Source organism: Erpetoichthys calabaricus, chromosome 3 (assembly GCF_900747795.2).
Source record: "Erpetoichthys calabaricus chromosome 3, fErpCal1.3, whole genome shotgun sequence".
Classification (NCBI taxonomy): domain Eukaryota; kingdom Metazoa; phylum Chordata; class Cladistia; order Polypteriformes; family Polypteridae; genus Erpetoichthys; species Erpetoichthys calabaricus.
Window position 1 is genome coordinate 313,948,536 of NC_041396.2, and position 144,179 is coordinate 314,092,714.

General features: G+C 41.4%; 1 protein-coding gene across 1 annotated transcript; it reads right to left on the minus strand.

The window, feature by feature from the left end:
• Positions 1-43,849: 43,849 nt before the first annotated feature.
• On the minus strand, positions 43,850-100,959 carry LOC127527136 (E3 ubiquitin/ISG15 ligase TRIM25-like). Its single transcript, XM_051924798.1, has 8 exons — positions 100,381-100,959; positions 97,329-97,424; positions 93,383-93,616; positions 79,692-79,860; positions 79,214-79,279; positions 70,133-70,203; positions 55,051-55,113; positions 43,850-43,855 (listed from the first exon to the last, which is right to left on the minus strand). Exons 1-8 carry the CDS (start codon positions 100,957-100,959, stop codon positions 43,850-43,852), a joined length of 1,284 nt encoding a protein of 427 aa, XP_051780758.1.
• Between the last annotated feature and the right edge of the window lie 43,220 nt (positions 100,960-144,179).

Here is a 144,179-nt window from a genome sequence, read left to right on the forward strand (position 1 = left end):
ATGTATAATAAGAGACGAGGGGATAAAAACGGCAGCTAATTTAATTTGATGAGCGTTACCAGTTATTGTCACTGATTACAAAGCTGGTTGGAACAAAAACCTGCAGCCACAGGGGGTCCCCAGGACCGAGTTTGGGAATCCCTGTGTTAGACTGTTGCTAAATAAGATTTCTCTTGGCTCTTCTAAACAATTGTCACGTTTGAGTTTCTCCTAGTTATGCTACTTCAGTAGTTCCCATACTCTGTGGCTGCAGGTTTTTATTCTAGACAAATTCACAATTAGTGATAATTGTTGATCTCTTTTATTTAGAGGTTTTTTCCCCTTCTCTTATTCTGCCTTTAGAAAAGCACAGCAGTAGGATTTTAACATTTATAAGACATTTAGAAATATTTCTACTTTTGCTTATATGCTTATCTCTCTTTTGTTATTGTCCCATTGTTTTATTTTTTTGTGCAGTTTGTGCCCTTCACTGTATCCTAATAATGATAATTAAAAGAAACAGAACTGACAGGTGAACAACACTGAATGATGAAAGGCTGCAATAACTTTAGTATCAAACCCACTAATTAGTAGGTAATAAATTAAACAATTATGACACCTGGAAGAGCAGAATGGAAATCAGGATGAAATTGTTAAAAGTTAAAAAAAATAAAATAAAAAAAACTATCCCCTTATAATATGTTATATACAATATTTTAATAAAAAATTTCCAAACTTAGTTGTATTTCTCCATTGACTCCAAAGCATAGAAACTGGGAAATGACACCTCACTTAATTGTGCTAGGAGTCCAATTAAAAATAGAAATTGGTTGAAACAAAAACCTGCAGCCGCAGTGGGTCCTCTGGACTGAGTTTGGGAAGCAGCGCTCCAGGGGCCTCATGGATAACGCCGTGTGTAGAATTCACACCAAAACATGGCGTATGGACAAAAGCATAAATGTATGTACGCACTAAAAAATCCAGATACGTAAACCTCTGTGTTCGCCAACTTCCACGTTCTTCCGCTCCATAAATCCCACTCATTGTGAAAAGTAACGCATGTGCATGCACCTGCTGCCACTCACTAACTCCTCCCAGAATTACGCCTCTTTGAATATGCAAATCAATATAAATAGCCCTTAAGCTCAGTGTTCTGTGAAAAGGCAATGGCAAAAGCACAGGGGAAATAGAAGAATTTCAGAGAATACCAAGTGGAGGCAAAGAAAAATGGACTATTTGTTAGTTTAAACAGTGATATAAACAATAAAAGGATGCTGATCAAGTGACATAGAGTGTCGGAGAAGCTTGAAAGCTCAAGTTCAGAAAGTCACACAGTGCCTGAAATAAAAAAGAAATTGTCAGATATCAAAGTCACTGTGAAAAGGCGAGTCATAGCCCACCATCTGAGTGTCATATGAAAGTTTATTAGGGTACAGAGAAAAAAAAAATACGGACACAGTGAGAAAAAAGTTTGAAATGTCAACTTTAATCTTGAAATTTCCACTTTAATCACGTAGTTTATTTTGTCATTAAAGTAGAACATCATAAACTTCATCTAAAAATCGTTTAATTTACTACTTTCTCAAATCCCATTGTAACTAAAGTAGCACGTTAAATGCTTTGTTTTGTATTTGTTCTTCTATGTGCTCTTATGTGTGTGAATCACTACCTGCTTCTTAAACGGGCTTTCTCTTCCTCCAACAGGACACAGAATCCATTACATTTGTGATATTACAACTCTCTGAATAATTAAAACACTGAGATGTATACTTGATATCATTTTCATGATGACAGGAGTTATAGCATGTTATTAAACATGAGAACACAGTGGCGCAGTGATAGCGATGAGCTGGTGCCTCATCCACAGATTGTTCCTGCTTCACACAACATGCTTGCTGCGCGGCCTTCAATGAAATAATTTACTGCAGCAGTATTGTCTCTGTCAAATGTACTAATCTCCAATTCCTGTCCTTCCTTTTTTTTCTCCAAGTAACCAATCACCACACAATCAAAGGTTGAGCAGAACCTCCTTGGACTTGTACTCCACACATCAACCTGACATTCTGTTTGCCTTCTTAATGGCTTCTGAACACTGTCAGGAAGTCAATAGCTTAGAGTTCACTACGACTCCTAAATCCTTCTCATAAAGTGTACTCTCGATTTTCCGACCGCCCATTGTGTATTCAAACCTAACATTTTTACTTCCTATGTGTAATTCTATACATTTACTGACATTAAATTTCATCTGCCACAAATCTGCCCAAGCCTGTCTGCTATTCAAGTCCTTCTGTAATGAAATAATGGATTCCAAATTATCTGCTAATCCACCTATCTTGGTATCATCTGCAAACTTAACCAGCTTGTTACTTATATTTTTATCTAAATTATTTCTATATTTTAAAAATATCAGCGGCCCTAGCACTGCCCCCTGTTGGTCACCACTCTTAACATTGGCCAGTTCTGATGAGGTTCCTCGCACCATCGTCCTTTACTTCCTGTGTCTGAGCCAATTCTGCACCCATCTAAAAACACCCTGAACTTCCACTTCTTTTAATTTGATGCCCAACCTCTCATGTGGCACCTTATCAAATGCTTTCTAAAAGTCCCGATAAATCATATCATCTGCTCCACTCTGATCGTATCCTTTTGTTACCTCCTCATAGAATTCCAGCATGTTAGTAAAACACGACCTCCCTCATTCTGACTGTTCCTAATAACTCCTGTCCTTGCCAGGTGTTGCTCGATCTTATCCTTAATAATTCCTTCCATTAATTTTCCTGTGATTCATGTTAAGCTTACTGGCCTATAGTTGCTTGGATCTGCCCTGTCACCCCTTTTATATAATGGGATGATGTTTGTCATTTTCCAGTCCTTCAGAATCTCTCCAGTGTGCAGTGACTTCCTAAAAATATGTGTCAAGGGTTTATATCTGTACTCACTAGCCTCGTTAAGAACTCGAGAGTAAATATTATCTGGTCCTGGTCATTTGTTTAATTTCATTTTACTTAATCTGAGCAGTACTTCTCCCTCTACAATTTCCAAATCCCTCAGTACCTCCTTAGTAGTCCCTGTTACTGCTCTGAGGTTATCCACTTGCTCACTTGTGAACACCTCAGAAAAATGTAAGTTTAGGGCATCCGCTATTTCACTGTCTGTATCTTTTAATTCCCTTTTACTATTTCTGATGCAGTTGACCTCCTCCTTGACTGTTCTTTTACTACTAAAATACTGAAAGAATCTCTTAGGGTCGTCTCTCGCCTTATCTGTTATTTTCCTCTCCAACTGTCTTTTAGCCTTCCCGATATCCTTCTTAATGGTTGCCCTCATGTTCTCATACGCTCTACGATTCACTTTGCAGTCATTAGTCTTATATGTCTCATAAAGCAGTTTTTTCCTTTGCAACTTCTTTTTTAAATTATTAATCCACCGTGGAGTTTTTTTTTTAATTTCCTATTAATTCCAATTTTAGGTCTGTATCTGTCCTGAATTACATGTCAAATATTTTTAAACCTGTTCCACTGCTCCTCAATTGTCTCCACACTTAAAAGCTTATCCCAGTGTATCCTACTTGGACTTTGTCGCATCTGCTCAAAATTATCCTACCAAAGTTCAATTCAACAATTTTAATCTTTACAGCTGTACTCTTACAAAATACTGAGAATTGTATTACATTATGGTCATGTGACCCTGGTGGTCCAATCACCTCTAGACCCTCAATTCTATCCTGATTATTACAAAATACTAAATCCAGACAGGCTTCACCCCGTGTTGGTGCTTTAACATGCTGTGTTAACAAACAGTCATTGATTACTTCTAAAAACTCCTGCTGTTGTACTCTGCCATCTGTAAGGTTATCCCAGTTAATATTCAGATAATTAAAGTCCTCCATGACTATAATATCTCCCTGTAAACTTGCCTTTTTGATATTACTAAAAAGATGTGTGTTGAGGTTACTGTCTGAATTGGGTGGTTTTTAACACACTCCTAAAATAAGACCTCTTTCCCTAATATTTTCCAGGCGAAGCCACATGTCCTCACTAAGATGGGGCTCATCATCCAACTGAAGAGGACATTCATTTAAATCCTGTTTGGCATAAACAGCAAGCCCACCTCATTTTCTGTTCTGTCTTTCCTTCCTAATAAATGTGTATCCCTCTATGTTACCCTCATCCCCATCTTTGTTATTTAGCCAGGTTTCCATTATTGCTATAATATCATAAATATGCTCTGCTACATACAACTCCAACTCACTTCCCATTTTTTTGATACTTCTAGCATTAAGACAAACTATTTTTAATGTATTACTCCTTCTACATTTAAATGTTGGCTTAGAATTTACATTACTATGCATTTTTATTTCTACACCGTTGTTTGTTCCTCCATGTATAGATCTAAACCTGGCCTGTCCTAAACTCCCTGCCCCCCATTCCTTAGTTTAAACAATCCTCGACTAGCCTACACATACGCCTCCCCAATATATTGGTGCCCCTCAAGTTCCGATGTAACCCGTCATGGCAGAACAGGTCCCATCTGTTCCAAAAGGAGTCCCAATGCCCCCTAAACCTATACCCTTCTACCCTGCACCAAGATTTGAGCCACGCATTAAGCCTTCTAATCTCCTCAGTCTTACCTGGACTGGCGTGAGGCACAGGCTGAACTTTGGAGAAGACTACCTTGTCAGTTCTGCTCCTCAGCTTGGCACCTAACTCTTTGAATTTGGATCACAGAACTGACAGACTACCCTTATGTTATGTCATTTGTTCCAACATGGACAATGACAACTGGATCCACCCCCGCTCTGGCCAAGAACCTATCCACCCTACGAAGGAGGTCCCCCACCTGTGCACCCAGAAGGCAACACACCATGCAAGACTCTCTGTCTCTGGAGCACACCTGCGCTTCAATCTCCCTAATGATTGAGTCCTCAACTATTACTGCCTCTCTCTTTTTGGGAACTGGTTTTGAGGTGGCCTGTTGGGGCTCCTCATCCTTGCGTACCACCTCAGAATCATCAGAGACACCGTCCAGCTCCTCAAGGACATGATTACTGGGAGCAATGAGCCAAAACTACACAGCAATGGCTTCAGAACAGCAATGTTCATACCCAGGAGTGGCCACGTCAGAGTCCAGATCTCAAGTCTCTTGACTGTTCATTCACAATCTCCATGACACCTGATAAAGCCTGAGTAGCTTAGTGATAAAGAATGGAGGGGAAATGTGGAAAGTAATAGAGACAGAGAGACCTGTGCACACAGACTCAAGGGTGTCATGGTGGCCAAGGGGGCATCCATTAAATACTGACTTGAAGGGCATGAGAACAGACGTCACCACTGATTCTGTGTTTTATATTGGTCATGAATTTAGATGACCTTGCAGAGATCTGTTTTCACTTGGACATGAAAGAGTCTTTCTGTTCATCAGTGTCTATAAAGCCAAATATAATTGTATATTCTTTAAACCTGAAAAATTTCTAAGATATTGAAATCTCCGAACAAACACCTGAAACACCACATCCCTTCATCCAAGAGAGGGTGGACAGAATGGAACATTTGGCAGTGCAGGAGACAACGTGAAAGGAACAGGGAGGGTGGCTTGGATCATCAAACTAACTCAGAGTGGACAGAAAGATCACACATTTAAAAATGTCAGTGAGCAAAAGTTAATGCAGCAATTCAAATATGTAAAGTGTGACATTTCTCCGAGCACAGAGAAGTTCATTCTCTCAAAGTCAGATTAAAGATAAGGATTCTGGTAAAGAAAGACAAACATACTTTATTAAGCAATTCAAATTTATTCTGCACAAACATTCATATAGCACAGCATCACAAGTTAAGAATAAGGGAAATCAACCCAACAAAACACGGCAATGCAAGATCATTTGTGAGACGGACCCCTAGAACAACAAGGACAGTATTTATTTATATGGCACATTTTCATACAAGTGATGTAGCCTTACCGGATGAAAAAAGAGATAAAAATGCAAAATATAAGAATAAAATTAGGCAATACTAATTAACATAGAATAAAAGTAAGGTCTGATGGCCAAGGAGGACAGAAAAAATAAAACAAAAAAAAAACCTCCAGACAGTGGGAGAAAAAAAAAACAAAATCTGCAGGGGTTTCAGGCCACGAGACCACCCAGCACCCTCTAGGCATTCTACCTCACATAAATGACCTCATGGTTTTCAGGCTTCACGTGGAAGAACTTGATGACGATGGTCATGTGGACCTCTGGCCTTTGACCCATCAATGGAGGGACATCACGGTGCTTTGATCAGGTGGTTGGAGCAGGATGGAGCAGATTATTGAAGGCTTTGTAAACCATAAGCAGAATTTTAAAGTCAATTCTAAATGACATAGGTAACCAATGTAGTGACATTAGGACTGGGGTGATGTGCTCGGATTTTCTTTTCCTAGTTAAGATTCTAGCAGCTCCATTCTGCACTCGTTGTAATCAATTGATGTCTTTTTAGGTGGTCCTAAGAGGAGTGCGATACAGTAATCTAGCCAACTGAAAACTAATTTCTCAGTATCTTGCAATGTTATAAGAGGTCTTACTTTTACTATATTCCCTAAGTGAAAAAATTCTGTCCTAGTAATCTGATTAATATGTGATTTAAAACTTATTTTAAATGTATTTTTAATTAATTTTATTCTAGAAAACATCCTCAAAAAGAATATATATATACTGGATGATAAAATAAAAACTACTGAAGATCAAAGTATAACGAGTATAAAATTACAGAGCCAGATACAGAAGCAAAATAAAGAAAATCATCAATATGAATAGAATTTAAAAAATCAACTCAAGTGACCGAGTGGAAAGAAAAACATCACTCTTAAAAAGTCAAATTAAATGTAGCTGACCTAAGAGAGTCCAAAAGTGATCAAAGTTGTGTTAAGACTCGGACATTATTATTAATAATACAGAATAGACGTCATGTCATGTGGTAGTTGCTTTCTGTCCTCCCTGGCCATCGGACCTTACTCTTATTCTATGTTAATTAGTGTTGTCTTATTTACTTCTTACTTTGTCTTTTTTTCTCTTTTCTTTATCATGTAAAGCACTTTGAGCTACATTATGTGTATGAAAATGTGCTATATAAATAAATGTTGTTGTTGTAGTAAATGTTAAGACTCAGACATTAATAATTCAGAATAGACGTCATGTCATGTGGTAGTAAATGCTCATCACGATGGCAGCTCTGATTCAGATAAATGCTCAGTGATGTTCAGCTTTTGCTCCCTTCCAGATGTTCTCCATTTTTATATGTTTGTCATAATGAATGGCTTCAGATCTTTAGACCAAATGTAACATTAGATGACAGGGATCAGAGTAAACGTATCACACCATTTATAAGTTCCTGCCTGACTAAGATATTGAAGTAATAAAGTAAGCCCACAGCTGTATCTCCATGTGTAAGAGAATTGTCTCTTTAGTGAGTCACACAAACAGCTGAGCAAAGATAACTGATAACAAGACACAGCCAGCCTTACTGAATCTAAACCTCACCATATGTTGTCACTTACCACGATAGTGAAGTTGTCACCCTAAGGTTTCTAGAAGATCACTGAGTCCTGAGAACGAAGGAAATCTCAGAAGAGATGAAGAAAAACGCAAGTGAAATCAGGAAAGTGTTAGCCATAGCTAAGGCTCTGTGACTCCACTGTACCACAGTGACGGCCATCATCTCAAAAACATTAAGAAAAGATCAACATCTTCATAGGAAAAGCTGGCCGGCCAATAGGGTGCAGCAATGCCTGTGTCAAGAAGTCACAGAGGACTCCAGAAGAAACATCCAAAGACCCTCAGGCCTGTCTACACTCCTCTTAGGTCAGAGTTCATGACTCTGTGCTGTAAGAGATGAAGAGTAAAAGCAGGACTCATGGGAGAGCAGTAAGACAAACTCTGCTATCCAAAGACAGCTTTGGTGCTCGTCTCATAACTGCACACAGTCACCTCGATCATCTTCACGCCTCTTGTAATAAAGGCAGATGAGAACTTTGTGGATGGCGCAGGTCCACTAGGTCTGCAGTAAAGTAACAGCATTCAACAATAAGAACTTCATATCTACAATAAAACATGGGGGCAGCAGTGTGATGAAGAGGGGGCTTTGCTGTTGCCTCAGTGTGTGAAGACTTGCCATTTTGAAAGAACCAGAATATTCTGAAGGAGAACGGCCAGTCCTCTGTCCATGATCTGAAGCCAAGGTGTAGTTGGATGATGCAGCAGGTCAATGGTCCACCACAAAAAAGAAAACCTACAGCTGAATGGCTCAGAGGACACCGAGAGTTTCAGAGCCTCGTCAAACTGCTAACTTGTACTAACAGAAGTGTTGAAGTGAACAGTTTAGGTTCGTAAACTCTGAATGTATCTGAATGAAAGCAAAGACCAGTGGGCTATCACTCCTCAACAGTAACGTGAACGTCTGATCTCAAATTATAAATTACAGAGTGTTTAGTTCTTATTACTGCTGCTAAAGTTGTATCAACCAAGTACTGAAAATCTGGGGTCAATGACACCTTCACATCGGTCACTGAGGTGTTGGATAAGAACTTTGTTCACTGAATTAAGAAAGCAGAGATTTAAAAACTGTATTGTGTCTTTCCTCGGGTTTCCTTTCTGTAAGATTGCATTTTTATAAAGGTCAGAGGCCATGCATTGTGTAAAATGTACAAAAACAGAAAATACTAGGAAGAGAGTGTAATAATAATATAAGTTTAATATGTTACTATGCTCTGTACAAAAAATATTTTATAATTGCACTCCCATGTACAGCTAACACAAGGCCAGATTTAGCACACAGGGGCTCATCATTTAGAACTGCTAGGCAAGCATTAGAAGACAAGATAAGGACAACTGTGAAATTGGCATTGTACAATTTCTGTGTGTCAGAGTCGGCATGACATTGGATCTTCTTTTCCTTGTTCGGAGTGGCATGATTTACCTAAGTGGGGCCTGCACATGGACAAAGATTATAAAGCTTTGGAACATTGCCCGGCACACCTTTAATGCTGACAGACGGACAGGAGATACCGTCATCTGATCCGGAAAATCCTTCCAACGCAGTGACGAAAATGGCAGAGTCTACACAATGTCTTGTCATGGCTTCCTCATCTGTTATGCTGCATAAACCATCATTAAAGAAAGCCAAGTAATTTCTCCTATGTGATTTCTTACCGCCGTATCACTAAGGGAGGGGTATCAACTTTTAATATTATATCTATATAGTGTCGGGTTATGTAACATGCCGCAATTACAAAAATAACTTATTCCAACCAGGGAGCTAGCACCCCCTGCTGGATACATAGTGGCCACAAGGGTGGAATTGTGGCTAAATTAATAACTGTATCATATTTATAATGTATTTATAATGATAATGACGGAATGGAAGGTCTCGATCAAATACTGACCACAGTCATGGACTCCCATGGCCGAGTTATCCTGCTCCAAATGCCTGGCCCTAACTGGAAGGGGATATTAATTAATCCTGTGAAAGTGCAAGAGGTGGTCTTGGGCTACAGTGCAGGGGCAACAAAAGAAAAAAACAATAGCTGCTGGTAAATTGTGGTAGCTTCTACTAATCACATTAAGTGGGTCCAAAGTATGATTATAAAATGTGGGGAAAGAAAAAAGACAAAACTGAGCCGGACGCAATAAACTGTAAAAATAAAAGTTTTGAAATTATAGACGATACTGGTTGTCCGGAATAAAGTGAAACGGCACCCGGGTGGACTACACAGATTAATCAGCTGCCGTACAGATGTCCAAAGCCTGCCGGAGGAATAAGTGCCGTGTTGGGGAACACCGTTATTAAATAAGTTACATCGTTAGTCAAGACAGACGGAGGAGCAGCTTCAGCCACAGACTGCTGTCACCGTCCTGCTCCACTGACAGACTGAGGACATCGTTCCTCCCCCAAACTATGCGACTCTTCAACTCCACCCGGGGGGAGTACACGTTAACATTATTCAAAGTTATTGTCTGTTTTTACCGGCATATTTATTACTCTTTAATTTAATATTGTTTTTTTTGTATCAGTATGCTGCTGCTGGAGTATGTGAATTTCCCCTTAGATAGTATCTATCTATCTATCTATCTATCTATCTATCTATCTATCTATCTATCTATCTATCTATCTATCTATCTATCTATCTATCTATCTATCTATCTATCTATCTAGTCATTAGAAATAATATTTTTAAAGTTATGAAGAGTTGATGCAGGTAGGAATGCATTTACCTTGTCGTCAGACGTGTCACCCATGCAGCGGGGCTGGCAGTCAGTTACTTAAAGATGAACAATGTCAAGGCAGACAAAATCCATAAAGTCTCACAAAAATAATTGTACAAATCTTTAATGGCATAATAGCAGCCCGATATAATCCAAAATACACGATTCGTCCACCTATTAAAAACGCCGTCTATGAGCTGTGCAGCTGTTGTTGTGCCCAAAAGGTTAAAGTAGCAACCCCAAAAACTGATAATTGCAGGACATCGAAAAACACAGAAACTATGAAATTATTGAACTTATCTTATAAGTATTGCTTAAATTACAAACCTACACTATCAGCTAATGTTAAAAAGGGAATTACAGACTGTGTACACAAATAGCACTAAAATATAAAGAGCTCTAACAAATACATTTGGTTTTAACTTTGCAATGAGAAGCATGCCTCTGTTACCTTCTTGTGAGTACTGGCCGTACTTTAGGAAGATATTAATTGGATAAGTGTGGATTTAAAATGAGACAGCTTCTCACATGACAAAGAAATATGATTATATATATAATTGAGTTAAAGTAAATAAAATGTTTCCATTTTGTTTAAAACTAGTCATACACATGCAAAACATTTTTCCTTTCAAACCCTGATCAAGTTTAAAAGAAAAATGCTTTTTTATAATAATAAAAGAGAAGGGAGACAAGATCTTGCAAGAAGCAGAATGTGCCTGATGTGCGTGAATGGAGGTTGTGTATGGTAAAGTGTGTGGTGGCGCAGTGGTTAGCACACTTGCCTGGTAATAGAAAGTAAAGGTTCAAGCTTGTATGTTTTCTTTGTCGAGTCAGGATATGCTCTGTGACTGCGTAGCTTTTTCTGGGAATGCTTTCTTGTTGTGGAATTGTGCCGCGTGATTTCCCATTGGTTGGATTCACCTTGTTGTCGCTGAATCGGATCGTCACGGAGTTTCCATGATTTGGAGACCAGCGCTGTATGAAGCTGAGCTAGCTCCTAATTTGATAAAAGTAATACCAGCTTGCGTCCTGAGAAGTTGTTTGATTATCGTGATAAGTAAATAAGTAGGGAAAGACGCGTTTAAGTGTGTTGAATGGTGAAAACTTATATATACAGTATATATATATAAAAAAAGGCACAACAACAAGTGAGTTTATAGCACGTGTGATAGAGGTCTCTGTGAATGAAATACAATTGTAAAAGAGAATGTGAGTATGAGAATATGTGATGATATTTGAAAGAATGAAGCCGTTGCTAAGTGTGTTGAAATGACTGCAAAGAGTGCAGGCTGTTTGTTCGTGAACAGTTGCTTTCTCCGGTGTGCTGAATGTGTCTAAAGAACTTCTGCCTTAGCCAAGTAAACTACTTGGGCATGAAGTGGCATAAAATCTAGGAAAGAAGACTAATAAAAGAAGATGAAATACTCTTGTTCAGAGTCTGGGGTAGCAGAACCTCTCATATTATTCATTATTTGTAAGTCTGTGTCTGTTAACAGTCTGTGCTTCTGTGTCTGTCAGCTGACTAATCAATAATGTGAAGGAGATCCTGAAGATGGGGGACGCGCCACATAATAATAGGGGATCAAATCCAAATTAAATATACATAGTAATACGTGTAAATATCTCAAAAATGCTGTAGCAAGTAAATGAGATGTTCTTTTTCTGCAGATTCAGCCAACACCCTGTGGCCATTAGATGAAACACACCGCATATTCCTATACAAGCTGCAAGAAATAGTTTAACAGCAAGTCTGGGCAGAGGACTTGGATATAATCTGACCAAGGGGTGGTGAATGTTTGCTTATCAATCATAGATTAATGAACAGCAATTATTAGAATTATTTCCTTGCATGCTGATGAGTTGTGCAAGTGTAAGGGTATAACATCCTGTATAATAAAATGTTTAAATGATAAAAATAAAAAGTGTGAACAGGCTAAATATTGCCATATTAAACTAGACTCATTTCTTTCTGTAGTTTTCATATAAAATACAGTAAAGAGGGTTTACATATTTTGATATATGGCAAATGATTATTATCATTATCACTTCAGTAATAATGAAATGTATTAGAACTGAATACATGTATTCATTTGTATCAGTTAGTGATTAATTTTATGAAGATTTGTTGTTACATCAATGTATTAAGGTTAGTGCTCAGTGATAATGCACATAGCTGAATGGATTGTTAAGTCAGTTAGGGTTAGGGTTTAGTTAGGGTTTTGTGAATTTCCCCTTGGGATTAATAAAGTATCTATCTATCTATCTATCTATCTATCTATCTATCTATCTATCTATCTATCTATCTATCTATCTATCTATCTATCTATCTATCTATCTATCTATCTATCTATATACATCAGGAAATTTATATTATATGGGAATAATTCAAATGTTTACCATTAATCTATATAAACTGTGCCGTTGTAATATCTTAAAGACATTTAAGAGATTTGTCTCTTGATAAGATAAGCTACAGTTTGTTATAAGGTATAGATGTTATAAGATTTTATTTTAGACAAAAATGAAAACACTCATAAGTCATAATATGTAACATCTTGTTATAATTTAAGACACTTGTGATGGATAACTGATGCAATGTGTTTATTTTGTTTAGTGTATTATTCTACTGAAGAAACATTTTCACTAGCCTGGTTTAAATTTATCTGTTATTTATGATGTATGATATGAGACTGAGAACTGAGGGTCTAGGATTTCCATTAATAGTGCTCTGTATTGTATTATACATATATGTTTGATAAAGCATTGTTTTATGTGATGTATTTTTTCTACCCTTCACCCTTCTTTATTTAGCATAGTAAGTATTTTAGTTTGGCCCCTCAATTAGTGGTTGTTCAGACCTCTCCAACTCAGTGCTGGTGCTTTATCAATAAAGAAAAGGTGGTGTTCTACGAATGAAGATTTAAAGTGACTGCGCTAATGATTCTCGGTCTGCTGCACATATCTGATAACAGCTGCTGAATAAACGACTCACGTATCCAGAGTGGAAGGAGTGCAGAATCAAACAAAGATTGTAAGTCCAGCTAAGTAAATCTGATGCCATGATATGGTTGTACAGACATTTGTTGCAGAAACAAAGTTTTTTATGGACTTTAACACAAACAGACAGTGAAAATGCCACTGAAGTAAAGAGATGAGATGACAGCTGTTGAATACAAGGACTCTCTCACGATTGACTGCTTGTATTCAGTGCACAACGTAAAGTGAAGTGTTCCCCTGCTAAATGGAAAGTCACTATGTGTGCATCTCATAGCTCTGTAATGGCAATCAGACTGTTTAGTTTCTGTTCCAGTAATGGCGCAGACTATTTAGTTCCTGTACCAGCCACACATTTGTTCAGAGAGATCTATAAAGCCACCAAGCAAAAGACTTTATCTACAGACCACTGGGTTGGACAAGGCATGTACTGTATATAGTAAGTTTAGGAATATACTTGAAAGTGTTATAAGAGGGGCTCAAGGGTATGAGGATATGCAAAATTTTCCACCAATAATGTTAAAATTATAATCTGAAAGGGAATACAACATCCGATAGTGATGTTGGGGAGGGTAAAAGATAGTGTACAAATTGTACAATAATACTGGTAAAGAACAATTATTAATAATCATAGCAATAGATCTGGAATAGCATCTGATTTGTGTTACAACTATTGTAACTCATTTAAAGTGATCAGACACCGAAGGGTGGGCACATATATCAACATACTGTAGTTAGAAAAAGTTATACGTGCCAAAGGATATTAAAGTCCACCAAGGTGCTCTATAGATTCATAATGTAATCTGAGGCTATGGTGCCCACTGCACGGGCCCAGTGATATTCAGTTACAACACTGACTATGTAAGTAATGAAAGACATCACAGGGGATCTCCGCCTACACCACTAGTGGAATTTAGTGAGCACTACATAGTAACACCATTTTAAATGTTATTGTTCATCCAATTGTATTATGACTTATCATTGTTATCAATATTTATTTACGCTTGTATATTAGATGATTGAAACAGGAGCTATATTGGTACTAAACTCCACATTTCCACATTAGTTCTTAAGGAACTGTTTACACTGTTATGGGGGATCAAGTACGTTTTGGTTTGTGGACAAGACCTTCAGGGATTTTTTTGTCACAGACACAGTGATAAAGGGTGGCTTGTAATAAGTATATAAGTTTAATATGTCACTGTACTCTGTACAAAAAATATTTTTTAAATCCACTCCCATGTACAGCTAACACAAGGCCAGATTTAGCACACAGGGGCTCATCATTTAGAACTGCTAGGCAAGCATTAGAAGACAAGAAAGGGACAACTGTGAAATTGGCATTGTACAATTTCTGTGTGCCAGAGTCAGCATGACATTGGATCTTCTTTTCCTTGTTTGGAATGGCATGATTTACCTAATGGGGGCCTGCACATGGAGAAAGAGTATAAAGCCATGGAACATTGCCCGGCACACCTTTGAAGCAGACAGACGGATGGGAGATACCGTCATCCTATCTGGAAAATCCTTCCAGTGCAGTGATGAAAATAGCAAACTCTACAGGTTTTGTCATGGATTTCTCGTCTGTTATGCCGCGTAAACTGTCATTAAAGAAAGCTAAGATATTTCTTCTATGTGATTTCTTACCTCCGTATCACTAAGGGAGGGGTATCGCCCTTTTATATTATATCTATATAGTTTTGGGTTATGTAACATGCCGCAATTACAAAAAGAACTGATTCCAACCAGGGAGCCCCCTGCTGGATACAGGAGGTAAATACTTTATCACATCACTCGAGACAATTACAGGTTGGTGATGTATCTTCATTTCACTAAATACAGAAATGACTTGAATGTGTTGCTTGTTAAACAAATATAAAATTCTTCTATAAAAATCTGGAACTGTGCATTTTCATCTCATATTTAAATTAAGCTTTATCATTTCATCAGTTATCTATAACCAGCTGGTGCAGTTCAGTGTCCGGGGGTCTATTCAGTCAGACCAACACTGAGATTACAATAAGATGGCAGCTTTCATTTCCCCCAAGTCCTGTATGTAGAATATGTTGTCACTCACTACCTCTGTCACCTACATGACAAAGTGAGGTGACCGTCTGGACTCGGCTCAGACCAGCAGCTCTATGATTTTAAATTAGAACACTCTAGACGAGAAAAGGCCTTTCAGCCCAACAAAGCTCACCAGTTCTGTCCACTTATTTCTTCCAAAAAACATCAAGTCGAGTTTTGAAAGTCCCTAAAGTCTTACTGTCCACCACATTACTTGGTGTCTTATTCCAAGTGTCTACCATTCTTTGTGTAAAGAAAAACTTCCTACTGTTTGTGACAATTTTACCCTTAACAAGTTTCCCACTGTATCCCCGTAGATCAACTCATTTTAAAATAACAGTCTCGATTCACTGTACTAATTCCCTTCGTAATTTTAAACACTTCACTCAGGTCTCCTCTTAATCCCTATTTGCTTAAACTATAAAGGCTCAGCTCTTTTAATCTTTCCTCATAACTCTTCGCCTGTAGTCTCCCGTAATCACTCTAGTTGCTCTTCTCTGGACCTTTTCTAGTGCTGTTATGTCCTTTTTGTACTGATGAAGTGATCCTGAAGACAGCGGCTCTGGCAGGTCCTGGAACTCTTGATAGCAGTTTAAATAGGAACTAGAAATGGAGCGGACTCACAGATCCAGTGATAAGGAACTTCACAGTTGTTACTCAACACCTTGTTCAGCCCCAGCTGCATTCCGAAACACTCTTCTTTGTCGTCATCACTGGCTCTGAAACAGAAGAGGAGCTGTGAGAGTTTCTCCTGACTTGACTGACCTCATAGACTCACACACATCACCTGAGTTCAGACATTAAACAGATGAAAGGCCACCAGGCTGTGCAGCACAGAGGATTGTAAGTCAGCAGTGTGGCTAATAAACTGAAATTCAATCCTCACTGGACACGGGCAGGCTGGGCCTGACTTAGCCATGGTGGGTGAATTAAACTAAATTATAAAGGACACTCATAATAGAAACCATACTGGACGATGACCCCCACACCCACCCCACCCTGAGTCAGGGTTGTCATTGTTGAAGATTGTATCTCAGCTGACAATCTCTTCATTCGTGTATTCTGATGCAAATGAAACAACTGAACTTTTAAAAATAATTATAAGGTACTGTATATTAGCATAAGGTCTCTGAACATTAGCAGACACACTTTTGATGGTTTCTTAGATATTCAACTACATACAGTTAGTAATACTGAGTTCAAAAACCACTTAATCTTTGTAAAATGAATGAATACGTCAAAGCCTTCATTGTGATTTGTGTAACTTGACCGTTTTTTCCGTGTTGATTGACTTGACTTTGAGGCTGACGTCTAGAAATGCTGCCATTGCTTCCTGCTTTCTGCCTGAATACACTTCTGCTAATGGGATAGAGACACACTCCATGGCCAATTTAGCATTTCCAATCCACTGAATGTATGTGTTTGTGGAGCACCAGGAGGAAAGCCACGCAGACATGGAGAGAACATGTGAACTCAAACAGCAGGGAGGACCGGGGTACCCTTGTCATCTTACAGCAGTGTGGCAGTGCTACCATTGTGCCACCCAAAAAGAAGAACCAAACCTGCATAACTATATGAGGAAAATGAGGGTGAAGCCTTCCCTTAATAGCAGACGAAACACCATCACTACATGTGACAGACACATGCTGATGACAGCCCAAGGTTATTATAGTTAACAGAAACTAAAATCAAAACTGAAACTATTAAAAAAACATTTTCACAAAATGAAATAAAATAAATGGTGGCACAGTGGTAGTGCTGCTGCCTCACAGTAAGGAGACCTGGGTTCACTTCCCGGGTCCTCCCTTTGTGGAGTTTGCATGTTCTCCCCGTGTCTGCTTGGGTTTCCTCCCACAGTCCAAAGACATGCAGGTTGGGTGGATTGGTGATTCTAAATTGGCCCTAGTGTGAGCTTGGTGTGTGTGTGTGTCCTGCAGTGGGTTGAAGCCCTGCCTGGCATTGATTCCTGCCTGACGCACTGTGTTGGCTGGGATTGGCTCCAGCAGACCCCCGTGACCCTGTGTTCAGATTCAGCGAGTTGGAAAATAGATGGATGGATGGATAGAAATAAAATAATTAACAAAACCAAAATGAAAAACTAAAACTAAATGAAAATTATAAAGTAGCTGGAAAGAATAACTGAATTAAAATAATAATTTACTAAAATTATTTTTAGTTTTCATTTTGAATAAATATTCTTGCCGTTAGTCTTTAACCCTTGTAACGTTTAAATCTAAAACAGAAAGTCTTCCACCACAAGCCACCGCAGATATTCATCCAGTGCTCGATGGCTGGTGACGGAGGGCAGGTGTTCACACTGCATTTGCGGTGACAGAGCGAGCTGAACACGGGCGCATGAAGCTTATGAAATAGAAAGTGAGTTACTGTGCTGCCTTTCTTTTCACTTGTTGTATATTAAAAAGTAATTCAAACGCATGAAATAGGAATGTGCAGGTCAACAAAACCTTCACCGTATGGACAGAAAAATCACAAGTGAGTAACAATTCATTTTTTCTCAGGTGACTGCTGTTTGTTGATAGTAATTCACCTGCCACTTTGCACAAGGAGAAAACATTTTTACTTCTCGTATACGAAGTATAGAGAAAGTACAATAATCAAGAAAATATTCAACCGTGAGATTTTGATGCATCTTGACGTTTTAGACCTCCAATGACTCTGAAAATACCGTTGTTTGGAATTATCTGTGTGTGTGTAAACATAATAACTCAAAAACACAAGATAGATGGATGAAATTCAGCATGGGGTCGTTACATCAAAATTGTAGATCTGCATTAACTTTTGGGAAAAATCTATCAACCAGAAGTGGAACTTTACCTGAACACATACTCGATTTAGTTTTTTTTTTTAATTCATGCAGCTACAGAGTCCGATTTATTCAAGTTTACCTTTATAATAATTGTTCAATATATTATTAATTTAGATTTTATTTGTTGTTGTTCTTTAATGTACATAATATAAAAATATAATCCTTGTCTTACATTTTACTCTTCAGATATCCATCCCCATATCTGAGTATATGAGAAAGTCTAAGGGAGATCACTCCCGATTTTTCAAAATACAACGGCACTGATCGAGAGACGTTCATCATACAAGAGCAGCATATTGTTGCTGTCCAATCACTTTTGCTTTAAAAATGTCGTTTAATAACCAAGCGATGCAAACTTTTTAAAATTCCTGAGTTGGCAATGTCTCTACTGAACTACAGGTAGGAAACAAAGAGAGTCTGCCAAGTGATGAAAAGCTAAACATACTAATGTGTTTTTGTGTTCATTCTATATTTATTAATTTATCTTTTTAGTTCATATTTACAGCTCAAAATACCTGATATTGTGAAAATAATCCAATAGCAGAATTATATTTTTAAATATGTGTCCCCCTTTTTTCAATGTTTCCCTCTCTCTAAAAACAGATAGTTGAAATATCACATTCTTTTTGTTCTTAACATCAGCCATATCACACATATTGCATACCAGGGATTTTTATGTTTATATAATATATATATTGTTCCTAATCTCAGATGCTGTCTCTGTCATTTTGTGCCCATTCATGCACTTATTACCCACTCTTGCTCTGCTCATTATGGGTATTACTCTCCTTATGATGGGCTGTTCAAGTCTCACTGCCCCATACCTGCTCACTACATGCTTGTTTTTCTTTGTTTCCCTCAATATAGCTAGGTGGGGTCTGCACACTCATTCCAGTCTAAGACCCCTGTTCTTCCTAAGCCCCCATGATTTTCATGATCACACCTGTCAGCACACAGTAAATTCTGTTTTCTTATTTTTTGATCTTTTAAGGCCTGTAGGTGTCAAAATACTGTCTATAAATTGTATGTGCCAGAGACCAATATGGCTGGTAGAAAATAACAAAGCCAAGTATGGGAGACGTTTGAATGTAATACTGAAGGACTTCATTATAAGCACATTATCTTGGAGCAGGATATGTTGTGTGTTGTAGACATTTTGAGTAAAAAACCCTTAAACCTTAAAATTCACCTAAATTTCATTACAAATTAGCCCATTCTGGGTAATATAAGGAAAAGAAAAAAAAGTGCTAACAATCAGCACAGATTTGTTCAGCACAAATGACATAGAAAATATTTTAAAAATGATAAAATTTTGCAAAATTGTTCATATTCAGTTTTCTGGTTTTGATTATGCTTGTTTTTATCAGACAAAAACAAAACCAGATAGCAATTCATGTAGCATTGTAAGCTTCCACTAACATTAAATTTGTATCCAAACCTGTTACGTGCACAGTTGTTTGATTATGACACAAAACTAAAATCTGTAGGAGCTCCATGCCATAATTACTAAAACAAACTGAAACTAACAGATACAAAAATAAATTAGAAATTTCTTTGTGATATAAAAATTAAATTAAAACTTAAAATACACATTGAAGGAAAACTAAAACTAAACTGAATTTCCAAGTAAGGTCAGAAAAAATATAGAAATCTTAGAAATCTTACATTTAAGATTTCAATGCGTTTGCCTCCTATAATAACAGCAAAGTGTCATCTGTAGGTAACCCCCTTTCTGCTCCTGCCTAATACAGTTTTGGAGCTCATTCAATCAAAGTGAGACATCTTGACTGAAACGAGTCTTCTTACCTGTCGGATTTTACAGGTCCTGCGTCCATCATGGTAGTTGTGTTTTCTTTACTCACGTCATATCGCTCAGTCCAAAAAAATCTCTCTTTATTTCTGAAGATACCAGCTTTACTTTTTAAAAAGTCCTGATAAGAAAACATGAAATGAAGACGTTGATGTACAGTTGGACTTGCATGTGTCTGTATTGTATTGAATTGTCTTCTCTTAGTCACAATCAATAAAACACATTTTACCTCCTTTTTTTCTTTAATATATACTGGCCTGAGTCTCCCCTTATAAATGCTGCAAACAGACAAAACTCTCAGTGTGTCACCTGCTTTTATAATAAATAGTTCTATCATGTCACTTCTTGTTTCACTTGAGCAGATGGCAGTGATGTCCAACACTAATAATGTGTCAGTGTGCTAACAGAGATACTGGATACTAAATACGACATCCCTGGTGGAAATCTGACAAAAACCCCAGCAAAGGAAATCGACCAATGATAGAATTTGCAAACATTTCCACTTATTTGGGTCTTAACAGGGGCCTATCACCTCAGAAGGGCAGTTCAGTGGCATTCTGTTTTTAATTTGGAGCAATGCAATGGTCACCTGGGGCCTCATGCATAATGTCATGCATAGAATTCATACTAAAACATGGTGTACGGACAAAAGTGGAAATGTGTGTACACACAAAAAAATCCAGATGCATAAATCTGTGCGTTCGCCAACTTCCACATTCTTCCACACCATAAATCCCTGTCAGGGTGAAAAGTAATGCACGTGCACACACCTGATGCTACTGCCTAATTCCTTCCATAATTACGAATCTTTGAATATGCAAATAAATATACTGTAAATATCCCTTAAGCTCAGTTTTCTATGAAAAGGCAATGTCAAAAGCACAGGGGAAAATAAAAGAATTTCGGCGAATACAAAATGGAGGCAAAGAAAAACGTACTATTTGTTGGTTTAAATAGTGGAATAAACAACAAAAGGAAGTTGATCGAGTGACATAGAGTGTCAGAGAAACTCAAAAGCTCAAGTTCACAAATTCGCATAGTTCCTGAAATTATATTGAAGTTGTCAGATATCAAAGTCGCCGTGAAAATGTGAGTTGTAGCCCACCATAATTTCCACTTTAATCACGTAGTTTATTCTGTCATTAAAGTAGAACATCATAAACTTCATCTTAAAATCGTTTAATTTACTAATTTCTCAAATCTCATCGTAACTAAAGTAGCATGTTAAATGCTTTGTTTTGTTTGTGTTCTTCTATGTGCTCTAAGTGTGCTTCTTAAACGGGCTTTCTCTTCCTCCGACAGGACACAGAATCAATTACATCCGTGATATTACAGCTCTCTGAATAATTTAAATACTGAGATGTATACTTGATATAATTTTCATGATGATAGGAGTTAAAGCATTTTATTAATCATGGGAACACAGTGGCGCAATGATAGTGACGAGCTGGCGTCTCATCCAGAGATTGTTCCTGTCTCACGCAAGATGCTTGCTGTGCTGTGCGTGACCGTTGATGAAATAATTTATTGCAGCAGTACTGTCTCTCTCAAACGTACTAACCACCAATTCCTGTCCTTCCCGCCAATTCCTGTCCTTCCTTTTCTTTCTCCAAATACCCAATTGCCACAAAATCAGCTCTGTAGTAGACGTTAAGCCATCTGTAAGCTTAGAACGCCGATTCTTCCAAACTTTTAAGGAACATTGAAATATCTTTGTATTACATGTTTAATTATTCTATCCATCTATCCATCCAGTGTTGCGCCAGCCACAGCAAGAATACAGTGTGAGGCAGGAACAATCCCTGAACTAGCTAGCGCTGCAACACAGTGTCCTCACATGTTTAATTATTAACAGTATAGATTATTTAAATGAAGTTAAAGTTTTATCTGTATAATATCATAAACATATTTTGCTGCATTTCATCTTAAAAATGATATCGTCATCATGTGTAAATATGCACTTTATAAAGTGGCTCAGGTTGTGCAATATTATAATTTTATCGCAAGTTTACAGTGAGCTGATTGTACTTATAAGTCCAAACAGTTCTACAAGGAGCACTTGATGGACTGATTGAGTGCGTTTATAGTTCTTGGGATGAAACTGTTTCTGAACCACGAGGACTCTACAGGAAAGGCTCTGAAGCGTTTGCCGTATGAGAACAGTTCAATAGACAGCATGGCTGAGACATAGTGTGCTTGATGCTGTATACCGATAAATCTCTTTCCAATCAGCTGCTGTAGAGCTGTGATTCCACACTCAGATAGAGTGATATAAATACTCCGAGTGGTGCAGTGAAAGTAATACGGAAAAAGATGATCCGCTGTGGCAACCCCTAACGAGAGCAGCTGAAAGAAGAAGGTGCATTGAGAGGAACAACGCTAAAGCAGCTATGGTATTTGGAATAGTTTGGCCATTCCGTGGACCATTATATTGTTACAGGTTAAATACAATCAATAGCCTTAAAATAATAAACAATATGCGGTTTATTTCAGTGTATATGATAAAGCCGCCTCAGGGATGTGGATCTAAAAAAGAAACGGAAACCACACTGGAACAAAAGCACTGCTTTGACGCTGGGTGCCGCCAGTTTGCAAAACTGAGCGGAGAACTTGCATACGCCAAGGATTGAACTAGTGTGAAAATGTGCGTAGCTTTACACCAAGTTTAGGTTTCATACATCGTGATTTGAGCGTGGAAACGGGCATATGCAAAATTTTTGTGCATACACCATTATGCATGGTGATTTTCATGAAAAATTGATGAGCAAATCTTAAATTGCTTTATATACTAAATGACTAACTCATCACCAGTGACCCTTTTGTCCATTACGTATCTCACAGATATCCAACCAAAAACCAGAAATGCATGTAAACGTAATGTACAAATGGCAACTCTAAGAGCTGCTGCAGCCAAGAAAGAAGAAACAGGAATCTAGGATTCACAGCAAGTCTGATGATGTCAGTTATAGCGAATGAAGAAAGAGAACCGTCCCCTGACAGAGTCTTTACTTGCTCACACAGTCAGCACTAAACAAAGGGTCACTGAGACTTTGATTAAAATGGCAGTCGCCCTGAGCCTTTGAAATGTGTCGACAGACTCTCCAGATCCATTGGAGGAAACTGCTAAAGAAAGACATTCCTGCTTTAATAACATACTGAGCTGACTCAACTTCAGCTTAGGTCTTCTGGGATTGTTCTTGTGATGCACCTTCAAAGCTTTTTTTAAATGCTCTTGCCATGACAGTTTAACTTACAGTGTACAGTTTATCAAGACAGTCATCTTAAATCCACCGGCATAAATGACATACCCGTTCCTCTAAGCTTTCTATATTCACTAGTCGTCCATCCTTTGTCTTGCACCAATCCTGGCTCTCCTTCCAGCTCAGTTGATTACTTGAAATGAAGTAACACTTGGAATCGAAGAGGACCCAGTTCAGTTTACAGAAAGAGCAAATGTTTTCTGTGGAAAATGAAACAAAAGAGCAAATGTAAAATGAGGGATTAGATGAACAAGGAGCCCACAGTCTACTAGCCCTGCAGCAGAGCACTCACCGGGTGACGTGTTTGTAGCATCACAGTAGAATTCTATCAGATCATTGAACTCTTTGCTCAGTTTATCATATTCCTCCTTCAGAATTGTGTACTTAGACTGCAGGGTATCATAGCTTTTTTGAAGAGCAATGTAGTATTTTTTGCATTCAGACTTTACGTTATTGAGTTTTTCTTGCAGATCACTGACGTCTGTGCCACATCGAGACTTTAAGTTATCGATCATTTCTTGAAGATAACTGTGTTTTGCGTCACATTCAGAGTTTATGTCATCGAGTATTTCTTGTAGATCACTGTTATTTCTTTCACATTCGGACTGCTGGATAGCTTGAGTCTCCAAAAGATCTCTGTTATTGGTCAAGATGTAATATGTATTCTTTAAAACCTCCAACTCTTCCTCCTTGTGATTTAATTTTAAGGAATCTGAGAAAAACAAATCGTATCATAAAATCAGTAATACAAAATACAAAATGAGTTAAGAATGTTATTAGTTTTGAAGTGAAAAAGAATCACTTTCCGTGTTTTCTGCTCATTTGATTCCATCAGAGTTTGTATCAACAGATGAAGATTGTGCCTTACTAGTTTTTAGTGTGTAACAGCAGCTCTGTTTTTCAACTTTTTTTTTTTTAATTAACGTAAAAGCGGTATGAACAAGCCGAGATAGACATTGTTCTTTTTTTGTTACTTGTGTAAAGGTTCAACGTCCTTGGGGGTCCTTCCAGTAGGTAAGCCTGTCATTTTCATTTTTCTTTTATTTCAAGTAAACGGGCTGACCCAGTTGGCACACCAACATTTAGGTTGAGTCCTGTCCTTCCATAGTCCGATGACTAGTGGCGTAATCAGAAGGATTTTGTGCCTTATGATGACAGAAACCGGCCAACCTGGCAGACTCTGTCCAACAAATGGCAGACCAGTTAAACCAGTTACAACCTGGCAGAAGCTGAAGCACGACTTGAGGTGGCAGTAGCCCAACACCTTGGATAAGGACAATGTGTTCGCGGGGTGACGTTGAGTTGTACCTGATTTCTGAGTGCACTGCTGTCTAACACCGCTGGCCCCAACAGGAATGGGCACATCTACTCAATCCCTTCCTAACAGTGGAAGCACAACAGGCGTATAATGATTTGGAAGAAAATGATGGGTACGTGACAGCAAAAAGTTAACAAATGCCACATTTTTATCCATGGGCTTCACAGCAATAGGCTCTGGAGAGCGGTCTTCTCACAGGATCAGAGCTCTATAAGGCAGTGTACTTATCTCCTTTAAGGAGACACCACCTCTTGGGAGTGCCTCGCTTTTACAGTTCAATGACTCAAACAGGCATGGCCAGTTAACCTCAATGGGCATCCTTTCTGATCTCTGGGTGATAAGAGAGATACAAGTGTTAGCAATCGCACCCCCTGGTGTCCCAGAGTGGTAACGCTTACTTCAGATGAGTCCAGAGGTTGACGAGTGCAATGCAGTAAGAAATAAATATTCCATAAAAAGGCTGTGTCTTTGTGGATGTTAAAAACAGTCAATCAATATGTTAAAATCGCTTATTGAAAAGATTCAAGGCACCAGGTTAGTCTCCTCGACAAGATAAGCACACCTCTCTCAGCTGTCATCAACTGACTCTCGTCCCACCTGCCCTCTCCAGCTTCGGCTGAGACACATCTAGCCGGCCTCCTGTCATCACATATGCTGTATTGTGCTACCTGGACCACAGGAGGGACAATCCAAGTCCCCTCTCTTACACTAAAGTTCAGCTGGGAGACCCCACGAGCGTACATGGCTGGCAAGACGTGAGGCACATGGATGGCAACACCTTCCTCGAGGCAGGAAGAGACTGTTCCACCAGAGAGACACCAGTTGTGGGTCTAGCGAGAGACAGAAGACTCATGAAAGGACCGAGTGAAGCTGGAGGACGTGAAGTGATGTGTGCAGAGGTCAACACAGGGAGACCAGAGTGGAACAAAAGAGAACGTTCACTCCACGAGGAAGAGACGCTGACAGATATCTGACAATTTGGCAAAACTTCTGTTGGGAAACAAGCATGCGGTGAACAGAGTGCATCTGTGGACAGTTGGACAATTCACTGTTGTGGTAACGCAGCACGCAAACTGGACTCTGCACCACTAAAGGTTGTATCCTCCTCCACTTTTAGAGTGTGGACTGTGTGTTTTTCATTTAAAAAAGGGTTTTCATTTCTGATATTGTTAGATTCTTATGTTCTTGTATCGTTTTTGTGTAGTACAAGTTACTGTTGTTTTCCTGAAATTGCTGCCGTGTCTTTCATTGTGTGCTCACTCACCGCCCAACTTAAAGTAACCTGTGTGCTATTTTCTGTAAATCTCAAGAGTTCCAGTCTCTTAAAAAAAACTGAGTGGCGTAGTCGGATATTTTAACGGTGTCTAAGGTTAGATTACCTGTAAGTGCGACCAGACTCTTGTCACGGGAAGTACGATCAGCAATCCTAGCTGTGCTACCCGTTGTTGGGTTTAACTGCTATTTATTATGTGCGTTAGCCTCTCCATCTTAGTATTTATAACTCATTACTAGCAAATCGTGCTTGCGAAAATTTAGCAAGAATAAAAGCGTTAATGTCATGATGGTGAGGGAGAGAAGAACATTACATGTTACAGTAAGAAAGGAGGTTATTTTAATAAGTAGAGGACTCAATATTACAACAGTCACATGATTAGTATGGGATGTTATTATAGTTAGTTACAACAGCATGAAAATTTACAATACAAACCGTAACACGAACAGGTTAACAGAACATATTGGATAAGAAGGGAAACGCAGAGCACACGTAAATCAGTATGTGTAAAGTGTGGCCGTCAGGTAATGTTGTATACTGACATCTATAAACATTATTGTCAGCAAAAATATTCCCTGTGTGTAACCAGCAAGTACTTTTACATTTTTTGCTGGGTTTCGATGTGATTCTGGAAAATATGGCCATGGGAAAAAAACAGGGCCTGGTAAATAAACTCTGACGTTATTAAACATTTGTCGTTGGGTGATAGTCATAAAATATGCTAAACGAACAGGGAATTGCCTACGCCGTAATAGTAAGGGAATATCTTGTTTTGGGTTTTCAGTGTTATGGAATCCGTGTAGTTTTTCATTCGTAATGTTTCTTGTTGTCTGGCAGTTTGCCGCTGCTCTTCAGTAAGTTTGTGTGTGTAATTTGTTTTTTATTCACTGTCAAGGTGCAAGACTTGCCGCCGCTGCTCTACAGATAATGTCGCTCTGTGGTTTGTCAAGCGCTGTCTTTGTTGTTCCAAGATATCTTGCCTTTGCTGGTTGATCTGGCGTGATGTCGATGTTTCTGTTTTTGTGCGTTGGTGTGAGTATCAGAGGTGTGACCAGAACATTATGTGTGGGTGGGCATTTGGCTTGTCTGGGAGGGGGCAAAAAATATCCATCCATCCATCCCCATTTTTGTAGGGGGATCAAATAATAATAACCACAAACGCAATCCAAGTGTATGTGTGTACTGTATAATATTAACAAAAAGAGCAGCTTACTACTGAAAACGGCAAATATAGGAGTGAGTGGGGATCGAACCGGGACTCTTGATTACACTTGGTTTGCGTCTGTAATTGCGCTGTTACTTAGACTCAGATCATCATGGGTGATGTTAGAGAGCGTGAACTTATTCAGTGCAGCAGGATTAACGCACATGTTGATCTTTTTTTCTTTCAGTACTTGTGTCTTCCCTGTTTATTTATATATCTAGTGACTTCTCTGCCTGTCTGTCTCTCTATTACGCAGTGCTCTGTCTGTCTGTGTGTTATGGATCTTAAAAATAACAGTTAAAAGGACACTTGTTCATGTTAATTGCAGTCTCAATTTTTAAAAAAAATATTTTAAAAGGAGCATCCCACATGAAAATATAACGATCTCATTAACTGACAGTGCATACCAATTTATAAATTTTATGTCCGTTTGAGGTTAAAAAGAAAAAAAAAGTAACTTTATCCCCAGCGGGGAATCGAACTCAGGTCTGTGAGGCACAGCAAAGTTGCTGCAATCTGAAAAAGCAAACCTTAGCACGCTACGCCACAGAAACTGCTGTATCACAGTTGAACATTTTGTGAAAGTGTTTATTTGATCTTTGGACTTCAGGATTCACACATTCTATAGGTTATGCCTACATTTTGTAACATTACTAAAATATGAAAACGTTTCTGTTTTAACAATGTGTTTACACAGATTACTATAGAAACAGAACACACATGAAATGCGTGTGTGTTCCAAATAACGATCTATTATTTCCACTCTAAAACTCCACTTCACTCCCAGATAATCAATCAAGGCATGAGCTGGGAGAAGTTCGTCGGTGGGGGGATGGAATAGCCAGCTGCTGGCAGATTGTCTTTATTGGCACATTTAGAAGACAAAAGACTCTGGCGGAGAGGTTTTTTGGTTCGTTTTGGTTTTTTGGTTCTTTATTTCACCTTATACAATTTCTTGTATTAGGAATTTGGTAGTTTTCGCATACCCCTTGGGGTCAGAGCGCAGGGTCAGCCATTGTACAGCGCCACTGGAGCAATTACAGGTTAAGGTCCTTGCTCAAGGGCCCAGCAGAGCAGTGGCCTTTTTGGCAGTGACGGGGATTCAAACCGGCAACCTTCGGGATACCAGCGCAGCTCCTTAGCCTCAGAGCCACCACTCCGCCCAGAGGTGCAAACGGATTTAAGAAGCGATTTAAGGTGGGCTGGATCTATGAATTTTTTCGTAGACTGTGGTAATTCTAGTGTTAATTGGCAAGGAATGGGCTAGAAGACAACCCACCTACAGCCAGTCCCACCTTTTAGATGTCATTTATGTTCCCAATCAGGACGGCAAATCAGTAGGCCATAAAGGCAAAAGAAAACAAGATCAAGATATCAAATATTAAAAATAAAGCACTAAACCCCTGAGACTTCTGAGCTTCACTACTCTGAAATTAGTTTTTGGCTCTTTGCTGCTTTTTTTGGTTTTTCTTCTTTCATTAACCTGAGTTTTGTAGTTGGGTTTGGTTTGTCACTCATTTTAATTTGTTGCTGTTCTCTAAACTGCCTACATATGACCCTCTGCCAGCGTTTTTAAAAGACTTTTTGGTATTTTGGACTTGTAACAAAAAATGGCTTTAGCAAATCTCATTGCTGTGTTTAAGTAGCTCGTTCAGATTTCTATTCCTCTTGAGCTTTACATAAGGTCACAATTGCTATTGTCACACATGCTCGTCAGAGGCCCACCCTCCAAGTTCTTCCCAGGTATGTGATACCACCCCACGCCAGGAGGGGGCGCTGTGGTTAACTGTCTTGTCCTTTTCTTCCACCAAAGTACAGAGAAACACCCAGTGAGGGCAACTGACTCTGCCCTTTTGGTCCCTGACCTCTAAGAACTTGACATCCCAGAAGGAAGGAGCTCCATGACTTTCAGATGGCAGACAAGAATGCTGATTAACACTAGAATTACCAGAGCCTACGAAAAAACTTGTATATCCGGCCCACCTTAAATCGCTTCTTAAAACCTGTACACTGCAGAGCTTTAGCGCGTCTTTATGTGAAAACAGCAGTGTCAGATGGGGAGTGTCTGATGATTACATATAACGCTGAAGTTACTGCTCTTTACTATGCTTTCCTCTGCATGTCCCAGAGTACAAAAGAAACAGCATACAGCAACACGTGGGGACTGGCAATATTGGGGGAAAAAAACACGCGGTCGTATGTATCGTGATACACAGCAGAACTATAGCGCGTCTTTATGTAAAAACAGCAGTGTCAGGTGGGGGGCGGTAGGGATGGATCCTGAACACGACTGAGACAATGAAAAGTGAATTTTAAAAAAATAAACCTAACCTTTACAAATATCATAAATTACACCAGCTGTTACAGACTGAAATCAAATGTATCTTTTTATTCTAAAATAGTGAAAATAAGAGCACTTCTCAAATGGGAGTTGTGCAGGATTGAACTCATGATCTTGTGATTCCCAGTCAGTGACTGATACTGTTGCGCCACGGAAACAGTGATAGCTAATGAGTGTCAATATTACACACTAAGGCGGCTTTTTTTGGCGGTGGCTTTTTTTGTACCTTTTGTGAAAGTGTTTCTTTGATATTTGGACTTCAGGCTTCATACATTATATAGTTTATGCCTACATTTTGTCAATTGCTACTAGAATATATAACACGTTTCTGTTTTAACAATGTGTTTACACAGATTACTGTAGATATGCAACACATATGAAATGCGTGTGTTTCAAATAACAATCTTATTATTTCTACTCTAAAACTCCACTTCACTCCCAGGTAATCAATCAAGGCAAGAGCTGGGAAAAGCCTGTTTACGTTCTAAGTCGTTGGGGAGATGGAATAGCCGGCTGTTTGCAGCTTGTCTTTATCAGTACATTTAGATGACAAAAGACGCTGGCAGAGAGGTGAGAAAGGTTTTAAGAAGCGATTTAAGGTGGGCCGGATATACGAGTTTTTTCGTAGGCTCTGGTAATTCTAGTGTTAAACCAGTCACTTTATTACTGTGACAATAGTTTTGTTTCCTTTTATGCCATCAAGAGTTTGTTTCTGTTTGGACTTTGAAGTTAACAGGGATGGCCGGGTTGGCACCCCAGAAATTCATCTTCATTTGAGCCTGTTATTCCTTCAGATGACCCCACTATGTACACTGAATTACCACCGCATGATTAGCTGTTTTGAGGTAATGAGCAAGTCCTCCTAATAAAGGGGCCAATGACTGCGTATATAAGAAATACACAAAGCATTCACATTTCATATCAGTACAGAGGATACTTACGGTAAACAGAAAAGAATATGAGGCTGGACAGTAGGACAACACAGAAGATCAACAGACTCTTCACAAGGTTGTCTGTCCTTTCTGCCTTAACATGAGGCACTGGAACTGCAAGAAAAGCAAGGTGGAGTGAGATCAGAGACTGAACAGCACATGAACTACCTGATGAAGGACAAAATGGGCATTGGCCATTCTTCTAAGCTTTAGCGGCCCACCAGGCCTGTTTAGGTAGCAGATTTAGCAGACGTCCAACTGTGGCTTCTCGCACTTACAGTACAAACTAAGAGACTGAACTCTCACAGAATCTGCCTGTAGTTCATCTTTCCTGAGGCCGCTCTGCAAACGTCTTGAATCACAAGGCATGAAATGGACTGAAGGAAGAACAAAGAGCTATAATTGAAGGAATGAGCGCTGAGATAAACAGAATAACTTGACTGTGAGCAGGTCCTGATTTTGTGACAGGAAGTGACTTTAGACCAATCATGAGGTGTTAGAATTCCTTTTTAAAAATAAGCTGCACCCTCGTATTCTGTCAGAGAGAGGCGCACACACTCACTGATCTCTAAGGAGCGTTCTGAGGGGACCTGAGACCCCCACTTTCTAAAATGACTGAAAATCTCTACAATGGCTCTCTTAAAGTTAAAAGCTGGGAACTGACAGCCACTTTACTTTTTTTTTCTGGATCTGAAACCACAGCACCTGCCCTTCAGAAGAGGTCACCCACCTGAAACTAAGCATCTTCAGGCCTGGCCAGGACTTGGATGGGAGACCATCTGGGAAGAGCTTGGGTTACTGCTGATGGAAGAGGCATTGGTGAAGCCAGCAGGGGGTGCTTACCCTGTGGTCTGTGTGTGGAACTCAATGCCCCAGTGTAGTGACAGGGACACTGTGCAGTAAAAATGGTGCCACCTTTAGATGAGATGTAAAACTGAGGTCCTAACTCTCTGAGGTCATCAAAGACCCTGAGCATCCTTCATGAAGAGCGGGGTCTATCCCGATGTCCAGGTCAAACTGTGATCCATGGACTAGTCACTCTGACCCCCTAATCATCCCCTGTCTCTGATTGGCTCAATGTCTCTCACCCCTTCACCACCTAACAGCTAATGTGTGGTAAGCGTAGTGACACAATAATGGGGGCCATCGAATCAACCAGGTGCACATTAGTGGGGGTGTAAGTGGCTCTCCACTCACTATGTAAAGCGCTTTGAGTAGTGAGAAAAGCACAATATGAATGTAAAGGATTAATCATTATTATTATTATTAATGTCTCAGCTAAACCAAACTGTGGGCCAGTGGGCTAAAAAGGTTAAGAAGTAGCCATTACTTCAAGAAGGGAATTTCAGCAGCCAACCTCTTGTGCCACAGACAGTAACGCTCTTCTCCATGAAGCTGCACACGACACAACAAAGGGCCTAACAGCACAAAGGAAGATGAGAAAGCAGCACCACAGAACACCACAATGAAGGACCCTGCAGTAAAAAGGAAGAGTGGACGCCAACGCAAGGAGAATCCTCCACATGAACCCAGGACAACAACAAAGCAACAACTCCACACGACATCAGACATCATCCATAAAGACTTGGCATCATTAAACTAGTTCTGTATGCCAAGATAAATTAAAACTCTAAAGAGCAGTAAACAGCCAGCCTGTCTGTCTTATATGTCCGTCTGTCTAGTCTGGCAGGGTCCTGTCGTACAGATCACCATACTGTATGTATGCAGTTATCATATTTCTGTACTCCTGGTGTTTATCAATACTTTGTCTTATTCTGTTTCTTTAACGAGTGGCCTTCATTTAAACTGAAGTGACAGTCAGAGACCTACGACAGAGGAAGGTAAGGTAAATAAAGAAGGAGCCTTCACAAATGATTTGATCAATAGCCGAGTTAAATCTCTCCTCCTTCCCACACTATTCTGATTGTCCCTGGGTGGTCAGTTAAAGTTCATTTTCCTTTCCTGCACTGGTGCCCCACCATCAACGGGGCCATTAACTGGTCTCCCCTTCACTCCCACTTGCTGTTGTCACATCGACATTCCTGTTCTATGTCCTCATTACGTGTTTTCTTGTCCGTCACCACGTCCAGATCTCAGCACAGGCTCACCTGATTATTATTTTCACAACATCAGGTGTTGTCAGCTTACTTGTCTTGTGTTTGTATTTCGTTACGACTGACTTACCTGTCACTTGGCACAGTAAACGGAAAACTTGACAAAAGTGACAACAGTCTACAAACTGGTGAGAAACTAAATCCAATAATGTGTTTTTATTTTATTTAACTTTTACTTTTTTATTAAGATTTTCTTTTTCAGTTTTCCCTTAGCAGCTGAAGATGCCTGATAGTGTGAAGCTGGCAGAATAACATTTTGAATTATGTTTCCCTTCACGTCCCTTTCTCTCTCTCAGAACAGATAGCTGACAGATCAGAGTCTCTGTGTTTTACGATCAGACATGGCATACTGTGCTCTGATGGCTCTCACGTATAATTCTCAGCACTGACAATGCATACTCTGTCCCTCTTCTTGTGTCGCTCAGAGTCACAGATGACGTTTTTGTGCCTTTGCTGCTGTTTAAGCGCTCAGCTAAAGACAGGAATTCAATCTAAATGGAGTCCAAGTCAAGTGCATGGCGGTCTCCCAAGCCTGGCCTGCTCACTTTCTGTGTGAGGTCTCCACATTGTCACCGTCTCTTTGACGCCTCAGAGACACACAGGCCCTAAGATGTAAGAGCCACTGTGGCTGTGTGAGGGGAGGCTGTTTATGAGAAGGCTGGCAATGGCCTTTAGTGCTGTGCTTCTGAAGAACGGGCTTATCTCATACAGGAGTAGCTCATTCAGAAAATAAATGGATGAAGGGGACCACATCTGTCTAAAAGTAGGCACCTGGCACTGAACCTCACACACCCATGGAGCAGAAGAAGACAAACAATTCAAAAAGCACTCGGCTCTGCCTGGCCAGGAACTTCAGCACTGAGATGAAGCAGCAAAAGACTAAGTGTAATGGCCGCCATTGTTTGAATGATTGTAAGACTAACCAATGCATAACCTTACAGCTCACATGGCAAGCCAGTGACTGAGACAGAATGTTATTTTGAAAAGATTCAACTGCTCTGCACAGAAAGTGAGCTCGGTAAATTTTTCCAATATGGACGAGACATTTCACATTTTAACAGGTGAAGTTCAGAATTCTCCATCTGACAAAATACACCACAAGACTCAAACAGACTGCTGGAGTGAAGTCGAGAAAGCACTACTGAACGCACTAATCAAAGATAAGGGGTCTTCCATCTTACTGCTGACAGACCAGACCACTGCAGGACACCCTCAGCCATGTGGAGCCAATCTGGGGCCGCCAGTTAACCTCCACTCACACATTCAGAGGTAGGACGTGAACTTGGAGCAACTGCTCTTTCATTCCACCCTGCAAGCCCACATCTTCCTCCCTCAGAGTTTCATTTCAAAGGTGCCTATAAAGTTGGTCTACAGTGCCTACCTGTGTCGCCATCTGCCTTACTGGCATGTGATGATTCTTCTATGGTACAGTTGTCGTCAGCGAGTTTCCCCGATACTCCGGATTTGTCAGACATGTTTATGAATGCTGTAGAGGGAGTGAAAGAGAAAGAATTTCCAGTTATTTCTAATCCAGGATTCAGTTGTTTTTCTGATATCTTTCTTCCACTCTGCCCCCTGGTTCACCACAGAACTTCACCAACTTAAAGCTAAGGGCTGATGTTTGGAATGCCTTTATAAAAAGACAGACTTTGAAGTCCATAAGAGTATGTATGATGAACACATGCGTGTCTATAAGGATGCTTTATCTGCAGCAAACACTACATATTGTGCAACACTAAGTGGGTCAGCTGAAGGGAATACTCAGCTTTATTCTCAACTGGAAACAAAATCCTCCATCCACCTGACAGACTTCCACCTCAATTTTATTGCACTGATCAATGTAACTCTTTTATGACCTTTTTTAATAGGAAAATGGAAATATCCACCAGTAGTTGACTAGGTTTGGAAATTCCATAAAAACTAACAACATGAGATGCAGCACGCAGAACCAATCAGCGACTCTAGTCAGGGTGTGCTAAACTGAAGTTGTGAGTCTTCAGCCTGCATTAAAGGCCAAGACTGAAGGGGCACCTCTTATAGTAGCAGTTTCATTCTTATGGCCTTGATGGGAACTCCTCCTTCATTCTCTGAGCGTCTCATTATATAATCTCCCTAATTGGTTTCTGGTCATTTTTGAGGCATTGCAGAATGGACAGACAACTGGCTGACTAAGGTCTTTGCCGTGCTGTGATCAAAGCGGTGGTCTGGTCTGACATCCTTCCATCAGCACCTCATTTAATAAACCAAGCTGTCTAGTGTTTGCCATATTGCAATACCTCACTGCACATAAGGGCAGACTAATTTTCATGGGCACCATGTATACGCTATATGAAGACAACTAAGTGGACCCTCCTCCAAATGACTGAGTTCAGGTGTTTCATTGTTCACAGGAGCATCAAATCAAGAACATAGCCATTCAATCTCCATAGGCCCAGTGACTTTAAACATGGCACTATCATAGGATGCTACCTTTCCCACAAATCAGCACATGATTATTAGTGTTATTAGGGTGAGGTTGTAGAACTGAGGAGCAACAACAGCTCATCCACAAAGTGGTGGGCCACGTATACTTACAGAGAAGGGTTCACTGAGTGCTGAAGCACACAAAATGGCCAATCCTCTGTGCCATCACTCAGAACAGAGTTCCAAACTGCCTCTGAAAACAAAATCAGCACAAGGAATATTCATTGGGACCTTAAATAATGGATTTCCGTAGCTGACTCATTATGGACAATGCCAAGCGTTGGCTGTAGTGGTGCGAAGCACGCTGCCTGCCACTGGACTCTGGAGCAGTGGAGCTGTGGAGTCATGAATCACACTTCACTACCTGGCAATCTGATGGACATAGCGGGTTGGATAATGACTGACTGACTGTAAAAACTATTGAATTTACATACAGTGTCAATCAATGGATACATTTTTTACCGTTGTTGGTTCATTGGTTAACACCTTTTTATACCTACCGCCCACTTTTGTATCTCTGTTAGTAGTAAAATTTTCTAACCGCCCACCGGTTCCACAGTAATGTTGATTTATAAAGTAGGGAAGTAACTTTACTTTATAAAATTTATAAAACAGAGTTACAGCAAGTTAAAGCATATAATAATAATTACTTACCAAGTACTTTATGTCAGATTTTCGCTAAGTTTGGCAGAATAAATCTTTATAAAACAATTTACTATAGTTAAATTAGTTGATTAGAATGTAATCACAGCGCCGTTTGGTTGCTCCGCTACCGCCCACCATGAAAGCTGGAACACCCACTAGTGGGCGGTAGGGACCAGGTTGACTACCACTGGTCTAGATGGTAACGGCAGTTAACGCATTCCTTCTTCTCTCGAGTCCGTGGTTTATTTTTCCGTCTTAACGTGCAGCATTGGGTAGTGTTTGTATGTCCTCGAATAGTCACTTAAAATGCTAAGATACAAATGTGCAGCGGAGCTGAATGCGATATGAGTGTACAATGCAGCGAGTCAGAGAGATCAAGAGGACGTGTGGAAGGAATGAGAGGTGTGTTTAGAAATGCTCTTCTGTGACTGAGAAATGACGTGGCAACGGAACATCTTTGTCTGAAATGTACTTGTATTAAAATGAATGTTTAAAGTCGAATACAAAGGAGGGCTAACGTGGGTTTACAGTTATGAGTTAGCAAGATATATATATATATATATATATATATATATATATATATATATACTGTATATTGTGGTACCCGGATGGGGTTGGTACCCAGTTGGGACGCCCGAGAAGACCGGAGGAGGGCTTGTGCCTCCTCCAGACCTCGAGGGGGCGACCGCCCTGGGGGCCATGGGTACAGAGCTGTGAAGCTCGACCCTGTAGGGGCCCATGGTCACCGCCGGGGGACCCCAATACCTGGAGGACCCTGGACCACAGCACTTCTGCCACACCAGGAAGTGCTGGGGGGAAGAGGAACAGGGACACCCGGAGTGCTTCCGGGAGACAGCCAGCACTTCTGCCACACTGGGGCGTGTCGGTGGGAGATTGCCGGGAACACACCTGCAGCACATCCGGGTGCTTATTTAAAGGGGCCGCCTCCCTTCAGAGATGGATTTGAGTCGGGTGGAAGAGTGGACAAGGTTTCTGGAGGAGAGAGGAGGCAATCTGAAGAGACAGAGAGAGAGAAGGCGTTGTCTTGGCCTGGACTGGAATGAGGGGTATTGGGGCTTGTGTGAGTAACGTGTTGTAATGGAGACCCTAAATAAACGTGTGTGGGGTAATTTAAACGTGTCTGCCTGTCTGTGTCCGGGTCATATTCCACAATATATATATAAATATATCCTTTAGGTCATTTGAGCACTGATGAGATTGTACCTAAGTGCACTGTGCCGTTGTCACATTCATTTGAGTTAATAATTAAGTTAATAAAGCTATTGAGTTAATGAAGCTATTGTCATAATCATAACCTGCATCTCTTTGTCCACACAATCAACTGTAAACCTACTTTTGCCCACCCCTGTAAATTGTGCACACGAATTTAGAAATATCTGATAAAGTTCCAGAGCTCTGAGTTAATTTGAGTTAAAATGTGTAATATTGGATAAAATGAAAACGTCTCCACTTTGCTTATAGAAATGTTTATATGTATAAAACATCTTTACTTCAAACCCTGATTAAGTCTTAGGGAAAAATGTTCTTTGATAATTATAAAATATAAAGGAGACAATTTCTTTCAATGATAAAATGCTGCTGGTTATGTGTGTGTGTGCGTCAGCTGATTTATTAAATAGATTCTAAATGTGAAGGGGCCTATTTGTTACTGACGTTGTTTTAAATGCTTTCTATGAGCTGTTTGGTGATTGAAGCGGGGTGATACGGTGGCACAGTGGTTGGCACTGTTGCCTAGCAACAGGAAATGAAACTTGAAACTTGCATATTCTCTGTGTGGAGTAAAATAAATAAATGTAAGCAATGAGAGGAAAAGAAAATGTAAATGCTTTAAATAGTAGACGCTAAATAATGTGTCAAAGGCAGTTTAAGTCAGTTTGAGTATGTTGTGTAATGTGAAGGAGATCTCTGTGGCTGAAGTGCATTGGAAGGAATTTAAGTGAGTGTTTGGTTAAAGACACTGTGTGAGAATATTTGGTGATGTTTGAAATGATGAGGGAATCAATAAAGGTGTACATAAATCTATAAGTTTTGAATTTAAACTTAAAAGTGAATATGATTAGGTCCAATAAAACGTTTCCTGATTTCGTATAAATGTGTCTGCCTTCTTCCATTGAGTTCTGGCCTTAATTAAATGGAGGAAAGTTCTGTTAGTAATTTTTAAATCATAGAAAACCAAAAAGGAGAGACATTCTGTAGGACAGGAAGAAAGCTGGTGATGAGCACAGACTTCCAGTCCAGGTAGTGTTCTCTACTAAGATATACTGTAACTAACACAAAGGGTAGACTGTGCTTTATCTACAGATCAACACTCTGGAGAAGCTGCTAGAAGAAACTCGGGATGATATCAACGGAAAACACCTGCATGAACATCTGGCCTTAACAAGAAATGACGGGGAAAAAGAAATCAATATTATTAAGTAGAGCTAAGTTTGAGATATCAGGATATTGTCTTTAAAGCCCAGCATGCAGTGGTGCGATGGACTAACTATGATGAGAACATTCTTAATAAAAGCAAGATTTTAGATTATTGATTATAAGACATTGCATACAGAGTTAGAGGTTGATTTCTTTACCCATCACCCCTTGTTCACAAGTCATTTGCATATCTTAAGTGTGAAGTAGAATGTCGTTGTTTGAATGACTACATAGCTGATTATTGGGTTTAGTTTTATTTTCTATAATTTGAAGGTCTAATGAAACATTCTGGACACTTGTTAAATTCTAAAGGCAGAGGCAGAAATGTGTGTGTCAATTTAATTAGTAAAATATTAGGTTAAAGAAAAATAGCTGGGATATGAATATAGAAACTGTTTAGCTTAAGAATAAAACTGGAGAGGTAATAATAGATGTATTTTAAGATAACTTTAGAAAATAAGCTGTTAGCCTTAGATGGAGTGAAATACAAATTTCTTTTCTAAATAATTTAAATCCCAAGACTGCACATAATTGAACAATATTATGTAATTAGAGCAACTGGGAAAAGGGAATGTGGAGCTGAACTGTTTGAGTTTATTTTGTTCTTATTTCTAGAAATAATCAGGAATTCACCATTCACCAGAGAAAATAACAACAAGTGAGATGAATCAAAGTGGGCCAGCACTTGTGTGAGACAGTGACAGACACGGTCACACCAATGGAGGACATGAAGTGTCGGAGATACACATCAGGACCACCAAATCAATAAGAACACAAACTCAGCTGTAAAAACTGCTCACCACTCAGAGGTTCAGACAACTGCACATGAGAAGAGCAGAGTGAGGACTATAAAGAAGGAGTTTGGTGACATCAGGCCCATTCACTGTCAGTCATTACTATTCAAATGGAACACACTGGGCTCACTGGGGTTTAAAGACTTTTTGAAGACTTAGTAGCTCTCACTTTATGTCTTGGCTGTTCCTCTTCACCACAGATAGTCTTCAGGTCCTCTTACTGAGAGAAGTCAGGAGTGAGGTGTACATCTGGAGAGCTCAACAAGAATGGGCAGACCAGTATGTGCTGACTGATTTAAAAGCCTTTAGTTATCCCGTTTCTATGGTACCACATGTCATTATCTCTGTGACTTTGTGTCCAAGCACAACCTTTCACAGAGTTTGACACTCCAGATCTACATGGAAAGAGGAGCTGCAGGGTAATAGTGGTGAATATGGGGGTCTTTACATAGGGTATGCTTGTAAGAAGCCACAAGGTTTTGGTGAGTTGGCCTGTTGGTGTCTTTAAATGTGTGTACATCAGGGGTGTCCATCTCTGGTCCTGGTGGGCAACCCTGGCTGCAGGATTTCATTCTAATCATCGTCTTCATCAGTCACCAAAGCCTGCTGTTCTTTGGCTTCTTTTCACTTTATTTTAGTCAGTTTGTTTTTTAAGACTCAGTCCTCTGAATTGCTTATTTTTGCACAAACATCACCGAACAGAAATGAGATATGAAGTTAGTGAGCCAACAGATGACCAGCTAAGCGGGAGTCTCAAACTCCAACCAGTTTCTTATTTGGCAGTTGATTTTTATTGTTAACTAAATTATTTATTTAATTCCATGGCCTGTTGGTGGTCTCAGGCTGCCACAGAAGATGTTTTCTATGACCACCGTTAAAATGTTTTGTGGACCAGCTGCTTCATGGTGGGCACAGATTAGATGCCCGGGAAGCTCCACAACTGTGGTTCACAGCACTTCCACCACACCCAGAAGTGCTGCCAGAAGAGGAGCTGAACGACTTAACGAGCCTATCTGGGCTGTGATGCAGCCACACCCGGAAGAGCAGCCTTAGGCTAATTACCACGTGAAGCACTTCCGGGTGGGCTATAGGAGGAGCCTGCAGCCACCACTCAAGGAGTCGGAGTCGGGTGGAAGTGGACAGAGCTTGGAGAGAGGAGGACAGACAGACAGACAGACAGACAGACAGACAGTGATTGCTGCACTGTTTGGGGTGTTATTGTGTGTTAAGGACATTCTGTATTTGCCTGTTTGTGTCCGGGTCCAAATATTTCACACTCTTGATCTGATGATTTCAAGCAGGCTGTCCGTGCTCCGCAGCCATCAAATTGAACTGAACTGGAGAGATTTTGTATGAAGAATGGTCAACAATACCTCCCATCCAGAATCTAGACACTCATCAAAGGCTATAGGAGATCAGTGTCTAGAGGCTTTGAGATTTGCAAAAGGAGGCTCAACTAAGTATTGATGTCATATCTCTGTTGGGGTGCCCACATTTATGCACCTGTCTAATTTTGTTATGATGCATATTGCATATTTTCTGTTAATCCAATAAACTTAATGTCAGTGCTGAAATACGACTGTTTCCATTAGGCATGTCATAAATTAAAAGGAAGTTGCTACTTTGAAAGCTCATCCAATGAGAAACAAAAATCCAAAGAATTAAGAGGGGTTCCCAAACGTTTTCATATGATGGTGGTATACATCTATATATAATTGTTTTCGTCATCATTACATACATACATACATAAAAAACATACATTATATACATCCACTCTGCTAAAAACAGTAGTGGTGCAGCAGTAGCGTTGCCTCCCCATAATAAGGCATGCGTGGGTTCGGGTCCCACGTCCATCGAGTGTGAATTGTTACCCAAAATAGTCTGTTTTTCTTTTTTATTTCATTCAACAGCAAATTCCACCGTGGACCGATAGTGAGCAAGGCGAGCTATCGAAGTGGTGTTGGATTGCTACAGGCGGTTGCTCACACCCCTATTAAAGATATATCAATGTGCATCTTGTTTCATGTCTCTCTATTATAAAAAAAAAATCCTGGAGAGAAACACTAGGGCGTCGAGACGTGATCTTCACGTAAAGATCTCATCTCATGATCAATTTCAGTGACGTCTGTTAAAACTCTTATTGCTTTTACTTTTTCGCTGCTACAGACTGGCAACGAAGAGAAGGGTTTGTCAGTGGCTTCTAGTGTTTGATGTCTAAAATATATATAAACTGTATATATAAAACTAACGCCGACAGGCAGAATGTACTATACGATAGCAAGAGTTAAACAAAATAAGACGTCTCACTCTTGGATCCCCAGCTCTTTCAATGAGTATTCACTTTTACACTGTATCATTATTATTGCTCCTGTTAGTAGTATTATTATTATTAACCCTAATCTTTTCTTGAGATCACATTTAATAGCCTGACATTTGGGGTTCCACGGCCCTAATGCCCTAATGTTGTAGTTTAAAAAAAAAACAAAACATACATTGAAAACGAGCCTTGTTATTTATCCTTAAATGTTTTCTTTGTTCCGACTTAATTAAAACAGAATAGACGGAAAATAAAGGTTTATCCCTGTACTTTGCCAGGATATAAGTAAGCACATTTGAGAAAGAAAAGGTGAAATCCTTAAATCACAGATGTTATTATTCGATCAAGTATTGAGATATTTAATTTATTAATACTTTACAATAGCTTGTGGAGAAAAGATGCCACCACAGTTGATTGTGGCTCAACTGACTAAGGTGGTTGCTTCTCAAATTCTGAGCATAGTGCAAGCCCGAGTTCGATCAGAATTAAACATTCGTCAAAATGAATAACAAAAATGATCAGGAGTGAAATCTTTATAACCAATTTGAACTAAATAATTTTGAGAGATACTGTGGAAGGATCGCATAAGAGATCTGTTCGGGAATCATCCCCACTTAGAATCGCCATCGCGATGACTAATTGCGTAAGGCAGCTCACGTATTTACATTAATCCATCTTCTATTCAATGCCATTTCATGTCCATGAACCCCTCCATTGAATAAGGTGATCACAAACCCACTGTGACAGATCAGGTTGAATTCACTCTGCTGCACCAAACATTCAAAGGTGTTCGACATCAGAGTGGCTGAGAGACACGGCGCAGATCAGTCACCGGCACACCGACACACAGACACACACGGGACACTCCAAGGTGAGCATTGCATGTATCAAGGTCGGCATTAAAGATCTTCTTGAGTGCTGAAGCAACAAAAAGCAGCGGGATAAACACATCTGGGCCTGCTGTCAAAAGAGCCTCTGCCTTTACGAACAACATCCCTCCCTCGTGATCACATTGTTCAAGGTCTGGATAGGCGATCAGTAAAATGTTGTCTTAATCACAGCACAGTGCAATAATACAACATTTCCTTAACTCTTTTAGGGCGAATGTCGACTTTTGTTGACAGGAGGGGTTGAGGGCGAATGTCGACAAAAGTCGACATCCAGGGATAGAGGGCGACAATCAGCTGTTAATGGCGACAAAACTCACTGTCACGTCGCAGGCATTCCCTCTGTGCTTGGAGGAATGCTAGACTCGTTGACTCGGCAACTAATCCTTGCGTGTGTGTGAGTTGCGAAATGTAAACAATGGCAAGATGGCATCGACATGTCACAAGGGAGCGAAGCAAGTGCAGAAAAGAAAACACTCGGCAGACAATGTTTTGCGCATTATCGTGGAGTCGGACTCTTGATTTTTCAGAATCAGATTTTATTGACAGTGATCAGGAGATCGAGCAAGAGAGTGCGAAGCCGGCATCAGCTGATCGGACACCAGCCAATGCCGCGCCAGCTGATCCGCTGCCAGCTGAGCGCATTCGCGCAGCCGATGCATCTACGGCAAGGTTCACGTGGGAGGAATACCCAGACATCGATCCATGGGAGCCAAACTGGCTACTGGACTTCACAAGACGGCATGGCTTGCTGTTGGACACGACAGAACACCAGCTGCTGGACTACTTCAGGCTGCTCTCTCCTGATGCTGCTTTTCAGCTACTGTCAGACGAGACAAACAGGTAGGCAGAGAAATTTTTTGAATCGCGGGCTGCGCTTGCATCGCATTCTCGTTTTTCAAAGTGGAAACCCACAACGAAAGACGAGATGAAGCGCGCTGTGGCATTACAAATAGAGATGGGACAGAACTGGTGATATAACTTTCAGGGAGCATTGGTCCAAACGTGTTTTGTCCATTGGTGGCTTTGGACAGGTTATGCAGCGTGATGTTAGGTACGTGATGCTGCAAAGTTTTATTCACTTCTGTGATAACCAGAAGCAAACCCCATGGGGTGAGCCAGGCTATAACGTCATGTATAAAGTTCAGCCCCTGCTTGACATTGTGGAACCAACATAGAAACAATTTTATCAGCCTGGCTGTGATTTGTCTGTGGATGAATCTATGATAAAATACAAGGGACACCTTTTTTTTCTGCAAATATATGCCAGACAAGCCCACAAAGTATGGCATAAAGGATTTTGTACTGGCAGAAGCAAACACTGGTTTCTGTATGAAAGTAATCACATATACAGGAAAATATTCCTTTCAAAGAGAGAACTGTCCCTTGACAAGTCAGGTTGTGCTGGAGCTGCTTCAGGGCTATGAACATCTGGGTCATGTTGTGTACATTTGGACAATTTTTATACATCAGCAGAATTGTTCATGGAGCTACAGAGCAGGGGAATTGGAGTTTGTGGCACAGTGAGGGTGAGCAGGAGACACAGGCCTTCACAGTCTGAAGAGGAAAAGAGGTGACAATACGGTTTTCATGCGGGCAGAAAACTTGGTGGCAGTGGCATGGCACAATGTCAAACAGGTGACTTGTCTCTCTACAGTACACACTAACAATATATGTGAGAAAATGCAGCAACAGACAATTAAAAAGTAGGCACCAAAGCAACACATATTGTAAGCAATGCAATGTGGCAATGACTGAAATTGGCTGCTTTGAGCGAGATCAGACTTGGCAGGACTTTGCTGTGTAACCTGTTTGTGATATGTGTGTGAAATCATAGAGTATGCAGGCTCATACAACATGCAAGACAGTAACATTTGTCAAAAGGAAATATTTTTTGTTGATTTCAATTGCTTTGTGTTCTTTTTTTATAAAAAGTTAGTTTTCGGAAAAATATTCAGTCCTGGGAGAAAAGAAACAAAAAAAAAATTAGCCCTGAAAGAGTTAAACACATATGATAGTTCTCCAGTCTGTATCATTCCTAAGCAATCTTCCAGTTACAGAAGTGCAATCCCAGTCACTAACACATTTGCCATGTAGCCCCCCCAACACTCAAAGTAAGAACACATTCCACCTGACTAATATTTAAAAATTTAAACCGCTAAACCCACCATCAACAACCACAATAACAGCTGAAATCCTCACTGATATAATTTGTTTTGTTAAAAACTAGGGGGCTTAGCCCCCTGCTCGCTTCGCTCGCCAAACCCCTTTTTAGTTTTTCTGAATGCACTCTTTTAAGATTTCTTTTTCTTTGAATTGTTGCTATTTCATTAGTTTCACTTTTATTTCAGAACTTCTGTAAAAACAATATTTACAATCTTTCGAGTCCCAATATGCTGACTCTTTTTAATGAGGTCAGTGAGACGTGTGTTTAATGACTTTGTACCATAATTCAGGATAGATTTCTCTGTTTGGAATTTCAGCACCGACAAACCAATCTTCATCATCAGCAGTTAATCATTTTTTTTTGCAAAGTAACCAGTAAATGCATGTGAGGTAAACCCCGTTTTTGAAATTCTCTTGACTTAAACTGCAAAGCCTTACAATATTTACATACTTCTGACATATCACCTGTGTCCATATATTCGATCTCTATTCACCTTTTTGTTATTTCTCAGAGTAATAATTTCTCTTTCTTTGCGCTAACGTTAATGAAAATGGCCAGGAGGTGTCACTAGAGAGGTGAGTGTCAAATGCTTCGAAGCTTCATTACAATTTCCGGCACAATTCCTTCAAACGTTTTGATGCTTCGTGAGGTTTCACTCCGCCAATCACTATGTAATTGTTTACATTTACTGACATTAAATTTCATCTGCCACAAATCTGCCCAGGCCTGTATGCTGTTCAAGTCCTTCTGTAATGACATAACGCAGTGTTTCTCAAACTCAGTCCTAGGGACCCACTGTGGCTGCAGGTTTTCATTCCAACCAGATTCCTAATCAGTGATAACACTGAGCTCATTTAATTAGCTGGTATTTTTTTCTTTTATTCTACATTCAGAAAAGCACCGCAGTATGATTTCAACATTTATAAGACAATTAGAAATATTTCTGCTTTTGCTAGAAATTTAAATGCTTAACTCTCTTTTGTAGAGTTCATTCTATTTTGCGCTTTCTCTGTGCAGTTTTGCCCCTTTTTTATATTCTAATAATAAAAACGAGCAGAGCAGACATGCAGGCAAACACTGAATAATCAAAGACTGCAACGACTTCAACGTCGAACCCACTAATTAGTAAATAATGGATTCACTAAGCAATTACAACACCTGGAAAAGTAGAATGAAAATCAAGAACAAAAATATTGTTAAAAAGAAAAAAAATACATTGCTCCCATATAACTGCTGACTACATTTTAATAATAATACATTTTATTTATATAGCACCTTTTCCATGCTCAAGGCACTTACAGAATATAATAAAGAACGGCAGCGTAAACAGTATATAGCATTGTACAAACCAGATAAATAAATAAAGAAGATTAAGACAGTAAATTCTGAAAAGAAACAGACACCATAATTGATGGTCTCGCACACACACAGGTTACAGGAGCATCTTGACAGAGAAGTAAACTGAGAGAAGGGTAATAAAGTCAAGTAGAGCTAAAAGACAAACTGAACAGATGAGTTTTGAGTTGTTTTTTAAAAGAATTCATGGAGTCAGCTGACCTGATTAATTTCGGTAGGTCATTCCAGAGTCTGGGCGCTATACAGCTGAAGGCCCTGCTGTCACCCATGGAGTGTAGATTAGTGAGGGGCACAACAAGATTACCAGAATCAGAGGACCTTAGTGGGCGGACAGGCACATAGTGATGGAGAAGGTCACTGATGTAGTTTGGCGCGAGGTTATTTAAGACTTTGTAAGTTATTAGTAGGATTTTATATTCGATTCTGTAAGACACAGGGAGCCAGTGAAGACGGAGCAGGATGGTGTGATGTGCTCGCTGCTGCTGGTTCGAGTAAGGACTCTTACAGCTGAGTTTTGAATAAGCTGGAGCTGTGATATAAGATTAGAAGGGGAACCTGCCAGTAGGGAATTACAATAATCGATGTGGGATGTGATAAAAGCATGGGCGAGTTTCTCAGCATTAGAAAAGGAGAGGAAGGAGCGAACACGGGATATGTTACAGAGATGAAAGTAAGAAAGTTTCTTAATGTGATTTATGTGGGCGGAATAAGTGAGGGAGGAATCAAAAATGACACCAAGATTCTTTACAGAAGAGGCAGGTCTGATGAGATCACCGCCAAGATGGACTGGGAAGGAGCTCATTTTATTAAGTTGCATTTTAGTCCTAATTTGCAGGAGTTCAGTTTTATTGCAATTTAATTTTAAAGAGTTCTGCTCCATCCAAGTTTTAATTTCAATAAGGCGGGTTGTGAGCGGAGAAAGCTCTGATGAAGTTCCACTTTTAACATTGAAGTAGAGTTGAGTTTCGTTGGCATACAAATGATAACCCAGTCCATAGCTACGGATAATATGGCCAAGGGGAAGCATGTAGATACAGAAAAGCAGAGGACCGAGGACAGAGCCTTGAGGGACTCCTTGTGTGACTGGCGCTGAGCTGGAGCTGCTGTTGCCAAGACTAACAAACTCTCATCAGTCAGATAGGACTTGAACCACTGGAGGGCAGTGCCAGAGATACCCAGCATGTTCTCCATCATTCTGGACAGTAGAATGTCATGTCTGACCTGAGTGTCAAATGCTGCACTGAGGTCTAACAGAATTAATATGCTGGTTTGTTCAGAGTCTGCTGCCGTAAGCAAATCATTGGTTACCCGTAGCAGAGCAGTTTCACAGCTGTGCTGCGCCCTGAAACAGACTGAAAGGGTAACATCAAATTATTAGAGGTTAGGTAATTGGTGAGTTGGGAAGCTACAACACGCTCAAGAACTTTTGACAAGAAAGGTAAGTGGGAAATAGGCCGGAAATTGTTAAGATTGTCAGCATCAAGACCAGACTTTTTTAACATGGGGGTTACAGAAGCAATTTTAAAAGTGAGCGGCACAGAGCCAGTGTCAAGGGATGAGTTTGTTATTGTTGTAACAGTCGGGATTACGGCGTGAAGGCAGGATTTAAGTAGTGTGGTGGGGATGGGGTCCAGTACACAAGTAGTCGGCCTCATCTTACAAAGCAGGTTATTAACAAACGCAGATGTGACTGGTGAGAACTTAGAGAAGGAGCTGGATGGAGTGGGAAAACAGGGAGAGATATAAACAGATGATGTATTTATGTTAGTTGAATTATTTAGGGGTGGCACAGTGGTAGCGCTGCTGCCTCACAGTTAGGAGACCCGGGTTCGCTTCCCGGGTCCTCCGTGCGTGGAGTTAGCATGTTCTCCCCGTGTCTGCATGGGTTTCCTCCCACAGTCCAAAGACATACAGATTAGGTGGATTGGCGATTCTAAATTGTCCCTAGTGTGTGCTTGGTGTTTGTGTGTGTCCTGCGGTGGGTTGGCACCCTGCCCGGGATTGATTCCTGCCCTGTGTTGGCTGGGATTGGCTCCAGCAGACCCCCGTGACCCTGTGTTCGGATTCAGCAGGTTAGGAAAATGGATGGATGAATTATTTAGATCTTTAATTTTGTTACGGAAAAAGTGGAGGAATTCCTCACAGACTTCAGTAGAAGAGGTAGTTGGGCCAGATGCGGGTTTGAGTAGTTTATTAACTACAGAGAACAAAACCCTTGGGTTATCATGGCCACTTTCTATTATTCTGCCGTAATGGGTGTTCTTGGCAGAAGTTAGTGCTTCTCTGTAAGCTCTTTGGTGGTCAGAGAAAGCCTGGATGTGCACGGTGAGGCCAGTCTACGTGACATTCTCTCAAGGCGTCGGCTCAAGATTTGAGCAACGCATTAAGCCTTCTAATCTCCTCAGTCTTTCCTTGACTGGCGCGTGGCACAGGCAGAACTTCAGAGAAGACTACCTTGTCAGTTCTGTTCCTCAGCTTGGCACCTAACTGTTTGACTTTGGATCGCAAGAACTGACAGACTATCCTTATGTATGTCATTTGTTCCAACATTGACAATAACAACTAGATCTATCCCCCCGCTCTGCCCAAGAGCCTATCCACCCTTCCAGTGAGGTCCCCCACCTTTGCACCCAGAAGACAACACACCGTGCGAGACTCTCTGTCTCTGGAGCACACCTGCGCCTCAATCCCCCTAATGATTGAGTCCCCAACTATATTACTACCTCTCTCTGTCTGGGAACTCATTTTGAGGTAGACCCGTTGGGGCTCCTGATCCCTGCCTATCACCTCTGAAGGAATAGTATGTCAAGATTGTTTTGGAAGTGGAAAGAGTGTCAGACAGAGTAATGATTATGAAGCTGGAAATTGGAGGTGTGATGATGAATGTTGTTAGAACATATGCCCAAAAAGTGGGTGTGCGATGGATAAGAAAGAAGATTTTTGGAGAGAGTTGGATGAAGTGATGGACAGTGTACCCAAGGAACAGAAAGTGGTGATTGGAGCGGATTTCAATGGACATGTTGGTGAAGGGAACAGAGGAGACGAGGAGGTGATGGGTAGGTATGGTGTCAAGGAGAGGAATGAAGAAGGTCAGATGATGGTGGATTTTGCCAAAAGGATGGACATGGCTGTGGTGAATATGTATTTTAAGAAGAGGGAGGAACACAGGGTGACGTACAAAAGTGGAGGAAGATGAACACAGGTAGATTACATCCTAAGCAGAAGAGTTAATCTGAAGGAGATTAAAGGCTGCAGAGTGGTGGCAGGGGAAAGTGTAGTTAAGCAGCATAGGATGGTGGTCTGTAGGATGACATTTGAGGTCAAGAAGAGGAAGAGAGTGAGGGCAGAGCCAAGGATAAAATGGTGGAAGTTGAAAAAGGAAAACTGCAAGTTTAGGGAGGAGGCGAGACAGGCATTGGGTGGCAGTGAAGAGTTACCAGACAGATGGGCAACTGCAGCAGATGTAGGAAGGGTGACATCAAGAAGGGTGCTTGGTGGGACATCTGGAAAGAGGAATGAGGAAAAGGAGACCTGGTGGTGGAATGACGAAATACAGGACAGTATACAGAGGAAGAGGATGGCAAAGAAGAAGTGGGATAGTCAGAGAGATGTAGATAATAGACAAGAAAACAAGGAGATAAGGAGCAAGTTGAAGAGAGAGGTGGTGAAGGCTAAAGAAAAGGAGTATGATGAGTTCTATGAGAGGTTGGACACTAAGGAGGGAGAAAAGGACCTGTGGGCTATACAGAGGGACAGAGCTGGGAAAGATGTGCAGCAGGTTAGGGTGATAAAGGATAAAGATGGAAATGTACTCACAAGTGAGGTGAGTGTGTTGAGAAGATGGAAAGAGTACTTTGAGAGACTGATGAATGAAGAGAATGAGAGAGAGAAGAGGTTGGATGATGTGGAGATAGTGAATCAGGAAGTGCAACGGATTAGCAAGGAGGAAGTAAGGACAGCTATGAAGAGGATGAACAATGGAAAGGCAGTTGGTTCAGATGACATACCTATGGAAGCATGGAGGTGTTTAGGAGAGATGGCAGTGGAGTTCTTAACCAGATTGTTTAATGGAATCCTAGAAAGTGAGAGGATGCCTGAGGAGTGGAGAAGAAGTGTACTGGTACCAATATTTAAGAATAAGGGGGATGTGCAGGACTGTAATAACTGCAGGGGGATAAAATTGATGAGCCGCACCATGAAGTTATGGGAAAGAGTAGTGGAAGCTCAGTTAAGAAGGGAGGTGATTTGTGAGCAGCAGTGTGGTTTCATGCCAGGAAAGAGCATCACAGATGTGATGTTTGCTCTCAGAGCATTGACGGATGCATTCAATGTGGAACTGGGATTACATCAGGGATCGGCTCTGAGGCCTTTCTTATTTGCAATGGTGATGGACAGGTAGACAGACGAGATTAGACAGGAGTCCCTGTGGATTATGATGTTTGCTGATGACATTGTGATCTGTAGCGAGAGTAGGGAGCAGGTTGAGGAGTTCCTGGAGAGGTGGAGATATGCTCTAAAGAATAGAGGAATGAAGGTCAGTAGGAACAAGAGAGAATACATGTATGTAAATGAGAGGGAGGTCAGTGGAATGGCGAGGATGCAAAGAGTAGAGTTGGCGAAGGTGGATGAGTTTAAATACTTGGGATCAACAGTACAGAGTAATGGAGAGTGTGGAAGAGAAGTGAAGAAGAGAGTGCAGGCAGGGTGGAATGGGTGGAGAAGAGTGTCAGGAGTGATTTGTGACAGATGGGTATCAGCAAGCGTGAAAGGGAAGGTCTACAGGACGGTAGAGAGACCAGCTATGTTATATGGGTTGGAGACGGTGGCACTGACCAGAATGCAGGAGACAGAGGTGGCAGAGTTAAAGATTTTAAGATTTACATTGGGTGTGATGAGGATGGACAGGATTAGAAATGAGGACATTGGAGGGTAAGCTCAGGTTGGATGGTTGGGTGACAAAGTCAGAGAGGCGAGACTGTGTTGGTTTGGACATGTGCAGAGGAGAGAAGCTGGGTATATTGGGAGAAGAATGTTAAGTATAGAGCTGCCAGGCAAGAGGAAGAGGAAGGCCTAAGAGGAGGTTTATGGATGTGGTGAGAGAGGACATGCAGGTGATGGGTGTAACAGATGACAAGGACAGGAAGATATGGAAGATGATGATGATCTGCTGTGGCAACTCCAAACGGGAGCAGATGAAAGAAGAAGAAGAAGAGGAAGAAGACTGAGATGTAAAAATACAAGCTATAAGGATCTGGACATTGACACCAATTGATGAATATACACAAGCCTGGTCTGCAATAGAAATAAACTCTTGCTGTACTTCTTTATATGCCCTGCTCAGTGCCCAGTAAATACAAATTATCATCAATATACTAATAATACAATTGTCTATCCCCCTCTTCGAACCGCCACCTTATCGTGGTGGAGGGGTTTGCGTGTCCCAATGATCCTAGGAGCTCTGTTGTCCGGGGCTTTATGCCCCTGGTAGGGCCACCCAAGGCAAACTGGTCCTAGGTGAGGGATGAGACAAAGTGCGGTTCAACAGACCTCCTATGACGAATAAAAAATTTGGACGCAGTTTTCCCTCGCCCGGACGCGGGTCACCGGGGCCCCCCTCTGGAGCCAGGCCTGGAGGTGGGGCTCAATGGCGAGCGCCTGGTGGCCGGGCTTGTACCCATGGGGCTTGGCCGGGCAAACCCCTTAGAGGCAACGTGGGTCCCCCTTCCCATGGGCTCACCACCTATGGGAAGGGGCCAAGGAGGTCGGGTGCAGTGTGAATTGGGTGGTGGCTGAAGGCGGGGACCTTGGTGGTCCGATCCTCGGCTACAGAAGCTGGCTCTTGGGATGTGGAATGTCACCTCTCTGAAGGGGAAGGAGCCTGAGCTTGTGCGTGAGGTTGAGAGGTTCCGGCTAGATATAGTCGGGCTCACCTCAACACACAGCTTGGACTCTGGAACCAATCTCCTTGAGAGGGGCTGGACTCTCTACCACTCTGGAGTTGCCCCCGGTGAGAGGCGCTGAGCGGGTGTGGGTATACTTATTGTCCCCCGACTTGGAGCCTGTACATTGGGGTTTACCCCGGTGGACGAGAGGGTAGCCTCCCTTCGCCTTCGGGTGGGGGGACGGGTCCTAACTGTTGTTTGTGCGTATGCGCCGAACAGCAGTTCGGAGTACCCATCCTTATTGGAGTCCCTGGAGGGGGTGCTAGAGGGCATACCATCTGGGGACTCCCTCGTTCTGCTGGGAGACTTCAATGCTCACGTGGGCAATGACAGTGAGACCTGGAAGGGTGTGATTGGGAGGAATGGCCCCCCCCGATCTGAACCAGAGTGATGCTTTTATTGGACTTCTGTGCTCGTCACGGATTGTCCATAATGAACACCATGTTCAAGCATAGGGGTGTTCATATGTGCACTTGGCACCAGGACACCCTAGGCCTCAGTTCGATGATTGACTTTGCGGTCATGTCATCAGACTTGCGGCCACATGTCTTGGACACTCGGGTGAAGAGAGGGGCGGATCTATCAACTGATCACCACCTGGTGGTGAGTTGGCTTCGATGGTGGGGGAGGATGCCGGTCAGGCCTGGTAGGCCCAAACGTGTTGTGAGGGTCTGCCGGGAACGTCTGGCAGAGCCCCCTGTCAGAAGTAGCTTCAACTCCCACCTCCGGCAGAACTTCGACCATGTCCCGAGGGAGGTAGGGGACATCGAGTCCGAATGGGCCATGTTCCGTGCCTCTATTGTTGAGGCGGCTGACCGGAGCTGTGGCCGTAAGGTGGTCGGTGCCTGTCGTGCGGCAATCCCCGAACCCATTGGTGGACACCGGCGGTGAGGGATGCCGTCAAGCTGAAGAAGGAGTCCTACCGGTCCCTTTTGTCCTGTGGGACTCTAGAGGCAGCTGATAGGTACCGGGCAGGCCAAGCGGAATGCAGCTTCGGTGGTTGCTGAGGCAAAAACTCGGGCATGGGAGGAGTTTGGGGAGGCCATGGAGAACGACTTTCGGACGGCTTCGAGGAGATTCTGGTCCACCGTCCGGCGTCTCAGGAGGGGGAAGCAGTGCAGTGTCAACACTGTATATGGTAGGGATGGTGCGCTGCTGACCTCGACTCGGGACGTTGTGGGTCAGTGGGGGGAGTACTTCGAAGACCTCCTCAATCCCAATAACATGCCTCCCAATGAGGAAGCAGAGCCTGGGGACTCGGAAGTGGGCTCCCCCATCTCTGGGACTGAGGTCACCGAGGTGGTCAAAAAACTCCTTGGTGGCAGGGCCCCGGGGGTGGATGAGATACGCCCGGAGTTCCTCAAGGCTCTGGATGTTGTAGGGTTGTCTTGGTTGACACGTCTCTACAACATCGCCTGGACATCACGGACAGTGCCTCTGGATTGGTAGATCGGGGTGGTGGTCCCCCTCTTTAAGAAGGGGGACCGGAGGGTGTGTTCCAACTACAGAGGGATCACACTCCTCAGCCTCCCTGGAAAAGTCTATTCGGGGGTTCTGGAGAGGAGGCTCTGTCGGATAGTCGAACCTCGGATTCAGGAGGAACAGTGTGGTTTTCGTCCTGGTCGTGGAACAGTGGACCAGCTCTACACCCTTAGCAGGGTCCTGGAGGGTGCATGGGACTTCACCCAACCAGTCTACATGTGTTTTGTAGGGGGGTACCGGACCCCCTGATAAGGGCTGTTTGGTCCCTGTACGATCGGTGCCAGAGCTTGGTCCGCATTGCCGGCAGTAAGTCGAACCCGTTTCCAGTGAGAGTTGGACTCCGCCAGGGCTGCCCTTTGTCACCGATTCTGTTCATAACTTTTATGGACAGAATTTCTAGCCGCAGTCAGGGTGTTGAGGGGGTCCGGTTTGGTGGACTCAGGATTGGGTCACTGCTTTTTGCAGATGATGTTGTCCTGTTTGCTTCATCAGGCCATGATCTTCAGCTCTCTCTGGATCGGTTCGCAGCTGAGTGTGAAGCGGCTGGGAATCAGCACCTCCAAATCCGAGACCATGGTCCTCATGGTTGTGGTGAAAAAGGAGCTGAGCCATAAGGCAAAGCTCTCAATTTACCAGTCGATCTATGTTCCTACCCTCACCTATAGTCATGAGCTATGGATAGAGACCGAAAGAACGAGATCGCAAATACAAGCGGCTGAAATGAGTTTCCTCCGCAAGGTGTCTGGGCTTTCCCTTAAAGATAGGGTGAGAAGCTTAGTCATCCGGGAGGGGCTCAGAGTAGAGCCGCTGCTCCTCCGCATCGAGAGGAGTCAGATGAGGTGGCTCGGGCATCTGATCAGGATGCCCCCTGTACGCCTCCCTGGTGAGATGTTCCGGGCACGTCCAACTGGGAGGAGGCCCCGGGGAAGACCCAGGACACGCTGGAGGGACTATGTCTCCCGGCTGGCCTGGGAACGCCTCGGGATTCTCCCGGAAGAGCTAGAAGAAGTGGCCGGGGAGAGGGAAGTCTGGGCATCTCTGCTCAAGCTGCTGCCCCCGCGACCCGATCTCGGATAAGCGGAAGACAATGGATAGATGGATGGATGACAATTGTCTATCAATCACTTAGAATATGGAGCCAATGTAGAAAGCACTCTAAGAGAGAGAAGCTCTAATCTGTTGCACTTTTACATGATAGTCCTCTTTTTCTACCCTCTGAAACCTACACAGTACTTGATGTTTGGAATTTAAACATTTGCAGGACTGAATATAGATAATATCTTTGCATCTTCAGATTTAACTTCCCAGCAACACACTACTTTCTTATCAAAAACTTTGCTTAAATGAACGGATCATTCACTTACCATCTCTGAAATCAGAATCCACTCCAACTCCAAATGCACAAAGCACTCAATCATTCAACTTCAAATCTTTTATTGAGCTCATTTATCTCCTTTAAGATTGTCCAAAATGTATCCAGGCCAAGACTCAACCTGTGAACATTACAATTGAGCTCCAGTGTCACTGGGCCACATGATCCATCATTCTGGACCAAAACCTCTGACTGCCTCTCAGACATCCTCGGTGTCACAGTCGCTCGTAACCCATTAACAGCTGTGTGTGGTGGGCTCACAGAGGGGCTTCAAGTGGAGAAGGACAAACCAATGGTAATTGCCTTTTCTTCACTACTAGCCGGTGTGTAGACTTATCTTACTCAATTGAAAGAATCCCAGCCCACCTCTGTTAAGTAACTGTAACTGATGTTCTGCAGTATTTGAAATTGGAAAAAATCAAATTCTCACTGATCCATTCATATCTTTTAAAAATATGGCAGGATCTAATTAATTAATCAAATCTTAGAATAACCATTTATATTAGGAATAGGACATTCTCCTTTCTTTCTTTTTTTTTTAAAGATTTGCTCATGTTGTATTCTCTCCTCTATTTCTCTCGGTGAGGGTTGAATTTTGATTTGTTAACTTTGAGATGATTGTATGGAATGGTGTTTTCTTCAAATAATGTCAAAATTAAATAAAAAAAGAAAACAACAAGAGCACAGAGAAAGGAGAAAATAACAAGAAGTGAGATGAATGAAAGTGGGCCAGCACTTGTGAGAGACAGTGTGACACACACGGTGACACCAGAGGAGGACATGAAGTGTCAGAGATACTCGTCAGGACCACCAAATCAATCAGAACACAAACTCACCTGTAAAAACTGCTCACCACTCAGACGTTCAGACGACTGCAGGAGGAGATGAAGCTTCAGTACCTGCACATGAAAAGAGCAGAATGGGGACTATAAAGAAGGAGTTTGGTGACATCGGTTCCAATCACTGTCAGTCATTATTATTCAAATGTAACACACTGGGCTCACTGGGGTTTAAAGACTTTTTGAAGACTTAGCAGCTCTCACTTTAAGTCTTGGCTGTTCCTTTTCACCACAGATGGTCTTCAGGTCCTATTACTGAGAGAAGTCAGGAGTGAGGTGTTCATCTGGAGAGCTCAACAAGAATAGGCAGACCAGTATGTGCTGACTGATTTAAAAGGCTTTCGTTATCCCGTTGCTATGGTTCTACATGTCTTTTTGTCTGTGACTTTGTGTCCAAGCACAACCTTTCACAGAGTTTGTCACTCCAGATGTACATGGAGAGAGGAGCTGCAGGGTTAAAGAGGTCAATGTGGGGATGACTTATAAGATGCCATCAGCTGTTTGCTGAGGTGAAATGTTGGTGTCTTTACATGTGTGTACATCAGCGGTGTCCATCTCTGGTCCTGGTGGGCTACCGTGGCTGCAGGATTTAATTCTAATCATTGTCTTCATCAGTCACCAAAGTCTGTTGTTCATTGGCTTCTCTTCAATTAATTTTAGTCACCTTGTTTTAAAGACTCATTTTTGCACAAACATCACCCAAACAGAAATGAGATGTGAAGTTAGTGAGCCAACAAATGACCAGCTAAGTGGGGGCCTCAAACTCCAACCAGTTTCTTATTTAAATTCTTTAATTCCATGGCTTGTTGGTGGTGTCAGGCTGCCACAGAAGATGTTTTCCAAAGTGGTGATTTTCATTTTTCTATGACCACCATCAAAATGTTTTGTGGACCTGAGCAGATCAACATTACTGAGCCTTTTAACTTTCCTTTTGTTCAGCTACTTTATGGTGGGCACAGCTTGACACGCCTGACAATGTGAGCGATAAGAAGATTTCAGCTTTGCTACAGATTTGTAGTGTGATGTGACAGTCATCTCACTGTCACTTGAATGACAGCCCGTCTCCTGATTAGTAATAGCGAGAAGGTCACATGACACTGTTAGTCATGAGCTTGTCACTCAGTGACAGTTCAACATGACAAAGCAGGTCTGACTGTCTCAGCTCAGTTCTTGTCAGTGTTCATGATTCCACCATTAGAAGGACGCTGCACTAAAATGGTATTTGGGGAGAGTTATAAGACAAACACTACTGCTGAACAAGAGAAACACAAAGGCTCATCTAACGTTTGGCAAAAGACACTTAGATTACCCCCAAAATATGTGGGATAATGTTCTGTGGGCTTATGGGTCCAAAGTGGGACTTTATGGAAGACACGAGTCCTGTTCCATCTGGAGTAAAGCTGTCACAGCTTCCCACAATAAGAACATCACACCCACAGTCAATCATGGTGCTGGTAGTGTGATGGTGTGGGGCTGCTTTGCTTTTTCAAGGCTTGTGTGATGTGAGGGAACCTTGAAACCAGCTCTCTGCTGGAAGTGAAATGTCTGGTCATGAGTCTGTGATCTTAAACTGAGTCGTGCAGTAGAACAACAATGTGAATAACAAGACCAAGTCCCCCTCTGAATAGCTGACAGAAAAAACACAAAATGAAGATTGTGACCCCATTGAGATGTTGTGGTGGGACCTTGAATGGGCATTTCATAGTCAAAAACCCTTGAGATTGGCGGACAGTTTTTTATAGAAGAAGGGACACAATTTCTTCACAGGGATGCCAGAGACTGATCTACTATTACTGGACATGTTTGATTGCAGTTGATGCTACTGAGGGTAGCACACCCAAGTATTTAATTTAGGGCAAATTACTTTTTTACACGGGTGATATAGATGTTAGTGAACATTTTACGTTCAATAAATCAAAAAATCATTTAAAAATGAGGTGTTGTGCTTACTCAAATTTTCTTTGTATTCTACTAAATTTGTTTGGAGATCAGAAACAAGGATGTGTTATGAAGAGGCAAAAATAAAGGAAATCAGAAGGGGCAAATACTTTTTTACAGCACTGTTCACTCACATATTTGAGAAGGACAATGACATGCATCTTCTTCTTTTGGTTGCTCCCATTAGGATCATCTTGTTCCATGTCTTCCTGTCCTCGTCATCTTGCTCTGTCACACCCATCACCTGCATATCCTCTCTCACCACATCCATAAACCATCGCTCCCAATACAAATCTCAGCATCTTTAACTCTGCCACCTCCAGCTCTGCCTCCTGCTTTCTGCTCAGTGCCATCATCTCTAACCCATATAACACAGCTGGTCTCACTACTGTTCTGTAGACCTTCCTTTCACACTTGCTGATACCCGTCTGTCACAGATCACTCCTGACGCTTTTCTCCACCCATTCTACCCTGCCTGCACTCTCTTCTTCACCTTCTCTTCCACAATCCCAGTTACTCTGTACTGTTGATCCCAGATATTTAAACTCATCCAACTTCGCCAACTCTACTCCTTGCATCCTCACCATTCCACTGACATCCCTCTCATTTCCACACATGTATTCCTTCTCGGTGGTCCTACTGACCTCCATTCATCTCCTCTCTAGAGCATATCTCCACCTCTCCAACATACACCTTTTCTTTAGCCTTTGCCACCTCTCTCTTCACCTTGTGCCTTATCTCTTGTACTCTTGTCTACTTTCTGAATCTCTCTGACTATCCCACTTCTTCTTTGCCATCCTCTTCCTCTGTATACTCTCCTGTACTTCCCCATTCCACCACCAGGTTTCCTTTTCCTCCTTCTTCCGTCCAAATGTCATGCCAAGCACTCTTCTTGCTGTCACCCTTACTACATCTGCTGTAGTTGCCCAACTGGCTGGTAACTCTTCACTGCCACCCAGTGCCTGTCACACCTCCTCCCTAAACTCAACCTTGCAGTCTTCCTTTTTCAACTTCCACCATTTGATCCTTGGCTCTGCCCTCACTCTCCTCCTCTTCTTGATCTCCAAGGTCATCCTACAGACCACCATCCTATGCTATCTAACTACACTTTCCCCAGCCACCACTTTACAGTCTTTAATCTCCTTCAGATTGACTCTTCTGCATAGGATGTAATCTACCTGTGTGCATCTTCCTCCACTCTTGTACATCACCCTATGTTCCTCCCTCTTGTTAAAATACGTATTCACCACAGTCATGTCCATCCTTTTGGCAAAATCATCTGACCTTCTTCATTCCTCGCCTTGACACCATACCTACCCATCACCTCCTCATCTCCTCTTTTCCCTTCACCGACATGTCCATTGAAATTCACTCTAATCACCACTTTCTGCCCCTTGGGTACACTGTTCATCACTTCATCCAACTCACTCCAAAAATCTTCTTTCTCATCCATTGCACACCCAACTTGCGGTGCATATGCAGTAACAACATCATCATCACACCACCAATTTCCAGGTTCATAATCATTACTCTGCCTGACATTCTTTTCACCTCCAAAACACTCTTGACATACTGTTCCTTCAGAATAACTCCTACCCCATTTGTTCTCCTATCCACACCATGATAGAACAATTTGAATCCCCCTCCGATCCACCTGGCCTTACTCCCCCTCCATTTACTCTCTTGCACGCACAATATATCAACCTTCCTTCTCTCCATCATATCTGCTAACTCTCTCCCCTTACCAGTCATACTGCCAACATTCAAAGTTCCTACCCTCAGGTCCTCTCTCTTTACCTTCCTCCTGTGTCCGGACATGCTTTTCTCCTCTTCTTCTCCTTCTTCGACCTTCATATATTGATCTTTACACCGGATGCCCTTCCTGACATAACCCTCCCCATTTATCTGGGCTTGGGACCGGCATGAAGAAACACACTGGTTTGTGCATCCCCTGTGACTGGGTTTGCATCAGGAGCTGCAATGACGAGAGTTGAATGTGTGCTGTCGACAGTAAAGAGCTTATCTGAATGGATTACAATAAATACCAGAAGATCACCGTCGAGGTCAGAATTCTAATGGATTGTCCACACCGAACTCTCACTTTATTAAATGGCACTTGTCACCATCCACCAACGCCACTACATGGAATATGACAATTAAAAATGAGCAGAGCAGATCCCCAGGCAAACAACACGGAATCATGAAAGGCTGTAACTACTTTAGTGTCAGCCCCACTAATCAGTAAATAATGGGTTAATTAAACAATTAGTACACCTGGAAAAGTAGAATGAAAATCAAGATGAAAATGCTAAAAAGAAAGAAAGATATTTTTTTCTTATATAACTGCTTAGTATATTTTAATAAAATGTTTATACCAAACTTAGTTTTCTAATTTCTATATTGTTTTCAAAATACAGAATCTGGGAAATAACAGTTCACTTAACATTAGAATTTCCAGAGTCTACGAAAAAACTTGTAGATCCGGCCCACCTTAAATCAGTTTGCACCTCTCTGCCAGCATCTTTTGTCCTGTAAATGTGCCGATAAAGACAAGCAGCAAGCAGCCGGCTATTCCATCCCTCCACCGACTTAGAACGTGCACGAACTTCTCCCAGCTCATGCCTTGATTGATTATCTGAGAGTGAAGTGCAGTTTTAGAGTGGAAATAATAGATCGTTATTTGGAACACATGCATTTCATGTGTGTTTCGTTTCTACAGTAATCTGAGTAAACACATTTTTAAAACAGAAACGTTTTTCATATTTTAGTAGTAAATGACAAAATGTTGGCATAAACTATACAGTAATCCCTCCTCCATTGCAGGGGTTGCGTTCCAGAGCCACCCGCGAAATAAGAAAATCCGCGAAGTAGAAACCATATGTTTATATGGTTATTTTTATATAGGCATGCTTGGGTCACAGATTTGCGCAGAAACACAGGAGGTTATAGAGAGACAGGAACGTTATTCAAACACTGCAAACAAACATTTGTCTCTTTTTCAAAAGTTTAAACTGTGCTCCATGACAAGACAGAGATGACAGTTCCGTCTCACAATTAAAAGAATGCAAACATATCTTCCTCTTCAAAGGAGTGCGCGTCAGGAGCAGAGCATGTCAGAGAGATAGAGAAAAGCAAACAAATCAATAGGGCTGTTTGGTTTTTAAGTATGCGAAGCACCGCCGGCACAAAGCTGTTGAAGGCGGCAGCTCACACTCCCTCCGTCAGGAGCAGAGAAAGAGAGAGAGAGAGACAGAGAAAAACAAACAATCGAAAATCAATACGTGCCCTTCGAGCTTTTAAGTATGCGAAGCACCGTGCAGCATGTCACTTCAGGGAGCAGCTGCACAGAAGGTAGCAACATGAAGATAATCTTTCAGCATTTTTAGACGAGCGTCCTTATCGTCTAGGTGTGCAAACAGCCCCCCTGCTCAATCCCCCTACGTCAGGATCAGAGAAAGTCAGCGCAAGAGAGAGAGAGAGAAAAGTAAGTTGGGTAGCTTCTTAGCCATCTGCCAATAGCGTCCCTTGTATGAAATCAACTGGGCAAACCAACTGAGGAAGCATTTACAAGAAATTAAAAGACCCATTGTCCGCAGAAATCCGCGAACCAGCAAAAAAATCCGCGATATATATTTAAATATGCTTACATATAAAATCCGCGATGGATTGAAGCCGCGATGGATTGAAGCCGCGAAAGGCGAAGCGCGATATAGCGAGGGATTACTGTATAATGTATGAAGCCTGAAGTCCAAAGATCAAGTAAACACTTTCACAAAAGGTTCAAGGACAAGACAACAGCTTCCATGGCGCAGCGGTAAGATTTTGCTGACTTGTAATCAAGAGTCCCCGGTTCGATCCCCACTCACTCCTATATTTGCCGTTTTCAGTAGTGAGCTGCTCTTATTATTAATATTATACAGTACACACATACACTTGGTTTGCGTCTGTAACAGACGATGTACATTTATAGTACTTGTAAAAGTTATCTCTTTTTTTTCACTTTCATTCTCTCCAAATCATGATCACGATACATACTACCGCCCCCCACCCAGGGATCTGACGCTGTTAGTTTTTATTTGAAACTGGGAATAACTGGAGATGTGAGTGGTGTTTTGAGACAATGGAACTGGACATTCTCTGATCTGGAGGGATAAAAGCTGACACACAAACGCTGGTGAATCTGCCTTCTTTGTATTTCACAATCACTTGATATTTTTTTTATTCAGTTTTATTGAGTGTTCCTGCTCATGCTGAATTAGTGTGCACTTTATGGTGTATGATGTCAAAAAAAAAAACAGAGACATAGGTATATATGATGTTTGGAATTATTTGTTTTATGACCTGTATAGTACAAAACTTTGTGGCACGGATGCAACATTATACATCCATGCATCCATCCATTTTCCAACCCGCTGAATCCAAACACAGGGTCACGGGGGTCTGCTGGAGCCAATCCCAGCCAACATAGGGCACAAGGCAGGAACCAATCCCGGGCAGGGTGCCCACCCACCGCAGGGCACACACAACACATCCACACACCAAGCACACACTAGGGCCAATTTAGAATCACCAATCCACCTAACCTGCATGTCTTTGGACTGTGGGAGGAAATTATTCATATTCATTCACATACCATCTTGCGGTTTGTAATCAGTGGCTGCATGTTTTTTTTCCAGATCTTGCCAGTCCCCACATGTTGCTGTTTCTTTTGTACTCCAGGACATGCAGAGGAAAGCATAGTACAGAGCAGTAACTTCAGCGCTATATGCAATCATCACATTCAAATTTTAACAGTTCACACACACATACATTTACAACGTGTGTACCTGTTACAATGTATACGCTTCTCTCTATGCTGTGATTTCTATTACACACCTGAAAGAAAGAGACGATATATGTGAAAACATCATAGCAATAATGCAATATTATTTGAAAACGAACAGCGTCAGATCGGGTTTATGTTATGCTTATGCTTAATCTGTTATCTATTCATGGCTTATTATGGGATTTATGCTAGCAATATTACTTAAAATGGTTTTGCTTATGGATTCCACTCTAAAAACATGGAGATGCTGGTTTGGAGGAAAGAGAGTTGTCCTTCTTAGTCTTTACTGATCATAACATTGCAACATATTTAAAAAGAGCCAAATGCCTTGCTTCTACAAAAGCCCATGGTACATTGCTTTTCAGTAATTGTTTATTGACCTGGTCACAATAATACAAAAATGGATGTTCTGTCCTGTCAGTAATTTTAGTTAAAGTGAAACAGAGTCACACGGAAACAGAGTGACAATCTTGATCTTGCTGTTTTTAAAGGTCTGGCAATGAAGGCTTGCTGATGCTGAGTATGCCACGAGGTATTGTTTTCTGGAATCTAAAAATGTATTCTTTAAACTAAACACTATTGTTGGGTACCTTCTTAAAACTACTGGTCCAGTAATGGCTCTTTACTGGGTGGTGTGGTTCTTCATAGGCTGAACGCTGGACAAAGAGCCATTTAATTCTGGGAAGAGTTCTTTGGGCATAGAAAAAGTTCCTAATGTGTTGCTAAAAGAGAAATGTTTAATGTCTGTTAGGCTATCAGCAGGATACAACAGTTCAGGAAAACCCGAACGTAACCTGTGTGTTTGTGTGCAGTGAGAGCCAGTTAGAAAGAAGAACTCCTCGAGATATCTCAAATCTGTTATCTATTCATGGCTTATTATGGGATCTGTTACAGATACAAATAAAACTTCTTGCTGGAACCTTCATATGGATGGTTCCCCTATGGCATCGCTCTGAAGAAGCCCACTGGCACCTTTATTTTTAAAGACCTCCTGGTGGGCAGTTGCTCAGAAGGGGAGAAGACGCACTTTAAATCACAGGATTTGTTTCATTTTAATCTGGAATGCAAAGTAGTGCCCCCCTTTTATTTCTGTATTTTCAGTTTCATGGGACATTTAGATGCTATGTTCTCTCTTGTCTTTTAAGCCAAGTTAAGAAGTTTGTTTCTATTCTTAGATAGACCTTGAACATTTCTGAGTTAGGACTTAACATTCTTGGCATTAACCCCAAGCATTTTTTGTAAAAATGGTTAACCCCGAGTACTTCTTGGGGAAACCTGTTCTGATGGCTTATACAGTGCTAAGCTCAAATTACACTCAGGACAGTATTCTGCTGCCATCTTGTTGATGAAATAACATGCTGCAAAAAAAAAATCACACATTGTGTGTTCTGCTGTTCTAGGATACATCATCAATATTCATGAGAGGAAGGGAGTCTTCATCAGAAAAACACAATGGCATGTAAATGAACAGCTGCAAAGCCAATTTTAGAACAAACTGAATCATTCGTTGAATCCAGCGATAGTGATGACCATGTGAATTAGTCGTCAGACGTTGACGCGGATGGTGACTCTCCCGCATCCATCACTCTCTAATATGATATGCTTGTATTGTCCTGGTTGGGATGCAGGGCTGGGCACTGCTGACTGTCTCAAAACACGTCACATACAGGAGGTGTACTACATCTGTATCAGGGCACCAGGCAGACACTTCCTACTGCTTTTATGGTGATGTTTTGGTATTTACGTGTTTCTGTTACACATACTTACATATAATTACATTTTTTCTTGTTGAAACAATTTTACGTTCTTCAGTTGTTCTTTTGGATGTAACAGAAACAAAAATTGAATTTGACTTGCTTATTGAGACAATCTGTGTAGCAGTGATTTTCAGTAATTGAAACCCCAAGTTAGCATCATGTTCTTTGAGTATACTATGACCACAAGGGGGCGCCACTAAGCCCCAAACCACAGACACAATGACACCTAACACAGTTTTATGTTTAATAATTATGATACTGCGGTGGGCTGGCACCCTGCCCGGGGTTTGTTTCCTGCCTTGTGCCCTGTGTTGGCTGGGATTGGTTCCAGCAGACCCCCGTGACCCTGTAGTTAGGATATAGTGGGTTGGATAATGGATGGATAATTATGATAAGATCTTACGCAATATAATGAATTGTTACATTTTTAACTCTGAAATGTCAAGTTATTCTTAAATCATAGATTTTTTTGTTCTTTTCTAATGATATTATCCAAATGATTTGAAGCCTAAAATGGAGGAGTAATTTTTAGTACTTCATTTTCTCTTCAGAATGTAATTAAACTAAATGGTGCACGATGAATACATGCAGGTGTAACAGACAACTAACATGAAGAAAACAAATGTCACTTGAGCAATAAGTGCTTTATCGGCAGTAATTGACTTCTCATTGAGAAACTGGGTTGGAACACAAACCTTCTGCCATTGCGGCCTTCCAGGACCGACGCTGATCAGCCCTGATTTAAAGTGTCTGAGTGTTAAATAGCAAATCAGTTCAATGAAGTTAATCAGCAGCAAAAACTGGTCACCAATTAAAAAAGGGTCAGAATGATAACCTGCTGCCAATGCAGCCCTCCATGATTGGAGTTGGGCACCCCTGCTATAAACCTACAGTATAGTGGAGGTTTGTAGTAGAATTCTGCATTCCTGTGGAAATGTTGTGGGACCCAACTCCATTTTTTTATAGCACAGGACTAACATGGATGAGTAGTGAGCAGATCAGGGTTGCCAGGTCCTAAAAATGTATAGCTTAAAAATAGCAAATTTGCCCAAAAAAATAGCCCAATACCTGAAGTAGACAAAATGACACCCCAGAAGGTGGGAGGTAGGTGTTGTTAGAGCATTAGGTACGTATCATCAAAGCCGAGGAGGAACCATTGTAAAGTGCTAACAGCAATGGAAGGGATGCCATAAGGAAGAAAAACTTCAGTGGAGTGGAGTTAAAAAGAAGCCCAAAATACAGCGTTGTTTTAAAAAAATGTTAACCAAAAAAGCCACTTCCCGCGAAAGCCCATTTCTTTTACCTACGGACAATGACTAAAAATAGCCCAATTGGGTGAGAAAAACACCGACCTGGCGACACTGGTCAGCAAATGTACCATTTTGAAAATTATTGAAAATAAACGGTGGATAATTTTACCATCACAGATAGATAGCTGAAAAGCACTCTCTAAGAGAGAGCGATAGATAGAACTTTGTCAATGTATCATTGATCATGGTGTGAAAATCAATCCTGTTTCCCTGTAGAAGTGCATACGGTCAGAAAAGAAGAAAGTTAGTGCACTCGTGTCTGTGATGCAGTGGTGTATTCTTCAATGAGTAATTGTTGGCATTGTGATGTAAATGCAATGTAGCTTGTAAGGCAAAGGCACAGTATGGTTACTGACTGGAGTACTGGTGTCTTTTCCACTACTTCTTATCTGCACCAGTTTACTTCTGTGCATTCAAAGTGTTGCAGTCCGCAGACCTCTTGTGTGTGAATAACAAATGTTTTAAATGATTGTCTTAGATGACCAGCAATTTTCAGCTGTAGCCTTCATTTCCATAATCTTAGTCAGTCAGTCAGTTGGTGGCGCACTCCTGTAAAGACAGTCGTCTACTGTGACATACCTAACAACGGAGACCAACTAGTTTGAGAATGGCTACAATAAGAGCGGACAGGTTTGATTTTCCCATTGGTGTTGTGTACACAGGAGGGCTGAAATGCAATGAATTCTCAACTGGAAGTACAAAGCATAGAATGGACCTGTAAAAAGCTGAATCTATCTATCTATCTATCTATCTATCTATCTATCTATCTATCTATCTATCTATCTATCTATCTATCTATCTATCTATCTATCTATCTATCTATCTATCTATCTATCTATCTCACGGCCTGGATTGTACATTTTCTGCTAAGAAAGCCAAAACAATACGCTGTGTAAAAGTAAATAAAACAGAATGTGACTTTTAGCAAACCATTTAAGCCCCGTATTTAACTGAAAATATTACCAAGGCAGTACATCAGATATTGAAAGTGAGAAATGTTATTGGTTTTTCAAAAATCTGTGCTCATGTTGAGTTTAATCCTTTCAAATTTCTTGGCATGGGGGCCAGTCTTCCACTGTGTTGCAGCCCCTTTACTTTTTACAACTCTCTGTAGATGTTTGGGAACTGAGGAGAGCAACTGCTATAGTTTGGAAAGTGAAATGCTGTCCCATTCTTGCCTGGTCTCGGACAGTGCAGGGTCTCCTTTGTTATATTCTTCATTTCGTAATGTGCCAGATGTTTTCAGTGGATGCAGGAGGGCCAGTTTAGCACCACAGGCTCCTCTGGTACAGAGCCATGCCGATGTGATACATGCTGAAATTAGCAAAGCCTTTCCTGACAAAGAGATCATCTGGATGGCCGCACATGTAGCTCTAAATCCTCAATGTATTGCTCAGGATTAATGCTGCATACCCATGCCATGTGTACTAAAGCTCCGCAGCACCATCAGAGATGCTGGAGTGTGAACTGTGTGTTCCCAACAAGCCGGATGGTCTTTCTTCTCTTTAGCCTGAAGGACGCGGTGTCCATGATTTCCAACCAGAGTTTCACATTTTGATTTGTCAGACCACAGGACAGTTTTCGACCGTCCTAAATGAACTGGGGAGCCCAGAGTGTTTCTAGATCATGTTTATATATATATGGTTTCTTCTTTGCATGGTAAAGATTTAACTTACATTTGTGGATTTCAGAGACGATGGTTTTCATGGGGGGTTCCTGAGCCCTTGCCGAGATTTAAACTACAGAATCGTGTCTGTGTTTAATGAAGTGCCCCTGCGGACACGAAGATCACGGCCATCTAGTAGTTGTTTTCAGCCTTGTGTGCAGAGATTTCTCCTGATTCACTGAATCTTTTAATAATATTACATACTGTAATTCTTTGCAATTTTATATTGAGGAATGTTATTCTTCAACTGATGCACTATTTGCCTTTCACAGATCTTCACTTCTGACAGACCCCATCTTTCTGGGATGCTCTTTTTATGCCCAACTATGTGAGTAACACTCCGGCCAATTCACCAAATTACTTGTGAGATGTTCCACCAGCTGTGGGCTTTTATTTAGCACCACACAATGTGCTCAGTCTTCAGTTGCCCTGTCACAACTTTTCTGAAATGCATCAAATTCAAAATGATGTATATATTTCATAAAACAATATTTTCCATTTTCAACATGTTTTTTTTTTTGGGATTTTATTGATTTTATTAAAATCGCACAACATTCCATACAAATAGATCAAACATAAGATCAAAAACAAATCAACCCCCACCCACCCCTGAGAAAGAGAGCCAAGCCAGCAGAGTAAAACTTAAAGCGTGTAAAAATAAGTAAACAGATGAATAAAGATAAATGGAGAAATCCTCAGTGCTTTAAGAGCTTATTCTAAAATGTTATTGACGAGATCCTGCCAGCTTTTGAAAACGTTCTGCACAGATCCTCTAAGTGAGAATTTGATTTTTTCCAATTTCAAATAGTAAATAACATCAGTTACCCACTAACTTAAAAGGGGAGAGTTAGGATTCTTCAAAGTTAGCAAAATAAGTCTACGTGCCAATAGTGTAGTGAAGGCCATCACAGTTTGTTTGTCCTTCTCCACTTTAAGCCCCACTGTGAGACCACCAGACACAGGGATTGGGACACCAAGGCTGTCTGAAAGACATTTAATGATTTTGGTCCAGAACGATGTTAATTTGGTGCAGGTCCAGAATATGTGACCCAGTGCGGCTGGAACTTGATTGCAATGTTCACAGGTTGGATCTTGCCCTGGAAACATTTTGGACAATTTTATGCGAGACAGGTGCGCTTGATATATCATTTTTGAGTTGAATAATTATATGCTTTGCACATATGGAGCTCAAGTGAATTCTCTGCATTTCTACCTTCCACTCCCTTTCTGAGATGTTAAGTAAGAGATCCTTATCCCATTGTCCTCTTGGATCTTTGAAAGGGAGGGACTGTAAAATGGTTTTATATATTGCAGAAATGCTGTCTGAGTCCTCAAGACTGATCAATATTTTTTCCGGAGTAGAAGTAGGTGGGAGGTGAGGGAAATCGGGCAGGTTCTGTTTAACAACATTTCTAATTTGAAGATAATGAAAGAAATGTGTTGCTTAGGAAGTTAAATTTGGAGTGTAATTGTTCATAGAATGCAAAGACATTGTCTATGTATAGATCTCTGTGATTTAATCCCAAATGTTTTCCAGACAAATGTTTGAGAGGGTGGAAAAAGGTGGTTCTCGTGCAGAGGTGCCACAGATAAAAGCTTCATCTTAAAATGCTTCCTACATTGGTTCCATATTCTGAGTGAATGAAACACAATTGCGTTGTATTTATTGTGGTACAAAGCAAGGAATATAAAGAAGTACTGCAGAATTTTATTTCTGTTGTGGACCAGGCCTGTGTATGTTCATCTATTTGTGTCCAGGTTTTTATAGCTTGTATGTTTGCTGCCCAGTAATAAAATTGAAAGTTAGGTAGAGCCATGCCACCTTCTGCCTTAGGTCTTTGAAGGGTCGCTCTTTGGATACGTGGATGTTTTGAATTCCAAATAAATGAGATTATGGTTGAATCTAATTTCTTAAAAAACTTTTTATTGATGAATATTGGAATGTTTTGAAATAAAAAGTGGAGCTTAGGAAGGAAATTCATCTAAACGTTAATTCTGTGGGAGGCAGAATTCTGGCTTGGTTGTAGGGAATCAAATACTTTATTTCACTCAATGACATGCAAATCATTTGATAACGTTTATGTGATGTATTTTTTCTGGATTGTTGGTTGATATTCTGTCTGCCTCCATTAAAATGAAGCTACCATAAAAATGAGAGACTATTCATTTCTTACATACAAATTCAGCAGGGGATCAAATACTCATTTCCACCGCTGTATTATGAATGGCACAGCACACAGTCATCCTTCTTTCTTCCTCTCTCTCCGTCTCTTGGTCTTTGCCTCCTTCGCTCCTCCCAGCAAACTTCATTCACCTTCCACCCAACTCTGGCTCGTCTCTGTGAGGCCAGCAAGTCCTCATATATTGGTCAACCCAGAAGTGCTTCTGCTCTTAAGCACCTCCAAGTAAGGCGGAAACCCCAAGCTATTTCACTTCCCAGTCCTTGCAGCGCCCCCTGGCAGCACCCATGGTACCCAAAAGGGCTGAGGTAAAGAACTCCAAGTCCCAAGATGCCCAGTGGAGCTGCCATCTAGCGTTTTGGGGGCTGCCGGCCATCCCTTACACTACATTTGTCCCAAATTACCAAAGTTCCACAGCACTTATTGTGCTTCATAGGATGGTCCTAGCAAATGTGTGACACGTGTTCAAATAATTCCACAGACCAAATATCTTCATTTTAAAAGGTTTAGAAGACCTTAACGTTTAGTAAAATTCAAAGCAGATCAATTCACACAAAAAAATAGAGATAAAACTGCTATTAAAGAAAAGCTCTTGTTTAAGATAAGTTCTGTTTAACTCGCCGCGCTTCTGAAAATTTGGCCATACAGTCACATGTTAGGCACTTTAAGCAAAGCCAGAAAACTGTACGCCATCTCCTGTTTGCAAACACATCTAATAGTCCGAGCTAGGAGAGAGACTGCGTCCACACTGCCTTAATTTACGCTGTTGTAGAGATCTAGTGGAGAAAACTGAAAGGGGGTTAAAGACTACAAACTATATAATATATATAAAGAAAAGTGTATTCTATCGAAATTCAGCCAACACTTAGATAGTGAATTAAACTCTATCTATCATATAGTGCTATCAAGTAACCAATGGAAGGTACTGGTCAGTGGTCACACAACTTTGGACGGCAGATTGTTATACTGGTGTCCGTTCCGAGCCAAAACCCTGGATAGAGGGGCCCAGTGAAGGAGGTGCTGAACCTGTGCAGGAGGGTCATTGTGTGTGAGATGCTATAAAATGACAGAGAGCCAGCAGGCCAGTCCAGATACACACCTATTCTGGGGTTATAGGGGACGTCGACTTCAGTCCCCATGTCATTGTGTTTCACAGAGACATAGGAATTATTAGAACACAGCAAACACCAGGATTCTTCATTGTCTCCAAGGCCACACCCATCACACTCTCCTTTCCTACCCAGTCCTTTATATGTGACTCCAATCCTCATGTAGTCTCCAGTGCACTCCACTTCCCAGTAATAACAAGTCCCGATCAACGCCTCTCTGCACAAAACTTGAGGACACCAGTGAAATCTTTCAGGATGATAAGGATATTCATTTTCTGTCTCCTCACATGTCACCTTCTTGTTACCCTCAGAGAGATGGAGGTCCCTGCCTGCTGTGTTGATGTCCAGTGTGAGTGGACAGAAGTCTGAAAAGAGACAAAAGAATCTGTGAGTGTGTAAAGGGACAGGGGGCAGAGCACAACACAGACAATTAACAAGAACCAATCAGGAGCTGAACTGGCAAAACTTGGAATTCGGCAACCACTCGTCATCTTTGTCAGGTCAGAATGTTCTCCTTGTGTCACTCCTGGTTTTCTTCACATGTCCCCCAGATTTGCATGTTGGGTTAACTGGCCACTCTGAATTGGCCTTGTGTGGTTGTGGCTGTGTGAGCACCTGACTTTAGTACAATGCAGCCTGAACTGGATTAACACTAGAATTACCAAAGTTTACGAGAAAACTCGTAAATCCAGCCCACCTTAAATCCACTCACACGTCTCCATTCAGCGTCTTTTGTCTTGTAAATGTGTCGATAATCCCAAGCAGCAAGCAGCCTGCTATACCATCACCCCCACTGCCGGAGAAACTGCAAAGACCTGTCCCAACTGAACTCTTGTTTGTCAGGGAGTCAGGTACCTAGGCTAAAAAAAATATCGTTATTTGGAACACAAGCATTTCACGTGTGTTCCGTGTCTACAAAGATCTGTGTAAGTGTAGGATGACAGAAATGTTGAACACATACCTAAAAGACAAACTTTTTTTCAATGTTTTAGTACTAATGACAAAATGTAGACATGAAGTGTACTGTATAATGTGTGAAGACTGAAGTCCAAAAATCAAATAAGCGTTTTCACAAAAGATACAAGTATAACAGAACAAATGCGCTCCCCCCCAAGACTATAACCAAAGAAAAATCACGTTAGTGTTGCATATTATCCTGACTTCTTGGGTAGTACAGTGGTTAGAGCTGCTGACTCCTACTCAGAAGGTCCCGGGTTTGAGTCTTAACGTGTCCCAAAGTAAACGTTTTGAGAAGTGAGCTGCTCTTATTGTTACTATTATACAATAAAAACATACATTTCATTTGAGTCTGTAACAGCCGCTGTAAATGTACGGTACTTGTAAAGGTTAGCATTTTTTTAAGTTCAGTTTTATTCTCTCAGTCGCGTTCACGCTCGCCATGATCTGCTCCTGCTGTTTTCAAATAAAGACGAGCTATAACAGAGGTGAACTCAGATTGGAGAAAGAGAACAGAAGCACTCCCCGCAAGAAATGTCCACTTACATATAAGAACAATGCAGCTGCACCAGGCGTAAAGGCGAAAGATGGCACTATTTCGATACAGGACGAGGTCTGGCGTCATCCTGCCAATCAGTCTGCTCTACACCTGTCCTCCAACAAAACAGCGCGGCTTACAGAGCTCGCCAACGTATCGTGCAAACTCCTGCTTGTGATTGTTTTGTGATGGTCTTTACATATCTGTTACTTATATAAAAGTCAGATCAAATGTTATTTACCTTGATTTATTTACTCATCTTCCTACAGCATAAAGTCACTCATTCAAGTACACTGAAGAGCTTCCTCTGTTTGATCAACTATCAGTTATATAGTGCCTTTCATATGTCCCTACCTTGCAAAATATTTCACATTTGTCTGCTGTCTCTCTTTTATAGCACATGTCCTATTTGTCATTCTCTGTTATAGTCCTTTCCTGTCATCTATTATAATGCATTTCTTATCTTTGTAATAAAGTGCCTTTCATATTTATGTATTATAGTCAGTCTTTCACATTGCTCTGGCTGGCTGTTGTCCTGTTTCTTTCACATCTCTTACAGTACATAGTGACTTTAACATCAATATATTATATAGTGCCTTTCACATCACTCTATCACCAATATACCCCCAATAGTCTTTGTCCCCTTCCAATTTGTACCAAGAACCCAAATTTTCTGACAAATGAGTTTAAACTGACCACATTTATTGTCATCCGCCATTTTTATTTGTTTTAATGTTTAAAATATGTGAAGTTGAGAATCCAAAGCAAAGTGTCTGCTCTGTGGAATAAAGAATGGTTTATGCGGAGTATTTTTGTAACTATAGACAGCATTAAATGATGGTATGAAGGAGGAATTTCTAAGTGAGAAAGAGGACGAAAGTGAGAATGGAACCAAAGATCATGTGGTGGAAGTGGAAACAGGAATGACTATTGTGTGAAATTAAGAGAGGAAGTGAGACAGGTGCTGGGTAGTGATAAATGACAGGATAAATGAATGGAACACCACAGCTGAAGTGATAAGGGAGAGAGCTAGGTATGTGCTTGGTCTGAGATCTGGACAAAGGAAGGAATACAAAGAGACATGGTGGTGGAATAAGGAAGTACAGGAAAGCATAAAGAGGAAGAGATTAGCAAAAAGGAAATGGGATACGAAAACCAGACACGTGCACAAAGAGATGCAGAACAAGGCAAAGAGCGATGTGCCAAAAGCTAAGGAAAAGGCATATGTCAAGCTATATGAGAAGGTGTACATAAGTGAAGGAGGAAAGCACTTGTACCAATTGGCCAGGTGGAGGCAATAAACAGGAAAGGACCTGCTGCAGAAAAGGTGATCAAAGATACAGATATAAATTTGCCGACAAGCGGGGAGAGTGTGTTGAAAGGGTGGAAGGAGAACTTCTGAATATAGAAAATGAGAGAGTGTATGTTGGATGAACTGGACATAGTAAACCAGGCAGTACAGGGTATCAGCAAGGCTGAAGTCAGGGAAGCTATGGAGGAGATGAAGAGTGGAAAAGCAGTTGGCCCAGACGATATACCAGTGAAGGAGTGGAGACCTTTAGGAGATGGCAGTGGAGTGTCTGACTAGATTGTTTAACAAAATCTTGAAAAGCGAGAAGATGTCTGAGGAGTGGAAAAGACGTGCATCAGTACCAATTTTCAGGTACAAGGGAGATGTGCAGAGCTGCAGTAACTACAAGAGGATATGAAGTTGATCAGCCACATCATGAAGACATGGGAAAGAGTGATGGATGCTCGGTTGAGAGGAGAGGGGGAGATCTGTGAGCAGCAATATGTTTTAATGCCACGAAAGAGTAGTACAGTAGTGATGTTTGCTTTTAGAGTGTTGGCGAAATGCAGAGAAGGTCAGAAGATTTAGCATCTTTAGATAAAGGTGATCAAACATAACAAATATTAGGCCACAATTACAGTGCATTCTGTAATCCACTGTGTGAATTATCAGTATGCTTCTGCTGGAGTATGTGAATTTCCCCTTGGGATTAATAAAGTATCTATCTATCTATTAATAAACATAAATGCAAATTTGATATGTGGAAAAAGTAAGTCCATCCCTCCATTGAATACTAACCTCACTCAAGTATCTCAAATTAGAATCAGATGCAGATGATGAGAACAACACAGGAGAGGACCTCATCTGAATGCGTCCTCTATGAAAAATCTCACACATTTAGTTTGGTTTGTGTTGAAGTGTGTGTGATCACCACGCTTAGATCAAAAAGAGCTCTCTGAGACCTTCAGAAAGAAGGAGTTTAAATAGATTTTTAAACAAAGTCTTTAAGAAGCCTACATTTTCTCACAGGACCTTCAGCTATTGATGCCAAAGTGCACGAGTCCACCATTAGAAAGAGACTGCACACATGAGGTCTACGTGGGAGGAGTGCCAGGAGGAGACCAGAAAGAACATCCGGCAAAGACCAGGGGCCATATATATAATGCCATGCATAGAATTCACAGTAAGACATGGCGTACAAACAGAAATGTGTGTACGAACAAAAAAATCCAGATGCATAAAACTATGCGTAAACCAAGTTCCACACTCTTCCTCTTTATAAATCCCAATCACGTGCGTAGCCACACCACAACCGCTCCCAGAATTTTGCACATCTGAAAATGCAAATCAATATAAATAGTCCCTTTCATTAGGTGTTTTCTTAAGACAATGACAAAAACATGTATAAAAAAGTGGAGGTCCTACTCAGTGACAACAAAAGGAGACTGATGAGACGATACTTTCTAAAGTTCAAGTTCAGCCTGAAATAAAAAAGTGCTCAGATGTCCAAGTTGACATGGAAATGCAACTCATAGGCCACTGTCTGAGAGTTATATGGAAGTGTATTAAGGCACAGGAAAGAGAAGAAAAAAAATAGGGTCACAGTGAAGAATAAAAATGTTGAAATGTCAACTTTAATCTTGAAATGTCCACTTTAATTAAAGTAGAATGTTGTAAAATTCATCTTAAAATCAATGTTTAATTTAGTAGAGTTTCTCAGATCCCATTGTAACTAAAGTAGTATGCTAAATGCTTCATATTCTCTGTGTTCAATGTGTGTGAATCACTATATGCTTCGACAGGAATGTGCAGGCAGTGATTACATTCATGATATTACAGCTGTCTCAACAATTTAAAATACTAAGTGGTGGCATAGCAGTAGTGACAAGCTGGCTCCCCATCCTGGAATTGTTCTTGCCTCCCAAAAGATGCAGGCAGTGATATGCGCGACCCTCAATGAAATAATTTATAGCAGCAGTACCGTGTCTGTCAAAAAAAAGGCTGTCCGATAGGAGTGCAAAAATGTTGGTCCAAAATGCTGTTAATTTGGTGCACAGCCAGAACATGTGGACCAATGAAGCTGAAGCTTAACTGCAATATTCACATATTGAATCCTGCCCTAGAAACATTTTGGATAATTTTAAAACGGGATAAATGCGCTTGATAAAAGATTTCATGTTGAATGATTGAATGCTTTGCACATAAGGAGCTCGAGTGTACTCTGTGAATGGCTGCCTTCCACTCCTTTTCTGGAATATTAAGTGACAGATCTTTTCCCCAATGTCCTCTGGGGTCATTGAAAGGAAGGGACTTTAAAATATTTTTATAAATTGTAGAGATGCTATCTGAGTCTTCAAGACTGATCAATAATTCTTCTGGAATAGAACAAGGTGGAAGGTGAGGAAAATCGGGCAGGTTCTGTTTAGCAAACTTTCTAGTTTGAAAGTGGTGAAAGAATTGTGTTGATGAGAAGTTAAAGTTGAAGCATAAATGTTTGTAGGATGCAAAGACATTATCTATGTAGAAATCTCAAAATGTTTTGATCCTGGATATTTTCCAGACATTAAATATTGTGTATGTTTGAGAGGGTGGAAAAAGGTGGCTGTATTGTAGAGGTGTAACTATAGAAGCTTCTCTGTCTTAAAGTGCTTCATACACTGGTTCCATATTCTGAGTGAATGGAGGGCAATTAGATTATTAGTGTAATGATGATAGTTTGTACTCACTGGGTCACAGAGCAGGGGGTATAAAGAAGTACAGCAAGATTTTATTTTTATTATAGACCAGGCTTGCGGATATTTGTTGATTTGTTTTGATGTCTAGTCCTTTATAGTGTTGTATATTTGCTGCCCAGTAATAAAACTGAAAGTTAGGTAGTGCCATGCCCCCTTCTGCTTTAGGTCATTGTAGAGTCACCCTTTGGATGTGTGGACGCTTCAAATTCCAAATAAATGAAGTTATGATTGAGCCTAATTTCTTAAAAAATTATTTGTTAATGTATATGGGGATGCTTTGAAATAGGAAGACCAGCTTAACAGTGTTGACTCTTCCAGCTAATGTAAGGTGGAAGGCAGACCACCTATTCACATCTTGTTTAATTCTTTTCATGAAGACAGTACAATTTTGTGTAAAAAGATCTTAATATTTACTTATGATGTTTACCTCTAGGTATTTAAACTGATCAACTAATATAAATGGGAAGGTGTCCAGTCCGATTTTATGTGCTGGAGAATTCACTGGAAAAAGCATGCTTTTATTCAAATTTATTTTAAGTCCAGATATTTTTTGAAAATCTGCTAGTGCTTTTAAGATTGCTGGCACAGAATTTTGTGGATCAGATATGTACAGTACCATATCAGCTGTATATAGTGATACTTTCTATTCAAGTCCTTCTCTGAGAATCCCCTTTATCACTGATGCATCTCAAAAGTTTAAAGCCAATGGTTCAAAGGCGATTGCAAACAGTAAAGGTGATAAGGGGCATCCTTGTTGACTACCACGTTCTAGTTTGAAGTTGTCTGGTCTGACATAATGTTAATACAAACTGAGGTTTCTGGACTGGTATAAAGTAGTTTTTATTCATGCACATATGTTTGGGCTGAACCCCATTCGACCATATCAAATGCTTTTCAACCATCTATAGATAATCTCTGAGGTGTTAGATATAATGGGTGAATATATTATATCAAACAAATGTTGAAGTTAAATGTCTGCCTTTTAAAAAAATACAGTTGGGTCTTATGATATTAGAGAAGGAAGCACTTTCTCAGTTCTTCTGGCTAGAACTTTGGAGAGTATCTTAACATCGTTATTCGGAAGAAAGATTGGTCAGTATGATGCACATTGTAGTAGGTCCTTGTTCTACTTAGGAAAGATGGTAATCAATGCTTGTCAAAGTTAGCTTGAATTTTTAGAGGTAGATTTTTTTTTTGTCTTTAGCTTCTATAAACGTTGCTAATAATAGTGGAGCTAACTTATTTTGAGAATTTTTTATAAAATTCCACTGGGAAGCCATCAGAGCCAGGTGTTTTTCCACTCTGAAGTGAATTTATAGCATCTAGTAATTCTGAAAGGGTCAGAGGTTTATCCAGTTCTACAGCATTAAGGGTATCTAGCTGTGATATCTAATGAATAAAATAACTAATTTGATTGTGTCTTATCATCTTTAAACTGAGCAGAATATAGTAATTTATAGTAGTCTCTAAATGTGTCAGTTATATTTTTCTATTTTAATTTATTGCATTATGGACTTCCTGCTTGTGGAATTGTTGGGCTAAGATCTTATTGGCATTCTGTCAGTGTTCATAACAATTATATTGTGATTTAAAGATAAGCTGTTTCATTTCTTTAATAGTCAAGAGGTTAAATTCTGATTGCAAAGTCTATTTTATCCTATAAAGTGCCTCATTTGGAGACCTTGCGTATTCTAGATCTATTCTGGTAATTTCGCTCATTAACTCAGATGGCATCTGATTTATTTTTGTGAGAACGATATGAAATGATCTGTCCTCTTAAAAATGCCTTCAGTGTTTACAAAAGCATACCTGAGACTTCTGAGGATGCATTTGTCTCAAGAAAATAATCAATTTGCTTGGATATGTATTCTGCACAGTTCTCATCAGCTAATGACAGGGGGTTAAGATGCCAGCTATAAGGTGAGTGTGTAGGACGCAGTAATTTAAGTGCCATGATCAGAGGGGGGCATGGTCAGAGGTAACAATAGCATCGTACTTACACGATTTGATAGTGAGCAAAAAATTATTGTCTGTGGAAATAATCAATTCTTGAGTAACAATGATGTAAAGGATGAGAAGAAGGAGTATGCTCTTAGGTTAGGATTTGAGAACTTCCATGAGTGAGAAAACTCCTGACTGACAATTCATTGATTTACTGCCAGCACACAAGACGGCCATCGAGTGCTGAGAGATGTGCAGTTCATTACAGAAATCTTAATAGAGTGAGCTGAAGCTGCTTGATCATCAAGAGAGATAATTCAGTTAAAAATCAAAAGACATGGCTTCAGAATAATAAGAGATGCAAAGATGGAACTGAACTTTGAAAAACTCGATTCAGAACAACATGATGGGCGAGTGGTTGGAGCTGCAGCCGCACAGATTCAGCATTTCAACTTGGGATTTGGCACCCACTTGTTACCCTTGTCAGTTCTGCATGTTCTCCACATGCCACTCTGGTTTTCGTCTGACATCCCATAGATGTGCAAGTCTAAATTGGTCATGCCTGATTGTGGCTGTGTGAGCCCTGCCTTAAGGACAATGAAGAATATATAGGTCATGTGACCACGATGGACTGCTTTTCTGAATGAATCAGTCAATGAAGGCAATCAGTCGTTGTTCACAAAGTAATTGGAGAAGCTGATTGATTTTGATTGAATGTTGTAAATCAGTAAACTTGTAAAGTGACCTGAGGTCAAGTCAGTGAGGAAGATGACTTTCTGGAAATGTGACATGGACTCAGTGTGTTCTGGAAATGAGCACTCAGCTTACTGGAATGTTTGTCATTTTCAGTAACAGTATCATGTTGAATATTTTAACATCAATTATCTGTATGTATTATTTATACATTAATAGCGGGTGAAACTAAGTTTTTTCGTTTAAAGCATATTTAGCTGCATGTATTTAGTGTATGCAATGTGCTATACAGAAATTATTATTATTCTCAATACAATTATAATTATATGAGAATTGCACACAGGAAGGAGACCATGGAAAACAGAAAAGGAAAAAAGCAGTAAGGGTGAAAAAATTGGAGGGGACAAGAAGACTACTAGAGGTTTCACTTTTGTGACCGGTGGATGTGGTGTAGTTGGAAGGATTTCAGTTTGTGTTTTTACTTTTTGTTATTTCACTTGAAGGGATTTACACCTCACAGACTGCTTTGGTGCTTCTCTGTCCTGAAACTCTCTATCCCATAATGCACCAGTCACAGGACCCCATCACCCTCATCGCATCAGTCACTCAACACTCACACGGCTGTTTCTGATGGCTACACTTTCTTATCACAAGCCTCCATCCATCCATCCTCTTCCGCTTATCTGAGGACGGGTCGTGGGGGCAGCAGCTTGAGCAGAGATGCCCAGACTTCCCTCACCCTGGCCACTTCTTCTAGCTCTTCCGGGAGAATCCCAAGGCGTTCCCAGGCCAGCCGAGAGACATAGTCCCTCCAGCATGTCCTGGGTCTTCCCCGGGGCCTCCTCCCGGTTAGACGTGCCCAGAACACCTCACCAGGGAGGCGTCCAGGAGGCATCCTGATCAGATGCCCGAGCCAACTCATCTGACTCCTCTCGATGCGGAGGAGCAGCGGCTCTACTCTGAACTTCTCACCCTATCTTTAAGGGAGAGCCCAGACACCCTGCGGAGGAAACTCATTTCAGCCGCTTGTATTCGCGATCTCGTTCTTTCGGTCACTACCCATAGCTCATGACCATAGGTGAGGGTAGGAACATAGATTGACTGGTAAATTGAGAGCTTTGCCTTACGGCTCAGCTCCTTTTATCACAAGCCAGTCCTGGGATATTAAAAGATAAATGATTTCCGTTGTGATGATCCACTTAATCAAAGCACAAACTCACATTTTAAAAACTCCGCTCTTCTCCGAGGCTCAGGAGTCTGGAAGGAGAAAATTGGAATTTCATGACCTGGGAATAAAAAGAAAAGAAAAAACAATGGAAGCTGTGAAAATGGCACTGTGTAATATTAGCTCAATTATAAACACACTTTTCTTTTGTGATTGTAATTAAAAGAAGGTTTTTTTAAGGAATGTATGAATATAATAACTGTAAGTGTGATCAACCTACAGAAAAACAGCTGATATGACATTTGAAAGTGACATCTGCAAATGGCCAATCAAGAAGTGAAATGGTTTGCTAGGAGAGTGTGATATCACTCAGCTAGTCACTGTAAAAGGCGCTATATATAATAAAACATCTTTTAACAGCAAAAGCCAATAGACACGTGTTACATGTGACTCGTCTCTCAGTGTCCCCTTAACATCGGTCTGGTCCTTTTAATAGACTCTAACAACAGACACAACATGAACAGATGCTGTACTTGACGTCAATGTCGTGATGTCCCACTGGCTGATCTTTTCCAGACTCTTTTCCAGACTCTTCTTCATACATGACAGCTCCTTTCTCAGGTGCTCAGAAGACAAGTTCACAGTGACATTGAAGCTGAGCGAGTCTCCTTCAGCAGGAAGGAAACGGCGAGATGAGAAGGTCTGCATCAGGAGAGAATATCGGATATGGAGAAATGAAAGAAATGCTTGTTAGAAGAAGCTCTTCTGGTTTAAGGGATCTGTGTGGTGGACACTGGTTAACTGGGCAATGATGTTTCGTTACTGTATTGCATTTTTATGAGAGTGTACTTTGGTGTAGTTTCACACAAGTTCTTATCGTCCCTGACTTTCAATAATCTCTTAATGCCCGAGAGGTGAGCCATCAGACTGTAAATGAGGGGACTGAGGGTGCAGAATTGACTAAGCACACAAGACATTATGATGTGAAGAGCTTAAGAAGAATTAGGGCCCATTCACACTTCCAGATTTATTTAGCATTTCTCAAGCTCTTTAATGATACAATGGTGAAGCATTTTTCAAGGTGTTTTGGGTGCTTTTCAAGGGTTTTTCAAACATTTTTCAGGCATTTTTTCCAGGGCTTTCAAAGAAGAATTTTCACAAGTATGATTGACATCATTTGTAGATTGTCTTTCAAGAATGTCTTCTCAGACTTTTGTGCTTTTAATCCTGGTGACCACAGCCCTGCAGAGCAGGTGTCATTAGTGTTGTGATTGCACATATCGGGTTTGCCCTGTTCTGCAGCAAAAGGTTTCCATGAGAATAATTCTGGACTCTGTGTGAAGCAACCTGAAACATTTCAGAATTACACATCGGTGTCAATAAAGCATGTAAGCATGTGATATGTGGGAAAACAATAAAACATTGTGTTATTTCACAAAAAAGTAAAAAAACTGCTAGTGAGGAAGCACAGCAGTAACCAAGTCTAAAGAACTGAACAGATGCTATCCTCGTATATGTGTCATCACACATGGGCTGAGGGGTAAATTTAAGATGCCCAGTTTTGGGTCACTTCTTATTTTTTCTTCTCCCATTTAGGGGTCGCCACAGTGGATCATCCGTCTCTGCCTCTCTCCCTGTCTTTCACATCATTTCCTGCCACAGCGACTGTCTTCATGTCCTCCCTCACCATATCAATAAACCTCCTCTTTGGTCTTCCCCTTTTCCTCTTGCCTGGCGGTTCCATCCTCAACATTCTTGTGCCAATGTAGCCCTCATCTCTCCACTGCTTGGGCCCAAACCATCTCAATCTCATCTCTCACTTTGTCACCGAACTGTCGTTATCTGTATTGTCCCTCTCATTCCTAATCCTGCCTGCCCTTGTTACTCCAAGCTAAAATTGTACCATCTTCACCTCTGCCACTTCCAGCTCTGCCTCCTGTCTTTTCATCCCTGCCGCCATTTCCAAACCATCCAACATGGCTGCTGACACTACCGTTTTACAGATCTTCCCTTTCGCTCTTGCAGATACTCTTCCATCTCAAACCACTCCTACCACTCTTCTTCACCCATTCCACTCTGCATGCACTTGCTTCTACTCCTCTCTTCCACTCTATCCATTGCTTTGGATGGTTGAACCCAATTCTTTAAATTTGACTACATTCATCACCTCTTCTCTTTGCAGTCGCCGCACCCTTCCACCACCTTTGCTCTCATTCAGGTGCATGTACTCTGTCTCTTGACTTTCATTTCCCTTCTCTCCAGTGCATACCTCCACCTCTCCAGATTTGCCTCAGGCTGCTGTCTACTCTCACTACAGATTACAATGTCAGCCGTGAACGCCAACAGTCCACAGAGACTCCTGTCTGAGCTCATTTGTCAACCTCTCCATTACCACTGCAAACAGAAAAGGGCTCATAGCCGATCCTTGATGTAATCCCACTCTAACCCTGAACCACCGCACACCTCACTGTAGTCACACTATCCTCATATGTATCCTGCACCACCCTCAGATAATTTTTCTGCTACTCCTGACTTCCTCACATGGTACTACAACTCCTCTGTTGGCACCCTGTCATATGGTTTCTTTATGTTCACGATTCCTTCTGACCTTCTCTGCGCTTCTCCATCAACACTCTTAAAGGAAGCATTTCATCATCTCTACATTTTCCTGGCACAAAACCATATTGTTGCTCACAGATTGCCACCTTTCCTCTCAGCCCAGCATCCATCATATCTTCATGATGTGGCTTCAACTTTATTACCCCTGTAGTTGCTGCACATCTCCATTATTCTTGAAAATTGGCACTAACATTCTTCTTTTCCATTCCTCAGACATCCTAGAAATTTGATTCTGTTCATCTGGACAAAGTTTTTAAGTGGGAGAAATATTTCGAGACTTATCCAAGTCTCTTCCTCAGTCTCAATTGACAGCAGGTTTCCCCAACCTTATAAACAGTACCTTTGCTTAATCACAGAGACTAGCACCATTGACAAAGGGCCAGTTGATCAGTGATATGCAAATTGTCCACTGATTAGTAGACGTGTGAACCATTCATAGAGGGTTGAGGAATGGCTGCAATCACAGCATTGTAAGATGGCGACAGATGTACCCTTAGGCCCCCTCCTCTGTTCAGAGATGGTCGTTCCTTTTTCACATAAATGGCCTCCTTGATTCCTCTCTCAAACCAGCGCTCCTCCCTGTCCAGGATGTGCACCTCTTCATCTTTAAAGGAGTGACCACTATCCTGTAGATGTAAATAGACTGCGGAGTCCTGGCCTGACGAGGAAGCTCTTCTGTGTTGTGACATGCGCTTAGCCACTGGCTGCTTGGTTTCCCCGATGTACAATTCACGGCACTCCTCCTGGCACTTAACTGCGTAAACTATGTTACTCTGTTTGTGCCGTGGGACCCAATCCTTGGGATGGACCAATCTTTGGCGTAGCGTGTTTTGGGGTTTGAAAGCCACTGAGACCTGGTGTTTCGAGAAAATGCGCCTCAGCTGTTCCGATACTCCTGACACATACGGGACATAATTTCTAGGATTTCCTTACCTGGATTATTGAGCATGCATCGAGACATTCCTCAGACATCTTCTCGCTTTTCAGGATTTTGTTAGACTCACAGTTTGCCACCTTTCCTCTCAGCCCAGCATCCATCATATCTTCATAATGTGGCTGATCAACTTTATTACCCCTGTAGTTGCTGCACATCTTCCTTATTCTTGAAAATTGGCACTAACATACTTCTTTTCCATTCCTCAGACATCTTCTCGCTTTTCAGGATTTTGTTAGACTATCTAGTTAGAAACTCCACTGCCGTCTCACTTAAAGATCTCCATGCCTCCACTGGTATAATGTTTGGGCCAACTGCTTTTCCACTTTTCATCCTTTTCATAGCTTCCCTTGCTGATCCCCTGTACTTACTGATTTACTGTCTCCACTTCACCCAACTACACTCTCATTTCCTGTATTCATAAGTTCTTCAAATTACTCTTTCCATCTTTTTAACACACTCTACCCACTTTCAGCAGATTGCCATCTGTGTCCTTTATCACCCTGACCTGCATCATGTCCTTCCTCACTCATGTTGCTCTGCCTGGCCAATCAGTACAAGTGTTTATCTCCTTCCTTTGTGTCCAGCTTCTCATATAACTTGACATACGCCTTTTCCTTAGCCCTTGGCACCTCTCTTCTCACCTTACACCACATCTGTTTGTACAACTGTCTGCTTTTGTTATCTCTCTGGTTATCCCAATTCTTTTTTGTTAACCTCTTCTTCCTTATGCTTTCCTGTACTTCATCAGTCCACCACCAAGGGTCTTTGGTCTTACACCTGGATAGAGGAAAGAAGATAAACACATTCCTAGCATCACCTCAGCTGTGGTGTTCCAATCATCTATCCTGTCTTCACCACCACCAAGTACCTGTCTCACTTCTTCTCTGAATATTACATAATACTCTGCCTCTTTCAACTTCCACCATCTGTTATAATATGTTTTATTATTAAGTTTTATGTCACTGTTCTCTGTGCCCACTGTTATGGACTCATTCATACAGGCAGACCAAGTATGGTACAGAGGGGCTCAGCATCAGCATTTAGAATTGCCGAGCCAAGCACAGGACTAGAGAGCCAAAGACAACTGGAGAATTGAATAGTCAGCCTAAAGACAGACAAGTATATTTCTGTCTTCTGTCAGCACACTATCCTCTTTCCTTGTTGGGAGAATGAGAACTGTATGTAGGCATTGTGCTATTCCTGTATTTTTGAAGGTGGGGTTTGAGTCCTTTCCTGTCCTTGTTTGGATCTGGAGCCAAGAGCCTGCACATGGAGTGACCAGAATATAAGGATGGACCTACGGCCAACACTTTGAAGCTTCCGGGCGGAACTTCAAATTGGCGAAGTCCGGCAGGATTGTGGCTATATTAATAACCGTATATAATTTATAATATATATATATATATATATATATATATATATATATATATATATATATATATAATATGCTTCTGATAATGACGGCAATGAAGGGTTCGGTCAAAATATTGAATATATTTGATGGTTTAGTCGCGCGCTCAGACATGGATGCCCTGTGACTGAGTTAAAATGCCAGACCCTAATTGGAATGGGGATATTACGAAGTAATAATGATTGTAATTAATCCTGGCAAAAGACAAGAAGCGGTCTTGTTGCGGGTCATGGGCAAGAAAAGACAGCGGCCAATGACTTGTGGTAGCGTCTGTTAACTACACCATGCAGGTTGGAATTTTAAGTCCAAACCATGGTTATAAAAATGTGGGATTCAACTGGAATAAACAGAAACAACAGTTTTAAATTTATAGCACGAGACTGGTTGTCCTGAATAAAATGAAACGGCACCCGTATGGACAACACAGATTATTTAACTGCCGTACAAAGTCCAAAACCTGCTTGAAAAGTAAATGCCGTGTTGGGGAACACTTATTTAAATAAGTTGCATCGTTTAGCCATTAGAAACAATATTTTGAAAAAGCAATAAAGAGCTGTGCGTTAAGATACGATGCATGCCGACACTTACTTTGTATGATGAATCAATCCCGCATATAGAAGGTCTGGAAGTCGATTACTTACAGGTGAGCGGTAAAAATGCTGATAAAATCCATAACAGCTCGATCGCGCTCGCTAAAATAAATTGTAGAAATCTTTAATGGCATAATAGAAATCCAATGCACACGGTTCGTCCACGTGTTAAAATGCAGTGAGTGAGCTGGGCAGCTGTTGTAATCTCTCTGCCTTAAAGGTTAAAGGTTAAAGTTTTTGGCAACCCCCACCTATAATGGTACTGCTAAAGAATCATGCCGTGTGTTTAAACACACAGAAAATATTGAAATCGCCTTTTAAATATAGCTTAAATTATGAACCTACGTTATAAGCTAATGTTTAAAAAGAAACTGTAATGCAAAGAGCTCTAACTAATAATTGGATAATTGTAAATTTAATAATGAGCCAGTTTCTCACATAACAAGGAAAGATAATTATCGATTTGTGTAATTGGTTTAACGCAAATGAATGTCTCCACTTTTGTTTAAGGCTTGTAAACATGCAAAGCATTTTTTTCTTTTGAACCCTGATCCAGTTTAAAGGAAAAATGCTCTTTTAATAATACTAGATGAGAAGGGAGACAAGTTCTTGAGATAAGCAGCATGTGCCCGATTGTGCATGAATGGAGGTTGTGTATTTTAAGTGCTATAAAGGAAGAACATGGTGGCGCAGTGGTCAGCACACTTGATACGAATAAAGGTTCAAGCACGTATGTTTTCCTTGTCAGAATGTTCTTTGTGACCGCGTAACTTTTGATGGGAATGCGTTCTTGTTGTGGAATTGTGCTGCATGATTTCCCGAGTGGATTGTCCTCGTTGCCGCTGGAATTGTGGCCCGCCACGGAAATTAGTGTTTCCTCCCTGACCCTGGGCGTGATTTCGCCACGGACTTTTTCATGATCTGGAAACTAGCGCATATAAAACTAAGGTAAGATGAATTCCTAATTTAATGCTTGCGGCCTTGAGAAGTTGTTTTAATAAGCATGAAGGAAGAGACGCGTTTAAGTGTGTTGCATGGTGAAACTTTATAGAAAAGGAAGCACAACCTCGAGTGAGCTTATAGTACATGTGATAGAGATTTCTGTGAATGAAATACAATTGAAAGAAAACTTTATTCTATGAATGAAATGCAATTGTAAAAGAGAATATGAGTATGTGAATATGTGAAAATATTTGAAAGAATGAAGCAATTGCCAAATACTGTATGTTGAAATGACTGAAACAAGTGAAGGCTGATTGTTTGTGAGCAGTTGCTTTCCCCAGTGTGCTGAATGTTGTTTAAAGAACTTCTGTTTAGCCAAGTAATTTTGCTTGGGCATGAAGTGGGATTTAGAATCTAGCAAAGAAAATAAAAGAATAAATTATTCTTATTCAGAGTCTGGGCTAGCAAATGCTTGTTCATGTTATTTGTAAGACGGTGTGTGTCAGCTGACCATTTAATAATGTGAAGAGAAACCCTAAAAGATGAGAGACGTCCCATGTAATAATATCCGTATTATTAACCGAGAATGGTAAACTGGATATGGAAGCAGGTACATGCCCGTGGACACAGTAGACATAGTGCGCAGGCGCCACACAAAGCCCCCCTCCCCAGAGTGAAACGGGAGAGAAGTAATATGGAAGCAGGTACATGCCAAGAGGAATCAACGCGAAGGTTCACAAATCAAACCCGAGATAGTACGTATGTGCGTCTGAAACAACTGATGCAAAACTGTCTCGGCTCCAAAACCAAACAGCTCAACAACTAACGCGCGTCTCAAACTGCGGAGGCAAAGCAGGCACGGGCAGATACAAAGTGAAACGGGAAACACTACGGAGTCCACAGTGGTCCACAATGCACTGCATAATACTACGGAAGGAGCTCCGTATTAACAGTGGGGGGCCCCAGAGTGACACGGGCGAATGCTCCATATTAAATGTACGTCACCCTCACATTACAGTGATGCATTATTGACAGTACAACCACAGAAATCGCTCCGTATTAACAGTAAGTGCAATTATTCATTTTACTAACGGTACACAACGGAGAACTACTGGAGTCACGATCACGTCTCCAAAACTATACAGCTCCACAAACGAAGCTACAAAAACAAGCCCGCATGGATAACAACAATACACGTGGGCACCTACAACGCAGAGCTACAGAAACGAGCCCACATAGACGCATACAATGAACGTGGACGCCTACAACGCGCGTCTCAAACCACAGAAGCAAGGCAAGCACAGATTCAAAACAATGCAGGTGCCTACAACGCGTGTCGGAAACTACGGAGGCACAGCAGGCACGGGTCCAAAACTCCAGGGGTAGGCGAAAGACAGAGTAGAAAACAAAGTAAAACGTCATAATGAGGTTATAAAGCAAGGAGGCCAAACACATGCAGAGCAGGTTGGAGATAATGTAAACTGGAATTCAAAAGACTCAAACAAGAACGTAAGCACGAAACACATTCAGAGCAAGATACAGAATATGAAAGCAGAAACAAACGACAGGGTCAAAAAACGAAAGCAAACATTGCATTAGCGCAAACAACGAGAAATTATTACTCTGAGAAATAACTAAAAGGCGAATAGTAATCAAATATATGGACACAGGTGATATGTCAGAAGTATGTAAATATTATAAGGCTTTGAAGTTTAAGTCAGAAAATTTCAAAAATGTGTTTTACCGCATTCCAAAAAAATTATTAACTGCTGATGATGTGGATCGCTTTGTCTGTACTGAAATTGCAAAACCTATCCTGAATTATGGTACAAAGTCGTTAAACACATCTGTTACAGACCTCATTTAAAAGATTCACCACATTGGGACTCGAAGGATTTCACATATTGTTTTTACGTAACTTCTGAAATAAAAGTGAAATTAATGAAATAGCAACAATCTTAAAAGTGTGTATCTGGAAAACCATACATGGGGGGTTGGCGAGCGAAGCGAGCAGGGGGCAAAGCCCCCTAGTAATAACATAATCGGGAATCATATTCAAATTTAATTGTTTTAGTAATACATGTACTATCTAAAAATGTTAGCAATTAAAGTTGAGAAAAGTGATCATAAGAATATTGATAATGCGGGCTGTGTTTAAGGTTAAGTGAAGCCTGGAATGTTTTTGAAGCCTACAAACAGATGCAGGTTTAAATAGATGACCCATGCCCTTGCGAGGCAAAAAGACAGCCAGTCACACAGTCAGTTAAAGAGTAAGAATTTAAAATCTGAATTTCAAGAAAAGTATTATAAGCATAAAATATAACTCAGGCCTATAGATGTTGTTTTTTTCCTACAGATTCATCAAAACCATATGAAACACAAATTATTTTATTCCTATACAAAGCTGCAAGACATAGCTTAATAACAAGTTTGGGCAGAGAAATTAAATAATCTGACCAAAGGGTGGTGAATGTTTATCAATCATAGATTAATGAACAGCAGTGATTGGAATTATTTTCCTTGCATGCTGATTAGTGCAAGTGTAAGAAAGGTTAAAATGTTCCTATTTTTAAACTTGACTGATTTATTTCTCTAGTCTTCATATAAAAACAGTATAGAGGGTTTATATAATTTGATGTATAACAAATGATTATTATTATCACTTCAGTAATTACAAAATGTATTAGAATTGAATGCATGTATTGATTTGTCTCTGTAAGTGATTAATTTTATGAAGATTTGTTATTATATCAATATATTAAGGTCAATGCTCAGTGATAATGCACTTAGCTAAATAGAATGTTCAGTTATACATTAGAACCATTAGTCTATATGAACTGTGCTGTTGTAATATTTTAAAGATATTTAAAAGATTTCTCTTGATTAAGATAAGCTACAGTTTGTTCTATGGTATTAGACATTGTAAGATTTTTGTTTAGACAAAAATGAAAACACTCAAAGTTCAACTATGTAACATCCTGTAATGTATAACTGATGTAATCTTTTAATTTTGATTAGTGTATTATTCTACTGAAGAAACATTTTCATTAGCCTAGTTTAAATGTAATAATTTGTCATATTTAATTTATCTCTAACTGTTATTTATGATATGAAACTGAGAACTACGGGTCTAGAATTGCCATTAATAGTGCTGCATTATATTATACATATGATTGATAAAGAATTGTTTTATGTTATGTATTTGCTCTACTTTTCACCCTTCTTTTATTTTAGCCTAGCAAGTATTTTAGTTTTGGCCACTCAATTTAATGGTGCCAAAGTCTCTCCAAGCCAGTGGTAAAAAGTTTTATCAATGACGAGAAGGTGGTGTTATACGAAATGAAGATTTAAAAAAGACTGTACTAATGATTTTTGAACTGCTGCACATACCTGATAATAGCTGGTGAAGAAATGATTTGCTTTTCCAGAGTGGAAGAAGTGCAGAAGCAAAGAAAGATTGTCCAGCTGAGTAGGTTTGAAGCCATGCTGTGTGCAGACATTTTTGCTGCAAAACTAAGTTATATGGAAGCTAACAGAAACAGGCTGTAAAATGCCACTGAAGTGAGATGACAGCTGTTGAAGGCTCCCATGAATGACTACTGAATGCAGGGCAAGCCTAGAGGGAAGTGTTCCTCTGCAAAAAATGGACAGTCACCATGTGTGCATCTCATGAGCTCTCTAATGGCAACAGGACTGTTTACATTTTCTTATTTCCAACAATAGTGAAAGATTTTAGTTTCCTGAAACAGTCATACATTTGTACAGAAGAATCTGCAAAGCCACCAAGCAAAAGACTTTATCTACAAACCATTGGGATGGACAAGGCATGAATATAGAAAGCTTAGAGATAGACTTGAAAATGTTATAAGAGGGGCTCAAAGGTATGAGGATATGCATAATTAACCACCAGTAATGTTTAAATTGTAAAATTGAATGGGAATAAAACATCCAATAGTGAAGTTGGGAAGGATATAAATAATGTACAATTATGCAATAATACTAGTTCAAGAACAAGTAATAATCATAGCAATCGATCCAGAATAGCATATGAGTTATGTTACAACTATTATAACTTATAACAAGGGATCAGACACCAAAGGGTGGGGTACATACAGTGGTGTGAAAAACTATTTGCCCCCTTCCTGATTTCTTATTCTTTTGCATGTTTGTCACACAAAATGTTTCTGATCATCAAACACATTTAACCATTAGTCAAATATAACACAAGTAAACACAAAATGCAGTTTTTAAATGATGGTGTTTATTATTTAGGGAGAAAAAAAATCCAAACCTACATGGCCCTGTGTGAAAAAGTAATTGCCCCCTTGTTAAAAAATAACCTAACTGTGGTGTATCACACCTGAGTTCAATTTCCGTAGCCACCCCCAGGCCTGATTACTGCCACACCTGTTTCAATCAAGAAATCACTTAAATAGGAGCTGCCTGACACAGAGAAGTAGACCAAAAGCACCTCAAAAGCTAGACATCATGCCAAGATCCAAAGAAATTCAGGAACAAATGAGAACAGAAGTAATTGAGATCTATCAGTCTGGTAAAGGTTATAAAGCCATTTCTAAAGCTTTGGGACTCCAGCGAACCACAGTGAGAGCCATTATCCACAAATGGCAAAAACATGGAACAGTGGTGAACCTTCCCAGGAGTGGAAGGCCGACCAAAATTACCCCAAGAGCGCAGAGACGACTCATCCGAGAGGTCACAAAAGACCCCAGGACAACGTCTAAAGAACTGCAGGCCTCACTTGCCTCAATTAAGGTCAGTGTTCACGACTCCACCATAAGAAAGAGACTGGGCAAAAACGGCCTGCATGGCAGATTTCCAAGACGCAAACCACTGTTAAGCAAAAAGAACATTAGGGCTCGTCTCAATTTTGCTAAGAAACATCTCAATGATTGCCAAGACTTTTGGGAAAATACCTTGTGGACTGATGAACTTTTTGGAAGGCAAATGTCCCGTTACATCTGGCGTAAAAGGAACACAGCATTTCAGAAAAAGAACATCATACCAACAGTAAAATATGGTGGTGGTAGTGTGATGGTCTGGGGTTGTTTTGCTGCTTCAGGACCTGGAAGGCTTGATGTGATAGATGGAACCATGAATTCTACTGTCTACCAAAAAATCCTGAAGGAGAATGTCCGGCCATCTGTTCGTCAACTCAAGCTGAAGCGATCTTGGGTGCTGCAACAGGACAATGACCCAAAACACACCAGCAAATCCACCTCTGAATGGCTGAAGAAAAACAAAATGAAGACTTTGGAGTGGCCTAGTCAAAGTCCTGACCTGAATCCAATTGAGATGCTATGGCATGACCTTAAAAAGGCGGTTCATGCTAGAAAACCCTCAAATAAAGCTGAATTACAACAATTTTGCAAAGATGAGTGGGCTAAAATTCCTCCAGAGCGCTGTAAAAGACTCATTGCAAGTTATCGCAAACGCTTGATTGCAGTTATTGCTGCTAAGGGTGGCCCAACCAGTTATTAGGTTCAGGGGGCAATTACTTTTTCACACAGGGCCATGTAGGTTTGGAATTTTTTTTCTCCCTAAATAATAAAAACCACCATTAACAAACTGCATTTTGTGTTTACTTGTGTTATATTTGACTAATGGTTAAATGTGTTTGATGATCAGAAACATTTTGTGTGACAAACATGCAAAAGAATAAGAAATCAGGAAGGGGGCAAATAGTTTTTCACACCACTGTATAGCAACATACTGAATTTAGAAATATTATGAGTACCAAAGAATAGTGGAATCCATTAAGATGCTATATAGAATTATAATGCTATGATACAACTGATGAGATATAATGATCACTATGTAGTAACACCATGTTGAATGTAACTGTTTGTACAAATGTACTGTAACTTGTCATTGTTAATATTTACGCTGATATTAGATGAACAAAGCTATAGTGGTATTACACCTCACATTTCCACAAATGATTTTGAAATGTCTACAATGTAAAGAGGGATCTAGTACCTTTTGATTTGTGGATATGACTTTCAAGTATTGTTTTTTTTTGTCACAGATCCAGTGACAAAGGGTGGCTTGTTATAATATGTTTTATTGTTAAGTTTTATGTCACTGTTCTCTGTGCCCACTGTTATAGACTCATTCATACAGGCAAACCAAATATGATACACAGGGGCACAGCACCAGCATTTAGAATTGTTGAATTATTATTATTATAATTATACAATAGTAGATCTGCACCTAGAAAGTGAAACTGAGAAGAGATCACCATTCACCAGACAAAGTTGGGTGATATGGTGTCCATGATGCATGTACTATATGCACTGCATGGCCAAAAGAATGTGGACACCCACACATCATACCCATATGTGTTTGCTGAAGATCTCATTCTAAACCTATGGGCATTAACATGGAGTTGCTTGCCCAACTTTGTTGTTTTAGCATCCACTCTTTTCCACTGAATTTCCACTGGATTTTGGGACATGGCTGCCACGATTTGCTTCGATTCACTCACAAAAGCATTAAAAATGTCAGCCTAGATGCTTGGTGACAATGCTGGGCTTAAGGTCACCATTCCATTCAATCCCAAAACTGTTCAATAGAGTTAAGGTCAGAGCCCTTTGAAGGCCAGTGAAGTTCTTCCAAAACATTTCTTTTTTGACCTTCTCCAGACTGTTACCAGGTGGCGTACTCCTGGCACCCACCAAACCAGATTCACCAAGCAGACTGCCAGATTGTGAACCATAATCTATCACTCCAGAGTATGTGTTTCCACTGCCCCAGACACCGCTCCAGTTGGTACTTGGTAGTGCTCATGGTTTAGTGGAGCTCCAGAGAAACAGTTTCTGTGCTGATGTTGATTCCTGAGCCAGTTTGGAGTTCAATAGTGAGTGCTGCACCCAAAGACCGATGATATGTTATGTGCCTTACATTTGGCCTTACATCACAGATTTTTTGTATTCTCCTACTTTACACCTGAGCTGTTGTTTTTAACTCTTGTACATGTCCACTTTACACTTACAGCACTTGCACTTGACCAAGGATGCAATTTAGCAAACCAACTTGTTCTAAATGTGGCATCCTATGCCGGTGCCATGCTGAAAGTCACACGCTCTTCAGTGCACCCCATTCTCCAGCCTGTGTTAGTCTATGGGGAGGCTGAAATAGCTGAACTCACTAATTAGAAGGGCAGTCCACACACCTCAGACCATGTAGTGTTTCAGGAGCTAGGAGTCCAAATATATTGAATATTGTGTGCCGGTTTGGTATCCCTGTTTGATAAATGACTTAATGGCAGAACATAAAGTCGAGAGAAGAGTGATGAGACTGGACTGTGGGGTCTGAACTGGGATGAAATGCTGAAGGACTTGAATGTCTCATCAGTTTAAGAACAGAGATGTGAGGAAGTGACCTGACAGTAGTGTTCAAAGATATGAAGAAAGTTGGTGTGATCTTTTATTAGATGTTATATTTTAAAATGGAGTTAGTTAGGCGTAAATTTCCGGCAAACTAACAAATTATCCTGAGGTGCAGATGGAAGCAGCAACTCAAAGACTTTTGTAAACAGACCTATTAGAAATTTTAGGTGAGTATAAAAAGACAATCTGCATTGGGCTGAATGGTCCGTTCTTGTCATGTTGTACAAACTCCTCAGATGTTTTCAATTTCTCTCTAAATGTTCTCAGGTGCCACACACCCCTGTCTGATCAGATTCCCAATGATGTGTCACCTCACCTGCAGGAAGCGGATGTGGTCTTTGGTCTGCGAAAGCTCCTTCAGCTCAGCACCTTTACACTCCAGCTCCTTGATCTCCCCCTCGAGTTTCTCCATGACTTCTTCAGCCTTCTCCATTTCTATCTTTTTTTGTTCTCTGAACTTCTCAATCAGTTTCTCTTGGGTTTCTTCAAGACCGCAAATCAGATCAGTAAAGCTTTTCTTATGTTCCACCACTTCATTGTCCAGAGAGATCTAGTTGGATGGAGAAAAGACACTGAATTAAGTTATCTAACATGAATTACCAGTCACAGGGCACTTCTGTTGGCAGTTAGATGTTGTAAAGGATCATTTGGATGGGCTGGCATCACATCTGAGGTGGATCATGGTTCTTTGCCTTAATAGAAAAGTGGAATAATAGAAGGGCAGTAAGAGATTTTCTCCTGGGGAAACATGTTCTCTGAATTTGCCAGGTGGGGGCATCCCACTGCCAGTGCTCCCATTTGGGCATTCCTAGGGCTGTGTGGGATAAGTAGTCTGAACAGGTAGCCATTGTGAGGTTTGTTTGAGCTGCTAGAGTGAGGTATTGGGGGACAACTCCACTGTGCTTTGAGGAATTTTGTCTGATACCCAGAGGTGCGTCTGGAGTAGACCTGTCACCTTCTGGAAATACTAGAGAGTTCAGCTTTAAAATGAGCCTCTCCTGCGGCGCAGGGTAAGCTGGAGCTGAAAGTGGAGTAGGACAACAATGACCTAGAGCAGAGCAGGAGAGGATGAGGAGAAGGAGAAAATCTTGCATGTTGGAAGGTAGTTGTGCAAAATAAGGGGAGAGTTGTGTGTAGTAGTTGTGTTCTGGTTTAGGGTTTAAATTGGATTTTTAACTCCAGACCTCCGTTTTCACACTTCTGTTAGGTTTTCCCCAGTCCTTGCAACCTGAACATTATTTGTTGCTTCTGTTATCCATCACAGACCAAACTGCAGTACCGAAAGGGTGTTCTGCTTACTATTATGCCCCTGTCCATTACTTTAGGTGGGACACTCAGACACCACATTCCTGAGAACTCTACAGAACATTGCAGGCATTTTATAAAAGTGTAACACCATTACAGCTTTGAAATGTATGGCGCTAGAGATCACCAGGCCACTTCACAATGTGGTGACATCGATAGTCTCCTGTAACGTACGTAAAGAGGCCGACTGGATCACTAAGATCAACATGGCTCAGCCAGCGAGTTTAAATGAACTGGATGACCTTTCACGTTTCCTTAAGTAGACACTCTGATTATAATCAACAATAATTATTGTTCACTTCGGATGACTTTGATCTACCGCATTTTCAATATCTATCTCTAGATTTGTATTCTAATGGCTATTTAGCATATTTATTAAATCTCTGTTTGCTGTACTTTTTTCCATTCTAATTTATTGATGACATTTGTTGCTGTCATATTTTAGTTCCTATCTTTTCTTCTTTCATTTGTCACCTGAGGGTGGCTCCAGGATGACTGTCCATTTCAGGTGTTGGAGTGTAACTGAAATACTGAAGATTATTGTAGGCGGACAGCACCAGTACCCATGCTTGTTCCTCATATTATAGAGGCTGAGGGATTGATTTGTACAGTTCTTGACGTGAGAAGCTTACACAGTTGACAACAGAACACCTCAATGAGGACATTTGAAGAAGCAGGAAGAAGGCGTTCAAGTATGGAAACAGTTTGCTATTTAATTCAGTTACATCACACTCAGTCAAGCAGGGGAGGGTTTGTTCTAGCAGGGTAGTGAATGGGTAAGAGATCATTTAAGGAGGGAGGACATGAAATCAGGCCATGTGTGAGCAGCGGTGTTAGGGAGCAGGCGGTTGGTAAGAATGAGACGTCCCAACTGACACATCCAAAGCAGCACACAAAGAGAGAAAAGAAGTGAAGGCCAGGACTGAATCACCGGGTGAAACTGAGGTGCAGGTTTCATCCTGGGGCTGAAGGTTTAGATTTACTGGTGCACAGGTACGAGTCCTATGTGGATGGGTCTTTGGTGGCTCACTTGTCATTGTCCAGGATGCAACAAATGACATACATAAGGTCAGACTTATCAGTTGTGTGATGCAAATTCAAAGAGTTTAGTGTTAAACTGGAGAGGAGAACTGACAAAGTGGTCACCTCAGAAGCTCTACCTGTGATACACACCAGTCCAGGTAAGGCTGAAGACATTAGGAGATTTAACGCGTGTCTGAAATTTTGCTGCAGAACAAAGGGGTCTGAATGAGTTACATTTGAACCCTATGCTAGTTTAACATTCATTACATGTAAATCAATGGAATCAAGTCTTAAAGAAATGTCTCAGAAATATGTGTAAGAAAGGCGCTATATACAGACTTGACATGGGAGGCACGTATAAAATAAAGAGTTTTATTTTTCTTCACCTGTGGGGCCTGTCTTCCCCGTGAATACCACAGGTACAACACAGTCCCAAGCCTAAACACTAAAGTCAAAAACACTCCTCTCTCATTCACCACCACTCCTCCACAACTTTGTCCTCCTTCCACCCGACTCTGGTCATTGAGTGGTGGTTGCTGGCTCATTTTATGGCCCACCAGAAAGTGCTCCAGGTGCTTGATCACCTGTTTCCGGTTGCACTCCCGGGTGGGGCTGAAGATTAGTCCAGCTGGGCTCAGGGACCCATGCCATGCCCCCTGGCGGCCACCCCAGATCCCAACAGGGCTGAGGAGAACTCCATCTCCCATAAAGCCCTGAAAGAAACTGAAGCACTGTTCCAACCCAGGGGGGCAGCCATCCAGCATCCAGAGGGAGGTACTGCACCATCCAGGGCTGCTCCCCCTGAATACACATCAAAAGGGCATCCCGGCCGGGCATGGGACCCGGCCGTCCGCCACAAGTGTTAGTGAGCTGTCGGCTTGGGCTTAGATGGGGAATTTCATATTTTACTACGATGCAGCAATTTTATAAAGAATCCGCAAGAGCAGACGAGCATAAAGGCCTAAACCACTCTGGTGGTCTGTCTGTCTGTCAGGATGGCTGTCCTCCTCCGCTCATTTGCTGTTCCTCGACTGTCACCTCCACTCAGTTCATCCGTCTCTTAATTGGCCTGTTGAATGACATTTTTTCTGAACTGATGATACGCCCCTGTGGTCTGAACCTTCCATATTTAGTACTTTAAACAAACACAATGGCACTGAACTCTTTAATGTTGAGTCTGTGCTGAATAAATTAGTTTGTTAAAGTTTAAGTGAAAAGTTCCGGATGAACACCTTCTCAAAAATTCAACTTGTCAAGAAGCAACCCTGGATAGTGTGCCAGTCAAACCCAGGGCCACACAGACCCCTCATCACAATCATAATGGACTGATATAGAGTTGCTGTCAATTAACAAAGGAAGAAAACCCACAAATAACAGAAAGAAAACACAAACTGCACAAGGACCACCGATGGAGGACACCAGATATGTGAGGCAGCAGAACTGAGCTGGGACATGGAACTGGCAAGCGGTTTACTGAGGAAACTGATATTTTAGAGTCTTTGTGATTCATATGTAAGGACGTTTTTAAGACGTCTCAAATGTCTGAAGAACAATCAACAATCGAAACTGCACTCACTCTACCACTGGAACACCTTAAGTTATGGAGTCAAACAAAATTGTGAAAAATGAACTAGAAACGGCCAAAAAGGAAGGTTGTGCCCACTGATCTCCTTCAGAACACCTGTGCCAACCTGCAGTTTGAGTTCATGTTAGGGGGTGAAAATGAAAGTGTGGATGAAAATCCAAAGGACGTTGGGGTCACACTGTCTGAACTGAACCACAAATGAATAGAAGATCATGGAGGACAGTGACATGCTATGAAGGACACAACACAAATTCTTCTCTCCATCTCCCTCCCTACATGTTATTACTCTCTTCTATGTTTCATTTATTTCTCTTTTATTCAAATGAAATGTCATTTTAATTCCACTCACCTTCATCTGCTTCACCGCCCCCCTTATCTTCTTTTGTTTCTTCTTGCTCTTCTTGACTCTCCTCCTGATGTCTCTATGTATCGCCCCCAGCTCTTTCTGTTTGGACACACATGAAGACACGCGGTGGTCTTGTGAGAATGAACTTTCAGATTCACATTCTGTCTGAAGATCAATGTACTGAGCTCAGATAAACCAGACAACAAATCATGAGCAGCATCAAAAAAAAGAAAAACACATCAGAAATAAAACGTAGAGAAAACGAACACCTCTTAAAAATGAATTCAAGAAATAAGACAGCTGAAAGTTAACAAACTCAAATTTCAATGATAAAGATAAGGAAACCAATTACTGTATGGTGGGCTGCTTTTGGTCGTGAAAGAGGACCACCTTCAGCATCAATTACTAGCGATGGCCAAATTGACGGCTATGAAAGTACTGAAGACTTGAACTGGCAACTGAGACAACAACAACAACAACAACAACATTTATTTATATAGCACATTTTCATACAAAAAGTAGCTCAAAGTGCTTTACATAATGAAAACGGTCAATAAAGATGAGCAAGGCCTTCAAGACAAGCCGGGGGGTTACAAAGGTGCAAATCAGTCAGTGGTATACAAGGAGGTCATGAAGAATACACAAGGACAAGAGAGCCTGCTAGAGATGTGGAGGAGAGCTCAGAGCAGCAGAAGGACATTTCATGAATCACAAATGCCATTCTACATCCATGGACCCCATGTGCCAATGGGCTACACCGGGGTACACAGGTGTTCTCCAGTGACAGATATGGTGTGTTGTTTTCTTGTTTCGGAGGTGTTCGTCCACTTTGGACACGTGGATAGGCTGTTAGAGTTTTCATGAATTCAGTTTTCATTATCCATGTCTGAACAAAGGCAACAGTATGGGTAGGCTGACAGGGGTGCTAAGATTAGGGGCAGAACAGACAAGGTGGTCTTGTCAGAAGGGCTGTCTGTGACACATGCTAGTCCAGGTAAGGCTGAGGAGTTTTAGAAAGTTTAACATGAAACACCAAATGACATGATGAATGAAACGTGTTGGAGAAATAAACTCAGTTAAAAAAGACAATAAAGATGGAGTCAATGCCAAAATATCAAAAATATAGTTACATATTATATCAAAATATCCGAAATATCGTTACATACTAAACAGGACATAAAAATACGCAAATCAAAAGGCTAAATACCAAACAAAACCCTAAATGCAAAACATTCAAGCAAATATTTTATTTCATAAGTAGCCATCGTACTGATGTGTATTAATAAATGTCCTTTGGAAATTCAACATGGCTGGACAGTACACAGCCCACAATAAGACACAAACATGGACTCCTAGACCTGTTCAGTTTATCCCTAAGGGTCCAGAAAGTGCCACTGCTGTGGGACACCTGCATCGTTCCTGTTCCAAAGAAGGCAAACGCCTCTTCATCGACAAACTACACACCAGTGGTCCTTATGTCTGACATCACGATGACCTTTGAGAGGCTGGTCCCGGACTATGCAAGACTTCTTGTTTTAGACCACCTGGACCCACTGCAGTTGACCTAACAACGGTTGGAGTGGAGGACGCAGTTATCTGTCTGCTCCACAAGGCTTATTCTCACCTGGCAGCGCTGTGAGGATTATGTGTTTTGATTTCTCCAGCACCTTAAATATGATTCTGCCATCCATGTTAAGGGGTCAGCTCAGAGATATGCAGGTGGGTGAGTCTGTGGGGTCCTGGATGATGGACTGTCTGTCAGGCAGACCACCATGTGAACAGGCCTGTCTCCATTACTAGTCACTGTACACCTCTGACTAGAAACATAACAGCAGATCAAGTCACCTGCTCAAATTCTCAGCTGATTCTGCACTTATGGAGTGTATTGATAAGGGGGATGAATCACAGGAATGGAGTCAGGGGAAGAATTGTCAGCATCTAAACACCAGTAAAATCAAGGAACTGGTTATTGACCTTCACTGCACCAGAGAGCCTCTATGTCACCATTCAAGTGGATGTAGAGGCGGTCCACTCCTACAAGTACTTGGGGGTCCACATCAATTACAGGTTGGACTGGTCTTGGAACACGGAGTAACTAGAGAAGAAAGGGCAGAGCAGTTTTCTTTAGGAGACCTTGTTCCTTCAATGTAGAAGGTGACATCCTTCACATCTTCTACAACTCTGTGATGGCCAGTGTGGTAGGCTGTTTGGCAACATCACTTCAAGGACATCACTTCTACAAACTGATCAAGAAGGCAGGCACAGTTATGGGAGAAACTCAGGACCCTTGGAGGTCGTAGAGGAGGCGAGAATGAAGACAAAGCTGAGCGCCATTATGAACAACGCTGCACCAACATGAGGACATTCAGCCAACCAAATATTCAGCACAAGTGTGTCAAGGGGCTCCTTTACACCAACCGTAATACACAGTTTTTGTCTTTTTTTGTAATTTTTGTGTCTGTTTGTGAGGTTTATTTCTGTTCTATTTCTATATTTTTTGATTTTCTCTAAAAACTAAATTTCCCATTACAACAAACAAAGTGCTATCTATCTACCTACCTACTCATCTATTATAGAGTACCTTTCATATCTATCTATCTATCTATCTATCTATCTATCTATCTATCTATCTATCTATCTATCTATCTATCTATCTATCTATCTGTCTGTCTGTCTGTCTGTCTGTCTGTCTGTCTGTCTGTCTGTCTGTCTGTCTGTCTGTCTGTCTCTTCCACATCTGTTAATTACGTGGTGTCATTCCATCTTTCTCTCGATGAACCACAGTTATAATATGTAAAGCTCCAAACTGTACATCATGCACACATTTCTCTGAACTCTGATTTCCAAAGTGTTCCTGCACTCTAATAAATTCCACCATCAGACACATTATGTCTCCTGCACAGTCTCACCAGAATAGACTCCAGGTCCCTACCATCATAGACAAGAACAATTATTCTCCTCAAATGGATGCCTAGATGTCTCTGTCAAACTACTGCTAGAAGTCCCTTAACGTCTTTGGTTTCATTTTTTTTATTAAACACTAGACCCCACTCACCTGTTGTTCCTCTCTCTCTCTCTCCAGTTCCGCCATTCTATGCCCATTGTGTTCATTCACCACACACATCACACAGATGCACGTCTCATCAGTTTTACAGAATATCTCCAGACTCTTCTGATGTTTCGCACAGATCTCCTCCTTCAGATTTCTAACTGGATCAGTCAGCTTGTGGTGCTTCAAGGCCGCTATTTCAAAGTGGGGCTGCAGGTGAAACTGACAGTAGGAGACCATGCAGGTCAGACAGGACTTCACTGCTCTGGACGTCTTCCTAGTACAGATGTCACACTCCAAGTCTCCAGGGCCGTCATCACTCGGATACAGAAGAGGACTGAGTGTCTGCTTCTTTATTTTCTTCACCACGTCATTCAGCACTGTGTTTATGTGCAGCTCAGGCCTCGTAGTGAAGGTCCTTCTGCACTGAGGACATCTGCACTCTTGTCTTAGATCCCAGTAGTCAGTGAGGCACTGCATACAAAAACTGTCACCACACGGGATGGCAATGGGGTCAGTCAGGGTCTCCACACAGATTGAGCAGGTGAAGTCATCCTGTGTTACAAACAGCAGGGCTTCGGCCATCGTCTCTGTCAGAGGGGAGGCAGGAAGAGAGAATCAGTTAGACAAACGAACCCGAGAGCAGAGAGAGGGGACATCTGAAGAGACAAACATTAGGATCAGTGCTGGGGAGTCTGTTCATGTAACAGTTTTATCAGATGTGTACTCGGACGCTGTTTGTAGTGGGAGGGGGTTTGTGATGCTGTGTGTGTGGGAGTGGGAGCTTCACGGTGAGGCGGCGTTGCTGCGGGATGTTGGTGGTCAGGTGAGTGGATTGTTGGCTCAGCTGTTTTCCATCGACATTCTGCAGGTCATCGGTCAGTGGATCAAAGGAGCCTGGGCAGAGAGCTGAGAGGGGTCTCCGCCAGCTGAGAAAGGCCGATGTGGTGAACTGGGGAGACGGCTGGAGAAAGATGTGCTGGGCTGGAAGAAATGGAACAGGAGTCGATATCTGCATGGATTTAGACTGGGCTTTTTAACTTCTGCTGAAGTGTTTGTATTGTCCACAAGCACTGCATTTTAGAGTGGATTATTTATGTGGATTAGTTATTTATTGGGGTGCACTTTGGAGTCAGAGAACCGAGACAGAGAAACAGCAGCATGCTGGGTGAGATGGTGGGGTGATGGTGAGCACGCTTGCCTTCTACGTTTTGTTTGATTCTTGTCCATATATATTTTTTTCTTAATGAAGATGTTAAGAACATTTATGTTCTAAATGAAACAGAGTTAAGGATAATAAAGTTTTAAATTCCTTTTTACTGTTGTCACACACGTGTGCATGGGAGGCAGCTAAAGGGCTTGAATCAGACCGGGAGGTGGCAGAGTGCACTGACTCTCTTTCTCCCTTTCCTGAAGACCATTCATGGGAGATTCCACCTGGCCCTCTTGACATCACTTCCGGGTCCGAGCCAATGGAAGAAGACCTTGCTGGCTCTGGCCCCTGTGATGTCACGTCCGGGCTCGAGCCAATGGTTGAAGACCCTTATGAGCCGGACCCCTTCGATCTAACGTCCCGTCTTCCCCTTTAAAAGTCTCCACCTTTTCCCTGTTCCCTCAGTTCTGTTTTGGACTCGGTTTTGTGCACAGCAGTGCTGTATAAGATTTTTGCAACTTTGCAGCCAGGATACAAAATATACGGGTGGCTGCCCCAAACCTTTTTACGACTCTTGTGTCTGGTCTTTGTGACACTGTTAAACCTTTCAAGTTTTCTCTAGTGGGTAACACTTGGAAGTCCAGCAAATAAACTTCTAAAGCTGACTAGGAACTCGTCAGTTACTGAGGTGTAAACGTGTCTGCTCAGTCCGATTCTTGATGAAATCTTCTCTGTGGGGATATTCTACTCTACACACTCCACATCGCTTACCCCACCAGAGACTTGACATCGGTTCTGCCATCACTGAATACCCCGATTTCCCAGCCATCATTCCAGTGTCCATATCGATATTTATAGGTTGGACCTCTACAGCTGTTTGGGGGGTCAATGCCCACCAGTTTCTCTTTTTACAATCAGGACTTGCTTTGTGGCACAGTGTATTTCTAATTCATCTTAAACCTTTTGTTTGTTTTTTTTTACACTCTTTTGTTCTCTCAGTATTTCTCTTTCTTCTTTGATGTATTTTGTTCTCATTTTTGCCCATCATGCCTCACTCCAGAACTCCCATTCTTCTCTTTCACTCTCCTATTTACAGCAAAATGTGTTGTCTTAGGACCAGAGGAAAGTGAATTAGAAAAACAAATAAGATACTTAGAGAAACAGAGAAATAAAAGAATGGACAACAACAAGTGCACAGGAAAAAGGAGAAAGAAGAATGAAAGTGAGCCAGCACTTGTGTAACACCCGCACACACACACACGGTCACACCAGCAGGGGACATGAGGTATCAAAGATACTCATCATGATAATAAAATCACAAACCACTCACAGCTCAGACGTTCACAAGACTGAAATTTCAGTACCTGAATGTAGTACTTGGGTGTTGTACCGTGTTAGCCATTATGAATGCAGTGAAAAGTCAAGCAAAATGACCCCTTTTATTGGCTAACTAAAAAGATTACAATATGCAAGCTTTCAAGGGGACTCAGGCCCCTTCTTCAGGCAAGATGTAATACAGAAACTGGAGTTTATATACACACTAGGACAAGAAACAACATTGGGAAATCTTTAAGTGGGAAATCATTCCTTCAGGCTAGGGTTAATTTAACAAGAGACAAGCACAATGTATGGTCAAGATCTTTGGATATGATGACTGTCCAACAAAGTCTTTAGATGTTTCTGAAGAGTTTTTCCATACAATGTGGGCCTGTAGTCAAGCTGTCTGTGTCAGTCTGAGAGATGCCAACAATCCTCATATCTGGCCATAAAACTCTCATCTCTATTCAAACCATGTTGCAACTAGGGGGCTTCGCCCCCTGCTCGCTTCGCTTGCCAACCCCTGTTTTTGTTTTTCCAGTTACACACTTTTAAGATTTTTTTTTTCTTTGAATTGTTGCTATTTCATTAGTTTCACTTTTATTTCTGAACTTCTGTAAAAACAATATTTGGAGTCTTTCGAGTCCCAATGTGCTGAATCTTTTAAACGAGGTCCGTGAGATGAGTTTAATGACTTTGTACCAATCATTCAGGATAGGTTTCTCTGTTTAGAATTTCAGCACAGACAAAACAATCCACATCATCAGCAGTTAATCATTTTTTTTGCAAAGTAACCAATAAATGCATGTGAGGTAAACTCCGTTTTTGAAATTCTCTTGACTTAAACTTCAAAGCCTTACAATATATATATACTTCTAACATATCACCTGTGTCCATATATTTGATCTCTATTCAATGTTTCCTTATTTCTCCGAGTAATAAGTTCTCTTTCTTTGCGCTAATGCAATGTTTACTTTCTTTTTTTGACCCTGTTGTTTTTTTCTGCTTTCGTATTCTGTATCTTGCTCTGCATGTGTTTCGTGCCTACGTTTTTTTTGAAGCTTTTGAACTGCAGTTTTCATTATCTCTAACCTGCTCTCCATGTGTTTGGCCCCCTTTTTTAACCTCTTTATGACGTTTTACTTTGTTTTCTACTCTGTCTTTTATTTCTGACCTCGCTTTATCCTGCTTTTGTTTCAATGACACCTGGTCCGTGATGATTATATTTTCCCTTTTTCGAGTAATAATTTCCATTTGTTTGCGATACTGTGATCTTTACTGTACTGTCAATAATGCATCACTGTAATGTGATTTACCTATGCTGTATAGTTTGGACGTGTGAGGATGACATACGTTTAATACGGAGCGTTCGCCCGTATCACTCTGGGGCCCCCCACTGTTAATACGGAGCTCCTTCCGTACTGTTATGCAGTGCATTGTGGACCACTGCGGACTCCGTAGTGTTTCCCGTTTCACTTTGTATCTCAGTCAGTCAAGCTCTTTCTTTTTGGAGCCGTGCCTGCCTGGTTTGCGGCATTTCAGACGCATGTTGTAGGCGCCTGCGTTCATTAATTATATCCAGGCAGGCTCGTTTTTGTATCTCGATCACTCAAGCTCTTTCGTTTTGAACCCGTGCCTGCTTTGCCTCCGCAGTTTGAGACGCGCGTTGTAGGCGTCTACGTTCATTATATCTGTCCATGCGGGCTCATTGCTGTAGCTGTGTTAGTTGTTGAGCTGTTTGGTTTTGGAGCCAAGACAGTTTTGCTTCCGCGGTTTCAGACGCGTGCCCGTACTATCTCAGGTTTGATGTGTGAACCTTTGTGGACTCCATAGTGTGTCCCGTTTCACTCTGGGGCAGGGTGTTGACTCTTGTTTTACTATGTCTCCTGCATCCATGGGTATGTACCTGCTTCCATATTACTTCTCTCCCGTTTCACTCTGGGGCGGGGGGGCTTTGTGTGGCACCTGCGCACTATGTCTCCTGCGTCCATGGGCATGTACCTGCTTCCATATCCGGTTTACCACTCTCGGTTAGTAATATGGATGTGTTAAATTTTAGCCTGACTTTAACTTCCCATTCTTTTCTCTCTTGCTGTGTTCTGAAGTTGCCCATAAGCCCTGTGACTTTAAAGTCCCTCTCTCAGTGTCCGTGGCTGTTGAAGTGGGCCGCTACAGGAACATCTGTGTTGTTCTATTACTGACTTTACTCTACATTCCTAATGGCTAACACGGTACAACACCCCAGTACTACAGATATACAAGACACTGAAATGTACCGCTACTACATGGAATTGAAGACCCGGTGGAAGAAACTGGCACACATGGACAGCAATATCTTCTTCTTAACGAAATACAAAAAGAAAAATCTTATCCCAAAAGGCATCATGATAAGGAATCCAACCAGACAAACTTATAATACTCGGTTTGCAGAGCAACTTTATTTTAGGACATCTGCAAGGATAAGAAACTACTTAATCCAAATTTTCTACAACATCAAGAAGAACACGCAAAGAGAGATCCAAGACCTCATCCTGCTCCTTGGAAATGACGGGCAGGAGATGGTAAAAGAGCTCCATCCATCTTACAAAAGACTCCAGAAACTCCTTATTGTCAACAAAAAGAAAAAGCTGCATAGACTACAAGAGAAAGCTGGACACTTAATAGCAAAAAACAAAGAGCAACAGACCTGCATTGTTAATCTCTCCTCATACACACCAAATGAATCAGAGATTTCAGTTCTTACAAAGGGACTCTCATATTGTCCTGCAAAGCCCATTGACAACATCAGACTCTGCAGTGACTAGGGGGCTCCGCCCCCTGCTCGCTTCGCTCGCCAACCCCTGGTGTTGGGAATGACAAAGAGCGTGATGTATGAATGAGATATAGAATAGTGTGAAGGTGTAGATGATGCAAATAGAAAGCAAACAATAAAGTGTGTGGCACAGTGTAAAGGTTTATTGGAAAATTTCTTTGTACACGCCGTTTAAGTGTAAAAGGTAATTCCAGGTCAGAACTTGTAATGTCAATGAAGATGGTTATTGTTGTGATCAGAGTCAAGTTTGTCAGAGCTTAGAAAGAGTTGTGTCTCTCCAGGAAGTAATGGAATGACTTGGGTATTTATATTTTCCACATTAATATTTTTTGGACATAATATAGTGCGTTGTGTTAAAAGGGGCATTTGGTCTAATGAGATTGCTGTTCCAAATCTCTCTGTAACTAAGTCGTCGCAGATAAAGGCTTGAGGAATTGTAATAATATGTGGGTGAAGTCCATCTGTATTGGTGAGTGTACCATCTCCCAGTTGTAATAAGCAATTGTTATGATTTGGTTCTGGACATCGTATCTTTTTTACTAACTGTATCTTTTGAAAGCAATGCCAATTGTCTGCGTATTTTAAGGTGCACTGAACAATAGCTGAGCGCATGGCATGTGGAAGAATAGCTAAGCACTGTCTAAAATCTCCTCCTAATAAAAGTACCTTTCCTCCAAAGCGAATATTATTATTCATAAACGTTGGTAGAAGTTTATGAATGGTGTTGAGTAAGTGACTGGATGCCATTGTACATTCATCAATAATTAACATTTTCGCAAGACGGATGTCACGTGCAGTGCCACCGTTAATGTTCATAGTGGATACCGATTTGTAGGATCTAATGCAGTTGATAAAGATTTCACTTTCAGGTACATCGTTAGTTAGAAGCTTCTGTAGATATTCAGGATATGAATGTAAAGGAGGCAGTCTAATTTGACCCTTTTGACAACAACGTGTAAATGTATTACTTGTATTGCCAGTTGTTTCTTCAGGGAAGTGAACTGAATGACAATGATTGCAAATGACATTCATTAATCCGAATGAATTTTCCTGGTGTATGTTTTGCTTGTGCCATTTGAGAATCGCGTTGTTGCATGTGTAGTATTTGGGACGTGTTGTTTTGGAGCTGTAATCGATTTGCCTGTGCTGTGTGAGAAGCCCGTTGTAGCCTTTCTTGCCGTTAACGTATGTCTGAGACGGGAGGTGTTTCGTTTTGAATCCGTGCCTGTTGCGATGCAGCATTTTGATTGATAGATTGCGTCATGTGGATCTAGGATGTAGATTTGTGCATATTTGCGTTGTTGATTTGTTTCAGGGTGCACTGTTCCAATGCGATGCAGTATTTGTGCACATATGCGAAAGCAGTATGGGCCATTGCCTTTTGGTGGCCTGATATTTACTCCGGTAGATGCAAAAGCAAATGAACTATTGTAGGATCTAATGCAGTTCATAAAGTTTTTACTTTTAGGTACATCGTTAGTTAGAAGCTTTAGTTGAGCTTTGCGTTTTTGGAGTCGAGACATTTTTTCTTCTAGAAATATGGATAAGTAATAAGGAGTATTGCACTCACTGTTAATATAGAGCCTTTTCTGCGGTTGAACAGTTAATAGTGCCTTATTGTAATGAGATCCACCTATGCTGCATAGTGTGAATTGTGTTTGGTCCCGTTATCCGAGCGGTATCGTTTTGTACCTGTGATCGTGAATTCATGACTTGTTTGTTCTTGAGCGTGAGAAATATGGATAAGTACTAAGGAGGATCGCACTCACTGTTAATATGGAGCCTTTTCTGCGGTTGAACGGTTAATAGTGCCTCATTGTAATGAGATCTACCTATGCTGCATATTGTGAACGTGTTGAGATGACGTATGTTTAATACGGACGGTTCATTTAGAAATGGGGCTTTGTGTGTCATTTGTTATTTATGTTACTGTGGTCGTTTGTCTGAATCGTCGTTTTTGTGTACGTTTCGTGTGCTATGTCCGTAGTCTGTCCCGTTTCGTGTCCAATGGGCTTTGTGTGTTGCTCGCGGCTTCTTTTTTTTTGTGTGCTTGTGGCTTGTTGAATCGTCCTCTTTGTGTGCGTTCCGTTTCGTGTGCAATGGGATTAAATCCTCCTCTTTGTGTGTGTCCCGTCCGTTGCTTGTGTGTGTGGGGGGGGGGGTGTTTTGCTCGTGCGGCGCTGTGTGCGTCGCCTGCGTTTGACTCCTTTTTTCTGTGCTCACTCCTTTTTTCTATGGTCGTGTCCGCCTCTCGCGGCGCCTCATTTCTTGGGGCGCCTGCGCAGTACGTCTTTTTGCGGCTACAGCCCATGGCCGGATGTCCCTGCGTCCATCCGGTTTAGCATTCTCGGTTAGTAATATGGATAGGGAAGAATTCTTCAGAAAAAGAATTTTTCCACAAGAAAGAAAATGGTGACACACAGAACCCAACAACAAAAAGTTGCAACAACCCCACCAATAAATCCACATGGACACCAGAAGCTGGCAGAAACTCTACCCTGGATAATAATATAGACTGCTTCTGACAGAGAGTGAAAACAGGCATCTTAAACAGGCAACAAAATCGGATAGAAAACATTACTGGAGATGAGCGGAGAGCCATACAGTCACTAAGGGAAAATACAGAAATCATTATCAAACCAGCAGACAAGGGGGGTGCTTTAGTCATCATGAACACATCAGATTATATACAGGAGGCACAAAGACAATTGTCCAATACTATACATTATTACAAACTCCAAGAAGACCCAACAGATCTCTACAAAAAGGAACTAAAAAAGATAGTAAGTAGCTTTCCTCTTGACATCAGGGATCATGTAAACAGTTTAATTCCTGAGAACCCCAAAATGGGTTACTTCTACATGCTTCCTAAAATTCACAAAGAAGGGAACCCAGGAAGGCCTCTATTCTCAGGAATTGTCTCCCTTACAGAAAAGGTTTCATGTTGGGTGGAGCACATCCTTAAACCCCTCGCCTGCAACACAACCAGCTACATCCAGGACACCACTGACTTCTGCTATAGGCCGCTTACCTGAGGAAACCTTACTGGCCACAATGGATGTTGAGGCACTGTACACAAACATCCTCCATGATGATGGCATATTGGCATGTGAAATGTACCTCAAACAACATGACTTACCCACAAAGTCAGTTATACAAATGATAAAATTCACTCTGACACATAATCTATTCTCTTTTGGACAAGATTGCTACTTGCAACAAATGGGGACTGCAATGGGCTGTCAGTTTGCACCTCACTATGCAAACCTATTTATGGCAAAATTGGAGGAAGATTTCAAGTCAATGTAAATTGTAAAATCAATGTTGTATCTCCGTTACATAGATGACATCTTCATAATCTGGACTGCCAGTGAGGAGGTCCTCCTCCATTTTCATAATGAAATAGAATTCCTTTCACCCCAACATAAAGCTGAAGCTGAATAACTCAAAAACAGAAGTCAGCTTCCTTGACACCACCGTTCAACTGAAAGACAACACCCTTGTAACTTCTGTTTTTCACAAACCGACAGACAGACGGACCGACCTAAGAAGTGATAGCTTCCACCCCAAGCATATAAGGTGCTCCATTATTTTAAGCCAAGCAATACGGTACAATCGTATCTGCTCAGACCTGACAGACCAGGATAAACCACTGCAGGAGCTCAGACAAGATTTCATCAGACAAGGTTACACCCCCAAAACAACAGACACTCAAATAAGAAGAGCTACTGCCATACCCAGAGACCACCTTCTGGAATATAAACACAAAGACAATAAGAACCACATCTTCCTTGTTGTCACCTCTGTGAAGCACTTCGAAAAATTATAAAAGAACTTCAGCCAATACTAAACAATGACCAAACACTGAAAAATGGATTTCCTGAACCTCCCCTCCTGGCATACAGACAACCACCAAACCTTCAGCAACTAATTGTCCGAAGCTCCCTAGGTGAACCAACAGAAAATGGCACATCTCCATGCCTACAGAAAGGATGTAAAACATGTGCCCACATTTATGATACAGACCGTATAGTTATACCACACTGCCGACTAGAACATCACATCAAGGGCTCATTTTTCTGCAGATCATCTAATGTGGTCTACCTAATTCTCTGCATGAAATGTCCTGACACTGCACTCTATGTGGGAGAAACTGGACAAACACTCCGCCAGAGAATGAATTTACACAAGTGACACATCAAGCATGGCAGCACTGATGTTCCTGTAGCGGCCCACTTCAACAGCCATGGACACTGTGAGAGGGACTTTAAAGTCACAGTGCTTATGGGCAACTTCAAAACACAGCAAGAGAGAAAAGAATGGGAAGTTAAACTCAGGCTAAAATTTAATACATTACAACATGGTTTGAATAGAGACGAGAGTTTTATGGCCAGATATGAGGTTTGTTAGCATCTCTCAGACTGACAAAGAAAGCTTGACTAAAGATCCACATTGTTTTGAAAAACTCATCAGAAACTTCCAAAGACTTTGGTGGACAGTCATCTTATCCAGAGATCTTGACCATACATTGTTCTTCTATCTCTTGTTAAATGAACCCTAGCCTGAATGAATCTATTAATTTTTTACATTTAAGATTTCTCACTTAAAGATTTACCCATGTTGTTTCTTGTCCTAGTGTGTATATAAACACAGGGAACTCCAGGAACTCCAGTTTCTGTATTACATCCTGCCTGAAGAAGGGGCCTGAGTTGTCTCAAAAGCTTGCATATTGTAATCCTTTTAACTAGCCAATCAAAGGGGTCATTTTGCTTGACTTTTCAGTACCTGAATGGAAAGAGAAAAATGGCCGTCGTTAAGAAGGCCTTTACCACCTCAGACCCATTCACTGTCCACTAAGACTGTGTGGTCCAAATGTGGCCACAAGTGACAAGTAGCTCATAAGATACAAAGCAGACTGCTGATCCACCATTCAATGTCCACTTTACACACTGAAGACATATTGGGTTTACAGACTTTTTCAGTCAACTTACCAGCTCTCACTTTGTCTTCTTAGCTGTTCCTCTTCACCACAGTCAGTCTTCAGGTCCTCTTAGATACCAGCCATGAAAAGCTTAGCTGGAGAGCCCAACGTGAATGAGCAGATTACAATGTGTTTGAGTGTCTTTAAAAGCTTTAGTCATTGTGTGCCTGGGGGTTTCTTTGTTTTTTAGTGTCCAAGTAAAACTTATAACAGAGTTTGACATTCTAGAGGCTTCAGTCCAATGTGAAATGAAGAGCTAAAGGGTTACTGTGGCAGACATTTGTCACTTCTGTCACAGGGCCTGATTCACAATGGGAGCTCTGGAAATTGAAAGCACGCCTTATGAGAAGGATTTAGGAGTCCTAGTGGACTTGACACTATGAACTGCAAGACAGTGTTCAGAAGCCATTAAGAAGGCTAACAGAATGTCAGGTTATATAGCGCAGGGGTAGGCAACGTCGGTCCTGGAGTGCCACAGTATGTGCAGGTTTTTGTTCCAACCCAGTTCCTTAACGAGAACTCAATTATTGCTGATGAAGCACATATTGCTTAAGTGACATTTTAATGCTTCATTTTAGTGGTCTCGCTTAAACTGCTGCATTCAGTGTTTTAATTGCTCCTTATTAGCAATAAGATGTAAAACAGGGGTAGGCAATGTCGGTCCTGGTGAGCCGCAGTGGCTACAGGTTTTCATTCCAACCCAATTGCTTAATTAGAAACCAATCATTGCCAATCTCAGACCTTATTTAATTTTATGGCTTGTTAGTCTGTGCAATGTAAGGCTTTTATATCGTAGATTTTTTTCCTTTCCAAGGATATCATCCAAATGATTTGAAGCCTAAAACAGATCATTTTCAGTCTGTCACATTTTTCTATTAAGTGTTTTATTAAATCAAACCGTGCATGATGAACACACACAGATGTAATTGGAAAAAAGCTAGCTGGAGAACTGCTGGCTGCTTTGTCTTTTACATCTTATTGCTAATAAGGAGCAATTCAAACACTGAATGCAGCAGTTTAAGATTGAAATAAGCAATTAAGGTTGGAGAACCTTAACAAGCGAGACCACTAAAATGAAGCATTAAAATGTCACTTAAGCAATATGTGCTTCATGAGCAATAATTGAGTTCTCGTTAAGAAACTGGGCTGGAACAAAAACCTGCACATACTGTGGCACTCCAGGACCGACGTTGCCTACCCCTGATATAGCGTCTTGATATGTGGAGTACAAGTCACAGGAGGTTCTGCTCAAGCTTTATAATACACTGGTGAGGCCTCATTTGGTCTCCACGCTACATATAGGACATAGCAGTGCTAGAAAAAGTCCAGAGAAGAGTGGCAAGGCTGATTCCAGGGTTACAGGGGATGAGTTATCAGAAAAGATTCAAAGAGCTGAGCCTTTACAGGAGATGAAGAGGAGACCTGACTGAAGTGTTTAAAATGATGAAGGGAATTAGTTCAGTGGATTGAGACGGCGACTTTAAAATGAGTTCATCAAGAACACGGGGACACAGTTGGAAACTTGTGAAGGTTAAATTTCGCACAAACATTAGGAAGTTTTTCTTCACACAAAGAATGATAGACACTTGGAATAAGTGACCGAGTAGCGTGGTAGACAGTTGGACTTTTGGGACTTTCAAAACTCGACTTGATATTTTTTTAGCAGAATTCAGTGCATAGGACCGGCACTGCTTTGTTAGGCTGAATGGCCTGTTTTCATCTAGATTGATTTTTCACATCTAGTAATTTTTCTGGGTGCTCTTAACACATTCATTGACATTTTTACAGTGTTTGTTAGCTTATTCCAACACCTATGGAAATTGGAAAAACATTCCAGATTGCTTTTTTTGGAAAAAATTTTACTGTAACAGATATTTACAACTGAAAGAGAAATGACTGCCCTTTATTTTGTGAATAATCAGTGAAGTACTGCAAAGTCATATCCAGTTAAATCAAAGTATAACGTGTAAAATAATGGAGTGTACGGGTAATGGAGAAGACGAAGAAGAAGAGAGTTGGATCAAATTATCAAAGAAGTTTCGGAAAGGTAGATGGACTACGGACTCTGGACTAACATGACATTAGATAGATAGATAGATAGATAGATAGATAGATAGATAGATAGATAGATAGATAGATAGATAGATAGATAGATAGATAGATAGATAGATAGATAGATAGATAGATAGATAGATAGATAGATTATTAATCCCAAGGGGAAATTCACAATATTATGTAACTTTAATGACCGAAGTCCTTCCTTCTACAATGCATTATAGGCTTTTTTATGTCAAACAACACAGCACTTTAAAAGTTCTCGATCCTCCTGTGCTATAATAATTAACTCTTCAATCCACCTGGGGGGGTAAACATTAACATTATACAAAGTTATTGTCTCCCCTTGTCTCCCCTATAATCCCCTGCTACTGACATTACGATACCTAAATGGACACATTAGCAATCATCAGTCATTGCTAAACAAAACACTCATTAAACCATTTCAGTCATTGATTATGTTTTTTTGAACGGGAAACCAGTTGTCAATGTTAGAGATGAAAACATACAAGATGAACTCCAGACACCTCACTCCCAGATAAACAGACTTGAGCTGAGAGAACTTCAGCTGCCTCGGTGGGCGTTGAGTGAGCGGGCTGCTGGCTGCCAGTGCTGATCGACACATCTGCAAAACGGTGATGAGGAGGTACGAGTAAAATGAAGGTGCCTGGCATTACAAATATTTTCATAGGCTTCAGGGATTCTACTGTTAAATCAGGCGTGATGCTTGGGAGAGAAGGGGCCGTCTGTAGTTGGCAAAATCTGACTGAGTGGTCCTCTCTTTGGCAGTTGTTTCTCTTCCTCTCTCATCCTAGGCCTGGCAGTTATGATGTCTCCCTGGCAGTGGCTTTTAAAATCCTTTGAATTTATGGGGTCAATAAAACCCTACCTTATGTAACATCATCAGGTGCATCAGGTAAAGTTTGGGACAATCGATAAGTTCCAATGGTCTGGTTGATTGTTGATTTAAGTTACTTATCTTAACCCTTTAACCGCCAACTCCCTAAATATTCCCCACGCCAGGCGAAATCTGAACAATTTTCGTTTTTTTACTTTTTTACATTTTTTTTACATTTTTTACATTTATTCAAGCAGTATTGACCACTAAATGTTGTGCAAGTTCTAGAAATGGGCAAACACATAATAAAGCACAAAATGTACCTTTTCTCAGGCTTCTGGATTTATTGTCAACTACAAAAACGGAACAGTCAAAAGTAATTCAAAAGTCAAAAGTAGTTCAGTCGATCATAGTTTCATTCCCAGTATTTGAGTTTGCTGTGCCACAGGCCAAAGCAGGGAACTGCACAAAGTCCTGGATTGATGGGACACTTTGAGCAGAAGGTCTTGACGTCTCTACGCTGACCCTTCTTTGAACAGACATGACAGCGTTTTTCTGCAAGTCCAAAGTCCTTACATTCATCTGGCAACACTGCTGAAATACTACTCATAGGATCCTCTTTGCCAGTGTATACACGAAATCTATAAATGTAACCTGAATTCTCAGCTAAGCAAAACATCTTGATACCAAACCGTGCCCTTTTCAATGGTAGATACTGTCGAAACTGTAAGCGGCCCTTCCACGACAATAAACTTTCATCAACTGCAACTGACGGTCCTGGCATGTAGGGCAACTGAAATGCTTCAAATAAATGATCAATCAAAGGACGTAGCTTGAACAAGTGGTCGCGGTTTGGATCTTTCTTATCTGGCTCATTTCTGTTGTCATTCAAATGAAAGAATTTCAGCAGCAAAGAGAATCGGTTACGTGTCATGACAGCTGCAAAAATAGGTGTTGCATACATAGGATCTGTAGACCAGTACATCTCAATATCTGGTTTTCTGATTATTCCCATCAACATCAAAATCCCAATGAATTTTTTCATTTCGTTTTCATCAGTGTCAAACCAAGCACAAACACGGGAATGTGGAGGTAAATTGGGATTTTTCTCAATAAACTGTGCTGCATACAGATTTGTCTGAAGAACAAAATGTCTGATCAAATCAGGTGACACAAACAGCTCATAAAACTGCTCAGCAGTGTAATTGTTTACATCAACAATAAAGCCACACGTTCCCTCAAATGAATGCAGAAAAGGTAGTTCACCACGGGCAGCAGTCCAGTTGAGATGCTTGGGATACACCCACTCATCGCCGTCATCTGATGCGTCTTCATTCACAGTATCATGCAGCGCACGTTGCTGCTCATCACTGTCGCTAAAATCTTCTTCAGAACTGCTACAATCATGATCAGAACTGTCAAAAATCGCCTGCAAAGCCTCACTTGAAGTCAGTTTACGTTTCGCCATATTCACAGCTGTTACATGCGAATCACGTCACATGACCGGCCAAAACAACCACAGACTTGTCGAAATACAACGTAGTAATAATACCCACGCCAAACCGTCAGTTATACTACTTGCCAGGCATTCATATAACCACAGGCAAATGTGCCGGATAATTCCGGCAGTATGGCGTTAGCAATAAAACAACGGTGCCGGATATATCCGGCAGAGGGCGGTTAAGGGGTTAAAGTGCCTAGCCTCCATTTTACATATTATTAAGCACACACGTATGCACACACACACACACAGTGATCACTTTAATAAGCTTAAACATATCTCTCTATTATAATAAAAAATCCTGGGACGAGACAAGACTTTTTAGCATGGGACGAGACATAACTTTTTCAGAGAGATACTTTCACGTCCCGCGAGACGAGACTTTATGCCAAAGGATTTAACTACACCCAGGGCTGGAAATAAAAGACAAAGAGTAGATGACAAAGTTGAATATCATAAAGAATTAAAAAACATTAGCGCAATTCACATGCAGAGCAGTATACAGATAATGGAAGTACGAAAATTCGAAAGTCTCAAACAAATGATAGTAAAGATTGCATTAGCACAAACAAATGGAAATTATTACTCAGTGAAATAACAGAACAGTAGAAAGAGATCGAATATATTGTTTGGATTTAAACTTTTAAGTCAGAGACTTGTAGATACGTCTAATTTGTGTTGCCATCAGGGAAAAGTAATTATTCTTCCCAATGAAGAGGCGTATCCGTGAGAATTAAAACATTTGTTGTTTGGTGAAAGTGAAATCCACATACGCAAGCTGTAGAAATGCGAAGTGGCTGGCATGTAGCACAGGTGAGAAGGGGACAAAGCCCCCTGGTACATTCTAATTAACAATAACACTTTAACGATTTATACTTATTTTTCCCAGAATGCCTGTCTGTGTCAGTTTTGCATACACCCCAAAATATGACAGTCTTGGAGATGTACCTCATGAATATTAATGAGGTCAGTTCTACCTGCCTGCCCTTTCAGTTACCGAACATGAGCTCCGAAACCACAACCTAAGAGTCATCATCTAAATAATTCTAAAATTAGAACAGACCAAAGTTAAACACACAGATGTAATATTAATAACACTCTGAGTCAAGCTCAAAGTTGGGCTCAAGTTGGGAGTGTCAGCCTGTAGGACATGTGGCTGTGAATCAACAGTGACCCCTGCTGGTTGGCCTGATATTTGTAGGTCTGTGCTATCTCCTAAATACTAAATACATCAAATGCTACAGATACAGGCCAGGAGCTTCAATTCATGTTCACATCAAACACCACAATGGGATGTCAACTATGGCATAATGTTTGATGCCAGATGGGCTGGTTTGAGTATTTTTGTCACTGCTGATCTCCTGAAACACAAGGGTATTAAGAGTTTACAGCGAGTGGCAATTCTGCAGACAGAAACGCCTTGTAGAAGATAGGGGTCCGAGGAGACCAAGCTAGCAGTTACTAGACAAGTATCTCAGAATGCACATTGAGTCGGATGGGCCATCACAGCAGTAGGCCGCATCAGGTTCCACCCCACTGAGCCAAGAACAGAAAGCTGAGGCTGCAGGGGGCACAGACTCACCACATCTCGACAGGTGAAGTTTGAAAAAGCATTGCCAGGTCTGAGGAATCTCGATCTTTACTGAGGTACACAGATGGTAGGGTCAGAACAGCATGAATCCATGCACCCAACCTGCCTTGTGTCAACTGTCCAGGTTTTCTTGGCCCACTATTGGCCCTCTTGGCCCCTATTTGAGTGTTGTCATTGTCCTTGTCCATCCCTCCATGACAGCAACCATGTTCTAATGGCTACTTCCAGTATGATAATTGATGAAGTCACAAAGCAAAAGTCATCTCAAATCGGATTCATTCAGAACATGACAATGAGTTCAGTGATCTTCAGTGGCTGTCCCAGTCATCCAATAGAGCAAAATGTGGAAATGGAAATTTCACAGCTTACAAATCTGCAGAAACTGCGAGGTGCAATCATCACAACATGGACCGGCCTATGTGAAATCCAGGCAGGAAGAACTTAGGCTGTTTTGAGAGCAAAAGGAGTCCCTGCCCAGTGTTAGCGCAGTGGTACTTTTGCTCTTTGAATGTAGAAGAAACCTCAAGAACAAACGTCCATTAACTGACTGAGCACAGAACTCTGGGTCATGCAATGCTGCGCAACATTTTCATGCAGGTTTTAGAGGTTGATGTTGCCATGATGTGTGTGTTTCTGTGTGGTCACACGGTCTTAACCAAAGCTCGGGTTTATGGGTTTCGGGGGTTCCCATTGAGTGTGCCCCCTCCAAGGCCCAGTGCTGACGAGCCACTTTTGGTTTTGTGTACCTCATTTTACACATTTTCGCAATATCTCTGCAAGATTTTTTTTCATCCATCCATCCACCCATTTTGGATCCAGTACAAGGTTGCTAGGGACAAAAGCCTATCCCATAATGGCCAGACCACAACTAATTCACATACTGCAGCAATCTTCACAAAGGCTTTCCACTTTCTGATCATCTTCTATAAAGAAGAAAGACCTCATTATTAAAAACTAGGATACAACAATGGCAGCTCGGGCTGCCATCCAGAAGACCCTCCACAAAATGACAATCCATAAAGGATAAGGTAGTCCAGACAGATGAGGATTTACCTCCGTTTCAGTGCATTGAAACCTCCTACCACAGCAACCAGGATGGAAACCCTAATGAAAAGTCCACAAAATGGCATCCTGTAACAAACAAAGGAAGACATGAGAAAGCATAAACTGGCAGCAAAAACAAAGAGAAATGCAATCCACATCTAGGCATCACTACAACGACTTATTGAACTGATGTTCTTGATCCAACTTTTCAGGTGTTTTTCAGTTCCATTTCTTTTGTTTTTCCAATTGGAGCACAGGAAGGAGAAGTGACAGTAGCAGGACTGGAACCGACACCCTTGGGGTTTGAAGCCCACGGCCTTAACCACTACGCCCTACTGTGTTCCTTTTAGAAAAGCGCAGCAGAGTCCGATTTACACTTATAGGAAATACACACATTTTGTATCTTTAGATGCTTGATTTTTTTCACTTTCTCTATGAAGTTTGCTTTCTTAATTGTATCTGAATACAGATAATTCGTGTTGAGCTGAGTAGACACCAGCACAAATGACTCTGACAGGAGCAGCTACTTCACTGGCATTTGATGATATTTGAATTTCTATCCTCCTCTCGTCCAACTAAACCAGTGAGAAGCTCCTGACATTACCAACAGGTCCTTATTGAGTGGCACTCTCCTTTAAAGAGCCAGGTGTCAAGTCAGGGAAAGACCTGCGCAAACTTTAATTCTTTTAGGTGGAATGTTGCCTTTTGTCGACGCCAGGGGTTGAGGGCGGATGTTGACCACGGCTCGAGGGAGATGATCAGCTGTAAACATTCACAAGAGTCCCCATTACACTACAGGTAGACCTCTTTGCTTGGAGGACTGTTAGACTCGTTGACTTGACGTCAAATCCCTGCGTGTGCATGAGTAGCAGAGAGTAAACAATATCCAGAATGGCATTGACATCTGGCGAGATAGTGAAGCGAAGGCACAAAGAAAAATTCTAGTTGACGACGTTTTGCGTATATTTTTCTTTTTTTGACTTGGATGCTGACTCTAGATAGATAGATAGATAGATAGATAGATAGATAGATAGATAGATAGATAGATAGATAGATAGATAGATAGATAGATAGATAGATAGATAGATAGATAGATAGATAGATAGATAGATAGATAGATAGATAGATAGATAGATAGATAGATAGAAGCTGCTCCTCTGTCTGGAGATGACACAGTTTAATGGATGCAGTGGATTCTCCATAATTGATAAGAGTCTGCTCAGTGCCTGTCGCTCTGCCACGGATGTCGAACTGTCCAGCTCTATGCCTACAATAGAGCCTGCCTTGCTCACCAGTTTGTCCAGGTGTGAGGCGTCCTTCTTCTTAATGCTGCCTCCCCAGCACACCACTGCGTAGAAGAGGGCATTCGCCATAACCATCATGGCTTCTACGCAGTGGTGTGCTGGGGAGGCAGCATTAAGAAGAAGGACGCCTCACGCCTTTTATTCAGATAAACCATAAGCAGAATTTTAAAGTCAATCCTGAATGACACAGGTAACCAGTGTAGTGACATCAAAACTGGAGAAATGTGCTCGGATTTTCTTTTCCTTGTTAGGATTCTAGCAGCTGCATTCTGCACACCTTTATTCAGTCATTATGGATTTTAACATTCTTAAATGTTCTTAAATAAAAAGGTAATTAGATGTGTAAATCAAAGACACAAGCTGACCATTTCAGGAGCTGTCACAGATCATGCTGGTCATGACATTTGAATGTCTGAGGCTTTTCAGTCTCTTAATGGCTCTGTGGTTGTGTTCATTCGGCTTCTCTTCCTTCCTGGTTCTGCTCTTCAGTTCAGTAGATGGCACAATGAATACGTTCATTTTAAGCTGATGAGTTTTTAAAGCTTGTCAGGACCAAGGTGAGCACCCCCAGCCCCTCTCTGTCTAATGTCTAAGGTGAACATGAAGAAACACTAGTCGCGGTTAGGGGAAAAGGAAGAGACGTCAAGGGAATAAATAAAATAAAGCTCAGTGCAAAGTGGAGAAACCTGAGACGAGAACTGACACCAGAGAGCAAAGTCAAGGAATTTAACACAAAATGACTTCAGCTGTGTGTGTTTATATAATGGCATTTCACCTGAACAGACATCACAATCAGGAAATACGATGAGCTGAATCAAATTTAGGATCTGAGTGGACAGTCACAGCATTGTTTGGGATTAGTGACACGACTTGACACAAAGAACTTTCACGTGTTTGAAATCAACATGCTGAGGTTTATCTAAACACACAGATATCAAGTGTCAGGTCTTTGTTAATGATCACTTAAAGACACTTGTGTTCAAATTCTTACTAAAGCATTCATTACAAAGATATAAAATATCAAAAGACACGAATGAGCACACACCTCTGTATTGTGTCATTAGATTTGTAAAAGTCTTACCAAGATAACTGAACACTTTCTGAGCCATTGTGCTCTACAACAACCAGCAGCCATTTGACAAATGAAAGACAAAGAAAGCCTCAACAACGTGTGATGTGTTTATGTGCTGATGAAATTCAGGGTTTAATTTCCAAGGAGGAAGTGCAATAGTACAATTTTATATTTAATAATTTCTATAATTTCCTTTCTTCTTTTAATATTCCTCATGTTATTATTATTATTATTATTATTATTATTATTATTATTATTATTATTATTATTTTAAGTAGGTTAGCCTCACAGTGGATCATTTCCAGGAGTCTATCATCCTAACCACAGGGTCACGGGGGTCTGCTGGAGCCAATCCCAGCGCACACACACACACACACGCCAAGCACACACACCTGGGACAATTTAGGATCACCAATGCACCTCACCTGCATGTCTTTGGACTGTGGGAGGAAACCCACGCAGACACGGGGAGAACATGCAAACTCCACGCAGGGAGGACCTGGGAAGCAAACCTGGGTCTCCTAACTGCGAGGCAGCAGCGCTACCCACTGCGCCATCATGCCGGGTGGGGTATATTTGATATGGAATTAGCATAAGCCAAAGCATTCGGGGGGGGGGGGGGGGGGTTCTGTGCTCTTTACTCAGGACATTTTCAGATAGAGAGGCTCAATGCTACACTGGGCATTGTCTGCTTCTTCTCCCCACTGCTCCTCATGGGGTCTTATTGTTACAAGACTCAGCTACCACAGGAGTGTACCTTGTTCTTCCAAGAGATCTAAGCCCTTGATTGGCCTGAAAAAGAAGTTATTTCTGAAGGGGGCAGTGAGAGGGTCTGCTTCTGAGACCACTCAGTCCACTTCTCACCCTTCAATAGCAGAAGACATTTTAGTGAAATCTGCTGAAAAAATCTGTGTGTCCTGGATGGTGAGCTGTGAACACAGGGGCTTTGAAACCTCGTCAGCTGAGGGGACGTCAATGAAAGTGTGCAGACAGAAATTGAGCTCTGAAAGTCGGAGTCAGGCGTGCTACAAGACACATCTGGTCACTTCAGGGGTACGTGAGTGTGTGTGTGTGTTCGCCCTGTGATGGGGTGGCATCCTGTCCAGTGATTGATCCTGCCTTGTGCCCCAGTGCTTGCTGGGATTGGCTCCAGTTACCCAGTGACCTGCTCTGCATAAGCAAGTAAAGAAGATGATTGGATAGATAATGTTTAGTGATCTTAGTAAAAAGAACATAAAATGAGCAGTGAAAGTGGGGGTCTGCAGCCGCCTTCTCTCACAGACCACCATCACAAACAAATGGTAAAGGAGGACAAAATGTCACTTGTGGCCATCAAGCTGCTGATTTAGGGTCCCAAGGGTAAAGACCCCCACACTGAAGTCCTCTTTTATCTCAGAGCTATCAGCCTTCTGAATTCTAGTAGCTGCAGGAGTCCTGTGGAGTTCTGAATTATTATTGTGTGCTCTTCGTTATTATTGTTCAAGAATCGTTATTCTGATTTGTAGAAGTCTTATGGTGTGTGTGTTGATTACCACAATGGCTGTCATGTGTGGTCTCTTTTATTATTTTCCTTGTCCCTATTTAACAATGTCCTACGTGTCACACATTCCTGATGCTCACAAATTTCCCTCTGAGATAATAAAAGTCTTCTGCCGTCCTGAAGAGTAAAAGCCACACATGCAAAGAGAGAACATGGAGATTCAACACCAGCAGTGACCGGCGAAGGACTGGAACAAGAACACTAAATCAAAAGGGCAGAAGTGCAGACCACCACATCATAATACCTCCTGAATAAACACACAAGGGGGTCTGAAATGAGGGGGCAACTCTTAAAGTGGAACAAGTAAAGCATCAGCTGAGCAGAGCAGAAATAAAGGAGCTGAGAGTCCGTCAGGAATCGTCTTATACAGTGCAGACCAGAATACCTTCAAACACAATTTATGGGTCATGTTTACTGGTGTACTCACACCTCACATGAAAAAATAAAGAAATAAACATCTTTTCACAAAATAGTTGTTTTTATTTCACAAACGTTTCACTTTCTTGTTGTTCACATCACCACAGACGACCATTTTATCTTCTCAGGTCCACAATAAAGGGATGAAGCAGACATGGAGTGGACAATCCAGAGCCCCAAACCTCCACCAAAGCACTGGGTGCTCGTCCATCACAGGCCACGGGGAGAAGACAAGAACTGCAGACATTTATCAGGCTGCAATGTGACAAACACTGAATCTTACATCCAGCCACAGTACAAACCTCAAAAGTGTGTTTTTACAAGAAGTTCTCATTAATGAACTGCTAAAGGGACAACTTGAACCGTGTTAATGTAATCAACAAATCAATGTCTCCATTTTATTTGTGTAATAAACACTTTACTGCAGCAGCTCTACAAGATATGGAAATCATTAAGATTTTAAAATCATTCAAGGATGGTTAAAAAAATGTTTAAAGTGTTAACAATTGTAAAAATTATTTTAAAGAGCCAGGCAGTTCTTCAAACCCAAATGTGATTCCTTTATTAAAGGTTTAAGTTTCTCTGTTTTTCTAGAATTGACCACAATGCTGTTCTCTGAAGTATTAATTGTGTCCTGTATGAGGTGAGCAGCTGCGGCTAATGAGACTTCACAAATATTAACAAACGTCAGTCTAAAGCAGCAAATTCTACGTTTAATTGTGGACATCAAACCTCATTTGACCTTCTCAGTCGTCCATTTCAGGTCCTCACAGTCACCTCAGTGTCATTTAGTGAGCCAGCAGTGTGAGGAGTGAAGGCCGACTGCTCCGTCTGCACTCGTCTGTCATCTGCTGCCTTAGTGAGGAGGAGTGCGGATTAAAGTGCAGGAATAGGAAACATTAACTTCACAATAAAATGAAGAGTTTAGTTTGACACAACCCTAAAATAATAAAGTTACAATTGTTTTCTAGGGTTTGATTCTTAAATAAATCCTCACCTGCCTGACCAAAGTTGTGTCACTGCTGTGGAGTTTTGAGCTGTGATGTCTGAAACTCTGCACAAATTCCAAGTCCGGATATGAAAAGATCTTTAAGTTTACAGAGTTTGAGGAAAATTTTGACACACAAATCACAACAATCATTTTACTGTATAAAAGTAATAAAGTGACCAATCATGACATATTTAGAATGGGTTACAATGACAGTAGTATATGACATATCTACAGTACTTATTATTAGAGATTCTAGTAATGAGAAGTGTTATAAAGTAATTGTTTTAAATAAGCAATACTCATAAACAGTCCAAACTCTACAGAGTGCAACTGTGACACAAACAACCAGCTGTAGCAGTCGAGTGAGCAGAAAAAGATGAAATTATTAATACATGAGGTGAAGAATTGTACTGCTAATCTGACAAAGGAGTCAAGGCACAAAATATTCAGAATATCGAAACACTGAAAATGTCTTCTACTTTATGTACTTTAGGTTTTAATATTTACATTAAATTGACAAATGAAGAATCTGGGCTAAACATTTTAAAAGTCAGGATTATTTTAAGTGCTTTTCTGAACCAGGAATAAAAAAAGGCATAAAGAATTGGATTAAGTCCAAAGCTGACTTCAGTTACCAAAAAGAAGACATTTGTTAAGATTAACATGACGGGGTCATTAATATCAACACTCAGAGTGAAAATATTAAAAGGCAGCCAGCAGATAATAAAAGCCCCCACGACTATTCCTAATGTTTTTGCGGCTTTTCTTTCAGACGGTTTTGATATTTTTCTGTCACTCACCTCCTCAGTTTGTCTCTTTTCTATCATACAGTTGATGGCTCTTGAATGGCTTCTTGCCACTACAAATATTCTGATATAAAAACCAATCATTAGTGAATAAGGAATAAAAAAAGTTATGACTAAAACAAAAATGGCCATTTCATGAGATGTAAATGACATACAAGTTGGTTCAAATAACTCTGTTACAATACCACTATCATTTAATAGGATGACTGTCATTAAAACTGCAAACAGCCACACTACAGCAATGCTGATCTTTACAACAGTCAAAGTTATTTTTGAGCTGTGAAAGAAAGGATGGCAGACAGCAATGTAGCGATCAATGGATATTAAAACCACATTATATATCATAGATATGCTAAGAAAATTTGAAAGTACAGTATACACATAACAATAAATAACTCCAAAGTACCAGCAACAGTCAATCATTAGAAACAAAGAAATGGGCATCACAAAGACACCCACTAAGAAATCGGCCGCTGCGAGTGAGAGGATCAGAAGATTAGTCGGCGTGTGCAGCTGAACAAAATGAGAAATAGAAATGATGACAAGAAGATTTCCAAAGACTGTCGATAAAAGCAAAAGATACGAGAAAGTGTAATAAACTGGATAAACTTCTGCTGCATAAATCTTTTTATAGAAGTGATAAGATGCATTACTGTCAGGAAAGCAACGTCCAAGTGTCAGTCCATTCGAGTCCAAGACTCTCACTTGTGATGCCATCGTGAGAAGAGCCGTCCTGCCTGCACACTGAGATCTTTATACCCTGAGGCCCTGCGGCTGACAGATTCTCTCTGCTGATGTAATTCACAGGAGGCGTCTCTCTGCTGTGTTTGTTTCACAAATCTTCTAATTACTAAATGTGATAATGATATGAATAACTGATGATGAAAGTAAATGACTGCTTCTGTGAGATTTGAGCCACAGAGGAGCACAGCACTTCATTAGTCTGTTAGCCATTATCACTGTAAGGACAATAAAACTTCTTAATAAAGAGAAAATGACATTTTTAAAACACTCTCCGATTATATTTTAGTGCTTAGATACAACATTCAATATTAAATCAGCACTTTTTCACAATAACAACAAATGGTGTTCTTCATTTTTAAGGTCAATTCAGATTAAACAGTTAGTGAGGCCACTCATGGCTGTCATACGTCTGACTTTCTAAGAGTTTCTGTGCTTTGTGTTGTTGCCATTGCTGTCACAAAGTGTTCCATTCCTTTTGTGTCCTGTTACTTCAGACTTCACGTGATGTCTACTCGTCTCTCCTTGTTTCAGTGAAGCTCCTTGTGAAGTCTTTAGTCACTCGTTTATGTTATTTGTCAGCACTGTGCAGTTGATTTTGGGGACAGCAGGTCAGCAGGCTGTACAAGGAGCCCACCCATCATAAGTCGCTTTCACAAGACGCCTGTTAAAAAGTCTCCAGTCAGGTTTGCCGTCACATTTTAAGTATGGAGGTAGAAATCGCACAGAGAGAACATACAAACTCATCAAAGAGAGTGTCGAAGATAAGCCTGAAGTTGGTTACTTATGCAGGTTTTCTGTTTTAGTTTAAATTCTGTTATATTTTAAGTATTTAGCCAGTCGATGAAGACTGAAGACTTATTCTTGACCACAAATGCGTCTCCACAGCAGTAGGTCACCACAGACATGCCAGTGTCAGGTCCGCACACTAGATAAACCTGCATAGGCCTTCCACAACTTCCCCCTCGTGTCTGTTCACCCGCGTCTCGCAGCACAGTCCCACCAAAGCAGACTTCAAATGCTGTCGGATGCTCTTCCTCACACTTGAAATGTTTCAAAGGGTAAGTGCCTTTGCTTTCCTTGTCCTTCATACAAACTTAAACTGTTCCTCAAGTTATTTTTCTTTATTTGCCCAGGTCAGGCCTGGCTATGCACATTACCCACAGGCTTGTCAATTTCAAACAAAACTGTGACCTTGGCCAGTCCTTTAATATTTTACAGCAGAGTGTCTTCTGTGGAAGTTCTAGAAGTTTCAGTGGTGGGAGTGTTGGTAACAAACCCATTTCCAAAGTTAGCAGCAGTGGAGATTTCACTTGGCATTGGGTCATCACTAAAATTTGGATTTCCGGTATCACATTCTGGAATGTTCTTCAGTAGCGTCCATTTTCTTTTGCTGATGAACCTCGAATGGTTGTTTGTCGAGATGTTGTTTAAGCTTATTTTGTGGCCTTGTTCATGTTCCTCTCCAGAAAGTCAAACATACACAGTGATGCCATTCAGTACATTACTAGTTGAGAGCCTCCAGTTCTTCTCAGATGTGCTGAGAGATCGTGATTGGTCAAATTTAATGTCAATCTTATTATCTTACATTTGTTATGCAGACATAAGCAGTAAAACTGCTATCAGTATCATGCATCTCATATGCTTTTTTAAGAGACAGTTTATCATTCTAAGAATTCATTCAACACTGGCAGTTTTTTTTGTTTGTATGTGTAGGCTCATTTTCATTTGTGAATAATAATAATAATAATAATAATAATAATAAGCCACAAAACAAGGTAGCCCAATAAAGAAAGTGGGCAGGCTGGCCCATGTAGCTGATGAAAACGACATTCAGTAGTGAAGACTACTTAAGAATATTAGAGGTGACTGGGACGTACGTTTCTGAACTCCCAGATTCCATCCCTGTCAGATTAATGAGTGGGCGAGAGAGTAAAGCTGGCTCAGCGGGGCATGAGTGGCACGACACAGAGTTGAGGTTGCAGATTCTCTGCCAGCTATGGAGGATGTTTCTTCCAGCAGGTGAGCTTTCTGTTCCCTGATATACAATTGTCCAGCTAGGAGGGGCTGATTCTGTCTCTCAAGGGTCCGAGTTCAAGCACAACATGCTGCAGCTCACAGGTTACCATATTTGAATCACATTGAAATCAAGGACATCAAAGTGCAGTAGTCACGCAGCCTCGTCCTCCTACACACAATTTCATCGATGAGAATTTACACGTCTTTGGCATCAGCACAAGCAAAGACAAAATGAAACATAATGCCATCTTTAGCACCACTATCAAAAATATCTTCCAAGGACTTGAGTGTCCAAATACAGATTCTGCTTTCTCGTGGTCCATGGACAGGAAGCGCGGTGGACAGACAGTGGAGTGAAATAATGCCATATTCTCTCGAACACGCTGGTTGACTGGTGTTGTGTCAGGAGAATTTTGTTCTTCTGCGTGAAACAAAGTACAAAAGGAAATGCGTCTTATGGAAGCTCTGAACTGGCTACAACACTGAAACTTGTTTAATGGTGCACTTAATTTTTGAAACTTAAGGAGGTATAATAAATATTTGTAATGCTGTCTTCACTCAGTGCCATAATGAGGAGGTCACAACAAATGTACAAACCTTCCTAAAGTCCTCCATTTAAGGCGCCTCACTCTGAGAACTGATAATGGAGATACAGTAAAGGGTCTTTCCATCTGTGGTCTCAGAAGAACTAATTATTTATTAATTGATTCATTTCATGGCTCTCCCTCTTCCATGATGTTGTCAGGTTCTATCTACAACATTTTTAAAAGCAGGGTCAGCGTGCCAGCGCTCATTACTGTGATCACTGTTCACCCTTTACAAATACTTAAGAGTTTAATTTACTTTGGTCCGATAAAATGGGTAAAACAGCTGATATCATTGTGTCCTGGGCATGACGTTAAACTGCAGCCAACCCTGCAAACGGTCATCCAACTTGCAGGGAAACCATGGGGGTTAGTGGCAGGATTGGAGCTCCAGCCACCATAAAAAAACTTCATGGAGCTCTGAGATGACAGACAAGACACCTTTATGCTTTCGGCAGGAGTAGCTCTGCTGCAGCCACCCATAAGAAGGCTGCTTGCAATATGAAGGGGCGTTTCCCCGAAGGTGATGCGGCGCATAAGATCCTCATTGTTGGGGACCCGAGTGGCTGGACCAGGCCAAGGGGTCGCCCACGTAGCACCTGGATGCGGCAGATAGAGGGTCATTTCCGGAGGGTAGGATTGGACCGCATGTCTGCCTGGGGGGTTGCCAACCGGGATCCCGAGCTGTTTCGACATGTAGTGGGTGCGGCAACACACTGTACCAGTGCATGCTCCCCAACTTGACTTGGTCTGCACTTCTGCCCTTTTGATTTAGTGTTCTTGTTCCAGTCCTTCTTCCGGTCACTGCTGGTGTTGAATCTCCATGTTCTCTCAATGCATGTGTTCTTTTACTCAGCAGGACGGCAGAAGACTTTTATTATCCCAGAGGGAACTTCGTCAGCAGCAGGAATGTGTGACATGTAGGACATTGTTAAATAGGGACAAGGAAATAATAAAAGAGACCTCACATGACAGCCATTGTTGTAATCAGCACACTCACCATAAGACTTCTACAAATCAGAGTAACGATTCTTGATCAATAGTAACTAAGAGCACACAATAAGAATTCAAAACTCCACAGGACTCCTGCAGCTACAAGAATTCAGAAGGCTGAGAGCTCTGAGAATAAAAGAGGACTTCAGTCTGGGGGTCTTCACCTTTGAGACCCTAAATCAGCAGCTTGATGACCACAAGTGACACTTTGGTGACAGAGGATGGCTGCTGTGTGACAGAATCGAATTGTCCTTCTTTACCACTTGTTTGTGATGGCGGTCAGTGAGAGAAGGCTGTTGCGGACCCCCACTTCCACTGCTCATTTTAATGTTGTTAGTCACACAGTTTTTGTTCTTTTCACTGCGATGCACTAAACAACATTCATCAGTCTATCAGGGGGTCACATGCAAGGACCATGCTATTGGGGCTCCATTGAGAAAACAGCCCCCCAAAACACTTCAATTTGATTTCTGTTAATTGCTCACCTCTAAGGGGTCCGTGTCCCGTGAAGCTTACACTGATTGTCAGTGAATTGAGCCTCTGCAAACTCCAAGGGTGACACCAGCCCTGGAACTCACTCACCCATTCTTTTCCAGGTCCCTCCACTTTGATATTTCTGGCTTAACCCACTGGTCAAAGGGCACCTGGAGCCAATCCCAGCATGCATTTCATGCAGCACAGAATACACACACAAACACACACTATGGGCAGTTTAGCATCACTAACCCACCTAACCTGCAGCTCTTTGGGAGTAAACTGGGACAGACTGAGGAAATCCACAAGGACACGGGGAGAACACGAGAACTGCAGACATTTATCAGGCTGCTTTGCAACAGAGAGGCCGCCGTGAAGGTTCTGCATGGACACACTGAATGGGCAGTCGCTCAGCGGCATTTGGATTCTCAGCGCTGGCTTTACGTCTTCATGGATTATTGATGTGTTTTATGGTGTGGTGGGGATACTTAAATATCAGAATAGTTTTATTATTTACTGATAACGTGATAACAGTGACTCTTCTATCCACCATTGTACAATCCACAAAAACTGCTAAAGAGACAACTTAAACTGCTTTAACGAAATACAGAACTACATTTCTGTATGTGTATTGTGTACTAAATTTGTACAAAAATACTTTTCTTCAGCAGCCCTACTAGATGGAATAGAACAGAGGATTATAAAATTGATTCAAAATCATTCTAATCATTTAAACATTTAATATTACATTCAAATCATTTAGAACTAAGATGCATTACCGTGTGGAAAGCAACGCCCAGGTGTCACTTGTTTTAGTTGCATGTCTGTCACTTGAGTGATGCCGTCCTGCCTGCACAAGAACAGCGAGATGCTGACACCCTAAAGCCCTGCGACTGCCATATTCTCTCTGCTGATGTAATTCACATGAGGCGTCTCCTCGTTTTGTTTCTCAAGTTCTCTCATTATTTTAATTTGTTGATTTCAGCTCCTGTTCTCTAATGAGTTCATCAAATCACAGATGGCTTCATGTAATTGTGTATGTCAGGGCTGCAGTGGTCACTCCTCACAGCTCCAGACATTTGGATTTGAACCCTGGTCCAGCTGCTGGCTATCTCCAGTTTGTTTCCTCTCCCTCTCCCTGCTGATTTTTCTCCATTGTGTACTTTGACATTCTCAGAACATAACAACGAGCAGCACATTAAATCAATGGGTGAACATGAGCTGAGGTTGTGCCCAGTGGTAGGCTGACACTCCGTCCTGTCCTGTGCTGCTCAGTGCCCCTCTGACACCTGTGAGCTGAACCTGCATGGAGTGTGCTGGATCACCCTGTCCTCCAAAACACACACACACACACACACATATATATATTGTAAAAGAAGCAGAAAAGACAAATTGAAAGAGTTGAGGAGTCCGTCCCTTTATACTGTAAACCGGTTTGTCACAGTCATTTGGTCAGTCATGAGAAACACAGTACAGACAGCTTTCACATTGCAATGGCGGACATTAAATGCTGTGGGGACGGGAAATGGAACATGAATGCTGATAAAGGAACCGCTGAGGTAGATGGAATGTGGTGACGTCATCATAGGGGGACCAGAGGGATGGAAGGAACCCGGAAGTGACTTGTTCAGCTGGCTAAGGTATTCAGGGGATTCATGGCTGCGTTTTTTTGTCTTTCCTGCTGAAATAAAGAAAGAAAAGTTAGCACACTGTTGTCGTCTCCTGCTGTGCGATTTCGTGCTGCTCTTTAAGTCCTTAAGCTGCCCCCTAAGCGCTCGTGCATGATAATATACTGTCACAAAAGCCACAAAGAGGCATAGCAGGGTTTGAGGCAGTCACCCGTATATTTGGTTTCCTGGCTGCAAATCGCTGTTTAAATGACAGCACTGCTGTGCACAAAACCGAGTCCAAAACAGAACTGAGGGAATAGGGAAAAGGTGGAGGCTTTTAAAGGGGAAGACAGGAAGTGAGGTCAAAGGGGTCGGGCTCGTGAAGGTCTTCAGCCATAAGTTCGAGCCTGGACATGAAATCACAGGGGCCGGAGCCGGCAAGGTCTCCTTCCATAGGCTAAGTCCCGGAAGTGACGTCAAGAGGACCAGGTGGAATCTCCCGTGAATAGTCTACAGGAAAGGCAGAAAAAGAGTCAGTGCACTCTGCCACATCCCCGGTATGACTCGTAACTGCCCTTACTCAAGCCGTTTAGCTGCCTCCCATGCGAACGTGTGTGACAAGGCCTCCCCCCACCTCAGCCCACACCCATCGGGTCAGGCGACCTTGACCAAGACCAAGGGCATCAGCGTTGGCGTGAAGAGTGCCCCGATGATGAACAAGCAAAAACTTGTATGGCTGGAGGTCAAGAAACCACCTGGTGACCCACGTATTCAACTATTGTGCAGGGCCATCCACTGTAGAGGTGCATGGTCCGTGACAAGGGTGAATTTCCGGCCCAACAGGTAGTACCTCAGCTGAGTAATTGGCCACTCTCTCCACTGCCGCATACCTGGTCTCCCGGTCCAACAGTTTCCGGCTCAGGAACATGATGGGGTGTTCCACATCGTTGACACTTTGGCTCTCGTGGTCTGGAGGATGAAAGGTAAAGAAAAGTTATGTGCTTTCAAAATAGGTCGTAAGGACGTAAGGGCATGCTTCAAGTCACTAAATGCAGTGCCTGTCTTTTCAGTCCATACCACATTGTTTGGGGCCCTCTTCTTTGTCAAATCAGTCAAGGGCGCCTCTCTCTCCGAGAACAGGGGCACAAACCGGCGGTAGTACCCCGCTATCCCGAGAAAGGCTTGGACCTGCCGCTTGGTTCACGAACGGGGCCATTCCAAAATGGCATCTACTTTGGAGCACTGCAGCTTCACAGTACCCAGACCCACCAGGTAGCCTAAATACTTGGCTTCGCTCATTCCAAAGAAACTTTTCTTGGGTTTAATCCAAAGCCCGGCCTCACCCAGTGTCTGCAATACTCTTTTTACCTACTGTAGGTGTTTCATCCATGTGCTGGAATAGATGACCACGTCATCTAGGTAGGCAGCACTCTATTAGTTATGAGGCCTGAGCACTTTGTCCACCAGACGCTGGAAGGTTGCTGGAGCCCTGTGTAACCCAAATGGAAGGACACGATACTGCCATTGTCCGCTAGGGGCACTAAACACGGTCTTAATCTTTGTGGAATCCGTTAAAGGAACCTGCCAGTACTCCTTTGTCATGTCCAGTGTGGTCAAATATTGAGCCTGTCAAAAACTCTCGAGGAGGTCGTAAACTCGTGGCATTGGATAAGCATCGAATTGGGAGACTTGATTAAGCCGACGGAAGTCATTGGAAAACCTCCAACTCCCGTCAGGCTTAGCGACCAATACAATGGGACTGGATCAAGGACTATGACTTTCCTCGATTACACCTAGTTTCAGCATGTGTTTGATCTCAAGCTCCTCTTCAGCCCTTTTTGCCTCGGGAAGACGATACGGACATTCTCGGACTATAACCCCAGGCTCTGTCACAATGTCATGCTCAACCAGAGAGGTCCTTCCGGGTTTTCACTCACTACCTCCAGGGCAGACAGGATAAATGTTTCCAGCTCCCGTCGTTGTCTCGGACTTAAATCTCCACCGAAATTAAGGCTAGTCCTGTGAGCAAAGAGTGAGCGGGGCTGACCGGAGGAGGGATCGGGATCCCTGTCCTTCCACGGTTTCAGCAGGTTTACATGATAAACCTGCTCCCTCAGCCGACGACTGGGTTGACTCACCAAATAATCGACGAGTCCTTTCCTCTCCTTAACTTCGTACAATACAATACAGTTTATTTTTGTATAGCCCAAAATCACACAGAAGTGCCGCAATGGCTTTTAACAGACCCTGCCTCTTGACAGCCCCCCCAGCCTTGACTCTCTAAGAAGATGAGGAAAAACTCCCAAAAAAACCTAGTAGGGAAAAATGGAAGAAACCTTGGGAAAGGCCGTTCAAAGAGAGACCCCTTTCCAGGTAGGTTGGACATGCAGTGGGTGTCAAAAAGAAGGGGGTCAATACAATACAATACACAGAACAGAACAAATCCTCAATACAGTACAAAAATAAAAATTTTAGAAGTATGTAGCAGAATTTAACAGTAGATAATATCCCATAATATGATTTGGATATGTTTAGAGTCCTGGAGATCTCATCCATCAAGCTGCCTCCCCCATTTGGCCATTCCGTGGCTGAAACAGCGCTGGGCCAGCCAATCTGATGAAAGGACCCTTCTTTCCCACGATTCCTGCGATCTTCCATCAGGGATGACTTTACCTTAGGCAGGCAAAACAACTTGGCAGGTGGGCCGTGGCACCAAGTGCCACATTTGAGTACCGAGAAGAAAAACAGAATAGGTGAAGGTTAGTATCCAATTCTAGCTGTCATGTTACTTATATTTTAGTGCTAATGACTAACAACAGAGATGCAGTCTGTACAGTTAATCAGCAGCTCTAGTCAGGATATACTAAACTGAAGTAGTGAGTCTTCAGCCGGGATTTAAAAGCTGAGACCGAAGGGGCATCTCTTATAGTAGCAGGCAGACCATTCCACAGTTTAGGGGCCCTGTAACTAAACGCTTGACCTCCCATTGTTATTTTATTAATCCTTGGAATCATAAGCAGACCAGCATCTTGAGATCTTAATGTGCGCTCAGGTTTGTAAGTCATGATAAGTTCAGACAAGTAAGCCGGACCTTGGCGATTTAATGCTTTATATGTTAAAAGGAAGATTTTGAAATCTGCCCTAAACTTAACCGGGAGCCAGTGTAAAGATTTAAGAACTGGAGTTATGTGTTCGTATTTTCTTGTTCTTGTAATAATTCTTGTAGCCGCATTTTGGATTAACTGGAGGCTGTATAAAGAACAGTTTGAACCTCCAGTGAACACCGCATTGCAGTAGTCAATCCTACTAGAAATAAATGCATGAATTAATTTCTCAGAATCCTGTTTATTTAGAAAACACCTTAATTTCCTAACATTTTTAAGATGGAAGAAACATGATTTGGACAACTTTGTAATATGTGCTTTAAATGACATGCTAGAGTCAAAGAGAACTTCGAGATTGCAGGCTGAGTTGGTGAAATTAATTGGGATTCCAACTGAGTTACATGACAAAATATTGTTGTGATCAGCATCATTCCCTCCAATAATTAACATCTCTGTTTTATCTGTATTTAAAGACAAGTAGTTCTCATTCATCCACTCCTTTAATTCACTAACACAACTAATTAAAGACAACATCGGAGAAACTTCATCTGATTTAAATGAAAGGTATAACTGGGTGTCATCTGCATACGAGTGAAAATTAACATTATGTTTCCTAATGAGAGATCCCAGTGGAAGCATGTAAAGTGAAAACAGTAAAGGTCCCAGTACTGAGCCCTGCGGGACACCATATTGAACTTCTGTGTATAATGATGGAGTACTGTCAGCACATTTCTGTACATATTGGAATCGATTTGATAAATAAGAACTAAACCAAGCGAGAACGGTGCCTGTAAGCCCAACATCATTTGCAGTAAAATAGAATGGTCGATGGTGTCAAATGCTGCACTTAAGTCCAATAACATACAGTGGAGTTTCCTTCATCAGAGGATATCAGAATGTCGTTTACAACCCGCGTTAGTGCCGTTTCTGTACTATGACCAGTGCGGAAACCAGACTGGAAGTTCTGAAATAAATTGTAATGCGTAAGGTGTTTCTGAAGCTGACTGGTGACTACTTTTTCTAGTATTTTAGAGAGAAACGGTAGATTTGAAATAGGCCTATAATTATTTAGTATGTGTGGGTCTAGGTCTGACTTTTTAAGTAATGGTTTAATGACTGACACTTTTAGTGTATCAGGTACTGTGCCATGTAATAATGAACTATTGATAATGTTTAGAATAGGCACTGCAAGAACATCCATTGCACTTTTTACTAGTTTTGTTGGCTCTGGATCTAGGGAACAAGTAGTGAGCTTCATTTTAGAAAATAAAGTTAAGACTTCCTGTTCAGTTACAGGATTAAAATGACTAAAGTGCTGAATGCAATGTGAGACAGGGTCTGCTAAGCTAATATTTTGTTTGTACTGTGATGCTGAGATCTGAGATCTTATATTTTTAATTTTCTCATTGAAGAAGTTCATTAAGTCTGTACTGCTAATATCTGTTGGTATTTTGCACTGTAGATCTGAATTTCCATTTGTTAATTTAGCCACTGTTCTAAACAGTATCTGAGGATTTTTCATAGGGACCTTGCCAATGAGCAAGCAACTTAGAGTGGGAGGTATGTACTAGAACCTTGACCCGATCTCCCGGACCACGGTCGTAATATCGGACACGTGCTGCTTGAGCCTCTTCCATGTGACCTTTAAGGATGGCCGAATTTTATGAAATCTATCGCGTAATTGCGCGATATATTCCAAAATATTTGTAGAGGGAAGAGCCTCTTCTTCCCATCCTTCTTTTAAGATAACTAATATACCCCGGGGTTGTTGCCCATACAATAATATAAAAGGGGAGAACCTCATAGAGGCTTATGGGACTTCCCAATAGGCAAAAAGGACGAGGGGGAGGAGCTGATCCCAGTTCCTTCCATCCTCGCTGACCACCTTACGAAGCATTTGTTTGAGAGATTGATTGAACCTCTCTACCAAACCGTCGGTTTGAGGATGATATATCGCTGTCTTTAGATGCTTTACTTTGAGTAACTTGGCATTCTCCTTGAACATCTCTGAGGTAAAAGGCATCCCTTGATCTGTCAGGATTTCTTTAGGGATGCCAAGGCGTGCAAAGACCCCTACTAATTCCCATGCGATGGCTTTAGAAGTGGATGAGCGCAACGGAACAGCTTCGGGGTATTTGGTAGCATAATCCACGAGGACTAAAATGTACTTGTGTCCTCGGGCTGAGGGCTCTAGGGGTCCTACTAAATTGACCCCAATTCTGTGAAAAGGAATATCAATCAGGGGAATAGGAACAAGAGGAGCACGGTCCTTCTTAGGAATCTGTCACAACTGGGCAGGAAGTGCAAAAGTGATGAACATCCTTATTGATTCCCGGCCAATAAAAGCGGAGCTTGATCCGCTCCAGGATTTTCTCAGTGCCAAATGGCCACCTAGGAGGTGGGCATGTGCTAACTCACAGACCTGCCGCCAGAAGGTCCGCGGGATTAGCAGTAGCCATCTCTCCTGCCCCTCATGCTCTGCTACGCGATACAGAAGGTCATTTTCCAACACAAAGTGAGGACCCTGTGGCACTGACTGGTGAGTGCGCTGGCCATTGACCAGGACCACTGCATTTTTTGGCAAACTTAAGGCAGTCGTCATTCCACTGTTTCCTTTTAAAAGAAGCCGGTGTTTCTCTAAATTGAAAGTGCAAAAGGCGAGGGTCTGGGCCGACCTCAAGGGGCGTGGTTTCCTCCCGTTCCGTCTCAGCACTCGTGGATGACGTATCGGGAAACAACGGTCCAGGAGTTGCCACGTCACTCAGCTTGAGACGGCTCATCCCTGTCTATAACTAGGCCTAAGTTAAACCCAGGAGTGGTATATGTCTTATTGCTTTTAATTTTAGACCAGTCCCGCCCCAGTATCATCGGGCATGGTGGATTTGGGAGGACACAGATGGTGGACCTATACCAGCGAATTTCTCCGTGGACACAGGTTATACTGGTCTTAATTTTCAACCATTGTCGCGGCAGCACAAACCGATGGGCAACAATTGTAATGTTGCTGCCGGAATCGAATAAAGCTTTGGTCTTATTCCCATTTATGATCACCACGCCTGTGTGTGGGTCCAACAATGGGTTAGTCAGAGCACACCAACCCCTCCTCCCCCTCCACCTGCATCCGCGACTGTGTGGACGGTGGCACAAGCTCCGGGTTGTACGGGGGGAGGGGTCGGGGGGGCTAGATTTTCAGACATACTCTGGCTGAGTTCGACAAAGATACGGTTCTGCTCCCTCAGATTGTGAGGCCGTCCTTTGTGTCTTCAGAAGCTCTATGAGCTCGGCCATGTTCTTAAACTGCTTACACCAGACCGGCTGAGTGAAGCCATGGGGAGGCGCTTTCAGAAGCAGACAGCAGGCTACCTGCGCTATTATTTGGTAGGGCTTGTTCTCAGATGGCCGTAACCACTGCCCTAGCATTGGCCAGAAGGACCAGGCTTGTCTGTGGGTCGGCCACTCTGGGTCCAACCTCCAGTTTTTTATTTTTCTCACCTGCCAGTCTGGGGCACCCCTAGGTGGTAATTGGGGCTCTGGTTTCACAGGGAGGCAGGCACTCTCCTCCGAGAGAGCATAATAAGCCCCCTTTACCTCCCACCTCTGAACCAGCCCAATTCTGTGAGCCCCACGCCGCTACACTCCCACCTGGGTACATTGCAGGTCCTGTCCCCTTCTCCATCCTGCCGCCTACGCTACTGTCACAAAAGCCACAAGGAGCCATAGCAAAGTTTGGAGCAGCCACCCATATAATTGGTTTTCTGGCTACAAATCGCTGTTTAAATGACAGCACTGCTGTGCACAAAACCGAGTCCAAAACAGAACTGAGGGAATAGGGAAAAGGTGGAGGCTTTTAATGGGGAAGACAGGAAGTGAGATCAAAGGGGTCGGATTCATGAGGGTCTTCAGCCATAAGTTCGAGCCCGGACGTGACATCACAGGGGCCAGAGCCGGCAAGGTCTCCTTCCATAGGCTAAGTCCCGGAAGTGACGTCAAGAGGACCAGGTGGAATCTCCCGTGAATGATCTACAGGAAAGGGAGAAAAACAGTCAGTGCACTCTGCCACATCACGGTATGACTTGGAACTGCCTTTACTCAAGCACCATTGGGTGTCTCCCATGTGCACGTGTGTGACAATACATATATATACATCGACTGGCTAAATACTTAAAATATAACAGAATTTAAACTAAAACAGAAAACCTGCATAAATAACCAACTTTAGGCTCATCTTCAACACTCTCTTTGATGAGTTTGTATGTTCTCTCTGTGTGATTTCTACCTCCATACTTAAAATGTGATGGCTAACCTGACTGGAGACTTTTTAACCCTTTAACCGCCAGCTCCCTAAATATTCCCCAAGCCAGGCGAAATCTGAACAATTTTTGTTTTTTTACTTTTTTACATTTTTTTTACATTTTTTACATTTATTCAAGCAGTATTGACCACTAAATGTTGTGCAAGTTGCCAGTGTATACACGAAATCTATAAATGTAACCTGAATTCTCAGCTAAGCAAAACATCTTGATACCAAACCGTGCCCTTTTCAATGGTAGATACTGTCGAAACTGTAAGCGGCCCTTCCACGACAATAAACTTTCATCAACTGCAACTGACGGTCCTGGCATGTAGGGCAACTGAAATGCTTCAAATAAATGATCAATCAAAGGACGTAGCTTGAACAAGTGGTCGCGGTTTGGATCTTTCTTATCTGGCTCGTTTCTGTTGTCATTCAAATGAAAGAATTTCAGCAGCAAAGAGAATCGGTTACGTGTCATGACAGCTGCAAAAATAGGTGTTGCATACATAGGATCTGTAGACCAGTACATCTCAATATCTGGTTTTCTGATTATTCCCATCAACATCAAAATCCCAATGAATTTTTTCATTTCGTTTTCATCAGTGTCAAACCAAGCACGAACACGGGAATGTGGAGGTAAATTGGGATTTTTCTCAATAAACTGTGCTGCATACAGATTTGTCTGATGAACAAAATGTCTAATCAAATCAGGTGACACAAACAGCTCATAAAACTGCTCAGCAGTGTAATTGTTTACATCAACAATAAAGCCACACGTTCCCTCAAACGAATGCAGAAAAGGTAGTTCACCACGGGCAGCAGCCCAGCTGAGATGCTGGGGATACACCCACTCAGCGCCGTCATCCGATGCGTCTTCATTCACAATATCATGCAGCGCACGTTGCTGCTCATCACTGTCACTAAAATCTTCTTCAGAACTGCTACAATCATGATCAGAACTGTCCAAAATCGCCTGCAAAGCCTCACTTGAAGTCAGTTTACGTTTCGCCATATTCACAGCTGTTACATGCGAATCACGTCACATGACCGGCCAAAACAACCACAGACTTGTCGAAATACAACGTAGTAATAATACCCACGCCAAACCGTCAGTTATACTACTTGCCAGGCATTCATATAACCACAGGCAAATGTGCCGGATAATTCCGGCAGTATGGCGTTAGCATTAAAACAGCGGTGCCGGATATATCCGGCAGAGGGCGGTGAAGGGGTTAATGGGCGTCTTGTGAAGGCGTCTTACGATGGGTGAGCTCCTTGTACATCCTGCTGACCTGCTGTCCCCAAAATCAACTGCAATGTGCTGACGAATAACATAAACGAGTGACTAAAGACTTCACAAGGAGCTTCACTGAAACAAGGAGAGACGAGGGGACGTCACGTGAAGTCTGAAGTAACAGGACACAACAGGAATGGAACACTTTGTGTCAGTTAGGAGAGCAACAGGAACAACACAAAGCACAGAAACTCTTAGAAAGTCAGACGTATGACAGCCATGAGTGGCCTCACTCACTGTTTAATCTGAATTGACCTTAAAAATGAAGAACACCATTTGTTGTTATTGTGAAAAAGGGCTGATTTAATACACCTTGAAGTTGACAGTAATATTAAATATTGTATCTAAGCACAAATATAGTCCTTATAGTGATAATGGCTAACAGACTAATGCAGTGCTGTGCTCCTCTGTGGCTCAAATCTCACAGAAGCAGACATTTACTTTCATCATCAGTTATTCATATCATTATCACATTTAGTAATTAGAAGATTAGTGAAACAAACACAGCAGAGAGACGCCTCATGTGAATTACATCAGCAGAGAGAATCTGTCAGTCAGGGTATAAACATCTCAGTGTGCAGGCAGGACGGCTCTTCTCATGATGGCATCACAAGTGAAAGACGTGGACTCGAATGGAGTGAAACTTGAGCCTTGCTATCCTGACAGTAATGCATCGCGTCACTACTATAAAGTGATTTTTGAAACTGAAGTTTATGGACTTTATTACACTTTCTCGTGTCTTTTGCTTTTATTGACAGTCTTTGGAAATCTTCTTGTCATCATTTCTATTTCTCATTTTGTTCAGCTGCACACGCCGACTAATCTTCTGATCCTTTCACTCGCAGCGGCCGATTTCTTAGCAGGTGTCTTTGTGATGCCCTTTTCTTTCAATTTAAAGATTGATACTTGCTGGTACTTTGGAGTTATTTATTGTTATGTGTATGAGGTGCTGGCAAATATTCTCAGTATAGCTGTGATATATAACGTGGTTTTAATATCCATTGATCGCTACATTGCTGTCTGCCATCCTTTCTTTTACAGCTCAAGAAATACTTTGACTGTTACAGGGATCAGCATTGCTGGAGTGTGGCTGCTTGCACTTTTAATGACAGTCATAGTATTACATGATGGTGGCATTCAAGCAGAGTTATATGAACCAGCTTGTACATCATTTATTTCTTATGAAATGGCTGTTTTTCTTTTTTTGATAAGTTTTATTATCCCTTATTCACTAATGATTGGTTTTTATATCAGAATATTTGTAGTTGCAAGAAGCCATTCAAGAGCCATCAACTGTATGATAGAAAAGAGGCAAACTGAGGAGGTGAGTGACAGAAAAATATCAAAACCGTCTGAAAGAAAAGCTGCAAAAACATTAGGAGTAGTCGTGGGGGCTTTTATGATCTGCTGGCTGCCTTTTCATATTTGCAATGTAGGTGTTGATATTAATAACTCCGTCATGTATATCTTATCGAATGTCCTCTTGTTGGTAACTGAATTCAGCTTTGGAGTTAATCCAATTCTTTACGCTTTTCTTTATTCCTGGTTCAGAAAAGCACTGAAAATAATCCTGACGTTTAAAATATTTAGCTCAGATTCTTCATTAGTCCATTTAATGTAAATCCTTCCATCCATCAATTATCCATCCCGCTATATCCTAACTACAGGGTCACGGGAGTCTGCTGGAGCCAATCCCAGCCAACACAGGGCACAAGGCAGGAAACAAACCCCGGGCAGGGTGCCAACCCACCATAGTTTAATGTAAATGTTAAAACTTAAAAAAATTAAGTAAAAGACATTTTCAGTGTTTAGATATTTTGAATATTTTGTGCCTTGACTCCTTTGTCAGATTAGCAGTACAATTCTTCACCTCATGTATTAATAATTTCATCTTTTTCTGCTCACTCGACTGCTACAGCTGGTTGTTTGTGTCACAGTTGCACTCTGTAGAGTTTGGACTGTTTATGAGTATTGCTTATTTAAAACAATTACTTTATAAAACTTCTCATTACTAGAATCTCTAATAATAATTACTGTAGATATATGGCATAAAGTACTGTCAATGTAAGAGAGTCCTGGCCATTCTAAATATGTCATGATTGGTCACTTTATTACTTTTTATACAGTAAATGATTGTTGTGATTTGAATTACATGGGACAGAATTAATTATCTGTTTATTTTCAAGTAATGTCTCAGAATTTTTCCCAAAATCAGGAAACTTAAAGATCTTTTTATATCTGGATTTATTTAAGAATCAAAGCCTACAAAACACTTGTAACTTTATTATTTTAGGGTTGTGTCAAACCAAACTCTTCATTTTATTGTGAACCTAATGTTTCCTATTCCTGCACTTTAATCCACACTCCTCCTCACTAAGGCAGCAGATGACAGACGAGTGCAGACGGAGCAGTCGGCCTTCACTCCTCACACTGCTGGCTCACTAAATGACACTGAGGTGACTGTGAGGAACTGAAATGGGCGACTGAGAAGGTCAAATGAGGTTTGATGTCCACAATTAAACGTAGGATTTGCTGCTTTAGACTGACGTTTGTTAATATTTGTGAAGTCTCATTAGCTGCAGCTCCTCACCTCATAGAGAACACAATTAATACTTCAGAGAACAGCATTGTGATCAATTCTAGAAAACAGAGAAACTTAAACCTAATAAAAGAATCAAATTTGGATCTGAAGAACTCTCTGCCTGTTTTTCATGGCTCTTTAAAATATTTTTTTACAATTGTTAACACTTTTAACTTGTTTTTACAACCACCCTTGAATATTTAAAAATCTTTATGATGTCCATATCTTGTAGAGCTGCTGCAGTAAAGTATTTTTCTATGGAGACATTAATTTGTTGATTACATTAACACGGTTCAAGTTGTCCCTTTAGCAGTTCATTAGTGAGAACTTCTTGTAAAAACACACTTTTGAGGATTGTACTGTGGCTGGATGTAAGATTCAGTGTTTGTCACATTGCAGCCTGATAAATGTCTGCAGTTCTCGTGTTCTCCTCGTGGCCTGTGATGGACAAGCACCCAGTGCTTTGGTGGAGGTTTGGAGCTCTGGATTGTCCACTCCATGTCTGCTTCATCCCTTTATGTTGGACCTGAGAAGGCAAAATGAGTCCTCTGTGGTGATATGAACAGCAAGCAGCTGAAATGTTTGTGAAATAACACAATATCCACCCATCCATCCATTTTCCAACCTACTGAATCCGAACACAGGGTCACGGGGGTCTGCTGGAGCCAATCCCAGCCAACACAGGGCACAAGGCAGGAACCAATCCCGGGCAGGGTGCCAACCCACTGCAGATAATACAATATGCTTTGTAAAATAAAAACAACTATTTTATTAAAACATGACTTTTCATTTATTTCTACATTTGTGGTATGAGTACACCAGTAAACATGACCCATAAATTGTGTTTTATGGTATTATGGTCTGCACTGTATAAGACGATTCCTGATGGACTCTCAGCTCCTTTATTTCTGCTCTGCTCAGCTGATGCTTTACTTGTTCCACTTTAAGAGTTGCCCCCTCATTTCAGACCCCCTTGTGTGTTTATTCAGGAGGTATTATGATGTGGTGGTCCGCACTTCTGCCCTTTTGATTTAGTGTTCTTGTTCCAGTCCTTCGCCCAGTCACTGCCGGTGTTGAGTCTCCATTGTCTCTCTTTGCATGACTTTTATTATCCCAGAGGGAAATTTGTGAGCAGCAGGAATGACACGTAGGACATTGTTAAATAGGGACAAGAAAATAATAAAAGAGACCACACATGACAGCCATTGTGGTAATCAGCACACACACCATAAGACTTGTACAAATCAGAATAACGATTTATGAACAATAATAACGAAGAGCACACAATAAGAATTCAGAACTCCACAGGACTCCTGCAGCTACTAGAATTCAGAAGGCTGTCAGCTCTGAGATAAAAGAGGATTTCAGTCTGGGGGTCTTCACCCTTAAGACCCTAAATCAGCAGCTTGATGGCCACAAGTGACACTTTGTAGACAAAAGATGGCTGCTGTGTGACAGAATGAAATTGTCCTTCTTCACCACTTGTTTGTGATGGCGGTCAGTGACAGAAGGCTGCTGCGGACCCCCACTTTCACTGCTCATTTTAATGATGTCAGTCACTCAGATCTTTTTAGGAAGTATAGTCGGCTCTGTCCTTTCCTACACTGGCAGTCCAGTCCAGTTTATCATCCAGCTGCACTCCCAGGTATTTATAGGTCTGCACCATCTGCACACAGTCACCTCTGATGATCACGGGGTCCATGAGGGGCCTGGTCCTCCTAAAATCCACCACCAGCTCCTTGGTTTTGCTGGTGTTCAGGTGTAGGTGGTTTGAATCGCACCATTTAACAATTTAACAAGTCCTTGATTAGGTTCCTATACTCCTCCCCCTGAACACTCCTGATGCAGCCCACGATAGCAGTGTCATCAGTGAACTTTTGCACGTGGCAGGACTCCGAGTTGTATTGGAAGTCCGATGGCTGAACAGGACCAGAAAAAGTACAGTCCCCTGTGGCGCTCCTATGTTGCTGACCACAATGTCAGACCTGTAGTTCCCGAGATGCACATACTGAGGTCTGTCTTTAAGATAGTCCACGATCCATGCCACCAGGTATGAATCTACTCCCATCTCTGTCAGCTTGTCCCTAAGGAGCAGAAGTTGGATTGTGTTGAAGGCGCTAGAGAAGTCCAGAAACATAATTCTTACAGCACCACTGCCTCTGTCCAAGTGGGAGAGTGATCAGTGTAACATGTAGATGATGGCATCCTCCGCTCCAACCTTCTCCTGGTATGCTAACTGCAGAGGGTCAAGGCCGTGGTGGACCTGTGGCCTCAGGTGTTGAAGCAGCAGCTGCTCCATGGTCTTCATCACATGTGACGTCAGAGCGATAGGCTAGAAGTCATTCAGCTCACCAGGACGTGATACCTTTGGGACTGGGGTGATGAAGATGTTTCCAAAGCCCCGGGACTCTCCCCTGTTCCAGGCTCAGGTTGAAGATGCACTGTAGAGGACTCCCCAGCTCCAACGCATAGGCCTTCAGCAGTCCACTCTTAGTGGTCCGTGTCTCCTGGAGCTTACATTGATTGTCAGTGAATCGAGCCTCCGCAAACTCCAAGGGGGACACCAGCCTTGGAACTCACCCACCCATTCTTTTCCAGGCCCCTCCACAGGGCACCTGGAGCCAATCCCAGCATGCATTACATTCAGCACAGAATACACATACACTCACACACACTCACACTATGGGCA

Coding starts and splice junctions, on each gene's coding strand:
- LOC127527136 (XM_051924798.1), bottom strand. CDS start 100,959: ATGGCCGAAGCCCTGCTGTTTGTAACACAGGATGACTTCACCTGCTCA. Junction 97,425..100,380: donor GAGAGAGAGAGGAACAACAG/GTGAGTGGGGTC, acceptor GTGTCCAAACAG/AAAGAGCTGGGGGCGATACA. Junction 79,861..93,382: donor ACCACATCCGCTTCCTGCAG/GTGAGGTGACAC, acceptor CTCCTGATGCAG/ACCTTCTCATCTCGCCGTTT.